At 34.8% G+C, this 131121-nt stretch overlaps 2 protein-coding genes, 10 long non-coding RNA genes, 1 other non-coding gene and 1 pseudogene across 14 annotated transcripts; 7 read left to right on the top strand and 7 right to left on the bottom strand.

The window, feature by feature from the left end:
- Window positions 1-13530: 13530 nt before the first annotated feature.
- LOC146907641 (small nucleolar RNA R71) lies at window positions 13531-13638 on the top strand. The gene has a single exon (XR_015020865.1). It is a non-coding gene; the product is annotated as a small nucleolar RNA R71 (small nucleolar RNA).
- A 12363-nt stretch (window positions 13639-26001) lies between these two features.
- On the top strand, window positions 26002-27791 carry LOC146907640 (uncharacterized). Its single transcript, XR_015019251.1, has 2 exons — window positions 26002-26107; window positions 27520-27791. It is a non-coding gene; the product is annotated as an uncharacterized LOC146907640 (long non-coding RNA).
- Window positions 27792-30836: 3045 nt separating this feature from the next.
- LOC146907639 (uncharacterized) lies at window positions 30837-35851 on the top strand. The gene is made up of 2 exons (XR_015019250.1): window positions 30837-31554; window positions 35619-35851. It is a non-coding gene; the product is annotated as an uncharacterized LOC146907639 (long non-coding RNA).
- Window positions 35852-40048: 4197 nt separating this feature from the next.
- Window positions 40049-41808, top strand: LOC146907638 (uncharacterized). Its single transcript, XR_015019249.1, has 2 exons — window positions 40049-40243; window positions 41573-41808. It is a non-coding gene; the product is annotated as an uncharacterized LOC146907638 (long non-coding RNA).
- Window positions 41809-42958: 1150 nt separating this feature from the next.
- On the bottom strand, window positions 42959-45206 carry LOC146907637 (uncharacterized). Its single transcript, XR_015019248.1, has 2 exons — window positions 43781-45206; window positions 42959-43632 (listed from the first exon to the last, which is right to left on the bottom strand). It is a non-coding gene; the product is annotated as an uncharacterized LOC146907637 (long non-coding RNA).
- A 1485-nt stretch (window positions 45207-46691) lies between these two features.
- LOC146907636 (uncharacterized) lies at window positions 46692-48363 on the top strand. The gene is made up of 3 exons (XR_015019247.1): window positions 46692-47456; window positions 47546-47644; window positions 48063-48363. It is a non-coding gene; the product is annotated as an uncharacterized LOC146907636 (long non-coding RNA).
- Window positions 48364-52846: 4483 nt separating this feature from the next.
- LOC146907635 (ultraviolet-B receptor UVR8-like) lies at window positions 52847-61877 on the bottom strand. Its single transcript, XM_085726951.1, has 11 exons — window positions 61576-61877; window positions 60921-60994; window positions 60732-60816; window positions 57794-57925; window positions 57462-57692; window positions 56857-57084; window positions 56571-56614; window positions 54456-54638; window positions 53798-53882; window positions 53449-53492; window positions 52847-53366 (listed from the first exon to the last, which is right to left on the bottom strand). The coding sequence occupies exons 1-11, from the start codon at window positions 61793-61795 to the stop codon at window positions 53244-53246; spliced, it is 1449 nt and encodes a 482-aa protein (XP_085583077.1). The 5' UTR covers window positions 61796-61877; the 3' UTR covers window positions 52847-53243.
- A 4656-nt stretch (window positions 61878-66533) lies between these two features.
- Window positions 66534-67764, bottom strand: LOC146907634 (uncharacterized). The gene is made up of 3 exons (XR_015019042.1): window positions 67607-67764; window positions 67424-67523; window positions 66534-66767 (listed from the first exon to the last, which is right to left on the bottom strand). It is a non-coding gene; the product is annotated as an uncharacterized LOC146907634 (long non-coding RNA).
- Window positions 67765-77658: 9894 nt separating this feature from the next.
- On the top strand, window positions 77659-80203 carry LOC146907633 (uncharacterized). Its single transcript, XR_015019358.1, has 2 exons — window positions 77659-77814; window positions 79926-80203. It is a non-coding gene; the product is annotated as an uncharacterized LOC146907633 (long non-coding RNA).
- Window positions 80204-83349: 3146 nt separating this feature from the next.
- LOC146907632 (uncharacterized) lies at window positions 83350-84603 on the bottom strand. The gene is made up of 3 exons (XR_015019613.1): window positions 84463-84603; window positions 84218-84354; window positions 83350-83618 (listed from the first exon to the last, which is right to left on the bottom strand). It is a non-coding gene; the product is annotated as an uncharacterized LOC146907632 (long non-coding RNA).
- Window positions 84604-86207: 1604 nt separating this feature from the next.
- On the bottom strand, window positions 86208-87725 carry LOC146907631 (uncharacterized). Its single transcript, XR_015018997.1, has 3 exons — window positions 87323-87725; window positions 87076-87212; window positions 86208-86476 (listed from the first exon to the last, which is right to left on the bottom strand). It is a non-coding gene; the product is annotated as an uncharacterized LOC146907631 (long non-coding RNA).
- A 1341-nt stretch (window positions 87726-89066) lies between these two features.
- LOC146907630 (uncharacterized) lies at window positions 89067-90299 on the bottom strand. Its single transcript, XR_015018728.1, has 3 exons — window positions 90141-90299; window positions 89898-90034; window positions 89067-89335 (listed from the first exon to the last, which is right to left on the bottom strand). It is a non-coding gene; the product is annotated as an uncharacterized LOC146907630 (long non-coding RNA).
- Window positions 90300-93794: 3495 nt separating this feature from the next.
- On the top strand, window positions 93795-95667 carry LOC146907629 (uncharacterized). The gene is made up of 5 exons (XM_085729132.1): window positions 93795-94446; window positions 94616-94791; window positions 95035-95273; window positions 95364-95466; window positions 95551-95667. The coding sequence occupies exons 1-5, from the start codon at window positions 93795-93797 to the stop codon at window positions 95665-95667; spliced, it is 1287 nt and encodes a 428-aa protein (XP_085585258.1).
- Window positions 95668-97914: 2247 nt separating this feature from the next.
- Window positions 97915-104989, bottom strand: LOC146907628 (DNA-directed RNA polymerase subunit alpha pseudogene; annotated as a pseudogene). Its single transcript, XR_015020187.1, has 3 exons — window positions 104727-104989; window positions 98093-98885; window positions 97915-97997 (listed from the first exon to the last, which is right to left on the bottom strand). The product of XR_015020187.1 is annotated as a DNA-directed RNA polymerase subunit alpha pseudogene (transcript).
- Window positions 104990-131121: the final 26132 nt, after the last annotated feature.

The raw sequence follows: 131121 nt of genomic DNA, 5'->3' as shown, positions 1-131121 counted from the left end.
ATTCTTCAGGAGCACTTTATTAACTTCAGGAGCGGCTTTACTTCAGGAGCGCTTATTCTCTTCAGGAACAAGTTGCCTTCAGTAGCGTCTAAGCTTCAATTTTGTTGTTCCTTTTTGCTCTTTATTTGCTCATTCAGAACCAATAAATGATGTAACTTTTCAATTATGGTCCTGTACACTTGAACAAATATTAGCTAGTCTAATTTACAATTTTTAATACCTTGTTATCATCAAAACTCCTTAAGGTTCATTGTTAAACACATTTTGTTCCAACAATCTCCCCCTTTTTGATGATGACAAACAATAGTATTTAAAATTGATCAATTGTTGTTAATCTAATTAACAAGTTGACTTTGGGGTTCTGAGGTTTGAAAGCTCAGAATCTGAGGTTTGTAAGCTCAAACTCCCCCTGAGTCTGATAGTCTTTAAGGTGAGGTTTATAAGCTCCCCCTAAGTTCTATCCAGGTTAATTAAATTCATTTAACGCGCAATAATAACATCAGAGCTTTAAATGAATTGAATTATAGATGAGAAGAGTGGTTCAATTAAATTTTATTTGAAATTTGATACTCCCCCCTTTTTTGATGCACCCCTTTTTAGGTAAAACAAAAGGATAGAAGTTTTTCAAAATTTTCAAATATCATTAATGGGGCTCAGAGCCTTTAAATACTATCACATATACTCCCCCTTTTGTCATTAGCAAAAAGCAAATAAGCAATAACAACAAAAAGATTTGAGAAAAACTCAAACAAGAAGAGAGTATAACTAAAATTAGAACCTATAATCTCATCAAAAAATATAATCAGAGCATAAAAAAAACTGAGTAAAATTAAAAAAAAAAAATCCAGGCAATCATGAATTAGAACCAACTAAGCATCAGAAGCAGTAAAAAGATAAAACAAGAAATGTTCAGAAGCAAGAACTAAAGTAGCTAAAACAAACAACAAACAAAATATAAACACTAATGTGTGCAACTAAGGGTTGGTTTGTTGTTGTTTCTTCATCTTCTCTAATTCTTCTGCCTGCTTCTTCACCAGTTCTTCAAGAGCTTGTTGCCTCTGAAGAAGTTCTAGTTCCCTTGCTTTAGCTTCCTGCTGTTGTTGTGCCATCCTCTGCCTAAGCAGCTTGAACATTCTTGCCTCTCTGGTCAAGTAGTCAGCTTCTGAGAAGAATGGCTTGTTTGCCAGAAGCAGTCTGGGACCTCCAGCTCTAAGTCTTTGCTTCAGATCCTTTAGCAATCTTCTGACAGTAGCTCCCTTGATTCTGATGCATTTGTTCTTTACAGCCTCTATCATCTCAGTAGCTCTCTTCTGAACTGATGCCCATTCTTCCTCATATGCATTGGTTGGATCAATTATCCTTCTTTGATTCACCAGATTATGCATTTCGGAGAGGATCTTGAGTAGCTCTACATCAATATAATTAGATTCCAGGATGTTCAAGGGTGGTTGTTCAAGGGTTTCAAGGTCTGAGGATTGGTCAGGATCACTAAGGACAAGGTCTTGAACAGGGTTGGATTCTGGAATGGTGATTTGTTGAGATGGAGTTGAGGATGATGGTTGGTCAGAAGCAATGTGTGAGGTTGAGGTTGAGGCTTAGAGATTGACTTGCTGAGTGTCAATATCCATTGGAGTGGGATTGGGTAAAGTTTGCTCTGTTTGTTGGTTTAGTTGAGAATCAGTTTCAGTGTTGGTTTGTGGTTGTTGTGGTGAAGTTGGTGTTTGAATGTTGAGTTGGGGGTCAATGTCAGCTAATGGTGATTGTTGTTGTGGGGGTGATGTGGGTTTGTGTGGTTCAGGTGTTTGTTGAAGGGGGCTTTCTGAAACAACTTTTTCAGAAGCAGCTGCTTCTGGAGTTGTCTCAGAGGCTTTCTCTGAGGCGGGTTCAACATTTTCTGGTATGATCATGTTGAGCGGTTGAATGTTAAGAGGTTGAGGGTTATGGCGGAGGATAGTATCAATGACTCTGTCTCTCTGCTCAGCCATTTCTTCTAGCTTCTGATTGATTATATGACCAACTGGTTCATAAGAGCTTGACTGAGAGGGCTTTTTGTTGGTCTTGGTTGATGTTGGATGGCTTTTTTACTGATTTTCAAAAAAGGAGTCATATGGGTATATCATCATCAGAATCTGATGATGATGAGGATGCGGAATCTGATGATATATTGACTACCTCTTCTGGTTCAGGATCAGAATCCTTCTGAGCAGATTCACTTGCCATCAGCATCACGTGCTTAGCTTTTGAAACTACAGACTCTTGTAGCTCAGATGCAATTTCCAAGACTTTTTCACCTTCTGCCTTCTTCCCTTGTAAATCCTTCAAAGCCAAATCAGAAGCAGCTTCAGCTTTCTTGGTAACATGAGGAAAATCCTTGGTCCTCCTCAAAGCTGGTTTCCTCTTCCTTTTTGGTATAGCAGGCTATTCAGGAGCAATACCAATACTCAGGATCACACTTGAATTGATGTCTTCAGCTACTTCTTCAATTGATGGCATTGCAAAACCACCAATCTTAAGCTTATCAGAAGTGACCATTGCCTTCTTTGCAGATTTTTCAACTTCCAGGTACTCTTCTGCAGTCATTTTTCTTTTTGATCTTCTGCCTTTTGCTAGAGGCACCACACCACCATACATTTCCTCAGGTACCTCATCCAACCTGATGACCTTGTTGGTTACCTCATAGTGATCCTTGATGTAGTACATCTGCACATCAATAGGATCCTTCTTGCAGATGGGTGGAAAATCTCTCATAAGATCAGACCTGACATGGGATTCACTTAAATCAGTTTGAAGCTTGGTGACCTCACCGATTAGCTTCATATGCAAGATTGTATGAGCATTGATGAACTTCCCAGTCTTAGTGTCAATCATCTTATCCGTGAAGGCTTCAACGCTGCTTAACCTGTCCAATACTCCTCCTTGATAGAATATTTCTGATAAGAGTCTTCCATAAGGAACTCAGGGACTGTTCTGTAGCTGACTCTTTTTCAGACATTCTATCAAATACTTGAACATGTATTTTGGCACATTCACCTTTTCCTGTTTGATGAAGTGCTGGAGAAAGACTTTTTGAGCCAAATTGGGTTTCTCATTTCCACCACATGGAAGTAAATCTTCATTCTGAATCTTCAGAAGCATCTTCTTTTCCATGTGTAAGTCAGCATATTTTCCTTCCTTCGTGGAATTATATATGACCAAATTAGCTTTTTCTTTCCAAATGCGTTCTTCAGCAGCATTTGAAAGATCAATTCCAGAATATTTTCCAGAAGCTTATATACCAAGTACAGCTTCTATCTGCCATTCATCAATCCTTACTGGAATTCCACAGATACTGGACCTGATTTCAACACCGGTAAAAGGCTCAAGTCCCATTTCTTCTCTCGTCTTCCCCTCCAATTCTGGATAAATCAACACCATTTGACTTTCTTCAGCTAGAGATGCTATTTTGTCATAGATTTTCGCTCTTACCCAGAAGTACCTAACCAATGCTTCGTATGTTGGTCCATTCAACATCTTGAAGTATTGCATGAGTCCTTGCTTTTCATAGTTGCTTCTGATCCAACACTTATGAAAAGCTAGTGATCCGAAATCCACTGGATTTTCTATCTGAACCCGTAGTTCCCATTCTTCTAGTTTCATGCTTCTTCCTTTGTAGTCATATTCAGGAACCTTTCGTGCAGTAGATTCTGAAACTTTTGAGCTTGATGATGCCATTGATGATTGAAGAAGATGATGATTTTAGGGTTCTAGGGTTGAGAGAATGTGCTTACTTCGCAAGTACAGGTTTGAAAGCAAATGTGTTTGTTGTGAGTGAGTAGTGTGTGAATTGACAAAGTGTTAAGAGTAAAAACGATTGCAATTCAAAAGAGACAAACAAACATAACATTAATGACAAATTGGGGGCGCGTGAAAGTACTTTTCAAAGCTATTAAATCATCATTGCCCTTTTTAGTTATACACCAATACAGACAGGCCACGTCAGAAACTTTAAGAGTAACTACCAAGTTAGTGGGCCAGAAGTTACCATAAAAAGTAACTCCCAACGTTTCCATTAACTCTACTATTCAGAAGCATAAAATCCAGCTTCTGTACTTCAGATGCTGACGTCATCATCAGAAGCGAGTTTTCCTCAGAACCTCAATAAAAAGCTTATGATGGACTACTGCTTCTGAACAAACTTCAGAACCTAAAATCCTATTCAGGAGCAAGCAAACATTTAATCAGACACAAAGTGCATGTTCAAATTTTTCTTTATAAAATCAAACCTTTCAACAGTTAAAGGCTTAGTAAATATATCAGCCCATTGATTTTCAGTATCAATGAATTGTATATCTAAAATTCCTTTTTGAACATAGTCTTTGATAAAATGGTGTTTGATTTCAATGTGCTTAGCTCTTGAATGCAAAATTGGATTTTTAGACAAACAAATAGCAGCAGTATTATCACAATAAATGGGAATACTGTTAGCAATTATCTGATAGTCTTCCAACTGATGTTTCATCCAAAGTAGTTGTGTACAACAAATTACAGCTGAAATGTATTCTGCTTCTGTTGTAGACATAGCAATAGTTGTTTGTCTTTTGCTAGCCCAGGATATAAGATTATCACCCAAAAATTGACAATTGCCACTGGTTGACTTTCTTTCAATCCTATCACCAGCATAATCAGCATCACAGAATCCAATTAGATTATAATCTAAGGATTTCCTATAAAGGAGTCCAAGATTAGTTGTTCCTTTCAAATACCTGAAGATTCTCTTGACATCAGTCATATGAGATTCTCTAGGATCTGATTGGAATCTTGCACACAAGCATACACTGAATAAAATATCTGGCCTAGATGCAGTGAGGTATAACAAAGAACCAATCATACCTCTGTACAGCTTCTGATCTACTTTAGCTCCTTCATCTTCTTTGCTTAAGGTGCACGTAGGGTGCATTGGAGTGTTCATCACTTTACAATCTTCAAGCTTGAACTTCTTCAGAAGCTCCTTTGTATACTTTGATTGATGAACATAGACTCCATCTTTGCATTGATTAATTTGAATGCCTAGGAAGAACTTCAGCTCTCCCATCATGCTCATTTTAAATTCATCCTGCATTAACTTAGAAAATTCCTTGCAAAGAGATGCATTAGTAGAACCAAATATTATATCATCAACATATATCTGCACAACAAGAATATCTTTCCCAAGGGTCCTTCTGAAGAGTGTTGTATCAACCTGTCCTCTTTTAAAATCATTTTTGATTAAGAAATTACTTAGTCTATCATACCAAGCTCTGGGAGCTTGTTTCAAGCCATATAGTGATTTCTTCAGTTTAAAAACACGGTCAGGATATTTAATATCCTCAAATCCAGGATGTTGCTTGACATACACTTCTTCTTCAATGACACCATTAAGAAATGCACTATTGACATTCATCTGATATAATATTATGCCATGATTAACTGCATAGGACAGAAGTAACCTGATTGCTTCCAATCTTGCAACTGGAGCAAATGTTTCAGTGTAATCAATGCCTTCTTGTTGACTATACCCTTGTGCAACAAGTCTGGCTTTGTTTCTTGTTACTTCTCCTTGCTCATTCAACTTGTTTCTGAATACCCATTTTGTTCCAATAATGTTCTTGTGCTGAGGTTTGGGTACCAGATCCCACACATCATTTCTTTGAAATTGATTCAACTCTTCTTGCATAGCTAAGATCCATCCATCATTTGAAAGTGCTTCATCAACTGTTGTAGGTTCAATCATTGAGATCAGTCCAATCATTGATTCTTCTTGTCTGAAGTATGATCTTGTTCTCCTTGGACTATCTTTGTTTCCAATGATTAATTCCTCAGGATGTGAAGACTTGTGCTTGAATGTGTTTCTGGGAGGATCTGCTTGATGTGAGCCATCTTGTGCTTCATCAGAAGCTGCTTCATCTTGCGCTTCTGATGTGGGTTCAGCTTCTGGACTTTCTTCAGATTCAGCTATCTGATCAGGTTCTGGAGTAGCTTCAGGAACCTGTATCTCTGCAACACTTTCACCTTGCTTTGAAGTTTTATCTTCAAGCTCTTTGTCATCAAATTTAACGTGCATAGATTCTTCAACACAGAGTGTCTCTGAATTATACACTCTGTATGCCTTTGACCTTTCAGAGTAACCTAAGAAGATTCCTCTTTGGGCCTTGGCATCAAATTTCTTTAGGTAGAGCTTGTTATTTAGAATGTAACATGTACATCCAAATTGATGAAAGTAAGAGATATTGGGTTTCCTTCCTTTAAAGAGTTCATATGATGTTTTCTCCAAAATAGGTCTGATATAGATCCTGTTCTGGACATAACATGTTGTATTCACTGCTTCTGCCCAAAAATGTTTTGGTAAATTGTTTTCATGGATCATGGTTCTGGCCATTTCTTGTAAAGTTATATTCTTTCTCTCTACAACCCCATTTTGTTGTGGAGTTCTAGGAGAAGAGAATTCATGGACAATTCCATGTTTTTCACAAAAAGCTTCAAATGGCTCATTTTCAAACTCTCCACCATGATCACTTCTGACTTTCAAAATCTTTGATTCTTTTTCAGATTGAATTTGAGTGCAGAAACTACTGAATACATCACAAGCAACATCTTTACTCTTTATGAATTTCACCCAAGTCCATCTGCTATAATCATCAACAATGACTAATCCATATTTACTTCCATATAAGGATGCAGTACTTACTGGTCCAAATAAATCAATATGGAGTAGTTCTAAGGGTCTGGAGGTTGAAACAAAGTCTTTGGTTTTAAAAGATGATTTCACAATTTTCCCTCTCTGACATGCACCACAGAGTGCATCTGAATGATAGTCAATGTCTGGTAGCCCTTTGACAAGTTGTAACTTACTAAGCTTAGAGATTAATCTCCAGTTAGCATGTCCCAACCTTCTGTGCCACATCCATTTCTTATCATTCACTGATAGAAGGCAAATCACCTTCTGATCATCCAGTTCAGAAAAATTGATTTTGTAGACATTATCAACTCTCTTTCCCTTGAACACAATGGATTTGTCTTCCTTGTTGATTACAGTACAGTTGGTTTTCTCAAAAAACACATCATAACCATTATCACAAAATTGACCAATGCTCAAAAGGTTATGTTCAAGACCATCTACCAACCATACATTATTAATTGAGGTAGAGGAATTACCAATAGTTCCTGTACCTATGATCTTGCCAGATTGGTTGCCTCCAAATTTCACACTTCCTCTTTCCTTCATTGTTAGGCTGAGGAAGCTGGACTTTTCTCCTGTCATGTGTCTTGAGCAACCGCTGTCTAGGTACCATGATTTTTCCTTTGGTGCTGCTCTTAGACATACCTGCATCATTGACATTTTCAGATTTAGGTACCCATTGTCCTATGGGTCCTGAAAGGTTAGTACTTGAGGCTTTACTCTTCACTTCCTGTACCTTGTGCTGTGAGTTGGATTGCTTCTGATTAACCATCACCTTAGGTTTTGGTACTTCAGAAGCAGTAACTGTCTTCTTCTAAAACTTAGACTTCAGAACCTCAGATTTTGGTTTCACCAGACTCTGAGGAACAGGTTCTGATCTTTTCAGGATCCTGATCTTTGAAGTCTTGGATTCAGATTTGATCATAGCCTTTGGCTTAGAGTTCTTTGGCTTTGAAGTAATCTTAGCCTTAGAGCCAGAAGCTTCAGGTTCTGATTGAACAACAGTTTCCAACTCAGCACCTTCAGGTACAAAGAAGGTTTTCAGACCTTCCTTGATGCATTCACAACAAGATTTAAGATTGGTTTTCTCAAATTTTACTTCTGGAAAACCAATTCCTCTGCCATTGTTCTTGTAAATGCTATAAATCATAGAAGCCACTCTGCTTCTGTCAATGCCAGATATGATAAAATCTTCAAGAGCAATTTCATGGTTGCTTAAAGGTTTTTCATTACACTTTTCTTGTAGCTTCTGACATAAGAACCTGAGTTGATCTTCATAAGTTTTACACATGAAGTCAAAGCCCCTAAGTCCTTGTTCAGAAGCTTTCAGATCCAATAGAGTTGATTTTTGCTGTTTTACCAAATCAACATATTTTTCTTTTAAATCCTTCAATTCATTGGTTCTTACTTCAAAATATGTAAGAAGTTCTTTAAGTGACTCAACAAGTTCATCTCTGGGAATCTTAGAATATACCTCATTTTCATCTTCAGAATCTGATTCTGATCCAGCTTCTGAAGTTGTTGTGGCAACTAACCCAACCGCTACCTTTGCATCTTCATCAGCTTCCTCTTTATCAGATCCAGATTCACTTCCCAAATCATCCCAGGTTTCCATTAAACTCTGCTTGATCTGCTTCTTGAATTTTCTTGGTTTGAACGTTGACTTCTTTGACTTGTCCTTTGACTTCTCCTTCTGAAGATCAGGGCATTCAGCAATAAAGTGTACAGGCTTCTTACAGTTGAAGCATCCCTTCTGATCTTCTTTCCTTGAGCTTCTGGAGTTACTTCTTCTGGCTAGAAACTTTCTGTTCTTCTTGGCCAGATTGATAGCCAAACCGCAAGTGCACGGTCTATCGAAGTAATAGTAGTAGTAAAGAGTATCGTTCCGCTAGGGAGTTGTGAATTCAATTAACCTTTAGAGAATGATTAGAAGAGAAGAAAGATTATAAAATAGGGGGTTGATTGCTGAAAGTAAATAACAATAATAATAAAGATGCCTTGGGATTATTGGTTTTCCATAATAACAAATCCTTCACTAGACAAGACCTAAACATCTAATTTCATGGTTTACACACTAATTTCTAAAGACCGGTTTCCCTTAGCCCCTCACCTTTCCGATGAAGGTCCGGTGAGAGTTTACTTCTAGCAACCAAGCCTATTTCGCTGACATGATTACTAGAAGATGCATAGAGGATTGAAACTACTCTTTGTCTCAATAATTGCAAAGACTATTTCACTGTTTTGCAATTATTGTCTAGATTCACTTGTTCCAACATCAAAACTCCGCTCTTGCTTTATGAATTGATGTTTGGGATGATGGATTAACGATTATCAAACCCTCCGCTTTCGCTTCCACAGTTTGATAATTGTTAATCCACGTTAAGACGGTGAATCTAGATTAGAAATTAGGGTTACATAGAAATTAGGGTTTAGGCTTGTTTTGTTTAGGATTGAGTCATTAGACTCCCCAACAATCCCAAGACGAAGAAGTCTACTCACTCACGTTCATCGTAGACATGGGGGAAGAAGAGAGAAAAACGGTAAAATAAATTGCAAAGAAAGTAAAGAAATAAAGACTTTTATTGAAAATAGAAATATTCTAAAAAGGTAAAAGGTCATTGTTTATGGTGGAGAGCTACTCTATTTATAGCTTTACAATCGACTTAGAAACTAAGCAACTAAAAGGGTAAAACAGTAAAGCTGCAACAGGGTAACTTGGGCCCGAAGAAAAAGCAGCAAAAGGGGCTTCTGGAGGTGGCACGGCCGTGCCACATGTTGACACTGGCCGTGCCAAGCTTCTGACTTGGTGGGAACATATTTTTGTCCCGTATCTTCGTATTCTTGCGCTGTATTTGCTCCAGTCCTCTTTCTTTTGCTCCAAGACACCTTCCACCATATATTTATTCCTAAAGTAAAATAAAATGCAATTTGAAGTAAAATATTCTAATATAAAATAAAATGCAATAAAACTAAATCAAATCTAAAATAAAACTAAACTAAATAAGGCAATAAATTATACTATCTATGACTCATCAAACTCCCCCACACTTGAATCTTTGCTTGTCCTCAAGCAAAAGGCAACAAACATAGCAGCAACAAAAGATTGATTATGGCAATATTAAGAACAAATGTCTCAAAAGAAAGGCTTTGCTTCAAGTACACTAATTACAACTTCAAACACTTCTCATGAACCTATTCTACCCAACATCAAGTCTCAAGTGAGTGTGTGTGTGTGCAGTCCAACCCTTTTCTTGCTCCTGTATAAGACAGATATTATGAGGAATAGGTTCTATCCTTAGTGCTAAAGTAACCGAGAAAAGTCCTTTCTTCATTTCATATAAGAGTGATGGGAATTTGAGTTAAAATTAGATTAGATTTAACAATTAAGCACAAGGGGCTGTAGATGCTTAGGGGCTATCTATCCTCGTAGGAAGTCTTCTCGGATGTAATTGTCCTTTCCCCCTAGATTCAAAATCACCCTAAGCAGTGCTGCAAAATTATTATTTGTTTCATCTCCGCGTAGGAAGTCTTCTCGGATGTAATTGTCCTTTCCCCCTAGCATTGATGAATTAGTTTCACTTTAAGTTCAAATTAGGGAGTCACCACCACAATTAGGAAGTTAGGATGTAATTGTCCTTTCCCCCATATGTTGGTGCCATTCTCCCGCCCCATTTAACATTAACAAATTAAGAAGAATATAACAATTAAGAACAATTTGATTAATTTTCCCACACAAACTTATACTACTTTTACTCTTAAGACTTTAAAGGGTCTAAGTTAACACTAAAGCTAGAACGTGTTCCTTAAAATACCTATTCATACATTTACTCAAGGATTGCAACCGGGTGCTTTTCTCATTGGAGAATTTCACAATAAAACATGATATGGGTATAGCAAGAACATAAGAAACACAAGAAACTACTTTTATGTACAAGAAGCAACCTTTTAAAGAAGAGACAAAACAAAAAAAATTCATGCCAATTTTTACATTAAAAACAAGCTACTAGTCATGCCTCTTGCTATAAAAACAAAACAAAAGAATAAAGTTCAAGAGAGTTTGGAACACTACGACTCTAGACACTTTATTAGGCCCCCCCACACTTAGGAGAAGCATTGTCCTCAATGATTCAAAAAGAAAAATAAAAGAAGAAGAATAGAAGAAGAAGAAGAAGAAGAAGAAGTAGAAGAAGAAGTAGAAGAAGAGGAGGAAGAAGAGAGAGTAAAGGAAGAGGAAAGCTCACAATTTTATAAAGTAGACCATGGAGGAGAAGGTGTTGTATCATGTTCCGTAGCATTTGATTATTTTCTTCATTTATTCGATTGCCCCTTAGGACATTGTTTCTTAGCCCGGCCATTTCAACACCTTGTCTTTGTTTCTCGGTGCTTATTTTGTAAACCTTGGTTTGCATCCATGCCCACCGTTCTTCATTATAGCTTCCACCGGCTTCTTGCTCATGGTGCAAGTTTGCACCTACCTCCTTCTTGATTACCATCATCATCACCATCATTATGTACCTGTGGGTTAGTGCCAACATAAAACAAATTTTCCACCACCTCCGGATTAGTTATGTCCGGATTAGGTAGAATGATAAGCTCTAATAATTCTCCATTCATATTGGTAATTGTGAGTAGGTTCATGGGTTCTAAGGACAAAGTAGTGATAGTATATAAGTCTAGCCAAAAGTTTCCCTCTATCCTCTTGATCCCTTGATTCACACTCACCCCAAACTTCCTAGCAAGAAAAGTGATGATTCCACCTACCATTATATCACCCTTATCATCCGGTTTCTTTTTAACAATTGAAACAAGATAATCAAACAAATAATAGCAAATGTTAATATGATGGTTATAAAGCATAGCCCACAACATAAACAGCTCTCATCATTCCCTACCTCTTTCCTACTCTATACGGTGCAAGCCATAAACCTTTCAAGGTACCTAAGCATAGGGTTGTGTTATTCAACAGCCTAATCACATTATCCTCTATTCCTAGTCTATCCATAGCATTAACATCAAGGTACCTGCAAGTAGAGATAGTTCTAGAGATTAGATATTTATACCTATTTCTTTGCTCGGGATCCTTGAATTTGATCCTATGATTGCAGGTTGTTGATTGCTTCTTGCACCACTTCCGGAGTCTTCAATCTCCTTACCTTTCTTCATTGATGCCATTGACCTTAACTTGACTTGGTGTGGATTTTGGGTGAAGGTTAGGGTTAGGCAAGGTTTTGGTTGGGAAGGGTTGATTTAGTGATGGGGTTGTGGTTTAAGTGAAGTTTAAGAGTTGAATGATGGAGATTGGTGAAGAAGTTTTGGTTTTTGGGTTATGGTTTAATGGTGTATGAATTTGGTTTAGAGGGTTATGGATAAAGGATGAAAGAGGTTATTTTGAATGAGGGAAAAAAAAAAAAAAATTTTAAAAAAAGTTTTTTTTTCTTGGGCACGACCGTGCCACCTTAGGCACGGGCCGTGCCTAGCCTCTGGACCTTAGGCACAAATTTTTTTTTTTTTTTGTTTCAGGTCAATGGCTTCAACTTTCTTTCACTTTTTTGTATCATATTTGGACAAATACCTACAAAATAAATTAAAATAACACAAAACAAACAAAAATAAAAGCAATAAAAATCATGGGTTGCCTCCCACGAAGCGCTTGTTTAGAGTCACTAGCTTGACGGTTAGAAGGTGGTTTATCTATCCTATACCCAATCTCTCAGAAAGGGATAATGGCAACAATCTAACATGCTCTCCCAAATCACACATGGCTTTCTCAAATGTTTTATATCCTATGACACAAGGTATGGAAAATCTCTCTGGATCCTTAAGTTTAGGTGGCAATTTGTTTGGAAGTATTTCAATAAAATTTCTAAACTGCTCATCTAACTTGGATTTAGCAAACTCTTGTGTTAAAGGACTTTTAGGCTCATGAGATGGTGAAACAAATGGCTTGTCATTCTCTCCTATAGCTTTCTCACTTTGAGGCTTATCACTTCCTATCTCTCGTTCATTGTTCTTAATTTTCACAACGGGGTCCTCTAATTGGTTACCATCCCTAAAAATAATAGCACGTATATGGTCTTTGGGGTTGGTTTCGGTTTGGCTTAGAAGGACTTCGGAGGTTTGAGAGGGAGTAGCCAGCTGTTGGGGTACTTGAGAAGTCTGAGTCTCTATCATCTTACTGTGAGTAACTATGGAGTCTACGTTCAATGTATGTTTGGCAAGAGAGTCCTTCAAAAATTCAGTTTGGTTTTTAAACTCTTGGAGCTGCTCAGATTGATTTATAAGAAAATTTTCTAAAAAAAGTTCCAAGCTGGATTTTTGAGGGACTATTTGGTTGTTTGCATAACTGAGTGGTGTTGTTTCTTGTCCAAAAAAATTTTGAGGGGTTTGAAAAAAAAAATTGGTTATTTTTAAACCCTTGATTATATTGAGCATAGTTTACTTGCTCAGGACTTCTAACAACACTACCTAGTTGGCAATCAATGCCAATATGGCCAAATACACCACAAACTTCACAAAGAGGTGATACAGGGGCAGGTGTGACAGCACTAGTATTTATTTTATCAAATTTTTGTGTGAGTGCGTCAACTTTAGCAGCTAGATGATCAAGGGAAGAATTTTCATACATACCTACCTCTTTCTGAGAGGGTGAAGGAGCAACATTAGTGGTGTCCCTTCCGTAGGTCCACTGATAGTGGTTTTGTGCCATGTCCTCGATCAAAGCATATGCTTCTGTGTATGTTTTGTTCATCAGAGCTCCACCTGCAGCTGCATCAACATAAATTTTTGTGGGATACAAAAGGCCATTATAAAAAGTGTGAATAATAAGCCAATTCTCTAAACCATGATGGGGACAAAGTCTAAGCATTTCTTTGAAACGCTCCCACGCATCGTAAAGAGATTCTCCATCTTTTTGAGTGAATTGTATGATTTGTTTTCTTAAGTGAACAATTTTAGAATGAGGAAAGAATTGGGCAAGAAAAGTTTGCCTCATTTGTTGCCATGAAGTGATAGAACCAAGTTTTAATGAATTAAACCAAGCACTAGCTCTTCCCCCTAAGGAAAAAGGAAAGTAGTGCAGCCTTACGACCTCTTGGTTTGCATTCACGGTTCCACTGAGTCTTAAAAAAGTTGAAATATGAAAATTCGGATCCTCAGTGGTTGATCCGAAAAATTGATTTTGCTGAACTAACTCAATAAGTTCAGGTTCTATTTCAAAATTGTCATCAACCGTTGGATACACAATAGCATCGTATGACTCATTTGAAGATGGGATTGCATACTCTATGAGAGTGCATTCCTTAGCCATATCGTTATTATCTTCCCAAGAAGTTAAAGGCAAAAGAAGAAATAGAAAAAGATTTTTTTTTTAATATAAAATAAAATAAAATAAAGAGAAAGATTTATTATTTTTTTTTATATGAAGTAAATAAAATAAAATAGAATCAAATAAAGATTTTTTTTTTTAGAAAGAAATATAGAAACAATAAAATAAAATAAAACAACGAGAAAGATTTTTTTTTTTTTTAGTCTAATCACTATTAAAAAGTTAATCAAATTTCAACAACTCCCCGGCAACGGCGCCAAAAACTTGATAGCCAAACCGCAAGTGCACGGTCTATCGAAGTAATAGTAGTAGTAAAGAGTATCGTTCCGCTAGGGAGTTGTGAATTCAATTAACCTTTAGAGAATGATTAGAAGAGAAGAAAGATTATAAAATAGGGGGTTGATTGCTGAAAGTAAATAACAATAATAATAAAGATGCCTTGGGATTATTGGTTTGCCATAATAACAAATCCTTCACTAGACAAGACCTAAACATCTAATTTCATGGTTTACACACTAATTTCTAAAGACCGGTTTCCCTTAGCCCCTCACCTTTCCGATGAAGGTCCGGTGAGAGTTTACTTCTAGCAACCAAGCCTATTTCGCTGACATGATTACTAGAAGATGCATAGAGGATTGAAACTACTCTTTGTCTCAATAATTGCAAAGACTATTTCACTGTTTTGCAATTATTGTCTAGATTCACTTGTTCCAACATCAAAACTCCGCTCTCGCTTTATGAATTGATGTTTGGGATGATGGATTAACGATTATCAAACCCTCCGCTTTCGCTTCCACAGTTTGATAATTGTTAATCCACGTTAAGACGGTGAATCTAGATTAGAAATTAGGGTTACATAAAAATTAGGGTTTAGGCTTGTTTTGTTTAGGATTGAGTCATTAGACTCCCCAACAATCCCAAGACGAAGAAGTCTACTCACTCACGTTCATCGTAGACATGGGGGAAGAAGAGAGAAAAACGGTAAAATAAATTGCAAAGAAAGTAACGAAATAAAGACTTTTATTGAAAATAGAAATATTCTAAAAAGGTAAAAGGTCATTGTTTATGGTGGAGAGCTAATCTATTTATAGCTTTACAATCGACTTAGAAACTAAGCAACTAAAAGGGTAAAACAGTAAAGCTGCAACAGGGTAACTTGGGCCCGAAGAAAAAGCAGCAAAAGGGGCTTCTGGAGGTGGCACGGCCGTGCCACATGTTGACACTGGCCGTGCCAAGCTTCTGACTTGGTGGGAACATATTTTTGTCCCGTATCTTCGTATTCTTGCGCTGTATTTGCTCCAGTCCTCTTTCTTTTGCTCCAAGACACCTTCCACCATATATTTATTCCTAAAATAAAATAAAATGCAATTTGAAGTAAAATATTCTAATATAAAATAAAATGCAATAAAACTAAATCAAATCTAAAATAAAACTAAACTAAATAAGGCAATAAATTATACTATCTATGACTCATCACAGATACTGAAGTCTGTTGGAGAGCATGGCCATTTCAGCAGCATCTGGTTCAGAATCTGAACTTGATTGTTCTTCCTCTTCAGATTCAACCACTTTGAGAGCTCTTGATGACTTGCCTTTGGATGGAAGAGCTATTGATTTACTCTTCTTAGTAGACTCATGTTCATTAAGACTTAACTCATGAACTTTGAGTGAACTAACAAGATCTTCAACACTTAAAGTGTTTAAATCTTTAGCTTCCTCAATGGCAGTCACCTTTGGTCTCCATCTTGCAGGCAAGCTTCTGAGTATCTTGCTCACATGGTCAGAAGCAACATAGCTCTTCTTTAGAATTTGTAGCCCAGAGACTAAGGTTTGAAACCTTGAGTACATCTCCTCAATAGTTTCATCATCCTTCATCTTGAATAACTCGTACTGATGTACAAGCATGAGAGCTTTAGCTTCTTTGACCTTCTTGCTGCCTTCGTAGTTTGAACAGAGAGAAGCAAACATAGCTTTAGCAGTGGATTTGTCACTCATCTTCATGTACTCTGCTTTGGGTATGGCAGTGACAAGAGCTCCTCTGATAATGTGATGCTACTTGTAGAGTTTCTTCAACTCAGGAGTATGTTTCTTTCTATCCACAACAGCCCCTTCTTCATCAAGGACTAAGCCACTAACACCATCTTCTAGAATATCCCATAGTTCTTCATCTAAGCTCATGATATAACTATAGAAGTTGGTTTTCCACCAAGAAAATTCTTCAGCATCTCCGTTGAACTTTGGAATCTTTCCAACACTGGATTTCTTGTCAACATTGTAATCATATGCAACACTTTTGTTATTGTTGCCAGATCCATTTCCAGAAACAGATTCGTCAGACATGTTTTTCTCTGATCTTGGACTGTTACACTGTTAGGTGTTATCAACAGAACCAAGGCTCTAGATACCAATTGAAGGTGAGAAAAAACACAAGAAGGGGGGTTGAATTGTGTTTTGGAAAATTCTTCGTTTCTCCTAAAAACTACACTGGTCAGAAGCTAAGTGAGACCGCTTCTGAAGTGGTAATCAGAATCTAAATGCAGCGGAATAAAACAGAGAGAGAAGAAAAACGACACAAAGCAATTATACTGGTTCCTTCCACAATCCGGAAGTAGTCCAGTCCCCCTTGCACTTCCAAGGAAATTTCACTAAGAGTAATATCTGATTACAATTGCTCAAGCACACCTGCAAGAGACTTCCTTTGCTCAAGCACACTTTGCAAGAGTCTTCATTTGCTCAAGAACACAATCAAGAGACTTCCCTGCTCAAGCACAACTGCAAGAGACTTCTAACTAAACAAAATTACACAGAAAATTGTTTAAGGTTGAACACTTGATATACAATCAGAGGTGCTCACAATACAAATCAGATACAGACTCAATAACTTAAGAATTTCTAAGATGAAACTTTGAGACACAGAAATTCTAAGTGAATGCAGAACAATTTCAGCAGAGGTTTGGCACTTGTAAAAATGTTGTGAGTCTTTCGTTCAACATTGCCAATTCTCTAAGTCTTCACTCCTTTATATAGAGGTCTGAAAGAGACGTTGTGAAATTGCCAGCACATCAAAGAGTCGTTGTTGAAGCTTGATCTTTCACCAATGATCTTTTTCCTGATTTGGTTGTTGTCCTATGAAGAACTAATTTGAAATCCATTCCTTATCCAAAGGAACATCTATGCAGGCGAAGCCGTATTCTGGAGCTGTTTTCTTATCTTGTAGCGTGGACACAAAACAGAGTAGTGGAGAAGGTGGTTGTACAGTTCGTACAAAGTACAATGTCATCGCTTTCATCCAAAATTGCAAGCACATGTCTTCAAACACCTTTGAAATGACCGTTGCAAAATTCCACTGATCTTTTGTTGTCCTTTGATGAATTTCGATCCATGACACAACTCTTGAATCCTTGAATTTCTCAAATTCAGTTGATCTTCAGCTTCTGGTGAAATGGCTTCTGATAAGGCAGCTTCTGATAACGCAGCTTCTGATGATGCAGCTTCTGATAACGCAACTTCTGATGATGCAGCTTCTGGACCTCTTGTCTTCAGGAGCACTATTCTTCAGGAGCACTTTATTAACTTCAGGAGCGCTTATTCTCTTCATGAACAAGTTGCCTTCATGAGCGTCTAAGCTTTAATTTTGTTGATCCTTTTTGCTCTTTATTTGCTCATTCAGAACCAATAAATGATGTAACTTTTTAATTATGGTCCTTTACACTTGAACAAATATTAGCTAGTCCAATTTACAATTTTTAATACCTTGTTATCATCAAAACTCCTTAAGGTTCATTGTTAAACACATTTTGTTCCAACACAGATAACTGAAGAGCTTCAACACATTGGAAAGAAATGAAAGAACAGGATGCTCCACAATCAAATAAAACATTAATAGGATTTTGGCCAAGAAAACACGTACCACCAATTAAATCTTCATTAGCTTGTGCCTTCTTGCCATCCAATGAGTACACCCTTCCTCTGCTCATTGCGGTACTTACACCTTTGCCCTTGTTCTTCCTAGTTGGACAATCTACCATAAAGTGCCCTCTCTGGCCACAAGCATAACATGAATCATCTCCCATTTTGCACTGCCCAGCATGAGTCCTTCCACATTTACTGCAAGTAACAAAAGAGTTGGATGAACCCATCTGTCTTCCCTTCTGAGGAGACCCCTTCTGAGGAGACCCCCTTGGCTTCAACTTATCATGATGCCTATCAACAAAATTGCCTCTTCTTCTATCAAAGGACGTGGTACCCTCTCTGACAGCTTTATCAAAACCTCTCTCAACCTCCAAACTATTATGCACCATCTCATCGAAATTTGTTAACCTTTGCTGACTGACTACCGCATAGAGTTCACCCCTCAAAGCATGCTTATATTGGTTAACTTTCCACATCTCATTACCCGCATACTCATGGTGAGTAGAGTAATAAGATAATTCCTCAAACTTCTTTGTGAAATCTGTCACCGACATTTGACCTTGTTTCAAATGAAGAAATTCCTGCTCCTTCCTGACCTTGAACGACAAAGGAATATATTTCTCTTTCATCACTTGCTTAAAGTTCTCCCAATTCACTGGTATTCCATTTGTCACCATCCTACGTCGAGCAGTTTCCCACCAATCCTGTGCTGCACCTCGGAATTGATTAATTGCATAAACTACTTTCTCTTCATCGGTACAATTGGCCATAAGAAAAATCTTCTCCATATGCTTGATCCACCTCTTAGCTTCAGGTGGCTCCCCACTACCGTCGAACTCTAGAGGATGGTTCCGATTGAATTCTCGGAATGCTGGATTTCCCACAACTGGAGGTGGTGGATGCGGTTGATGCAATCCCGGACCTTGTTGCATAGTTGCAGCCCACTGCTGCTGGGACTGTGCGTTCTGCTGGATCTGCTGTTGCATCATCTGCATCATCTGCTAATTCTGCTGCATCATCTGTGCCCACATCTGAGCATCAGGATTAACATTCTGCTCCACATTCTGATTGGCTCTTGGCCGGCCTCGTCCTCTTTGTGCTCCAGACATTCTCACTCAAACTGTCATATTTAAGTCAAAGTGATCAATTTCAACCAAATATAACAATGAGGAAAACATCCTAAACTCAAAAGAACAACTACTTGGATTGTAATATTAATGACCCAAGGCACGATCTGAAACGACCTGCTCTGATACCAAAATGTAACGCCCAGTTTGAAATTATCTAGAATAATCAAACGTGCGTTAAAAAGTGATATTGGATACATTAATTACACAATACAGAAACGACTTTAAGTCGAGAGTTAAGATACAAAGCTTCCGAGTCATATGTTACATTATTACACACCAAAGTTTTTGCTTCATAAATCTAGTTACGAAGTCTAACAACATAACTTAAATAATATAACATATGCATCCTTAATTCAACTCCACTTTGATTTCTGCAAACTCGATCAATCCAAAGCTTTTTCCTTACCTTTTCTTTGAGCAACCTGTGAACCTGAACAAATAAGGAGTTGGATGAGACATAATGCCTCAGTGAGTTCTATCTAGCCTAGGCTAGTGATAACCTTGGGGAAGACCTATGGTCATCACGTGTCTAAATTACAACCTGCCGGTTGATTATACGTGTGTGGATTTTGCTTATCTAGACGGTAGTGCATGCTATATCCGTCGTAGATTCTTAAAATCTTACTAAAGGTCTTGCTACTCTATACATGTCATGGCGATCAAGGGAAAAGTCTAAGATCGCTATATCAAGATACGCACTAAGTATCAAGAACTATCTACCATGACACATCTCTAAGTCGGACGATTAAGTAAAACCTAACTCGTCATCGACATACTTCCTTTACTTGATTTCTAAACTTGTACATATTAAGCCATATCTTAATTCATACGCAAGCATAATACATGTTCAAACATTAAGTTAGGAGTTACCGTTGAACAATCAAGAATATCTGAATTCATTTTACAGATTAGTTCCGAGTGGAGTAACCCCGGAAGTTAATCCCTTACTACCGGTATAAATGCTTAGCAAGGCGTACCGGACTCCCTTAGTGAAGTGCGGGTCCCTTACGGCTTACCCCATTTCCCTTGGAAAACCTTTTATACCCATCCTTGATGGAATACAAAAGACACAACACTCTTTCTTGCTTAAAGATTATAAACGTATAATTCTTATCTTAACTTGTTCGTGAATAGATTAACTAATCACTATTCTTATTATTATTCAAAACTCAATACTTAACTATCTAGTTCTCGATACATATAGATCGAGGCTCTAAGTTCTTTCCCATTATCTAATTGCATAGCTTGCTACCCATTCTTAACTTAGCTTTTTCTCATGTCATGCTTTGCCATCAAAACAAATACTTGCTTCACCCTTTTTCTTTAAGAAAACTTTAGAAAGCCTATGCCTTAAGACTTTGCTATGAGGGGTTCACTTTATAAAAGGACTGTTCAAGAAAACAGCTCGAAGAACGGCAGAGGGGAAAAAGGCGAACGAACAATGCATTGCTGCACTGACTCACTCGCCGTGGCGAGTACATGAGCCCGCGAGGCGAGCAGCCTTACTCGCCATTGCGAGTAGAAGGCGAGCAACACCCCCCTTCCGGCCTTCGAGCTCGCCGTTGCGAGCAACTTACTCGCGAGGCAAGCTTTGACAATTCAGAATCACCTAAAATGGTGTTTTTGATCAAAAATCCTCATATACAAGTATCCCAAAGCATAATATGACCTTAATGAACATATAAACCTGTAAAACAGCCTTAAAGCAAGTATTCATAAGCAAAACAAGCATCACATGAAAAGGGGTAAATAATCTATATATATAAACCCTAAATAAAAACAACTTCTATTTCACAAGCAACACACCAACCCTTGGGAAGGATCTACCTAAGAACTCACCTTAAATAAGTTGACAACAAGCTCAAGTTCTTGAAGACAAAGTCCTAAGAGCAAAACCCTAGATGAGAGAGAAGTGTGTTGGAGAAGCTTGCTTCCAACCCTTTACCAACACCCTTAGCAAAACCTTACTTAGTTCTAACTTATGGAAGATTAAGAGAAGATTGAATGATGTGTGTAGAGGAGAGTAGAGGAAAGAAAATTCTTAGAGAGAAGGGAGAGCAAAAGTTGCAAACCCTAGAGAGAGAATGGAAAGAAAGTTATGAAGATTTGTGGTCCTAACCCACATAAATATCTTCTCCGCGTGAAAGGTCTAAAATACCCCTTGCATCACTTGTTTGCATTCTATCGTTCCAATTAATATATCAGTCTTTAAAAGCGGGATGTTACACATTTAGTGATACCAAATATTTTTATTTCCTTTCTTCAACCTCGCGAATATACACACACATTAACATTTAGAGTAATATTTTATGTCCGTCTGTCTGTTTTTTTGTTACGCTAATGCACATAATTTTTTTTAGTGTTGCTTGGTTGAGTGCTACCTCGCCGATTTTTTTTACTATTTTCCAATTTTTATATTTTTAAAAACATTTAACTATTTTCCAATTTTTTTATTTTTAACTATTTTCCAATTTTTTTCTCCCAAATTCAGTTGCTTCTACACCGCCGTGGTGGGAGATTAAAATACCGTTGGACCCGGTTTATTTTCAACTTCTCTACATTTTTAAGGAGAAGTTAGGTCAAATACAATATCAATTAAGTACTTACTAAAAATGTACTTTTTTTTAATGCATAAAATTGAATGGAATGAGCTTTGGTCAAAAGTTGTTGAATGCTACTTCAAAAAACTACTTCTCGACAATTTATTTCACAAGCATCTTTCTTAGATTCACTTTTGAAACCTTTTCTTTTATTTTTTAATATTATATTTCAATATGTATTTTTCTTCCATTTATTTTTTTTTGAACCGTTCCATTTAATTTTTTTTAAAGAGGTCCCATTTAATTTTATTACCTTTTTTTAAAGGAATTTTATGATCTTTTTATCACTTATATCTTTAATTTCAATATCATTTAATCATCACAACCTCACAAATATTTTTATTCACGCTGTCATTTAATGATACCAAATATTTTTATTTTCTTTCTTCAATCTCGCAAATATATAAACACACACATATTAGCGTTTAGAGTAATACTTTATGTGTGTCTGTTTTTTTTGTTACGCTACTGCGTATAATTTTTTTTGACGTTGCATAATGCGTATGATTATTTTTATAAAATTTTGATTTTAATTAAAAGTAAAATTGTAGATGTCTTTTCTTCAAAAAAGGTCTAGATGCCTAAAAAAAGTTATACTTATATATATATTTTGCACCTTTATATTGTAACAAACTATGCATATTTTTTTCTTATTCAAAAAAACTAAACAAAGATGTTTCCTTGACACCAACAATGTAACAAATATAATATCATATACTATAAATTCTTATCTTTTTGAAAGACACCAAAAATATGGTATTCTAATAACGAAATTTGTTATAGAGTATAATTGAAATAGAAAAAACCAACAATTTTGATATTATTTATGTTATTATTTCAGGCTCCTTAAATTGTTTCTCCTATTCAAATATTTAACAAGTCATTTATATGATGATACAGATTTGTATTCATGTCACAAAAAATAAACGTTATTGAGTAAATATAGTATTTGTAAAAAAAAAATATCTTTTACTTTTTAACATTTTTAGCCTTCAGAAAATATTTTAAACATTTTTATTTATTATGTTAATTCATAATAAATTCAAAGTTTTGTCCTCGTGAGATTAGCTCAAATGATAGGAACAATGCATAAATATATGCCAAGTCCGAGGTTCGAACCCCGGACACCATAAAAAAAAATCAAAGTTCGTACAATATTTTGCCAAACAACATTTAACTTAAAAATAGCTTTAAAACTAAAAAAACAAAGAAACCAAATAACTTTAGCTTCTTTCTTAAAGACCTTTATTTTAACTTTGTTTTGAAGTAACTTTTAGACCGTAAAAAACCTTGGCCAAATGGTATATAAGTTTAGCTAGGAACACTGTTTCACTTTCTTCTTCATAAGAGGTCATTTTCTTCCTTTTTTTCATGGTTCTGATAACATACATGACTTGAGTTGACTGATTTTTATGGCTTGAGGGGTTCATTTTTCGACACTGTTTTAGTTTTTCCTTCATCATAGGCGGTTTTCTTGCTTTTTTCAAGATTCTGCATTTTAAGGTTTTTTTTTAATTGTTAGTGGATTATGTACCAGAAATTGTTATGTTGCATGATTGTAGAAAAATCTTTCTTTGTTATGTGGAGTATAGTAGAGGTCATGATGATTGAATTTTAATCCATGGTAAGGTTTTGACACAATTGTTATTTTAACTTTTGGTACTGTAGTTGAAAAAAAAATTGATTCATGTGGGTTAATTTAGTTTTTGTGAGTAATCCTAAAGCTGTAATAGTTTTCATATTTGGTTTATTCTTTCCTATATCATTGAGTCGTATGAAAGTTGATTGGTGTAAATTTGTTTTGGTCATATCATTGAGATCCAAAAATTTGATGATACAGAAATTTGTGCATTTAAGATCTGGTTGATTTGATGATGCAAAAATTGATCACATAGAAACATGTTAGCTTCTTTCGATATCAGAATGAATAAAGGGATTAAAATTAAATGATGTATTATTGTATTTCTATATAGGACTTTCAATTTCAAGGGATTATGACTACATTAAGGATCTCAAAAATGATTTGGACATTTGGAAATAGGATTTTGAGTGTTGGAATCTTGGATTGTGACTGGTAGTAATGAGAATCAACATATGAAGTCCATTATTTGTGATGCAAATGTTAGATGAGTTAGTTAAGATTTGTTGTAATTTCCTTTGTGATTTATCAATGTTACTTATTAGTGTACATTTTAATTTATTTATATTTTTTGGTTTCTTTCTCGGGTTTAGGGTGATCGAGTTCATGTAATAACTCGATATAGAGAATTGGAGCATTGGAAACTTTGATCGAGGAAAACAAGACTTATACTTTGTATAATTGTCATGTGTTTGATAATGACATTGCATTTAATATCTTTAAGGTTGTTTTTGGTTCTGGTACAAAGGTGCAGGAGTATGACAAGTTAACTAACGTTCTTACTCATGAATTTCGCTTTAAGTCATTTAAGGAAATTCAAGATGGAAAATTCAAAACTGACATTTTATATGGTATAGTTATGTGCTTTAATTTATTTTTGTGCTTTCTCAGTTTATAATGTTCTTATAGATGTAATTTTTTTTAAAGAAATCATCGGGCTTCTTCGTGAGATTGTCAAGACAACGCCAATTGGGACTAGAAAGAAACCGTGTACCAACATTGTATTGAAAGATAAAAGGTATTATTTTCTAATTTGTCAGCATCAAATGATAGGATTTGGTATAAGTTTGATAATGACCTGAAAGATGTCTTTCCTTATGCAGTGGGAATATAGTTGATGTAACACTATGGGAAAAATACTCCGTAGCTTTATCATTTACCATCTATTTATCTTGAGTTCTTTGCTTCCATTTTGTAGTCAATAGTTAGATTTGAGATCCTGCATGAGTTCTATTGTGAAAGAGATGGATTTGGCCAACTGCATATGCAGCAAGGTTCTTATTTATCTGCAATTTGTTTTGTACCCAGCACTTCCCAAATGAGATATCAAGGACATTTCTAAAAGGAACACGGAAAACAATCACATTCATCGACAAACAAGCTCAAAAAAGGTATAAGTGTCGCTTGATAACGGCAAAGAGAGAAAGTTACGAAAAATACTTAGGCGGCCAATGGTTCAACTTTTGCCGAGAACATATGTTAGAGGTAGGTGATAAGCTAATTTTTGATCTAGAGAAGCCACCTAAAAACATGCACGTTCAAGTCGTTCCCAAATAAAGTTTTGGTCAGGGGCGGATCCAGTGTGCAATGAGGGTGTGCACCTGCACACCCTGAACTTTAGGAAATTGCACCAATATCCTTATTTGTTTGCACCTATGACCACCCTGATTTTTTCAGTTTGCACCTATAGCCCAATATTTTACATATAGACCCCAAGTATCTCTCACCTCATTTAATATAACTGACACTATCACCTCTTTTTCTTTACTGTTCTGTACAAATGTCATGTCTGGCATGTCTGGCATTGTTTAATTCTTTTTAAAAGTTGACTATTGTGCCAATGCCAATTAATATTATGAGGAGTAATATATATTCTGACGCAGTTCTTATGCCAAAATGGATTAAAGGGGAATCAAATCGAACTCATGTACCCAATAATGTAGGTTAAAAATAATTTACCACCAGGCTACATGAATTGTTATATTAATTTATAACAAGTATTATATATCACCCTTTTCATTTTCTTATTTTATATTTTTCATTTATTCCTTCTTTTTTCTTCCATCTCAAGAGATTATGAATATAATTACTACTCCCTCCGGTCACATTTATAAGCAAAAATGTATTTTTTTAGGTTCATTGAATACATAATGTATTTGGTCTCCATATTGACCAAATACATTAAGTATTGAATGAATCTCAAAAGTGTTTTTTTGCTTATAAATGTGACCGGAGAGAGTAAGTGTTTTATTTAGTGTAACAAACATAATATGAGTATATGTTCTGTTTTTTTTCTTTATTACTTAAAAAATGTATCAGAATGCTCTTAATCGGAGCATGCAAACCTTTGTGTGATCAAAGAATATGTTACTTTGTCAATGTTCTCATATGCATTTGATTATTTGTTCTGATGCACTCAAGAGTGACTAAGAATGAATTTAATTAACTGGGAATAGGTGTAACACCCTATTTATCTATTTAATTATTTTATTGGGTTTAGAGTCTAATTATATGATTTAATTGATTATGTGATATGTTGTTATTTTGTTAAATGGCTTTATTTTATTATTTAGTAGAATATGATTAAAAATAGAATAATTAGACTTGAAGGGCTGAATTAGAATTTAGAGGAGTTTAGTGGAATTAAATAGAATTAAGAGAATTGGTTAAGGAATATAAGAATAGGAAAACTAAGAGTCAGAGAGTTTTTCACGTAAAACAAGTTTTTGGGAGAAAAGGGAGAAACCAAGATAAGAGAAGAGCCAGAGAAGAGAAAGCTTGTAGAACCTTGTAATCAACCAATCTAAGGTAAGGGTGGGATTAACTTTCTCTAATTTTAGGTTGTATAATTCTGAAATTGAGTTTAGCATGTTGTTGTTTGTGAATTTGTGAATTTGGGAATTAGGTTTTGAAGTCGTAATTGGTTGTTAATAGAGTAGAAAATCCACTGAATTTGTGTATAATCGATGTTCAGGTTGTAGAATAATCATAGTTTAAGTTTCCTATCAAATTTGGGATTTGGGTAGATGAAATTTGGGTTTTTGGGTAAAAAATGGAGTTTTCCCGAGAGCTGCCTCTGACATCATTCTCTGTTTCATGTTTTTGCGTCTTTTTCACACGTTTCTGTTTTGAATTGGCTTTTGGTGTAAACATGAAAGTTTTAGATAATTTTGTTAGCTTTCCAGTGGCTTTGGTTTGACTTGAAAATGATTTTTGGTTTTTGAGTTATAATGAAAATACTCCAAGGAGGTCTTAGCGAAATTGCACAGTGACAACATTCTCTATTTCATGTTTTTGCATCTTTTTCACACGTTTCTGTTTTGAATTGGCCTTTGGTGTAAATATGAAAGTTTTAGATAATTTTGTTAGCTTTCCAATGGCCTTGGTTTGACGTGAAAATGATTTTTGGTTTCTGAGTTATAATGAAAATTCTCCAAGGAGGTCTTAGTGAAATTTTATGAAAATTCCGCATAACTATTTCTAAGTCAACCAAAACTTATGGATTGTCTCCAAACTTCAAAGCTTGTGTACTATGAGTTCAATTAAGGTGTTTAAGAGTATTTAACCTATGTTGTGATGAATCTAACTTGGTTTGACATGAATATCTTTGATTGATGAATTATTATATGAATGTATATGTTGATGAATATGATGTTACATGATGTTGTTCATAATTGATTAATTATGAAATTATGATGCGAAGTCGTCGTTGTCGTCGTTTCCGTTGTTGTCGCCAATGTCGTTAAAGTTGTAAGTTGTTGTCGATGTCGTTGAAGTTGTTGTTGCATTTGTTGCTGAGTCCATGCATAATCATTCATATAAGTTGGGGGCTTGATGCCCTATTGAATGTATAATCATTCATATAAAGTTGTGGGCTTGATGCCCTGTTGAATGCTTGATCATTCATACCACGTTGAGAGCCTATGCTCTATAAGTTGGGGGGTTGATACCCTGATTGGTACCACATGCATAGTGCATTGTCGTTGATGTCGTTGTCGTTTGCATTGACGTTGATGTTGAGTTTTCGGTGTTGTCGTCGTGTTGTCAAGTTGTCGAAATAATTAATGAGTTGTTATTGAGAAATTATGTGAAACATTAACATTGTTTAATTGTTGTTGGTTATGTTGTTAAATTCTGTTGATGAATTATATGCTTATTATTATTGAATGTGAATATCACCCCTTCTGTTTGAATGTTGCCTCTACGTGGGTAACGTGCAGATAACCAGGATTAGTTGCTGATGTGAGTTGACTCTCTCACGCGTCATCTTAGGGTCGCTCTGATACGTAACGGGATGGAGATATTCGCATTGTTTTCTATTTGTTACGTATTACTATGAATAATGTTGATGAACCATTTGAAATGGAATTTTTAAGAAGTTGTTTATGTTGAGGCCGTAGTGTCTTTTTGTTGAATAATGAAATGTTTTTCCGCTGCGATGTAATTTGAATTATTGATAAAAGATGTTTAAATAAATAGTAATTTTACTCTATTTATCTTTTAAAGAAGTGTGACATCCTGTTTAAGTTGAATACTTTGATTTTTATGTATTATTTTTACATGTTGGGAAAACGGGGTGTTACAATAGAACTTAGGGGGAGCTTGCAAACGTCACCTTAATGGACTATCACAGACTCAGGGGGAGCTTGCAAGAACAGATAAAAAAATTCGAGTTGTCAATCCTACTTTTCATTTACAAATCAATTTTCAAGATTAGCGATGCGGATTTTCAATTGAAATTGAAAAAGCATTAAGAACAAACAAGTACGAAATTAAATTGGACACAAGAAAAATATAAATGAATGAAAACGTTATTAATTGAATCTAAAAAATAAGAAGGGGTTCATCTTAGACCCTAATCAAAGAGGTTTAGTTACTCCTGACAACAGACATCGTAACAAAACAATAGAAAAAAAAACCTAGAGAGAACAAGGAGGATCGAATCCTGCCTTGAAACTCTGATGCTTGACCCTTTCCTAGAACCGTTAACTTTCTGAATCAAAAATAATGAGTGCTAAGGTCTCTATTTATAGCATATATATATATATATATGATTACTTAGGGTTTAAGAGAAGAAAAATGGGATTTCTCCACCGTTTCTGCTTGAAATACTAGCTGCAGGCGATTTTTGCCCGCAGATGTGCATGACGGGGGCGCATGGCCTACGCAAGCGGCGCAGAAGGCAGCCCTTATTGTGCAAAATCTTGTGCTTTCGTCCCGTTTTCGATCGTTCTTCCGTCTGGAAACTCTTAGGTGTTGGAACAAAATGTGTTTAACATTGCCTCTTTGAGTTTTGATGATAACAAAGTATTAAAAGTTCAATTGGATATGCTAATAGTTGTTCAAGTGTGCCGGACCATAGACTAAAATCTATAAGTCTTAAAATAAGATATTGATTCTGATAGAACAATTGAGAGCAAAAGAATTTACAAGGGAAGCTTAGTTGCAAGTCTGAGTCTGAAGTCACCAGAGTCTTAAGTGAAGAACCTAAAGTTGGCAAAATGAATATTCGAAGACACACATGTGTAGAAGGAATAGAAGACTGAAGTAACGGTTATTTCAGAGGAATTAGAAGACATTGGATGCTTATCCACAGAGAAATGACAGTGGAAGAACAATAGTACAATTGTACAACCACTACTCCAACATTTTCTGCGCATAGTACTACTACTACAACTATGTCTCTGCTGGTTAATTCTCCATACAAGGAATGGTTTTCAAATTATTCCCTCCCAGAATATTAACCAAATCAAGCAACATATCATTGATGATTGATCAAGGTTCTACAACGACTCTTTGATGTGCTGACAACTCTACAACGTCTCTTTCATATCTCTATATAAAGGAATGAAGACTTGAAGATCAGTAGATATTCTACAGCATTTAAAATTGTGCCAAAACTCTGCTGAAATTGTTGTGCATCAAACACTTAGAATTTCTTAACAACTTTCATATCTTAGAAATTCTAGAGTCTTAAGAGTCTGATTTGTTTTGTATTGTGAACATATCTGATAGTATATCAAGTGTTCAATTAAACATATTTCTTTGTAATTTGTTTGTTTAGAAGTCTCTTGCTTTTGTGCTTGAGCATAAGAAATCTCTTGCTTGTGTGCTTTAGTATTTGAAGTCTTTTGCTTGTGTGCTTGAGCATTTGTAATTAGATTGGATTATAGTGAAAGTCTCCTTGGAAGTGCAAGGGGGACTGGACTACTTCAGGATTGTGGAAGGAACCAGTATAATTGCTTTCTCTCTCTCTCTCTCTCATATCTTTTATATCCGCTGCATTAGACTCTGACATTGCTCCAGACTCTGAACTTTATCAGACTCTGGACTCTGGACTTAGTTTAAAAGAAGAAAAAGATAACACAATTCAACCCTCCTTCTTGTGTTTTTCTCACCTTCATTAGGAACTTTGTTGTGAATTCGATGAGAAAACACACCAATAACAACTTGATGTGTGGAGCAAGGAATAATTAAACAACCAAAATCAAAGTGTATGAAACAATTATAAACACAAGTCAAAAGTAGAAAACAACGAGAGAGAAAAGAAGAGAGAACACAAAATAAGAGAGAACCCAGTTCGGTCCAAATTGACCTAGTCTGGGGGAGAGAGTAGCCCTCCGTTTCTATAATGATGAGTAACTTTAAAAAAGAGATATCAATGGGTTACAATAATAAGTCTCCCGCCTAATTCTACCCAAAGTCCCATTCTCTTCCCGTAACCAAGAGACTCAATCCTAATAGTGTTTCCCAAGGTGAATCAACCCTTAAACCCTAATGTTTGTTCCAAAGAGACAAACTGTAATATCCCGCGTAATTTTAAATAAATTGTCGTATCAGTTACATGTCAGAACGGAAATAATTTTCAAATGATTAATTACTTATTGAGAAATTGACGATATTTGGTAAGTTTCTCGTATTACTATTCCAACGGACATGAGAAATTAAATGGTTACAAATTAACGGAGGATAATTGTGTCTTTTCCCTTGAAGGGCATTTTGGTAACTTGGCACTCGAGATATTTTTTTAAAGAAGTGGAAACAATTTTTTCCTCACTTTCTCTATTCTTCAAGGCCATTCTAGAAATTTTTCCTCTTCTCCTTTTCCCTCAAAATATCGGCCATCACCCTCCTTTACCATAAGCACCTCCAACTTCAACAATTCATCATGAATCATGTCTTAATGAGTTTCTAGTGAAGTGTTAAGCAAGCATCAAGTTTCAAATCTACTTCCTTTCTCTAAATTTTCTTTCAAACTATTCCCTCCTTCAAGTCTCCAACTCTTCCTTTTCATCCAAATTTCATGGGAATACACCTATAAGCTTGCTCCTAGAGCACTCAAGAGTGGAACAATCACAAGGTAAGTGGCAAAATCTCATTCTCTCTTTCTTTCCCTTGAAACCGCCTACTTACATGAGCATAACCACCTCTTCATGGAAATTCATTTAATTCAAGCTTTGGTGTATGTTGTATGTGTAATATGAAGATGATTATGTCTGGTAATGGTATTTAGGGACATGGTATGAAGAATGGTTATAAGCTAGAAGCTAAAAGCCATAACTTGTTCCAAAAGCTCCATAATTGATTTTTTTAAAGTTAACATGCTAGGATTGCTGTAGAAATGGGACAGGAGATGTGTATACATGTTTGATTTGATTTTGGAAAATTTGAGCAGAAATTGAATTGTTTAGAGGTCATAAGCTGTCAGTTAAGCTGTTTTGAGCAAAATGCCTTAAATGACTAAGTTGTGAGTTCAAACTACTGTATAAGTGGTTCATAGGGCTAATAATACATGTTGGAACTTCTGTGTTAAAGGTTGGGTCGAAATTTATGTGATAGAAGTTATAAGTTGCTAGTTAAGCCGTTGAAGAATAGCTTAAGTTGAAAGTTAAGTCGTTTCAAGTATTATTTTCTGAAGAACAGCTTATGAGAGATATGCTTAATTGACATATGAGTAATGAAAAAATGATAAGCTGTTTTAGTAATGTTAAAAGTGCTTAAATGATAATTAAGCTGTTTTAGAAGTGCTTAAATAGCCAAACGGCGAACTTCTATTGCAGGGACTGAAATGAAATTTTTGTGTAAGCTGGTTGATGAAGTAAGGCTATGTCACGAGTGGTTTGAATTGTTTCATAAGGGGCAAGACCTATAAGCTAAGGCATAAGCTATTTTGGGAAAGTGATTATGGAGTTTTGGAGATAGCAGAGCTGCAGATTTTGGGATAAGCTGCTTGCATTTTGCAGGAATGATTCACGGTGAGTTCCTTTAGATAGAAAAACTTCCCTTTGGGTAGTTATAATATGTCACTAGAATGAAAGTTTAAGATATTGTACATTAGAACATAATTTAGTGACATTATGATTTAAGGTTCACACCCTTGCTAGTGTACTCTAAAATAGATTTTATGTTGATAAGTATGCTTATGGTAATGTAGGAGTTAGAGGAAAATTATTATGATAAGTTTTACGTGAGTATGAATAAATATGCAATTTCGGCTAACATTCCGGAAAGTGAGAATTGTTGGATTTTATTACTTTATTTCGACTCTTAGCTAATATAAATTATACTTTTAAGGTGATATGATGGTTTGGATTGGCTAAGACTCTAAATTCTCATTTTTATCGAATATGTATATGTAGCCGAAATTGTATTATGAATACCCTCTGATCATATACTACCATAGTGTATATTTATTATTTGTGTAAAAGAATGTTTAGAGTAAATTAGCCATTGGAACAAATCATTCATGAGTAGATTTCCAATCATTGGAAAGAAAAGAATTCTAAGTATGGAAGTTCGACTTAATTAGTCGAATTTAATTTATCAGGATATGGGGAAATTTTATAATCTTTTAGGAATGGCATATGAAAACGATATGCCTAGAACCTGAATAGGTTAGTATAAGAAATAATTTCAGAAGTATTTTCATACTATTATTTCTAGTCGTCGGAGAAGAAATGCCATTGTTTCATTGATGGTTAATGGAGAATTAGTGGAAGGTGTGCAGCCAATCCGCAAAGTAGTCTTTGATCATTTTAAGGATCATTTTGCGGAGCAACAGGTATTAAGACCGGGTGTTGGAAATTTGCAGTTTCGTCAATTGTCTCATGTGGAAGGTAGCGGCCTTATTAAACCATTTTCAGAAGAGGAAGTAAAAGCAGCGGTGTGGGATTGTGATAGTTATAAAAGTCCTGGTCCAGATGGTGTGAATTTCGGGTTTATTAAGGATTTTTGGGAAGACATTAAAGGCGAAGTGATGCGTTTCATATCAGATTTTCATCGCAACAGCAAGTTATCAAGAGGTATTAATTCTACTTTTATTGCTCTTATACCAAAAGTTGATAGTCCTCAGAGAGTTCAAGATTTTCGACCCATTGCATTGGTGGGATGCTTGTATAAAATATTGTCCAAAGTGTTAGCCAACAGGTTGCGAATGTATATTGGTCGGGTTGTATCTGAGACTCAGACAGCTTTTGTGAAAGATCGTCAGATTTTAGATGGCATTCTAATTGCAAACGAAGTGGTTGATGAGGCAAAAAAGAATAAAAAAGAGCTGATGCTTTTTAAAGTTGATTTTGAAAAAGCTTATGACTCGGTTGATTGGGGGTATCTGGATGCGGTAATGCAAAAAATGGCGTTTCCGGTGTTATGGAGGAAATGGATAAAAGAATGTGTCTCCACAGCAACTGCGTCTATCCTAGTAAATGGAAGTCCAACTGACGAGTTTCCCATACAAAGAGGATTGCGTCAGGGAGATCCACTTTCTCCTTTCTTATTTTTATTAGCTGCAGAGGGTCTGAATGTTATGATGAAATCGGCGGTGGAAAATAATTTGTATACGGGTTATGGGGTCGGGTTGTCAAATTCGGTGGTGGTGTCTCATTTGCAATTTGCAGATGATACTTTGCTTCTTGGTGAAAAAAGTTGGGCCAATGTCCGAGCGTTACGGGCCGTGTTGAATTTATTTGCTGATATGTCTGGGCTAAAAGTTAATTTTAATAAAAGTCTTTCGGTTGGCATTAATATTGGGGATACATGGTTGACAGAGGCAGCTTCTATCTTAAATTGTAAAGTGGGCAAAATACCGTTCTTGTATCTTGGTTTGTCTATTGGTGGTGATCCGCGCAGACTCGCTTTTTGGGATCCTGTGGTGTCAAATATTAAATCTAGATTGATGGGGTGGCAAAGTCGTTTCTTATCTTTTGGGGGCCGTTTAGTTCTTCTGAAATCTGTCCTGACCGCGCTTCCTGTCTATGCTCTTTCCTTTTTCAAGGCTCCGTCAGGTATCATTTCTCTCATTGACTCTATTTTTACAAAAAAATTTTGGGGAGGGAGTGAGGATAACAGGAAAATTTCCTGGATTGCTTGGAGTTCTATTTATTTGAAAAAGGAGTGTGGAGGATTGGGGGTGAGACAGTTAAAGGAGTTCAACGTAGCTCTATTAGGTAAATGGTGTTGGAGGATGTTGGTAGATAGGGAGGGGTTTTGGTATAGGGTATTGGTGGCGAGATATGGAGAGGAGGCAGGGAGGTTGGAGGTTGGGGGCCGGAGTGCATCACCGTGGTGGAAGGAGGTAGCGAAGATTAGGGATGGTGTTGGAGAGGCGCATGGGGGCTGGTTTGCAGCGAGGGTTTCGAAGGTTTTAGGTGAGGGATCGAATACGTTTTTCTGGTATGATAGATGGATTGGAGATGTTCCTTTGTGTAGGAGATTTGTCCGCTTGTTTGATCTTGCGACAAATAAGCTTAGCACGGTTGCCGACATGTTTAGGCTTGGTTGGGGGGAAGAGGGAGAGGCGTGGAGTTGGAGGAGACGTATGTGGGCTTGGGAGGAAGAACTTTTAGGGGAGTGTAGGACTTTACTTGCTAATGTTGTTGTGCAGTCTAATGTTCTTGACAGGTGGCAGTGGGATCCAGATCCTATTGACGGTTATACAGTAAGAGGTGCATATCAGTCATTAACAACTATGGACTTACCAACAATCGATGGAGGTGAAGCTCCAGTTTGGCACAATAAGGTTCCGCTGAAGGTTTCCATCCTTGCTTGGCGTCTAATGAAGGATAGGTTACCAACTCGAAGCAATCTTCTCAGGCGTGGAATACTTGCAGCTACAGACACCGCTTGTATATCAGGTTGTGGCATGGAAGAAACCGCCTCCCATATTTTTCTTCATTGCGAAATTTTTGGTTCATTATGGCAGCACATTAGGTCTTGGATTGGTATGTCTGGAGTAGATCCGCATAACATAAGTGAGCATTTCCATCAATTTACTCACTTCACAGGTTACTCGAAGGCACGCCGATCATTTTTACAACTAATATGGCTACTGTGTGTTTGGTTGATATGGAACGAACGTAATAACAGGTTGCACAAGAACAAGGAAACACCGATCACTCAGTTGTTAGAAAAGGCAAAATATTATTCGTTATGGTGGTTAAAAGCTAATAACACCAATTTTGTGTATGGTTCTCAAAGATGGTGGTCGGACCCTATGCTTTGTTTGGGTTTCGACTGATCTATATTGTAATATTTTGTTAAACATTCTCTTTTTCGGGGTGAGTTCTTTGGTACATCTTGTACCGAGAATTTTTCACTGCCGATGTTAATATATATCATTTTCATTTCTTCAAAAAAAAAGAAATAATTTCAGAATAAAGACGAAATTACTACGTCTTTATTATTAGACTCAGAATGTTATTACTACAGGGAAATTAGTTAAGATAAGTTATTCATCTCTATCTCCCCGTTAGTAGTGGAGTTGAGGATTAACTCAGTTATCAGAAATCAGTTCAAGTTATAATATTAAAACATGTTTAAGCTGTGGCTTTCGCTATCCCGCCAGTTGGATACGAAAGGTTCCCGCCAGTTGGAACGGGCACTATCCGTGAGGATGACCCCACAATATTCAGAGGAGTCTGGTATCCCCGTCAGTTGGGTTCCCGCCAGTTGGAAATATTTATATATATACCGGTTAGCAGAGGAATAAATTCCGGGGTTACTCCACCTGGGTTTATTCGTAAAATCAACTCAGATAATATTGTTTGTTCAACGCTAACATTTCTAACATAATATGACAGACATCATGACTATAATTATGAGTATGATTTCAGCATTAGTATCAGGATTGAATCAGTATTTCAGATAGCGATCCTAGTTATACCCCGATCGCTCAGTTATGCATGACAAACTGTATAAACCCAAAAAGGGTTGAGTTTAGAGACATATGGCGATCCTAGGTTCCTTGAGATTGCCTACAGCCTAGGATAGTTGGAACTCACTGAGACATTCCGTCTCACCCCAATCCCTTTTATTTTTACAGATCAGCAGGTTGTACGTGGCAAGGAGACAATACAGGAGGCTGAATGATATATTTTCACATGCTCGTGTTGTACTAGTTCAGATTATTTATTACGATTTCAGACGTGTATTCAGAAAGCAAATGTACGATCCTGCAGTGATGTATATATTTATTCAGTCGAAATTTTATTATTGTAATTTTAATGTATCCAGTACTAAATTTAACGCACATTCTAAATATTCTAGATAAGTTTAGTATGGGCGTTACAATTTGGTATCAGAGCTGGTCGATTCAGATCGTGCCTTGGGTCATTAGAATTCAATAAAACGTAGTGGGACCATTGGGTTCCGGATATTTATTCTAAATGTCATATCTAGCTGAGCCTGATCAACTCAACCTAGTATGTGACAGCTAGAACAAATGTCTGAGAGCTGAATAGGACCTAGGAGGAATGAAGCACGCGGAGAAGGAAAGTCAAGGTGTCAGGTTCTATAACGAATTTTGATGAGGAAGTATTCAAGGACAAATGGTGGCTGGTAAACTGAGAAGTTGAAGGTTCTCCAAGGACATAAGAGAAATGTTAAGATTAAGACGGAGTATTCTGGTATTGTTGAACGACACTTTTTATGTGGATACCGTAGAAGTAAGATATTCAGGGTGACTAAGGGATGATTGCAACTTTGACAGGAGCCACAATAAAAGAAGCATAAGCAAGGTATAGAAGAAATGAGTATTTCTAAAGGCGTAACTAGAACTGCGGGATCAGAAGAGGAATTTAATATGAGAAAATTATCAGACGAACAATGGAATTCATAAACTCGTGGATGTAGAGTATGTAAGAAGTGAATGACTCGAATGACGAAACAAGCCAACTTTTGATGTTTGAGTTGTTAAGTGAACTAATTAAGGATTAAGTAAATTATTTTGGAGCAGACAAGGAAATCCCCTCAATGCGAGCATTGAATGGACAACGTAAGTCAGATAAACTATGTTGGATTAGTCGCACCTCTCGAAATTTAAAGTGCTAGATTTATGAATCAGTAAAGTGAAGATGCTATGCAGCATAAGAGTCAAGAAGGATGAATAAATAGTAGTGGAAAGATCCTTACGGATTAGAGCACGATTTGGATGTATTTTTTTATTAGCAAGGAATTGCAGAAAAGTTAAACTAATAAGAATTGCACGCTAAGGAAATTGAATAAGACCCCTTGCATTTATCATGATATTAAGTTGTTCTTCGAACTAAGAAATACAAGTATAACAGTAAGTGGAAAGAGATCCCGGTAATGGTCAGAGACAAGATGTAACTTTTAATCGAAACAAAAAAAAATGAAATGAAGACTGAATAAGAAGTTGCCAAAGTACAATGAACTAATGGACGAATTATGTCAAGGACAAGAATGTATTTTAAGGTTCTGCTACAGGTAAAATTGTCGCTAGTGTAAAAGAGTTAAGAACGAAGTAAAGTATTGAGGAGTTAAACATTTTTATCTGATGATTTTTCTTATGCAAGTGTCTTGAAAACCAAAAGAATGATTTTGTTAACTAAATCAAATTTTGGGAGTCGAAGTTATTACAGAGGAGATCGTAAGTGTAACTGTCATTACAGACAAGAACAAATTGGAAATAAGCCTCAAATATTCAAGTATGTTTTAGTTCATAAATAATGTGAATGTGAGAATCATTCAAGGAACACTTTGCGAGAACAAGTACGTAGTGCATGTTTAAAGAAAAAAATTGCAGTACTTGAAAATGACTCATCAGTGATTATAAGTCTGTGCTCGAAATAGCAAGAAGTGTAGAGTTAGCCACATGATCATAACATGTAGTAATGAGATGGAGAAATTTACAGTATGGTTGGAGCAGTATGCCTAATCGAAGTGAACTAATAAATCAGAGTAGCGCAGCGAAATATTAATCAGCAAGACGTAACATGATGTGCAAAAGTTTAAGACTTTGAATGAGATATTTATGGGAAATTTTAAGAGACGAATTAAACAAATTTCCAAACCGCATAATTCACAGATATTAAAAAGTTCAAGTAGTAAGAGTAGGATGAAGGTGTTCCTACCTTATTAAATATAAGAAATTGGAATCACTTATAGTATGTAACCCGGTTAATCGACGCAGTGATTTCGAAGAATGACTTAGAAGTATTAGATTAGTTAAAAGGAGTCATGTATGAGGCAACGAATATGAATGTTGTATCTTGAAGATTTTATTTTTATTTTGGTTTGAAATACTATCATGGAATATCAAGTATATTAACATGTGTCTGAGGGAACAGATACTACTCAGAATATGAATGCAAATGCTTGAATGCAATTTTAGTCGTGAAGTTCAGGAATCTAAACTCCATATTTTTTTGAGGTAAAGAAAAGATTGATATCACATAAGTTAGAAAATTATGTGAGCTACGGTATGGGACTACGCATGTTCAGGTTATGAGTATGGAATTAAGAAAAGATGATAAGACATTCCCTAGAGTAACAGCTATAACAATATTGTTCAAGAATGAAATGTGTATTTTGAACATATAAGTTCAAGAGAAGATCTATGAAGATATTTTCTACTTATCCTAGTATGATCAAGGTGTATCGTGATTGATTTAAAATCTGATATGGATGAAGCAAAGTTGAATGACTACAAATATATGTTATGTATTAAGCTATCAGTTGTACTACCTTATGTATTGTGTACTCGCCAGTCAGTGCACCATTCTCATATATGATTTATATATTTAATGTACTCGCCAGTTAGTACACTATGTATTTAAATCTGACTTATGGATTGTACTCGTCAGTTAGTACTTCCAACAGATGTTTGAGGTAACACCATGTTGAGTTTATTCATAAAAACATAATAGATATCAGAAGTAACATTTTCCTATTTATGTGTTGATTAACGAAGAAAGTTGAAACAATTCTTACTTTCGATGAAATAAACTTGACGTCAAATATTGCTCAGAGTAGGGACGATCTTATACAGAGTATGGTACGATTATCATTATAAGACCTCGTTATTTGGGGCATAGTTCAGAAATAAAATTTTATTGGGACCAGACATAGCATGAAAGATCACTCAAAGGTCATATCCGTCCAAGACAAGATAAAAGTTGACGAAGTCGATAGAAGTGTTACTCTAGTAAACGTATGAGATTTTTTTCAAGAATTCAGTGAAGGTAAACAAGTAGGAGTAACCTAAGACAATTTATAAAGAGCATGTGGAACAAGGAATTTACTCGAAAGATATCAGATGCATCGGTTAGCTTTACAATCCACTATGTTCGGAATGTGTATAATGTATTCCACAAATCACAGACAAGAAGGTGATTAAATGGTTACGAATTAACGGAGGATAATTGTGTCTTTTCCCTTGAAGGGCATTTTGGTAACTTGGCACTCGAGATATTTTTTTTAAAGAAGTGGAAACAATTTTTTCCTCACTTTCTCTATTCTTCAAGGCCATTCTAGAAATTTTTCCTCTTCTCCTTTTCCCTCAAAATATCGGCGATCACCCTCCTTTACCATAAGCACCTCCAACTTCAACAATTCATCATGAATCATGTCTTAATGAGTTTCTAGTGAAGTGTTAAGCAAGCATCAAGTTTCAAATCTACTTCCTTTCTCTAAATTTTCTTTCAAACTATTCCCTCCTTCAAGTCTCCAACTCTTCCTTTTCATCCAAATTTCATGGGAATACACCTATAAGCTTGCTCCTAGAGCACTCAAGAGTGGAACAATCACAAGGTAAGTGGCAAAATCTCATTCTCTCTTTCTTTCCCTTGAAACTGCCTACTTACATGAGCATAACCACCTCTTCATGGAAATTCATTTAATTCAAGCTTTGGTGTATGTTGTATGTGTAATATGAAGATGATTATGTGTGGTAATGGTATTTAGGGACATGGTATGAAGAATGATTATAAGCTAGAAGCTAAAAGCCATAAGTTGTTCCAAAAGCTCCATAATTGATTTTTTTTTAAAGTTAACATGCTAGGATTGCTGTAGAAATGGGACAGGAGATGTGTATACATGTTTGATTTGATTTTGGAAAATTTGAGCAGAAATTGAATTGTTTAGAGGTCATAAGCTGTCAGTTAAGCTGTTTTGAGCAAAATGCCTTAAATGACTAAGTTGTGAGTTCAAACTACTGTATAAGTGGTTCATAGGGCTAATAATACATGTTGGAACTTCTGTGTTAAAGGTTGGGTCGAAATTTATGTGATAGAAGTTATAAGTTGCTAGTTAAGCCGTTGAAGAATAGCTTAAGTTGAAAGTTAAGTCGTTTCAAGTATTATTTTCTGAAGAACAGCTTATGAGAGATATGCTTAATTGACATATGAGTAATGAAAAAATGATAAGCTGTTTTAGTAATGTTAAAAGTGCTTAAATGATAATTAAGCTGTTTTAGAAGTGCTTAAATAGCCAAACGGCGAACTTCTATTGCAGGGACTGAAATGAAATTTTTGTGTAAGCTGGTTGATGAAGTAAGGCTATGTCACGAGTGGTTTGAATTGTTTCATAAGGGGCAAGACCTATAAGCTAAGGCATAAGCTATTTTGGGAAAGTGATTATGGAGTTTTGGAGATAGCAGAGCTGCAGATTTTGGGATAAGCTGCTTGCATTTTGCAGGAATGATTCACGGTGAGTTCCTTTAGATAGAAAAACTTCCCTTTGGGTAGTTATAATATGTCACTAGAATGAAAGTTTAAGATATTGTACATTAGAACATAATTTAGTGACATTATGATTTAAGGTTCACACCCTTGCTAGTGTACTCTAAAATAGATTTTATGTTGATAAGTATGCTTATGGTAATGTAGGAGTTAGAGGAAAATTATTATGATAAGTTTTACGTGAGTATGAATAAATATGCAATTTCGGCTAACATTCCGGAAAGTGAGAATTGTTGGATTTTATTACTTTATTTCGACTTAGCTAATATAAATTATACTTTTAAGGTGATATGATGGTTTGGATTGGCTAAGACTCTAAATTCTCATTTTTATCGAATATGTATATGTAGCCGAAATTGTATTATGAATACCCTCTGATCATATACTACCATAGTGTATATTTATTATTTGTGTAAAAGAATGTTTAAAGTAAATTAGCCATTGGAACAAATCATTCATGAGTAGATTTCCAATCATTGGAAAGAAAAGAATTCTAAGTATGGAAGTTCGACTTAATTAGTCGAATTTAATTTATCAGGATATGGGGAAATTTTATAATCTTTTAGGAATGGCATATGAAAACGATATGCCTAGAACCTGAATAGGTTAGTATAAGAAATAATTTCAGAATAAAGACGAAATTACTACGTCTTTATTATTAGACTCAGAATGTTATTACTACAGGGAAATCAGTTAAGATAAGTTATTCCTCTCTATCTCCCCGTTAGTAGTGGAGTTGGGGATTAACTCAGTTATCAGAAATCAGTTCAAGTTATAATATTAAAACATGTTTAAGCTGTGGCTTTCGCTATCCCGCCAGTTGGATACGAAAGGTTCCCGCCAGTTGGAACGGGCACTATCCGTGAGGATGACCCCACAATATTCAGAGGAGTCCGGTATCCCCGTCAGTTGGGTTCCCGCCAGTTGGAAATATTTATATATATATCGGTTAGCAGAGGAATAAATTCCGGGGTTACTCCACCTGGGTTTATTCGTAAAATCAACTCAGATAATATTGTTTGTTCAACGCTAACATTTCTAACATAATATGACAGACATCATGACTATAATTATGAGTATGATTTCAGCATTAGTATCAGGATTGAATCAGTATTTCAGATAGCGATCCTAGTTATACCCCGATCGCTCAGTTATGCATGACAAACTGTATAAACCCAAAAAGGGTTGAGTTTAGAGACATATGGCGATCCTAGGTTCCCTGAGATTGCCTACAGCCTAGGATAGGTGGAACTCACTGAGACATTCCGTCTCACCCCAATCCCTTTTATTTTTTCAGATCAGCAGGTTGTACGTGGCAAGGAGACAATACAGGAGGCTGAATGATATATTTTCACATGCTCGTGTTATACTAGTTCAGATTATTTATTACGATTTCAGACGTGTATTCAGAAAGCAAATGTACGATCCTGCAGTGATGTATATATTTATTCAGTCAAAATTTTATTATTGTAATTTTAATGTATCCAGTACTAAATTTAACGCACATTCTAAATATTCTAGATAAGTTTAGTATGGGCGTTACACAAACTCTACACAAACCCTAGTTTTGTTGTTGCCTTTCTAAAGCCTTGTTTCAGCCCCCTCTATCTCAAGGTTTACACTGATATAATGCCTATATTTATAGTAAAAGTAACTCCCATAAAATTGTAACAAATCTGGCCCAAAAATATGTTTCTGAAAAAAAACTGTTACTCAAAATCGGGCCCCGAATTTACCAAATCGGGCGCCGATTTTTCAAGAACAAGAAGCCTCCCAAAGGCAGCCAAAATCGGGCCCCGAACTCCAGAAATCGGGCGCTGATTTTGGGTCTTCCAACAAACATGATTTTGCACTCCAAACTCCAATTTTGAGTCACTTCTACAATAAACTTGAAATTAATTTTCTTCACTTTGTATTATCTTTAATAATCTTCTAAGAACCACTGAACTTCAATCTTCACTTTGTAAATGTGAATTACAATGACTCGAGTGAAAAAAATACAATATGTTCCTCAAACCATTGACAACTCCTCTAACTCTGATCTTATTTGTCTTCAAATGCAAAGAAAAGTACTAAAAACATAGCCAAAAATGTCATATGATGCTCCGTCATCAGTGTTACAACGTTAAACTAACGAAACAAAACAAAACAAAAACAAAATGATAAATTTTTAGTTGATCAAGAAATAAAATCATAAACACCTTATTAAATTATTGAACTAGAAATCAAGAAACTAGATCAAATAACTTAAAATTATTAAAGGCTAGATAAGAAATAAAATATATTTAAACATTGAGAAATAAGAATGAACTACAATTACATTTTTTTTGTGTTCTCTTTATTCTATGATCTATAGGGACAATCATGATGCATCAAAAACAATAAAGATGTATGATTACATATTTTGTGAGCTAAGGAACAGACAAGATACATCAATTTATCAAAAATTTAAGAATTGTTTTAATTTTAATGAAGAAATTTTTTCAACAATACTATTATTAGAAGAAAAAAATTAATTGATGTAAACATATCATGATGTTTTTTATTATATAAAGTGATAAAACAATTTATATTTGTTTTATTTATTTTTTAAACCGTAAATTCATTGGGCTTACCTTTTAAAATTACGCACTCTGATTTAATTTTAAAAAGTGACGATTATTATTTCTTATGCGACGTGAGGTTGTTTAAGAAAAATATACTCTCATTGTTCAAAATTTGGGTGTTACAATAATGAAACAAAACAAAACAACGAAGAATGTTTAGTTAATCAACTAAACAAAATCATAAAGATATTAATAAATACAAGAGTTAGAACAATAATAACTTTTCTGGTGTTATTCTTAATGTGGATGGTAGCTGCCATGGTACTCCTGTTAGAACCAGGTTTGGTGGGGTCTTGCGTAATGACGCAGGTTTATTCCTTGCGGGCTTCTCCGGTTTTATCCCAGGTTCAGATGACATCTTGCTAGGTGAGCTTTCTGCTATCTATCATGGGTTGACCACGACTAAAGATTTGGGTTATGCAGAACTTGCTTGCTATTCTGATTCTCTTGCTTGCATCAACCTTATTAATGGTCCCATTGAGAGATATCATATATATGTTGTTCTCATCCAAGACATAAAACAAATGCTTCAACAAACAAATATTGTGGTTTCTCACACTCTTTGAGAGGGGAACCATTATGCAGACTACATGGCAAAGCTTGGAGCTTCTTCTGTTGTGGAACTTCTTCGTCATGATGTACCCCCTACTGGTCTTGTTAATCTTAGTAGTAGCGACGCAACTGGCACTTTGTTCCTTAGGGAATAGCTAGCGTGTTTATTTCTTTTCTGTTTTTGTTTTTTCTACTTTATCTTTGTAACCAAAAATAACAAGAGTTAGAAATCAATAAAATATATCAAGTAACTTAAAACAATGAAAGGCTGAATAAGAATTAAAAAAATAATGAAACATTGGTAAGCAAGAATGAACTATAATTTCAAGAAATATTTTTAAGTTAACCTTTTTTATGAGCTAAAGGGACAAACATATTACATAAAAAAATAATGAAATCTAATTACACGCAATAATTATGAGCAAGTTATATTCTATGAGCTAAAGAGACAACATGATATTTCAATGTACTTTTAAATCATTTAACAATTTTTCTAATTACAGTAAAGGAATTATTGGAACAAAATAATTATTAAAAATTATTTAATTGACGTGAACATATCATGAGATTTTTCACTATATAAAGTGATAAAACAATTTATTACCTAATATTTTTTTTAAATCGCCAATTGATATATTGGCTCAACTTTTAAAGTCTCTTAGTCTAATTTACATTTAAGCAGGAATAGTTAACAGGGATTCACATTCAAGCCATAAGTGGTTTGAGACTCTAGAATGATCATTTCAATGGAATATAAGTTACAACTCTTTTTTCAAAAAATTTAATAGTCTTAAACATATATGAAAATATTTTTTTTAAGAAAAATATACTCTCATTGTTCCAAATTTGGGTGTTACAACTATAAATCAATGAAACAAAACCAAACAACGAAGAATGTTTAGTTAATCAACTAAATAAAATCATAAAGATATTAATACATACAAGAGTTAGAAATCAATAAACTATATCAAGTAACTTAAAACAATGAAAGGCTGGATAAGAATTCAAAAAATAATGAAACATTGGTAAGCAAGAATGAACTATAATTTCAAGAAATATTTTTAAGTTAACCTTTTTTATGAGCTAAAGGGGCAAACATATTACATCAAAAACAATAATGAAATCTAATTACACGCAATAATTATGAGCAAGTTATATTCTATGAGCTAAAGGGACAAACATGATATTTCGATGTACTTTTAAATCATTTAACAATTTTTCTATTTACCGTGAAGGAATTATTAGAACAAAATAATTATTAAAAATTATTTAATTGACGTGAACATATCATGAGATTTTTAACTATATAAAGTGATAAAACAATTTATATATGTTACCTAATTTTTTTTAAAATCGCCAATTAATTGGCTCAACTTTTAAAGTCTCTTAGTCTGATTTACATTCAAGCAGGAATAGTTAACAGAGATTCACATTCAAGCCATAAGAGGTTTGAGACTCTAGAATGATCAATTCAATGGTATAGGTTACAACTCTTTTTTTCAAAAAAATTAATAGTCTTAAACATATATGAAAAAAAAATTTTAAGAAAAATATACTCTCATTGTTCAAAATTTGGGTGTTACAACTATAAATCAATGAAACAAAACCAAACAACGAAGAATGTTTAGTTAATCAACTAAATAAAATCATAAAGATATTAATAAATACAAGAGTTAGAAATCAATAAACTATATCAAGTAACTTAAAACAATGAAAGGCTGGATAAGAATTCAAAAAATAATGAAACATTGGTAAGCAAGAATGAACTTTCAAGAAATATTTTTAAGTTAACCTTTTTTATGAGCTAAAGGGACAAACATATTACATCAAAAACAATAATGAAATCAAATTACACGCAATAATTATGAGCAAGTTATATTCCATGAGCTAAAGGGACAAACATGATATTTCAATGTACTTTTAAATCATTTAATTAACACTTTTTCTAATTACAGAGAAGGAATTATTGGACCAAAATAATTATTAAAAATTATTTAATTGACGTGAACTTATCATGAGATTTTTCACTATATAAAGTGATAAAACAATTTATATATGTTACTTAATTTTTTTTTTTAAATCGCCAATTGATTGGCTCAACTTTTAAAGTCTCTTAGTCTAATTTATTTTGAGAAAGTTAGGAGATGAATATTGCTTATGCAAAATGAGGTTGTTTATAAAAAAATACATTCGCGCTATTAGATATATGAGTATTATAGTGTTAATATTGTTCAAAATTTGGGTGTTACAACTATAAATCAATGAAACAAAACCAAACAACGAAGAATGTTTAGTTAATCAACTAAATAAAATCATAAAGATATTAATAAATACAAGAGTTAGAAATCAATAAACTATATCAAGTAACTTAAAACAATGAAAGGCTGGATAAGAATTCAAAAAATAATGAAACATTGGTAAGCAAGAATGAACTTTCAAGAAATATTTTTAAGTTAACCTTTTTTATGAGCTAAAGGGACAAACATATTACATCAAAAACAATAATGAAATCAAATTACACGCAATAATTATGAGCAAGTTATATTCCATGAGCTAAAGGGACAAACATGATATTTCAATGTACTTTTAAATCATTTAACACTTTTTCTAATTACAGAGAAGGAATTATTGGACCAAAATAATTATTAAAAATTATTTAATTGACGTGAACATATCATGAGATTTTTCACTATATAAAGTGATAAAACAATTTATATATGTTACTTAATTTTTTTTTTTAAATCGCCAATTGATTGGCTCAACTTTTAAAGTCTCTTAGTCTAATTTATTTTGAGAAAGTTAGGAGATGAATATTTCTTATGCAAAATGAGGTTGTTTATAAAAAAATACATTCGCGCTATTAGATATATGAGTATTATAGTGTTAATATTGTTCAAAATTTGGGTGTTACAACTATAAATCAATGAAACAAAACCAAACAACGAAGAATGTTTAGTTAATCAACTAAATAAAATCATAAAGATATTAATAAATACAAGAGTTAGAAATCAATAAACTATATCAAGTAACTTAAAACAATGAAAGGCTGGATAAGAATTCAAAAAATAATGAAACATTGGTAAGCAAGAATGAACTTTCAAGAAATATTTTTAAGTTAACCTTTTTTATGAGCTAAAGGGACAAACATATTACATCAAAAACAATAATGAAATCAAATTACACGCAATAATTATGAGCAAATTATATTCCATGAGCTAAAGGGACAAACATGATATTTCAATGTACTTTTAAATCATTTAACACTTTTTCTAATTACAGAGAAGGAATTATTGGACCAAAATAATTATTAAAAATTATTTAATTGACGTGAACATATCATGAGATTTTTCACTATATAAAGTGATAAAACAATTTATATATGTTACTTAATTTTTTTTTTTAAATCGCCAATTGATTGGCTCAACTTTTAAAGTCTCTTAGTCTAATTTATTTTGAGAAAGTTAGGAGATGAATATTTCTTATGCAAAATGAGGTTGTTTATAAAAAAATACATTCGCGCTATTAGATATATGAGTATTATAGTGTTAAACAAATGAAACAAAACAATGAAAAAAAAACTATTTATCAAAAGTAAATGAAAGCACAAACATCTTATTAAATTCAAGAACTATAAATCAATAAACTACATCAAATAACTTGATACTATGAAAGGCTGGATAAGAAATAGAAAGAAAAAAAATGCAACGTTATGAATACAAGAAATATTTTTTATGCTGGCTATATTCTATGCACTAAAGGGAAAAACATGATACGACAATGTACTTTCAAAACATTTAGCAATTGTTCTAATTTTAATGAAGGAATTCTTGAAACATTATTAATAAACAATTATTTAATTGACGTAAACACATCACTAGGATTTTACTATTTAAAGTGATAAAGAAATTTATATTTGTTACATGCAAAGGTGAATAATGGCTGAAATTTTGAAGTTCTTTTATACTATGGTCATTCTTGTTTCACTATTTTTTGTTATAGCCAACAGTAGAAGTAGAAGGGCAGGTAAGCACATTCTCAATTTTTTGTTCATCTTATTCACAATATTTCACTCTATTTTTGTAAGGTCTCTTCATTCTTGTTTTACATTACAGAACGAGAATGTGTTTCTGACCACGATTGTTATATAAAATATCAAATTTTATGGGAATACAATAATGTCTGCATTAACGGTGTTTGCTACACCATGTTAGGTAAAAATATTTATCTATCATGTCTAAGACTTTAATTTTCTTTTCACATCATAATGTTTGTTACTTTTATAACTTCTCTTATTTTCATATATGCTTCTAAACTTACAATTTCTTTGATTGCTTTGGAAATATCTCTAAGATACTTTGTTTAGTAACTAATTATAAACAATTAACTTAACTAATATTGAGACGAGCCACCTAGCTCAAGAGAGAAAATGATGGTTCTTAGGTGATAATTTGTTTATGGCGTAGCTAGTTTGTGAAAGGCTAGGACAATGTTAATTTTTTTTATGGTGAAAATTAAAGGATGATATTTGAATGCATTTTATTTTTTACCCATTGCTATTGTTATGCCACTTTAAGTGACCAGGAACTAATTTCACCCTTATTTACTATGTGTTTCTCTTATATGAATTAGATGCGGTGAATCCTTAGGACACGACTGAACAGCAGTATCGAGGTGTTTGTCCATGAGAATAAAGTTGATAATTATTCTCTCATCTATGCTACGATGTTCATGAAAGTTTGTTGGATGGATTATTGTTTATGTATAAATTATGTTGTAAGGATCTCATATTGTGATATCAGGGCTGGTTTTAATAATCTGGTCTTGATTTAATTTTTTGGATCCTACAAAAATATTATGTAGGCTATTTTGTCGACACATACATTCCCTTCCCTATAAATTTGAGAAAATCTAAATCTAATGTTTTTGATAATATTAAGATAGTTCTGCCACTTGTTTTTCAACTTTTATGGAACAAGATTAATATTAGAGAAAGCAGGAATAGTTAACAGGGATTCACATTCAAGCCATAAGTGGTTTGAGACTCTAGAATGATCAATTCAATGGAATTTAGAACTTTTTTTTTTTTTTCAACATGAACATAATTAGCAATACCAATGTTAGCAGAGAAAGCACTAATAAAAATTCCAAGGAGACTATTAAAAATGCCTCCTTACGTAGAAACACTCAAAGAGCCTCAAAATACACTATCATTGTTGCATTTTATCCAATAAACTTGGGGTATAATTCAATGTATATGTTTAATTAAAGCACAAGAAGGAGCATGTCACTAAACACTAAAATATTTCAAGATAAGCAAACTCTTTAATAGATGAGCATGGAAAAAATAAGCAAATTTGAAAGCAAGTGAACCATAATTTGAATCATATCAAATAAAATCATCTAATTCAAGAGCAGCAAGTAGAGAAATTCCATGAATAAATGCGAAGATATTAGAATACAAATGAACAAAGTCCTCAGACAACGTCAATGATTTATAAGTGATAACCCAAGACAAAGTAACCGATTTCTTACTATCCACATTACGTGACCAAACAATTTTTTTTTTAAAGGAGTATGCACTGAATAAATGAATTTACAAGATGAATGTAACATCTTGATTTTTAAAAGGGGAAATAGTTACTTTGGTCCCTGAATGAGTGACGAGTAGTCACAATAGTCCCTCAATGTATCGAAATTGCAAAATAGTCCTTGATTGTGCACTTTGTTAGTCAAAATAGTCCTTGATATTAAAATATTTCGTTAATATTGTCATATTAGTCCTTCAATATACTTACTTACTGTCATGTTAGTCCTTATACGTACTTACTTATTGTCATTTTAGTCCTTATATCAAAAGAGTTATTGTGAGTATTAAGAGATTATTTAAGCTTTAGGGACTATTTTGACTAACAAAGTGGACATTCAGGGACTATTTTGAAATTTTGATACATTGAAGGACTATTGTGACTACTTGCTACACATTCAGGGACCAAAATGACTATTTCCCCTTTTTAAAAACTACATCACGAGCGGAAACATTCAATATCATCCTTTTTCAAATAAAAGTCATGTTAAATCTTTTTCAATTAAAACTTTAAACTCGACAAATCAAAATGTGCTAGAAATAAACGTTCACAACATAAATCAAATTTAAACATATCATATATATATATATATATATATATATATATATATATATATATATATATATATATATATATATATATATATATATATAGAGAGAGAGAGAGAGAGAGAGAGAGCAATAGCCTTAAAGTTGGTCATTTCAAGCTTTTGAAGTAATTGTCCAACTATTCTAAAAACATTGATTATTGCTCTTCTCCCTTACAAAATTGTTCATTTCCTTAATTCAGCATAAGTTAACTGCTCGGCATTTTTCAACGGTAGTTAACGGTGGCTGACACATTTAAGATCGGTTTAACCGATCTTAAAAGTGCTAATGAAAGTTAACTACCGCTGAAAAATATCGAGCGGCACTTAACTTCAGCTGAATTAAGAAATGAGCAATTTTAAAAAGTAGAAATGTAATTTTCAAAAACATCAGGCATCACATAAATATCATTAGAAATGATAAATGTCGCAGTTTCCCTAACAAAAACATTTCCTATTCTCAAACATTTGGTGCAGATAATACTGTGTCCATTACATTTCCACAACTGCACATTTTATTTTTAAATATGCTTAAACGATCCCACTTTCTTTTCTAACACATTCCTATTTTTCAAATATGAAGTAATTATTACTTTTCTCACCTTATTAGTTTCTCGTGCGCCCTATATTTTTTTTTCAAAAATACCTCTGATTCGGATTTTAAAATCCGAAATAGATTGTTATTGATTTTGGATTATATAATCCGAATAATGTTTTTCCCAGATTTTTAAAGAAGCAGTGGCGAATATTATTTCATTGTAAAAAACATAAAATAAATATAAATATATGGAAAATTAAAAGGATAAAATGATACAAACAAAAGCTCAATTTATTAATAATCAATACATTTACAATAAAAAAAAGCTTAAGCTTAAAACTTATTACATAAAATATTCAAAACCTAAAGCTAATCTATTAAAAACCAAAAGCTAAACATGTGGTGCAAGAGATGGAGGGGGGAAGCAGGAGGGGGAAGGAGAAAAAGATGGTGGGAGGGAGGGGCTAGGGTATGGTTTGTTTACGGTCTAGGATGAAAGAGACATTGATGGTCAACCTTGGACTCAAACAGACCAACCTGACACCCAGATAAACTGCACTTATTTGCATCGCGGCACCATCCCTATTGACCGTTCATACAATCCATGAATTTCCAAAGTAGTCTTTATATGAAAGGTCAATGATAGAAACACATTGTTGTAGAAGGAAGGAGGAGGAGATGAGGAGATAGTGTGAGAAATTGTGAAGGTTTGAAAAATATTTATAGGAAAAATTTGTGAAGAATGAGTTGCATAGAGTGTAACGGTTTATAAATGAGGGTCAAAAAATGTGTTCATAGAACCAAACGAAGAAATTAGTTTAGTTGATCCATGATCTGTTATGTTATATTTTATTACGTCTTTTACCTTCTTGAACTATGTCTTTGATGTATTTGAAATTGTTATATTTAATGTACATCGTTGAAATTAAATGCCCTATGTTAAAAAATTTCGAGAATTTCTCCGCTGAACTTTACGCTGAAAATGTTCATTTAAACTGTCAAAAATTTCCTCGTTGAACTTTACGTTACATATGTTCATTTTAACTGTTAAAAATTTCTTCGCTAAACTTTACGCTAAAGATGTTCATTTAAACTTTGAAAATCTCTCAAAAGATATGAACACGTATAAAGGGTGCAAATTAGGTTCAGATTGTATAATATGAACCAGTTCGGCACAGGTTTTTTGCGTGTTCGACATTACACCGACAGTTTATGTGGTCCACGACGCACATAAACTTCTATAAATAAGTGTGCTCAGTTCATTTGTTGTAACACAACAAAAACTCAGAAAAATCTTCCTTCCAAAAGATATGAACACCAAGAGGTTGCTATGAGCTAGATCGTGCTGCCTTGGCGATATAAATATCTCAGTTGGCAAGGCAGCATGATCTAACTCAAAACAATCCTCTTGAAACACCTGCTCTTTCAAGATTATGTTGCAGATCTGATTCCGAAGTTCTTAGGAACTTGATCCAGTTGACATGCCGATCGAAATATGTCAGTTGACAGGCCAGCTGGATCAAGTACAAAGCACATCTTCGAACACCTTTCCAGAAGATTCATCATTTCTATTATTATGGTTTTTAAGCCGTTTATTTATGTGTTGTATTTTATTTTTATTTTCTAGGTCATTAGCCATGAAAACCGTCCAAAAATCAAACTTAAACACAGTATGGTGTGGTGTTGTTCGGATTATATAATCAGAAAATATTTAGAACATTTCATATTATAAAATTTGAAACCTCCCATACTATGTGGATTGTGGCGTTTCACCCAAAGTTTGGACGGTTTGTGGTGTATTTAATGCACTTTTTTGTAGATTGGAGCATTGAAAAGATTTTCTTTGACTATATTTACAGTCTAGGAGATGTGTATGGCTATAAATAGTCATACATGCTTCAACAATTTCATTCATTCTTCACTCACTTCTCATCATTTCTTACTTTTTCTTAGAAAAATATAGTTTTAGGAGTGTTTATGATATCATGGTCACTGCTGACCGTTCACAGAATCAGTGCAATTGCTTTGCAGTTTTTGTGGAGATTCTACGGCGGTCAGCAGAGACCTTTGATATCAAATACAACAATCTGAAAATCTGAAAATCTGAAATTAGTTAGAGAGGGGAAGGTCAATAATTTGTCTTTACTCTTTAGATGGTAAAAAAAGGTCAAATTTTGGTTTGCTGCGAGATAGATCTCACAAGTTGTGTGGATTTTGGATTGTCAACATTTTGAGACGTGTATATGTTTTGAAGAGGATTTTGAGACCTGTTTTGATGTATCACTTGGTTATTTGCGTTGGTTGTGGCTGCTGTCTAGAAAAAGGCAGTGGAAGAGGAATGTAAAAGAAACATAGAAGAAAAGAGACTACTTTGATGTATAAGATACACCAAAATTGCAGGCAAATTCTAATGTTGATTAGAATGAGAAGAAAAAAATTGGTAAAATGGCACATCATTTAATTTGATTAACCTTGGCATGAACGACCTATAATGGTGGTCCATATTAGCCTTGGCATGAAAGAAATACCTCAATCAGGAAATGATATATATTCTTATGTTCGAATTCACATATTGATGTTAAATTAAACATTTTTCATAATGGTTTTAAAAAGTTAGCTTTTAGTTTTAATCTTTGAACCATAATTTCTATATAAGGCCTTCATAATGATATGCAGTGATGCGACTTCATACAAATTCATAAAATCATCACCAAACAGCAGAAAGATTCTTCCATTGCACAAAGGATATTACAAAAACATTCATATCAAGAAATCACAAATATGATGAAACAAGACCACTAACCCTCAGAAGAATAAATTCTCATCCATTTAATGGTAGTATACTTTACAACCATAATTAAAACAATGTTAGATCCTAACCCTTATTGTTTTTGTTAGCATCCAAACTGAAACCCTTCTCATGTTCTCAGATCTCCAAGTTAGTCCCAAGCTACAATCTACAAATGAAGTCATAGAAACAGACGAAAGAAAGAGAAGAATGAACAAAACAGACCATCAAAAGTGATTTTGGACATATCTACATTTCATTAATGAAATGTCGGCTAGTCGGAAACCTTCTTGATGCTAGCGGGTGAATTGCGTCAAACAGGCTTATCAGCCATCAACAGTGTATGCCACCAACCACAAGCAACATTTCTTGGTCGGCAACCGGAAATAGAAACTCGAGAAGGAATGTTTCTGTCAACAGAATCTCCCAAACCAAGCTGCCCAGGTAGACAATCATTAGAAATCGACTCTAATAAAAATATTACTCATTGTAATAATTACTTCAGGTAACGAGAATACCTGGCCATATTTGTTCCATCCCCATGTGAAAAGGTGACCATCATCTTCAATATGAAAATGCGTAAGCATTATAGAAGGAATATAGTGAGAAACTATATTATTAGTAAAGAGAAAATTTAATTATTCTAAAGACTTATGCAATACTGACTTCAGAAACTACTTTCATTATCGACGGATTAGTTTCATTGAAATTTTCTTATTCCAAATTGATTTCAAGTACTGAACTTCAGAAATTAATTTAGCATGGATGATTAATGTGTTCAAAACCAATCTGATTTAGAGTACTAAACTTTAGAAAAAAAATTAGATTCTATGCTTTCAGCTTAAACATATCGTCAGGGAGACATACCTGTTAGCAAAGCACTATGACGAGCCCCACAAGAAACTATGCTCGAAAGATTGTTCTCAAAAGTATCCAGCAGTTTAGGTGAAGTCTGAAAGGGAAAAACCATTGTTACTTGGTTAACACGTGAGAAAAAAGCTTAGGAAAAGAAAACACGTGAAAACGAGAAATAATTTTCAGGTAATTTGGATCACAACTATAACATACATAATCAAGACTCTGGTGATTCTGATGTTCCCTTTTTAAGGTAATCTTTTAAGTTGATTTTGTGATTCTGTTTTCTGAAGGGTTTAGGGATTCCTATCACTGATGCAGAGGGACTAACACTGTTAAATGAATTAGGACAGTTAAGTCATAGTATCTCCTAGTTATAATGCCATAGTATCTCCTACCAACACTGTTAAATGTCACGTAGCACATTTAACAGTCTACATAATCACTTAAGGACAGTTTAGTCAGGAATTTTGGTTCATAGCCTAAAAAAACCCCTATCATGTTTAAAAAGTTGTAATTGCAATTGTCTGTTCAACATTGTTCTAGAAGAAACAAAATGATTCAGATAAATGAGAAAATTAAGTTCTATTGGATGCACGACCATGTTTAAAGAAGTTGTAGAAGTTGTTTGTTTAACAATGATTCAGGTAAATGAGCAAATTAAACATACCTCAGTTTGATCATTACCAGTACCCAATTGTCCAAACTGATTCCCACCAAAAGCGTAAAGTTGACCATTTACAGTAACACACAATGTATGCCAAAGTCCAGCAGCAATTTGTTTCACTCTAGTTCCCAATAAAGAAGAAACTAGAGTTGGTCTTAGCTGATCAGCATTATTCCCTTGTCCACACTGGAAGAAAATTTCGTCAAAAAAAGTTACAGAAATGTCAGATAAGCCACTTGCATTAGTTACACAATCTTTGCCATTCCAACAAGTTTCTAAAAGTAGAAGTAATCTGTGACCCTAAACTAAAACCAACAAGTGAGGTCAGGAAGAGGCAAGCTATTCACTCAAAATGCCATATTCCAAGGAGAGATCACGTGTACTTCCGACACATTGGGCATTGCCACACAAGTTGGAAATCATAAGTGTGCCACCAATCTGAAAACAGTACCTTTAGGATTCAAAAAGACTTAAAAGAATCTCACATATATTTATCTACAAAGAATTACATTTATGTTTTTCTCCAGTCTTTTCAGTATATTACAGATTTTGCTGTCTCCATGTAATATCATATTGTATGAATGAAGTATTGGTGGTAACCTAATTAGACATTGTCTTTTTTTGGCTTTTTGATGGCTAGCACCACAAACATAGCTGGAAACTAACCTTTAGGTAGAGACGTCAATTATTACTGGTACATGGAGATTCTTGCAGGAGCTGTCATATTTGGGGATCCACAGGAGTAGAAGAGACATGAACTTGGGTAATATGACAGATAGGGGACAAAGAGCAGGAGAGTAATCCCTAGTCCCCACCTCCACCCTGTCGACTGAGGACTCAGGTGATGAATAGGTAAAGTCATTTCCCAAGTAGGATTCAAATATTTCAACACCTAATCTGGGATCACAATCCACTTCTGTCCATTTTATAGTTTAAGCATGAGTCTGTTGTTTAGCCTTTTGTTTCCCATATATCTTATTCGTCTTATCTTATATTCTGATCATCTAATCTACTACCTCCGTCCCAATTTAATTGACACAATTTTGTTTTTCACACATATTAAGAAAAATGTATAAATAAAGGGGAAAGTGGAATATATTGTATTGGGAATGATAAAAGTAGTATTATTTAGTGTTATATTGTATTGGGAATGATGAAAGTTGTATTGAAAATTGAAATGGGTCAGTTATTTTGGGACACTTTTTTTTAGAAAATGGGTTAGTTATTCCGGGACGGAGGGAGTAATATATAACAAAATGGAATGCTAAATTTCTTACAAACCACTCAAGCCTCTTGGTCTAGCATTGAGGCACTCCCAACAGGAGGAGACAAACAGAAGTATTAATATTTTGCTTCGGTTAAAACTGCATTGGGATGCATAATATCTCCTGTGTTTGCGTCTGTATAAATCTTAACTAAACAAATGCAAAGCTATCATCCTGTCTATTAAATGTAAAAGCTTTATATATGGTCTGACCACCTATGTGACATTGTTTTCTATAATGTAATAACTGTGATAACAAACTTCAGTCTATGTTACTTACAGTTTTGATGCTACTTTTTTCATTACTACTTCCTCCTTTACAAGGCCTTGGGAACACATGATAACAATGTGATAGGAACCCGAATTAAAGAGAACCAAAAGAAATAGTATTATAGATTGAAAAGAAAATATTACAGAAGATTATGCCTCTGTAATCCCAGAGCAAAAGCTCCTCAGAGAAGACACATCTCTCTCTCTGCCCAAAACCAATAAGATTCCTAACTGAATTATTCTGTTGTGGCCAAATGGCTTTATTTATACAAACTAAGGGCATAAACTTCCTGTAACTGCTCCTAATCAATACAAATTACTGCATAAACTGCCTAACTGCTCCTAATCAATACAAATACTGCATACTTTACAAAATGCTAACTGCTCCTAAATAACTATATATTAAAATAACCAACTGCGTCAGCAGTTACCCTATGGATACTACCCGATACCTAACACAATGTCAGAGTTTTCAGCATGTTCAAGTTCCATCAGATCATTTGCAATGAAAAGTAGAGTTTTTTTTTTAGCTAAGCAGAAAACTAGAGGAATATACTAAAATATCCGAAAAGCAGTAAACTTACCTGTCCATGCAGACCCCAGCCAAAAGTAAGAAGAGCCCCAGTATCTACAAAAGCAATTTATAAACAATGTTAGAATTTCTTTTATTAAGTGCTTAATTGAATTCGCATATCTTTGAACTACATTGAGAATATAGACATTTAGTAACTGATATACAGGGTTCTCAAATTGCATTTAATATCTGACTTTTTGTGAAAAGGACATAAATGGCCAGCAGATCATGTAACTTTTTAAACATTCAGCGATACTTTTGCAGAACACATGTTATGACAGCATTTAAGCACTGACCTGTTATTACAGCGCTGTGCCGACCTCCGCATGCTATTTCCGTCACATAACTTCCAGCTACATTAGAACATTGAAGAGAATTGCTTCCTTGCTGAAAAGATGACTTATCCTTCCCAGAAGCAGACTCGACACATGAAATAAGATGAGGGGATGATACCATCTTGACTCGAGAACCCAAACCTAGCTGTCCTTCGCCTCCATAGCCCCAACCCCAGACCTGTCCCACATCTGAAAACTTCGGTTAAAATATGTTGCATCAGGTGTCTTGCTTTACATCAAAAACCTTCCAAATCTTCGTACTTCACAGAACCTACAAAACTATATAATATGACCACAAGGAAGATCCAACTCGACCTAGAATATCGTTATAATTAGTCCAGACATACAAAAAACGATTTACCAAGTGTTGTTAAATAGCAGCTGTAGCGGCGTTATAACGCGCTATTGCATAGCGGAATTTGAACAAATTGCTATTGTTCCACGATACGATATTTAGCACAAAATATTGTGAAATAGTGGGTATAGCAGCGCTATAGCACTGTCACGTAGCGGATTTGAACAAACCACTATTTTCCGCAATCCGCAATTGACAACACTGGATTTACCTGACAGTGCCAAGGTATGCCTCCCACCAACTGCTACAGAGGTAACTTTCACCCCATGGCCAAGGGTAACAAGAGAAGGGGACACAATAAATAATTCATCTCCAGATGTTTGACTATCAGACTCCTGTTTGGCAAATGAGATCTTCCTTCGCTTTCCAGCTTCCTCTACAACTTTCTTGTTGTCATGATGAGAGTCGGACCCACTACTAGTGTTTGGGCTTTGCGGGCTTCCTGTTTAACATCTTAAATTCTGTTAGTTGCCCGAAACAAAATCAGATAGCTCCCGTTTTTGTTAAATTATTTATGTTGCATACATAAGCGATGATCAGCACCTTGCTCAGCTACCGATGAACTTTGTTTCCCAGCCACATCCTTTTGGAGGCTTCCCACAGTGATGAGATCAGTAAAAACTTTTCCAGAAGGCACACATTCTTTCCAGCCCCATAAATACACATCACCATCTTCTGCACACACAGCAGTTAATTCCATATCAACGCATTAGTATTCTATCTTGGCTTGTACTTAACGGGTTAACCTATGAGGTCAAGTTGTTATTTGAAATTCTATTGTTTCCAAATTGGCCAAGTGATGTAATTTATGATTTTAGACATCCTAATTCTTATGTGCTGTAACTGCAATGACAGTTGGGTATGGAGTTTAATCTGGGTACCAACGATTTATAGCCACATTCAAGCAATGATGGGATATACCGATGTTATAAACCTATCCTGAACCATTGTTTCCGTATAATATTGTTACATTTTTCACCGTGTAAAAATACAAGCTACTATAGGTGTAAGCATTATATAATCATTAATCATGTTGCTATTTAAATTTTTTAATAAACACTTTTATAGTGTCTGTAATTTTAAAAAGAAAAGTAAGCCCCTACTTCCTAAACCCTCCATCCAAACACACCCTCAAGTGCTAAAACTTCCACATGGACATGGCAAAACAGAAAGTGCAGCTTGATCCCATGATGTCAATCAAGGGCCAACATTAGCATTATCCCAACTAGACCGCCAATCCGCCATAGTCAGTTAACAATTAAGGCAAATACAGCTTGCTCATTTAACTTTAATATGACCACCAATATGTTACAAACCAAACCCAATTCAGCCTTCAATGTGAGAGGATCATCCAGTTAAAACATTTCAATAAATTAATGAATAAATAATTTACACATATTCTACATTTCTACTACAAAGACCTGAATAGGTATATTGATTACTAACATCTGAAGATAAGATAAAAAGCTGAGATAATAGTAAGAATTTTGAATATTCTTGATAATAACTAATAGTATTTCCACAAATATTATTCCCAAGAATATAATCATATCCATTAAACAAACAACCCCATAGTATTTGGAATTGTATCTAACCAATGAACCACTGAAATTACACCAAATATAGAAAGCGATCCACATTGATTAATTCAAAGTGTAAGCAACAATGTACCAAAACTTAACTAGTAAATACTAAAGTTGATCCACTATGTTGACAAAATTCAATCTAAAGAGATTCACAACATTGATAAAAGTATAATCAATATATCAAAATAAGAAACTTCATGTTACCCCCAGTTCCAAATTTACAATAATTTAACCATTTAGATGCTGGTGGGTGGACACAATTACTCCAATTAAAATGTAGACTAAGAGAGCATGAGAGAGGGAATGATTGGAGATTGTGAAGGTAGGGACCAATTTGAGCTTTTTGAGATGAGTATCAACGAAACCATAGAGGTGAAAACATAGAGACTACTTTTAGACGTTAAATGCAAAGGATAGAGCATAATATCTGCAGGACTAATTTGGGTTTGTTGAGTTCAGGATTAGCTTTGGCTTCTTTTAATGAGTTCGAACAAATTCAAAGTACTGAAGAATACAAGGACTGATTTGAGCCAAATTGTTGATACATCATTACAACGTCCATGTCAACATCTAATAGTACACATCCTCAAATTAACAATCACTTTTAAAACTTTTAAATGAAACTAAACGGAGAGACTAACATGTTCCTTTGTAATTTTCAATGGAACCTTTTTCCAAAAAACTATTTTGAGTCGTCCATTTTTTGAATGAGCTAGATCATTGAGTATTTACTCAGATTTATTGATCCCTAAGTGCATTATTTTCAAAAAGAGCATTTTATATTGCAGCAACATTAATTTGCTCGGCTTTATGCTACATCAAGCTTAGTTTTTCCAATAAAAATCTTGATTAAAAAGGTATCAAAGCAGGCAAGAATCTATTAACATAAATCAAAGCAACTTTAAACAACAAACAATTGTCCTTCATTGTTTCAAATGTTATTCTACAAAATGATTCACCATATATTACTCTTCAACAAGGGGGATTAAATTGGATTGAGATTTTAAAAGTCAAAATTTTATATATAAAGATTCTTATGAATATTAAAAGGCTATGTAAGATTATAATGGCATATAAGATTTTTTTAAAGACACTATTGTGATCAAGATTTTATAATTTGAATTATAATGAATTATAGGAATTTATATGGTTTGAAATGACTTTTTGGATTTATAAGATTCATAGGACTCCATAGAACAAAAAAAAAACGTATATAATTCTAGGAAACTATATTAGCCTTTGTTATCTTCTCGATCACATTCCTCAACGATCCATAACGGAGGTTCGTATATAATGTTGGATATAGCGTAAAGTTACAAAAATAATAAAAATTAATTTAAAATAATAAAGATTGGATAAAGAAAAGCAAAATATATAGAATTCTAGGAAAATATATGAGCCTTTGTATTCCTTAAGGATGCACGGTGGAGATTAATATATAATTTCTATTTGGAGGGTCATTTATGTCGCACATTTTAAGTTGCGCTAAATATTGACGTCATTAACAAATTTCTAATTAGATATACAATATATAGCTCAAACCAGGTAAACATCCAATTCAAAAATTCTTGATTTTTCTAATTGAATACAAGACTTGTTCAAGTACATTACAGAAAAGTCTAAATTGAATACTACATGACTTATGTATCCTAAAAATGTCTTGATGCATTTTAACTGTAAAATGTTTTGAATAAAGTAGTTCAATTAAAAGTATCATAAAATCACAATTAAAAGTAGTTTTGAATAAAGTCAAACAGTTTTTATGATCAGATAGATGATTATGATTGATTGACATTGTAAACAATTTGTACACTAACAGTGTATATGAATTAAATCCTTAAAATATATGAAATCTTCACTTAAAAGGAACAAATTAGACCAGTTAGAAGTATTACCAGTGACTGAAGCACAGTGAGCCCAACCAGCAGCAGCTTTCACCACTGACGCCTCAGCGGGAAGCTTAAAATGCCCTGGAATCTCCTTCAGAAAAACATACATGCATCCAGATTATAAGACGCAAAATCAATTCCAACACTAAATTCATACCAAAACCAATCCTTATTTTACAAGACCAACTGCATTACCCCATGCTTCCCTGACATCAAGTAGCTCTGGTTTTCATCGTCCGTTGATCCCCACGTCACCAGCTTCCCTTTCTCTACAATAATCACACAACAAACAAAAATCATCACAGTAGAATACCATGAATCACCAATAGTCATAGTCACACACTCACCATCACAGACACCAGACACGACACTGATTAACTTCGAAGAATTAACACATCAATGTGTAGACACCAATAGGTCAACACGGAATATAATTTAAAAAAATAAATTAATAGAATAGAATGTAATTACATGTGTCAGTATTACACATCAACGTGTCACATGCTTAACATGTGTGACACTTGAAGTTTGAAGTCTATGTACTTCATAGACAGAATTAATTAATAATAATGTGTAAATACCGGTAATAATTTGAAGACATTAATTGATGGAATATAATTATATGTGTCGGTGTTAAACATCAACCGTGTCAGACACTTCGATACAGTGTTCATATCGAAGTGTCTGTGCTAGATAGGAATTGAAGTGTGTAGAATCAATATATTAGTTTCTCACAAAATTTCATGCATATATTTTTTTTTACTAACTTAGATCTAGAATTTCTTTGAAAAGAATTTAAATTTTCGTTCCAAATTTAGTCAAAGGAAAGTCAACGGATCGAGAAATCAACCTGAGATAGCAACAGCGAATCCACAACCACCACCGCAAACATCCTTCCACGAATCTCCAGCAAAAGAAGGATCAGTTAAACGAACCGCCGTCGGAGAAAGTATCGGAGCTTTCTCCGACGAAGCTCCGGGAAGGTAACCCCACATATAAACCGTCTTCTCCGACGACTTCTCCTCCTCTTCAACCACCGTCACATCTTCCATAGCTTCGTTTCCGTTCATGGCGATGAAAGCGAAACTCTCCGATCTGAAAACGACAACGCTGAAAATCGAAACGCAGAGAGAATACGAATAAAACGACGACGCATGTAAAAGGAAAGGTTCGTTGGTAATTATGAAGGTTGAGAATGATATGCGAATCAATTACATGGTTGAAGATGGTGCCACGTTGGATGATGAAGTGGAGGTTTGGACACGTGGCGGAATCGTGACCGCGTGTTTGGATTGTGTGTTTGAAAGGTTTGATTTGGTGTGGAATTTTCTGGAAATGTGTGGGGTCCATGGTTTTGTCTTCTTTTGAGGAGGTGCCTTGTTCGAGAGACGCGTGTCTGACTGTCTTGTTATGCTCTCAAGTGTTTTTTGAATTTAAAAAATCAAATTTTTTAATCCGCTTGGTACATGTTTGGTTCAAAAGAAAAAAATTAATTTTGTAATATTTATTCTGATTAATAACGAGTTAAAAATAAAATGATATGTGGTAATATGTACTCGGGTTCCACTTTGGTGCCATCAATGGCACCAATGGCACCATCCAATTCCATCTCCACCACACACACACACATCACACACACATCCCCACGCGGACCTACACACATCAACGGCCAGGATCTCTGCTATGGCACCAATGGCACCATTTCTAAGTCACTGAAGTATTTCCCTATGTACTCTCTCCAAGTTCTATTTATAAGAAAAATTTGATTTTTTTAGATTTATTGAATAATTGATGTATCTTGTCTAAAATATAGATCAAATATTTCATTTATGCAATGAATCAAAAAAGTCAAATAATTTTTATAAATAAGACCGGAAGGAGTATATATATAAATACACACACTAATGTAAAAGTGATATTTTATACAAAATTCATGTAAAAGTGGTTCAATTATTGATAAAAGTTATAAGATGTTAATTTTTATGTATTTCGTTAACATATCAGACAATATATATTAGTGTTGAATTTTGTACACGTGATTTATTTAATAATAGCTTTCCATCGAATGACAATTTTTAAAAACGAAAAAGTGGTTAAAATAAAAATGCTTAAAATAAAATGTGAAGTCGTAGATGGTAAGAGTATATGGAACAAGCAAATCTTGAAAATAGAGAAATGTTATTTGAGCATCCGTCTAGTCATCCAACAACGTATTTTTATATTGTATAGAGATGTTTTCATTTTTTTTAATTAATTTGTTCTCTTTTCTTAAGTCAAATCAATAGTTACAGATGATGTATATTTACACAGTTATCAAATACGTTGTCAAGTTTTGGTTGTTCAAATAAGATTGTCCTTGAAAATAATACCACTTGAGAATGAGATCATCATAATCTCATACCTTTAGAATAAGATGTCATTATGTGTATATTAAATAACAAAGAATGTTATAAGTTTTCGATGAAATAAAAACCTGGATTTGATAAAACTCTTTGAGTTGATTAAATACATCCTTATATTAAATGGCACATAAATACGATAAATATAATAAATAAAATTAATTTAAAGGGATTGTCCCTTCAATTGATTAAATGTTACGAATGTTTTAGAATTTATTTAAATTTTTAAGAAAACAAATAAAAATGTTTAAAACAAAATAGAAATTCATTTTGGTAAAAAAATAAATTAATAGAAAGTCGTAAATGGTAAGAGTGTGTGGTACAAGCATACCTTGAAAATATATAAATGTTGAGTGAATACGCAAATTCTTCCTTAGATTTGCAAAGACCAATCAATTTCATCCCCCAATTTGTCAAAATAGTTAATTAGTCCCTGGATTTGTTAAATATCAGTCAATTTCGTCCCTCCGTCAAGTTGGGTCGTTAATGGTGCTGATGTGGGATGTTAACCACTCACGTGGCGTGCCATGTCATATGCCACACAACTAGGGACTAATATGAACGAAAGTGGAAAAAAAATTCCAAGGACGAATTTGATTGAACTCTACAAAAACCTTGTCTTCTTCATGGCCATCGTATAAGGGTCATTTCTTCCCCAATTCTGTAAACTTTAAACCCTAATTTTTCAATCTCTCATTTACAATCCAAAATCCTAAAAAAAATCCATTAATTAACAACTATTCTTCCCCAATTCTAAAAACATTAACCCCTAATTTTTTTCCTCTCATTTACAATCCAAAACCCATAAACTTTCTTCAATAAAACAATAGTCTTCATATGGGCAAAAACAGCTCTCAAAACTCTCAAACTTGAGCTTCATCTTCAAGCTCCATGTATAATGGTGTTGTCTGGATGCTTGAATATGTCCCATAAATTGTGCTGTAAGAAAAGTCAATGCTCTCAAAAACCCAGAAAGACCTTTCTATATTTGCCCTTTGCCAAAGGTATATTTAACAATGGTTATGTGTTGTTTAATGTTATGCAATTTTATTGTTTAATTGTGAATTTTTTATTTGGGTTGATGAAGCTGAAGAACTAAGATACTTTAAAAACAATGGAATTGGTGCTGGTCAGGGGAGAAAGGCAAGACCGATGGAGAAGGTTCAGTCTATAGTTAAGGCTAAGGAAAGTGGCAATGAAAAGGTTTGGAGGGCAAGGTTGATGGACAAAGTTGATTGTGTAGGAAGTGAGCTTAGATTGATTAAGTATTTGATATGCATAATTTGCTTGTTTGAATTTTTTAACATGTTATTGTATTGTACTAGGCGTGTGTAATACCCTAAGTGAAAAGAAATTGAAGAAGAATGTAACATTTCAGTGATAATAATATAAGAAAATTAGTCACTGAATTATTTTGATAACATCAAATCGATTCCTACATTATATGAAAAACTATAAAATAAGTTCAATTATTTATTTAGTTATCAAATTGATCCTTGGTGCATATATGTTCAGAACAAAGTTAAAAGTAAATAGACACAATTGGAGTGCATAATATTCAACTTGTTTCATAATTTAGTCATTGTACTACAAGTTCTTACATACCCAAAATAATGATTCCTAACCACCCTTAATAAAGTCATAATGGTGAACATAAACTTAAGGCAACCATTGCTAAACAAGTGCAGAAATATTACATATTCAAAAGCAACTCAATTATGGACATTAATAAGTCATAAGTCATAAAAGGAAGTTCATTAATATTACATAGCTAAAAGCTACCCAACCAGGGGCATAAATAAGCCATAAGCATAAAGTTCCTAAGCTAGCAACCTGAATGAGCCCTGACAGTTATCTCATCATTTCTCTATGGAAGTTTGTGTCCTGACTCACCATCAAATTAATGAGTTTCTAAGCATGGTTCACGTTTCAAATTTACTTCCTTGAAATGTACTGTGCGAAATCTTCTAGTTAGATTGTTATAATAATTCATGGATGAAACTTCATTTCAAACATGTAAAAGGTAATAAATAACAATTCTTTTAGTTTTTAACATGAGTATCAGGGATCAATTTAATAGTTAAGATAAATAATTCAGGGATCGATTTGATAGGGAGTTACATAAATAATTCAGGGACAATCTTCATTTTTAATAAATAATTCAAAGATCGATTTGACAATGTAACAATTTGTAATGTTTTCATGTAAAAAAAAGTCCAATTTTTTTAAAAATTTTCAATCTATTTTGTCCCTAAATATGTGGCATTTGAATCGGCAATCCACGTCAACGCTTAACATCACACACAATCACTGTTAACGGTGAGACTTGGCGGAGGGACGAAATTGATCGACGTTTTTAAAATTTAGGGACATTTTAGCTATTTCGAATATTTTGAGGACGAAATTGATCGATACATGCAAATTGAAGGACGAAAATGCTTATTCAATCTATAAATTTTATTTGGACAACCATTTAGTCGTCCAACAACATATTTGTATACTGTATAGATACATTTTAATTTTTTTAAATTAGTTTTTTCCATTTCTTTAAGTCAAATCAATAGTTATAAATGATGTATTTTTACACAGGTGTCAAATACGTTGTCAAAGTTTCGTTGTTCAAATAAGATTGCAATTGAAAAATAAAACGACTTGAGAATAAGATTATCATTAATCTCATACCTTGATAATAAGATGTCATGATGTGTATATTAAATAAAGAATGATATAAGTTTTCGGTGATATAAAAATGTGGATTTAATAAAACCTTTTGTGTTGATTAAATACATCTTTATAATGAACTACACCTAAATACCATAAAATATAGCAAACAAAATTAATTAAGGGGATTGTCCCTTCAATTGACGAAAGATTAAAAGTGTTTTAGAACTTATTCGATATTTTTGAAAAACAAATAAAAATGCTTAAATTTAAATAGAAAGTCATTTAAAAAAAAATCGTAGATGGTAAGAGTGTGTGGAACAAGCATACTTTGAGAATAAAGAAATATTACTTGAACAACCATTTAATCGTCCAACTACGTATTTCTATATTGTATATATTTTTTCATTTTTTAATTACTTTTTTTTCCTTCTCTTTCCTTAAGTCAAATCAACAGTAATAAATAGAGTATTTTTATACAATTGTCAAATACGTTTCATGTTTTGGTTGTTCAAATAACATTGCTCTCGAGAATAATACCACTTGAGAATAAGATCACCACGAACCTCATAAATTGATAATAACATTTCATGATGTGTATATTAAATAACAAAATATTCTATGAGTTCTCGGTGAAATAAAAATGTGGATTTTATAAAACCTTTTGTGTCGATTAAAGCCACCTCTATATTAAACTACACATAAATACCATAACATATGGTAAAAATAAACACTTATGCACACTAGATTTTCACATTATAAAACATAATCTTTATTTTACAAAATATAAATAATACAATAATGTTTTTATTCATAAGTTTTCAAAGCTAAAAATAAAACAAATAACAACATTAAATCCCAAGGATTACAACATAACCAACAATAATAAAAAAAATTAAAAAAAAAGTTGGCATAAGCCTTAATTCCACTTTCACAAGCTACGTAATCCAACATTGCTTGTCATGATCATGTTGAATAGGACCTGCATACAAATATGTGTGTGAGAAGGGACATAAAAAACATGTGAGTACATGATACATCATTTTAAAAGAATAAGGTATAAGAAGATGAACATCCAACATAGATCAACATATACAACATAACAGTCATAACAATATAGTATCATATGAAATAATGGATGATGATTCAATGGTCAACACTACTTAAAATTCATGTGGTTCCCAACCAACTAAAGAAAACTTGGATTAAGAGATTACACTCTTATGTGATACGCAAAAAGCAACACATCATTTGAATCATATGTCTTCATAGTATGCACTCTCACTAAAACTATACTATTACGGGACTAGTTAGGTTATTTTGAAAAAAAAATTATCAAGGTAACATCCTAAAGTATAAAGTTCAATCAAACATTGTCTTCTATGATATAAAACTCAATTCTAAGTTTTTTAGATGATATAAGTAAAATTTATCATTAAATATCTCCATGTTATTCACAAGCAACCAAATATAACACGAGTTTTATAATATATTTAAAACTCTTGTAAGCATATCATTGAAATTAAAAGATCAAAGAAATATATGAAATTGTGAGAAAATTTATAATAGTAAAAACATTACAATGAACAAAGAAAATGAAAGGCTTAGACATAATGAAGAAATATTGTTTGACTTAACTAGTGAACGCATATGCATTCATCCTTAACGCACTTGACTACTGTTTCAAGGGGACACATGATCCATCGTTCGCTACACTCAGTGTCAGAATTGCACTTTCCTTTAACGAAAAATAAGAAAAAACAATTACTAAACATGGGTGAACGATTATGATAAAATAATTAAAAAAAATAATGAGCTCACCACCAACATCAACTACTATGAGGAATAGGGATACAAAAAGGGTCATAACATAAACAAACTTGGGAATTCTAGCCATTTTTTCACCCTTGCATATAATTGCAAATATACAATTGTGTGACCACTTTATATAGTAAAAAACTCATGTTATGTTAGATCAGTTAAATAGTTTTTAATATTTATTATGTTGCAAGAAACCCTTCATTAAAATTATAATAATTATTAAATGTCTCCTCTAGCTCACCCAATTGATCAATTTGACTTAAAATATATCTCACATAAAAAATTATTATAATTAAATATTACTCTTGTTTACCGACCTTTGTTTTTTTAATTTATTATATATCCTGTGATAACTGAGAGAGGAACACTAACATCATATTAAGTTGGTACGAGTGGAACTTAACTCAGATATCTTGACCAATGTCTCATGTTAGAATATTATTGAATAAATGTGGTTGGAAAGTGAGACTCAATCACAAGTTGACAATAAGAATTTTCGGTGGAGATTACTCATTGACATTTAATGGATACTTTACACCTTTAAGATGATGAAGAAAAAGGTTAAGAAAAAAAATTATGAATAATAGTGTAAAATTGTGTAAGAAATAGTTATAGGAGCAACATATTAATGAGACTAATACGTAAGAACCAATTTGGTTAATGATCTCTCGCAAAACATTATGAGTATTTTAAGATGGAAAGACTTAGTGCAAGTATACATTGTCCAATTTATAGTATAAAATGATATCGATCTCACATGGACTGAGGAGCTATAGCTTTCTATAGCTTTCCAGCGTAAAACTTGTTTGCAAGAAAATAAAATAAATCATTTGTCACAACATTAAAATAAAAGTTAGCAGTTTGGAAAAACAGTTAAAAAAACTTATAAATTCTCATGGTGAAAAGTGTGGTTTAAACAAAGCTTCAGTTATGACTGTAACAACCCATTTTTCGTTAGGGTTATTTTATTTATTTATTTATTTATTATGTGTTTAATTGCTTGTTTGTGTGTTTGACTTGGGATTATTGGATTTTGAGACGAGAAGTGTATTTTAGTCATTTCTAGGACTAAGGGTATTGTAACACCCATACCAGACGTATCTAGAAAGTCTAGCACGTGCGTTGAATTTAGTACTGGATACATTAAAATATACAACATAAAAAGTTCGAATGAATTTATATACAACAAAACGCGTTCGTACAATATCAATACATCATAACTTGTCTAATTTTGAAAATAATACATCCTTGAGATCCATGTTCTTCGTGCTTTAGTACGAACGAGCTCTTGCTGAAAATCCATCCAGCTGCTACCTTGACGTCCAAACTGATATCTGAAACAAATAAGGATTGGGATGAGACATAATGTCTCAGTGAGTTCCCCTAAATCCTAGGCTATATGCAACCTCAAGGGGAAACCTATGGTCACCACGTGTCTACACTACAACCTGACGGTTGATTATACGTGTGTGGTCATGTTTCCTAGACGGTAGTGCATGCTAGACCCGTCATAGGCTTATCTCACTTGTTATAGGCTTCACTTCCTATACGTGTCATGGCGGTCGAGAGGGAACCTAGAACCGCATTGCCAAGAATACGCTCTACGTATCAAGGCCTAAACATAACATATCATGACATGAGTCTAAACCGGACGATTAGGGGAACCTAAGATCGTCATCGGTATCATGTTCTTTACTTGCTCTAGTCCATGCCTTGTACTTATCATGTAGCATCTAATGCTCTTATTCTTAAACATAAACTTGCATGGGTTCACTCTTGCATAATCATGAACATAACATAGTCATAATCATATCATACATAAACGTATCTAAGTTCATTCATTAGGTTAGCGTTGAACAAACAATCATTATCTTGGTTCATTTTACGGAAAGTCCCGGGTGGAGTAACCCCGAGTACAATCCCATACATGACCGATGTACGTACATCAGACTCCCTCGGTGTCGTGCGGGTCCCTTGCAGCTTAAACCGTTCCCCTTAGGTCGAGAACCTCCCGTATCCCCCTGGCGTGGATAACAAGATACACGAGCACCTACGTCTTGCTTATTTCAGTGACATGCGGGTCCCTTGCGGCTTGAATCGTTCCCCTTAGATCGAGAACCTCTTGTATCCCTCTGATGTGGATAGCAAGAGACATGCCACCTACTTATTAGTCATAGTCTTGTCGTACGTATACATAAACATATTCATACTTGCTTATTACCTCGGGCCCTTGAGTCGATCCGATTAGTGGTAAACTTAAACTTGTTCATACTAGTACTTGATCATGGCGGAGAGATTATCTAATCAATCCTTGACTTAACATATATGCTATCTTATTCTTGTTCATGTGCGAAGATAATAAACTTCGCGTCTTATCATTCTAGGAATCTTGCTAACTAGCTAGTTCTCGACAGCTATGTCGAGGCTCTAGTCTTCCCTTGCTTATGGATAACTTGCTACCCGATTCATGACTTGATTTCTCTAGTATGCCATGCCTTACTAACATGCTTATTACTTGCTCATTTATCATAAGAATTCTTGCATACAATGATCATTATTTAGGACCTTAATTTGAGGGGTTTACATTCGTAAAAAGACACCACGGAGAAAACCGCTTCGCGAATCCCCATGCCTGCCTGAAGCGAGCAAAACAATGAGATTCCTCACGGTCTTACTCGCCTAGGCGAGTAGATTTGCTGGGGAGGCGAGTGGTAACTCGTCGTGGCGAGTTGGGGGCGAGTAAGACCCCCCCTTTCGGAGTTCTAACTCGTCGTGGCGAGTAATAACTCGCTGTGGCGAGTTAGGACAGTCCAGAACACTTAAAAATGGTATTTTTGACCCAAAAACCTCAAACCAAGTGTCTCTATGTATGTTGGAACATATTTGATCATTGAAAACTTATAAAACATTCATTTGGCAAGTATAAACATGTTTTGCATGCATGGCAAGAAAAAGGGCAACTATCACAATACATAAATCCTAGACTTTTCATAGTTTTCATAATAAACTAATATGGCATAAACATGATCCCAAAGGGGTAGGAAAACTAGCTATGGAACTCACCTAAACACAACCTTGCTAATTCTTCAAGCTCCAAGCTCAAGCCATCAAACCCTAGTTTTTGCTTCCTACTTTGAATCTTTTCTTCTTTAATTCTTAACCTTCAAGAAACCATACCATGCTCAAATTCATGCTCCAATCCTCACCTTCCCAAAACCCTAGCCTCTTGATTAATAACCAAACCCTAGCTTCCACAATCACATACCCTTGAGAACCAAAGAGAAGGAAGAGTTCAATCCAAACCCTAGTTGCTTCTTGCTTATAAAGTTGCTAACAATCCATGCTTGATTCACTTCTAACAAACTTGGGAGAATTGTTTCAAAAGAGGAGAGATGGGTTAAACTTCATGAGAGGTGGAAAAAGAGGAATTAATTCTTAACCAAGCTTCTAATTGTACAAGAGATCATGTGGGAGAAATATTAGTTCACTTGCCATGGAGAGGAAGAAGATTTGGTGGGGAGGAAGAGAAGAGAAGGCGTGAGAAGGAAGAGAGAAGGGAGAGCAAAATCCAATTCAAAACCTAGAGAGAGAAAGTCAAAGAGGAAATGAGATATTTTGCCCCAAAATCAAATAAATATCCTTTCCACGTGAAATTACCAAAATGCCCTTGCCTCAAGCGTGTTTAAAACGACTCTGATACTTTCCCCGTATAAAGCTGACATCTTATAAAATATATCCATTAACTTACTTTCCATAATTTTAATTCCTCTGTCGTGATCGACTGGTAAAACATCGATACTGCCAGGCGGGATATTACATTCTACCCCCCTTAAAAAAAATTTCGTCCTCGAAATTTAGAGATCGACTACCAATCCTCAAGACATAAACTTACCATCTATGGTCTGGGCCATACATTTCTTATTCATACATATCCAAGAAGTTCATCATTGTTTGTTTTTCGTCCTGTTTCTCGATTCACATACATAAGCATATAGCTTTCTTGTTATTAATACCACTCTTACATAGGGTTATCTTAGTACATCATGATTCAGAACTTACCTTGCTACACATAGACGTATTATTATATCGGACTCGTATCTTACCCGATTAGCATGAACCATTCACAAATATATCTTATCATAAACATGAACACTCAGGATTTGCCTTTTAACTGGAATCCTACCGAAAACCAGGTTTGCCCTGGCTTACTTGTAACTCTAAAACATCTTTTTATGCATACATAATCTTTCTTACCGCATTTTGCGACTTATGCCTCTTACATTCTTTACTCGTATAGACGATTCCACGAATCTCTTATCTTTTTCCAGAGCCTTGAGAAATCTTCCAATTTCACTGCAATCTCATTGCATCTTATCGCACCCGAACTCATGGGTATCTCATATAGCTTTACACAAGAAGTGAAATCAAATTGTTACTTTATCTTACAATCTAATAACTTATGCTGTGGTTAACATATGCTTGAAACTTCCTAGCAAATTTACTTGCACATACATCATACATTCTTAACATATCTCCATGTATCCCGTAGGATATTGACTTCATACGAACATTGTCGTTTCCATAATATGTGCATACTTTCAAGTGCCACCTCTTGTTAAATGATAATGATACATGTTCTAAAATCTTTCTTAAGGAAACTTTTCTTAAACTTTGGTATTCAGGTTCTTGGAACGAATGTACACATGACTAAAAAGATTTTATCATTCCCAAAACTGAATTTGTAATGGTACTACAGAACCACCGGACGAGTTTCTGTATTTGAAAAAGATTTTTACAACTCGCCCAAAACTTGTCCACGACAAGTTGGTCCTGAAGTTTGTACGCCTTAAGTAAGTTTGCTTACGACGTATCTCATCAGTTTCGAAAATGTATAATCCCACGAGTTTTAAAATAAACATCGTTCCCAAGTTCCTTCATACCAATCTTAACTTTTAAAAATTATAAAATCATGACTTAACATGTCTTAACAAGTATCGTTTTCACTCAACAAGTATTGCATACGAGAGTATGATTATCATTGCACAAATCTCGAGAGTCGCATCTCCCTACACAATAACATACTTACACTTCAAAGGTAGATTTTTACCTTCTTAACTGATATACATACATCATTCACATTATAAAACATGATATAAACCAAGAAGATCCTTGACCCACTTGACATTATCTTGTGTTACCAACCGAACATTCTTTCATACTAAACTTCCATATTTCATGATTAATCGATTAGCTTCCATGGCGCTACTCTGATTCCCACCGGTTAGCTTAAACCATTACTCTAATCCGTTAGAGCGATTGAGACTCACATTCCTTACACTTGTCTTTACTACTGCCTTGTAAGAACAAACTCGTGATGACTTATCTTATGCTCATAATACTTGACTTGGGGGTAAACCTTACGTTCTTGCTGGTTACATTTACCATACATATCATAATTGAACTTGTTTCCAAGAAACTCGAATTCCTTTGACAAACTCATATAACACTTGAACATATCCGTCTTGAACATCTAATCCTGGTACCTTCGTATCTTCGCATACTATATTTTGCTTAATCATACCAATGCTTGCTCGTTGATTTTCCTTTTAAAGAAAACTTCGTAAACTAGCGCACTGGTCATTGACGTTGATAATCTTCTAATATATTTTGAGTTTAGGCCCCGGTCGTTGCTCCAATTTCATAGAACGAGTTGATATCACATACGTGTCATCATTTCTAGACTCTAATAAGTCTAGCCCGCTCTACGAGTGTCGTAGCAAACCGGTTCCTAGAAAAATCTCGTGAATTTTCAAATTATCAACCTCAATCACCCATACGCATAAATCTTTTCCAAAATTATTTAAACTTTATGATTCAACATCATATCGAGCCTTAGCAAATCCATTAAGCAAAACATAGGTTCAAGAGATACGTCATAACTCCACAAAAACCGGGAACCTTGTGATCTCTCCTACCTTGCTCCGCTTTAACTTCTCACCTTATACCTCATGCATAAACATCTGTAACTTTCCTTCTAAGTGCCGGAATTCTATACTCTTGGTCTTGGCTCGTTCTTGATTCTTAACACATTAACTTCCAAAGCTACCTTAAACCGTATCGATTTCGTTGATGGTTGCCCATGTCTTTCCTTGGAAATCTTAGGATATGATATGCATTCATTACTTGATGTCATAAAAGATTTTTTTTTGTCACATAAAAAATTATGGTGAAGACATCTCCCCAATAGTCATTGCAAACCATAGGAACGAAATGGAAGATTTCATAAAAACGGAAAGTTTCGTCCCAGACTTGCTATTGGTGAGCTTCTCCAACTCTATTTTTCAGAAAACATTTATTACATAAAATTCTCAAGTATACAATGCACATCATTCATTCCTATCATCGTAAAACATTCCATAACATATGCATGGCAACATCAACCTATTTCGATACAATTCTCGGCACGTCGGAAACTAATGCCTTGATCCTGATAACATAAAACTTTCTCTTGAATCCTTAACTTTATTTACATATTGCTATTCCTGAGAACCTGCTGACTACGTCATCATATGTCGACTTCTCACTATCTTGTAACCTTGTACTGACATTCCAAAATATCATAAACCCGTTCCAACAACAACTCTTACCGAATCTTTCGGTCATGCTTAGATATATACATCCAACTTCTTCACTTACGGGTACACGAAGTATCACTAACATCTTACTCGACATTGTCGGAACATTCCTTCTTAACATGCCTTATATTCCCAGAGGGTTCACACTTGCACCTGATTAGTTCACCGGCCACCTTTTGGCACGGTCAAACTTCTTCATCACATACTTTGTTCCTCCTGGGTCCTATTCAGCTCTCAGGCATCCATTCTAATCGTTAAATGCTAAATTGAGTTGATTAGGCTCAACTAACATCAACAAATAGAACATTTACCCGGAACCCAATGGTCCCACTACCTTAGTTGTAATTTAATGACCCAAGGCACGGTCTGAATCGACCTGCTCTGATACCAAATGTAACACCCATACCAGACGTATCTAGAAAGTCTAGCACGTGCGTTGAATTTAGTACTGGATACATTAAAATATACAACATAAAAAGTTCGAATGAATTTATATACAACAAAACGCGTTCGTACAATATCAATACATCATAACTTGTCTAATTTTGAAAATAATACATCCTTGAGATCCATGTTCTTCGTGCTTTAGTACGAACGAGCTCTTGTTGAAAATCCATCCGGCTGCTACCTTGACATCCAAACTGATATCTGAAACAAATAAGGATTGGGATGAGACATAATGTCTCAGTGAGTTCCCCTAAATCCTAGGCTATAGGCAACCTCAAGGGGAAACCTATGGTCACCACGTGTCTACACTACAACCTGACGGTTGATTATACGTGTGTGGTCATGTTTCCTAGACGGTAGTGCATGCTAGACCCGTCATAGGCTTATCTCACTTGTTATAGGCTTCACTTCCTATACGTGTCATGGCGGTCGAGAGGGAACCTAGAACCGCATTGCCAAGAATACGCTCTACGTATCAAGGCCTAAACATAACATATCATGACACGAGTCTAAACCGGACGATTAGGGGAACCTAAGATCGTCATCGGTATCATGTTCTTTACTTGCTCTAGTCCATGCCTTGTACTTATCATGTAGCATCTAATGCTCTTATTCTTAAACATAAACTTGCATGGGTTCACTCTTGCATAATCATGAACATAACATAGTCATAATCATATCATACATAAACGTATCTAAGTTCATTCATTAGGTTAGCGTTGAACAAACAATCATTATCTTGGTTCATTTTACGGAAAGTCCCGGGTGGAGTAACCCTGAGTACAATCCCATACATGACCGATGTACGTACATCGGACTCCCTCGGTGTCGTGCGGGTCCCTTGCGGATTAAACCGTTCCCCTTAGGTCGAGAACCTCCCGTATCCCCCTGGCGTGGATAACAAGAGACACGAGCACCTACGTCTTGCTTATAAGTGACATGCGGGTCCCTTGCGGCTTGAATCGTTCCCCTTAGATCGAGAACCTCTTGTATACCCTTGATGTGGATAGCAAGAGACATGCCACCTACTTATTAGTCATAGTCTTGTCGTACGTATACATAAACATATTCATACTTGCTTATTACCTCGGACCCTTGAGTCGATCCGATTAGTGGTAAACTTAAACTTGTTCGTACTAGTACTTGATCATGGCAGAGAGATTATCTAATCAATCCTTGACTTAACATATATGCTATCTTATTCTTGTTCATGTGCGAAGATAATAAACTTCGCGTCTTATCATTCTAGGAATCTTGCTAACTAGCTAGTTCTCGACAGCTATGTCGAGGCTCTAGTCTTCCCTTGCTTATGGATAACTTGCTACCCGATTCATGACTTGATTTCTCTAGTATGCCATGCCTTAATAACATGCTTATTACTTGCTCATTTATCATAAGAATTCTTGCATACAATGATCATTATTTAGGACCTTAATTTGAGGGGTTTACATTCGTAAAAAGACACCACGGAGAAAACCGCTTCGCGAATCCCCATGCCTGCCTGAAGCGAGCAAAACAATGAGATTCCTCACTGTCTTACTCGCCTAGGCGAGTAGATTTGCTGGGGAGGCGAGTGGTAACTCGTCGTGGCGAGTTGGGGGCGAGTAAGACCCCCCCTTTCGGAGTTCTAACTCGCCGTGGCGAGTAATAACTCGCTGTGGCAAGTTAGGACAATCCAGAACACTTAAAAATGGTATTTTTGACCCAAAAACCTCAAACCAAGTGTCTCTATGTATGTTGGAACATATTTGATCATTGAAAACTTATAAAACATTCATTTGGCAAGTATAAACATGTTTTGCATGCATGGCAAGAAAAGGGGCAACTATCACAATACATAAATCCTAGACTTTTCATAGTTTTCATAATAAACTAATATGGCATAAACATGATCCCAAAGGGGTAGGAAAACTAGCTATGGAACTCACCTAAACACAACCTTGCTAATTCTTCAAGCTCCAAGCTCAAGCCATCAAACCCTAGTTTTTGCTTCCTACTTTGAATCTTTTCTTCTTTAATTCTTAACTTTCAAGAAACCATACCATGCTCAAATTCATGCTCCAATCCTCACCTTCCCAAAACCCTAGCCTCTTGATCAATAACCAAACCCTAGCTTCCACAATCACATACCCTTGAGAACCAAAGAGAAGGAAGAGTTCAATCCAAACCCTAGTTGCTTCTTGCTTATAAAGTTGCTAACAATCCATGCTTGGTTCACTTCTAACAAACTTGGGAGAATTGTTTCAAAAGAGGAGAGATGGGTTAAACTTCATGAGAGGTGGAAAAATAGGAATTAATCCTTAACCAAGCTTCTAATTGTACAAGAGATCATGTGGGAGAAATATTAGTTCACTTGCCATGGAGAGGAAGAAGATTTGGTGGGGAGGAAGAGAAGAGAAGGCGTGAGAAGGAAGAGAGAAGGGAGAGCAAAATCCAATTCAAAACCTAGAGAGAGAAAGTCAAAGAGGAAATGAGATATTTTGCCCCAAAATCAAATAAATATCCTTTCCACGTGAAATTACCAAAATGCCCTTGCCTCAAGCGTGTTTAAAACGACTCTGATACTTTCCCCGTATAAAGCTGACATCTTATAAAATATTTCCATTAACTTACTTTCCATAATTTTAATTCCTCTGTCGTGATCGACTGGTAAAACACCGATACTGCCAGGCGGGATATTACAGGTATTTTGGTCATTTGAGGAGCGAGGGTAAATTAGTAATTTTAGAAGGTAGAATATTTTAGTATTTTTAGTGTGAATAGTTATTTTTACTAAGTTAATAGTAACTTGAGGTAATTATTTTGAGATGGTAATTAATGAGATGATTTAAGAGTCAAATGAGTAGTAACTTTTCAAAATTAAGTGGTAAGAGTATTTATGTCCATTAAGAACTGAGATAACCTAGCCAAATAGTTGGAGAGTATATAAGGATAACTTATGAGGAGAAGTATGGTTTAGGTATTCATTTCACGAAAAGGGTGGCTAGAGGAATATAGAGAGAATAGAGAGAGAAAAGGAGATAGAAGGAAAAGAAGAACAAGTGAAGAAAAGGGAGAAGCAAGAGCTAGGATTCACAAAGGGAGTGAATATTTTGGTTGATTAGCTTTAGCCTAAGGAGAAACAAGGTAAGGGGGATAGGTTTGTTCTACCTAATAATCTATAATCTTGTTTTTAGCTTATGGGTCATAATTATTTTGTTTGATTTGTGAAAATTGATGATTATATGTGTACTTTTTGTGCTTGGAATTGAGTAGTAAGATTGGGTATATGAAAGCTGTTGAAAACTTGTTGTTGATGCATAAATTTCATTGTTGATATATGTTAAGTTGTTTACTTTGAGAATTTATCTTAAATTGGTGAAAATTATGATATTGTTGTTAATTAATGAGGCATTCATGATTTATGTTCCATAATTGTTGTTGGGTATATGTTTGTGTTGAGAATCCATAAATTGAAATGTGATGAATGTGAGGTTTGGTTAAATTGTTGTGTTTTGGTGATTTTTGTGAAAATGGGTCACATAGGAGAAGTTTGATTTTGATAATTTTGAATGAAATTGTGGAGTTGCTGTGTTGAATTGGATTGAGTAGAATTTATATTTGGAAGTGTTATGTTTTGATGAGGAATCGTTTGGGTGAAAATCGGGTTTTTGAGTAAAAAATCGGTTTATGCACTTTTGAGAAATAAGTTGTTTTAGGTTAGAAAACTATATTTTGGGGTAAGTATTAACTGTTTAGGTGTTTGGGACGAATTTGGTGAAAGCGGAATCGAAAACGGATTGAAAATCGGATTTTCCTTGCGCGCGAAAAACACAAAAACGTGTTGTTTTCCTGACACAACAAAACGCGCAGTCTGCCTTCAAGAAGTGCACGGACCGTGAGTTACCTTCTGGACCATGCGTTTTTCCCAAGCAAAACGTGCACGTTCGTGCGCATCCGGAACAACATTTTCTTGTACTTCCAAGGTTCCAAATGCATCCCTATGAGTCCCAAATACCTAAACCTATTTGATTAGAGTTTAATTGAGCTTATATGATTGGATTAACGTGGTTTTATTTTGAAAAAGAATTGATTTTGAAACATGGTGGAAATTAGACGAACTTTGGTAATTTTGAGAAATGAATGCACCTTAAAAAATGAAGATGCTATGATTGAAATGGTAAGATGTTATATGATATTTAGGAATGTATTGATGATATGCAAAAAGCTTAGTACCCTACTTTTGTTGAGAAAAATTGGAAATAGGCGATTTTTGTAAAATAGACGAACTTTGTGAAAATGAAGATTTATGATCGAATAACTTGCAAATGGCTTTCTATTCATGATAATAGGATGAAATAAGAATGAATAAATGATTGATGGGTGTATAATATGTTGGTTATCATGATGTGGTTGATTGTTCATCTATTATGTGAATTGTGCTTTGTGAAGCGATGTTGTTTCCTTGTGGTGATAATTGTTGATGATGATTATGGTGATGACTCTTTGTTGATTATGACTTGTTGACTATATGGATTTAAATGCTTGATAATGCAATGGTGAAATTGGTGAAGATATTATTTGATGGTGTAAATTGTATAATATAGAGTTGTGATTGTGCATTGTCAAGTCTTTACTTGAAAGTCCATGCATTGTTGAGTCTTTGGTGAAGAACGCTTTCTGCAAGGATTGGTGTTAGATGGTGAAGAACGAAATCCGTAATGGTTTCCGTTAGTTTGTTGAAGAACGTAATAAGTGAGAAATTACATTAGTGGATTACTCGGTAATAGTTATCTCTGAATTCAAAAACTTGGTACCACATGCATGTAGAAGTATCTAGAACATTGCATGCACTTGAGATTGTGAAATGTGACATACTTGACTATGTTACTTGGTGATTATGTGCATTGTTGAAAGTTGATGAATGTGGTGACTATGTGGAATTGTGGACTTGCATATGTTGCTTGGTTATGCTAGTATACTTGGCAAATTAATGTTGATGTGATGATGCATTGTTGAATGACTTGATCTAAGAGATTATTTACTTGACCTTGAAAATGAATAGGCTTGGTATGCTATGATAGAAGTATGATAATATTCACATGAAGTTATTATTCTAGGAATGATAAATATGTATATGTATTATACTTGAAATCCTTGAATGCTTTTTTACTTGATTATATTTTATTATATGGAATATTATCTAACCCTCAGTGGTCGTTTGGTTGACCGCCTACCCATTTGTATGAATGGTGTAGACGGAGTGCAGGATTGAGTTCTTATTGCTTGTGAGTGCTTGATGATTAGCGTGAAGCTACCTCTTTATCCTTTGATTGGAGTCTAGATAGGGCTCTGATTAGGAGTGTTGGGACTTTTGCATTTTATACTATATATTTCTGTTGTTGATGAGACTTATTGTTCATTTATGTCTGAGATTTGGGATATTGTTGGTGATGTATTATGAGACCTGAGACATGGTTGTTGAGATTTGTTATATGTTGTTGTGATATTTATGATGATGTTTTCCCGCTGCGAATTTTTATGAAAATCTATTTATGCATGTTTGAGAAAATGATGACGTAGCATCTAAAATATTTGGAATAATTGATTTATTTGCATGATTTATTGCATTCGGGGTTTAGGGTATTACAAAGACAGAGCTTTACTATGATCTACAGAGTTATAGCTTTCTATGGCTTCCTAGTAACCTGGTTGCCACAGGGAGTGTTGTGCACTCAACCTTCATGTTAAGACTGTGAAGACTACTGGTCGGAGTATAATAACATAACCTTAACATGAAACGTTATTAGGTTAGGTCATCAACATTGTTAGGTTATAGTCTCTCTTGATCCCTTCACCTTTCGATGCATAGGGATTAACTCATATCAAACAAACATGTTCCATTCTCATACCCTATCAGTCCCAGGGAACTATAACATTAGAAGTAAAAGAGATCAGTCTTTACTTCTAAGGATTTTGAATTAAATCAGCTGGTTTGAAAGAAGTAGGAAGTTTTAGCTTTATAAATCGTAAGCAAATAGTATCATAACATCACCATGTCTAAACCACAAGAAGGGGTTTAGCTCATGGTGAGATGAGTTTCAGAGATGAAGATGAAATGAAACATAAATGACAATAAAAACCTAAAGTAATAGATTGAATAGAGCTAGTACAAGATTATAATCCTTGAAGGAGAATGGTGAACTAAAAGCATCACCAAGTAATTCGAACTATAATTCTCTTATAACAAGCACTCATGCTCATCCATGGAGAAGATGAGATGTGGTAAGTGAGGGTGGGAAAAACACACAAGAAGGTGGGGGGGGGGGGGGGGGGGGGGGTAGAATTATGTAGGCTTTTTATGGTTTCTTTTTCTTGGTGTTAAGACTTGATCAGAATATGTAGTATGCAGATTCTGATATAGAGTCTGAATGCAGCATATAAGGTTCAAAACACAAAGATAAAGAGACAGGGAAAGAGAAAGCAGACACAAAGTAATTTTATACTGGTTCCTCTTACAATTCAGGAGTAGTCTAGTCCCCTTGCACTTCCAAGGGATTTCACTATAATCACACATGATTACAAATTGCTCAAGGACACAACCAAGAGACTTCTCTTTGCTCAAGCACAACTGCAAGAGACTTCTATGCTCTAAGACACTACCTAAAGACTTCTGCTCAAGGACAACTCCAAGAGACTCCCTTTGCTTAAGCACATCTCCTTACGATTTTCCCTTGCTCAATCACAAGTGACTGAGACTCCCAGATGCTCAAGGTTTCACCAAGAGACTTATATCCTCAAGCACGCTGGCGAGAGACTTTCTAAAATTTTTGCTAAACAAGTTAACTTGTTCTTACAGTTGATTTAACAATGGTAGTGTAAACTGAACAAATGAACAGACTCATTGGGATTTCTAAGATCTAAACTTCAAAGCTAAAATCCTAAGTGTTTTGCATCGAGATTGATAGGTCTCAACTCACCATCGTCATTGTTAGGGATTATCTCTTGCAACATGGCATCTAGTTCGCTCACAAACACATCCACAGTAGATGGTGAGGTTTCCACACACTAAGATCAGGGAATAAACATTTCCTCATGGAAGTTGAAAGTAAGATTGCAGTTGAAAATAGAACCACTTGAGAATAAGATTATCATGAATCTCATACGTTGATAATAAGATGTCATGATGTGTATATTAAATAAAGAATGCTATAAGTTTTCGGTGAAATAAAAATGTGGATTTGATAAAACCTTTTGCATTGATTAAAGACATCTCAATATTGACCTATACCTAAATATCATAAAATATAGTAAACAAATCTAATTAAGGGGATTGTCCCTTCAATTGACGAAAGGTTGAGAGTGTTTTAGAATTTATTCAATTTTTTTGGAAAACAAATAAAAATGCTTAAAATAAAATAGAGTCATTTTTGTAAAAAAAAAAAAAAAAAGGCGTAGATGGTAAGAGAGTGTGGCACAAGCATACTTTGAGAATAGAGAAATGTTATTTAGACAACCATTTGGTCATCCAGCAACATATTTCTACATTGTATATATGCATTTTCATTTGTTAATTAGTTTCTCTCTTTCCTTAAGTCAAATCAATAGTAATTAATGGTGTATTTTTATACAATTGTCAAATACATTGCAAGTTTTGGTTGTTCAATAACATTTCTCTCAAGAATAACACCACTTGATAATAAGATTGTCACGAACCTCTCTTAAGTTGAGAATAAGATTTCATGATGTGTATATTTAATAAAAAAATATTCTACGAGTTCTCGATGAAATAAAAATGTGGATTTTATAAAACCGAAGTCTCTGAAAAAATAATAGATTATGGGAGTGTGTGACTTGCACTACTAAATTGGTCGTGCGGTATGACTTGATTTTATCTGCCACATTTGAATTCACAAATAAATGTGTCTTTTTTCCAACCACCGCGCCAGTTCCCTATGAAGGATAGGCCGGTTCGCTTGAAGAGAATCTTTCCTATTATCAGACTCTATCATATCATGCATGAACAGACTCCGAAATATCCAGTAATATAAGTAAGTAATGTGACATAATCCAAATTATGTCTTGTGTTATTCATTTAACTTAATGGTATGGAAATGCAGTCATCCATTTTGAAGTATCGGGGATTCACAAAATACTCTACATACATACATACATACATACATACATACATACATACATACATACATACATACATACATACATATATATATATATATATATATATATATATATATATATATATATAACTAATTAGAATAATATTTTCGATATATTATTCTAATTAGTCTAATCAGTATAATGTAAATCTATAATATAGAAGAATATTGTAAAACTAAAAAAAATATAAACAAAATGAATGAATGACCTATTATAAACTATATAGATAATCTTGTAAAAAAAACTATATAGATAATCGTATATCGATTTCAAATTTAGAATTCTATTTTTTATAATTTATACAAATAGAATTCTGAATTCGATTTTTTATTTTGAATCTATATGTGTGTGTATATTCAATTCAATATATATATATATATATATATATATATATATATTTATGTATAGATTTCAGTTCTCTTTTTTATCTATTATTATTCTTATTTGGTTTTGTGTTGATTAATGACATCTTTGCATTAAACTACACATAAATACCACAAAATATAGTAAAAATAAACACTTTTGCACACTAGATTTTAACATTATAAAAACATAATCGTTATTTTACAAAATATAAGTAATAAAATAATGTTCTTATTCATAAGTTTGCAAAGCTAAAAATAAAACAAATAACAACATTAAATCCCAAGCAATACAACATAACCAACAATAATAAAAAAAGAAAAAAGAAAAAATAAAGCTGGCCTAAGACTTAATTCCGCTTTCAGAAGCTATGTGATCCAATTGCTTGTCATGACCATGTTGAATATGACCTACATGTGTGCGAGAAGGGGTACAAAACACATGTGAGTACATTATACATCATGTTAAAAGAATAAGGTATGAATAGACGAACATCCAACATAGATCAACATATACAACATCATAAGAATCACAATAGTATAGTATCATATGATGTAATGGATGACGATTCAATGCTCAACATGCTACTTAAAATTCACGTGGCACCCAACTAACCAAAGAAAACTTGGATTAAGAGATTATACTCATATGTGATACGTAAAAAGCAACACATCCTCAGAATTATATGTCTTCATAGTACGCACTCTCACCAAAACTATACTATTACAAGACTAGTTAGGATATTATGAAAAAGAAATTCTCAAGATAACATCCTAAAGTATAAAGTTCAATCAAACATTGTCTTCTCCTGTGATATAGACTTCAATTCTAAGTTTTTTAGACGATATAGATAAAATTTATCATTAAACAATTCCATGCTATTCACAAGCAACCAAATATAACACCAATTTTACACTATACTCAACACTCATGTAAGCATATCATTGAAATTAAAAGGTCATAGAAATATATGAAACTATGATAAAATTTATAATAGTAAAAAAATTACAGTGAAGAACGAAAATGAAAGGCTTAGAAAATGAAAGGCTTAGTGAACACATATGCATTCATCTTTAATGCACTTCATTACTGTGTCAAGGGGACACATATATTGTTCACTGCACTCAGTGTCAGAATCGCACTTTCCTGTAACGAAAAATAAGAAAAAAGAATTACTTCCTTCAAAAAAAAAAAGAATTACTAAACACAGGTCAACGATTGTGCATAAAATGATAAGAAAAAAAATGAGCTCACCACAAACATCAACTACTATGAGGAATAGGGACACAAAAAGGATCATAATATAAACAAACTTTGGAATTCTAGCCATTTCTTCACCTTTGCATATAATTACAAATATACAACCGTGCGATCACTTTATATAGTAAAAATCTCATGTAATGTTACATATAAATTAAATAGCTTTTAACATTTATTGTGTTGCAAGAAACCTTTCATTAATATTATAGTAATTATTAAATGTCTCTAAAGAACATTGATGTGCCATATTTGTTTGATATTTCATACGTTGATAATAAGATTATCATGAATCTCATACATTGATAATAAGATGTCATGATGTGTATATTAAATAAATAATGCTATAAGTTTTCGGTGAAATAAAAATGTGGATTTGATAAAACCTTTTGCATTGATTAAAGACATCTCAATATTGAACTATACCTAAATATCATAAAATATAGTAAACAAATCTAATTAAGGGGATTGTCCCTTCAATTGACGAAAGTTTGAGAGTGTTTTAGAATTTATTCAATTTTTTTTTTGGAAAACAAATAAAATGCTTAAAATAAAATAGAGAGTCATTTTTGTAAAAAAAAAAAAAAAAGGCGTAGATGGTAAGAGAGTGTGGCACAAGCATACTTGAGAATAGAGAAATGTTATTTAGACAACCATTTGGTCATCCAACAACATATTTCTACATTGTATATATGCATTTTCATTTGTTAATTAGTTTCTCTCTTTCTTTAAGTCAAATCAATAGTAATTAATGGTGTATTTTTATACAATTGTCAAATACATTGCAAGTTTTGGTTGTTCAATAATATTTCTCTCAAGAATAACACCACTTGAGAATAAGATTGTCACGGAGCTCTCTTAAGTTGAGAATAAGATTTCATGATGTGTATATTTAATAAGAAAATATTGTATGAGTTCTCGGTGAAATAAAAATGTGGATTTTATAAAACCGAAGTCTCCGAAAAAATAATAGATTATGGGAGTGTGTGACTTGCACTACTAAGTTGGTCGTGTGGTATGACTTGATTTTATCTACCACATTTGAATTCACAAATAAATGTGTCTTTTTTCCAACCACCGCGCCAGTCCCCTATGAAGGATAGGCCGGTTCGCTTGAAGAGAATCTTTCCTATTATCAGACTCTATCATATCATGCATGAACAGACTCTGAAATATCCAGTAATATAAGTAAGTAATGTGATATAATCAAAATTATGTCTTGTGTTATTCATTTAACTTAATGGTATGGAAATGCAGTCATCCATTTTGAAGTATCGGGGATTCACAAAATACTCTACATACATACATACATACATACATATAACTAATTAGAATAATATTTTCGATATATTATTCTAATTAGTCTAATCAGTATAATGTAAATCTATAATATAGAAGAATATTCTAAATCTAAAAAAAAAAATATAAACAAAATGAATGAATGACCTATTATAAACTATATAGATAATCTTGTAAAAAAAACTATATAGATAATCGTATATCGATTTCAAATTTAGAATTCTATTTTTTATAATTTATACAAATAGAATTCTGAATTCGATTTTTTATTTTGAATCTATATGTGTGTGTATATTCAATTCAATATATATATATATATATATATATATATATATATTTATGTATAGATTTCAGTTCTCTTTTTTATCTATTATTATTCTTATTTGGTTTTGTGTTGATTAATGACATCTTTGCATTAAACTACACATAAATACCACAAAATATAGTAAAAATAAACACTTTTGCACACTAGATTTTAACATTATAAAAACATAATCGTTATTTTACAAAATATAAGTAATAAAATAATGTTCTTATTCATAAGTTTGCAAAGCTAAAAATAAAACAAATAACAACATTAAATCCCAAGCAATACAACATAACCAACAATAATAAAAAAAGAAAAAAGAAAAAATAAAGCTGGCCTAAGACTTAATTCCGCTTTCACAAGCTATGTGATCCAATTGCTTGTCATGACCATGTTGAATATGACCTACATGTGTGCGAGAAGGGGTACAAAACACATGTGAGTACATTATACATCATGTTAAAAGAATAAGGTATGAATAGACGAACATCCAACATAGATCAACATATACAACATCATAAGAATCACAATAGTATAGTATCATATGATGTAATGGATGACGATTCAATGCTCAACATGCTACTTAAAATTCATGTGGCACCCAACTAACCAAAGAAAACTTGGATTAAGAGATTATACTCATATGTGATACGTAAAAAGCAACACATCCTCAGAATTATATGTCTTCATAGTACGCACTCTCACCAAAACTATACTATTACAAGACTAGTTAGGATATTATGAAAAAGAAATTCTCAAGATAACATCCTAAAGTATAAAGTTCAATCAAACATTGTCTTCTCCTGTGATATAGACTTCAATTCTAAGTTTTTTAGACGATATAGATAAAATTTATCATTAAACAATTCCATGCTATTCACAAGCAACCAAATATAACACCAATTTTACACTATACTCAACACTCATGTAAGCATATCATTGAAATTAAAAGGTCATAGAAATATATGAAACTATGAGAAAATTTATAATAGTAAAAAAATTACAGTGAAGAACGAAAATGAAAGGCTTAGAAAATGAAAGGCTTAGTGAACACATATGCATTCATCTTTAATGCACTTCATTACTGTGTCAAGGGGACACATATATTGTTCACTGCACTCAGTGTCAGAATCGCACTTTCCTGTAACGAAAAATAAGAAAAAAGAATTACTTCCTTCAAAAAAAAAAAAAGAATTACTAAACACAGGTCAACGATTGTGCATAAAATAATAAGAAAAAAAATGAGCTCACCACAAACATCAACTACTATGAGGAATAGGGACACAAAAAGGATCATAATATAAACAAACTTTGGAATTCTAGCCATTTCTTCACCTTTGCATATAATTACAAATATACAACCGTGCGATCACTTTATATAGTAAAAATCTCATGTAATGTTACATATAAATTAAATAGCTTTTAACATTTATTGTGTTGCAAGAAACCTTTCATTAATATTATAGTAATTATTAAATGTCTCTAAAGAACATTGATGTGCCATATTTGTTTGATATTTCATACGTTGATAATAAGATTATCATGAATCTCATACATTGATAATAAGATGTCATGATGTGTATATTAAATAAATAATGCTATAAGTTTTCGGTGAAATAAAAATGTGGATTTGATAAAACCTTTTGCATTGATTAAAGACATCTCAATATTGAACTATACCTAAATATCATAAAATATAGTAAACAAATCTAATTAAGGGGATTGTCCCTTCAATTGACGAAAGTTTGAGAGTGTTTTAGAATTTATTCAATTTTTTTTTGGAAAACAAATAAAATGCTTAAAATAAAATAGAGAGTCATTTTTGTAAAAAAAAAAAAAAAGGCGTAGATGGTAAGAGAGTGTGGCACAAGCATACTTGAGAATAGAGAAATGTTATTTAGACAACCATTTGGTCATCCAACAACATATTTCTACATTGTATATATGCATTTTCATTTGTTAATTAGTTTCTCTCTTTCTTTAAGTCAAATCAATAGTAATTAATGGTGTATTTTTATACAATTGTCAAATACATTGCAAGTTTTGGTTGTTCAATAATATTTCTCTCAAGAATAACACCACTTGAGAATAAGATTGTCACGGAGCTCTCTTAAGTTGAGAATAAGATTTCATGATGTGTATATTTAATAACAAAATATTCTATGAGTTCTCGGTGAAATAAAAATGTGGATTTTATAAAACCGAAGTCTCCGAAAAAATAATAGATTATGGGAGTGTGTGACTTGCACTACTAAGTTGGTCGTGTGGTATGACTTGATTTTATCTGCCACATTTGAATTCACAAATAAATGTGTCTTTTTTCCAACCACCGCGCCAGTCCCCTATGAAGGATAGGCCGGTTCGCTTGAAGAGAATCTTTCCTATTATCAGACTCTATCATATCATGCATGAACAGACTCTGAAATATCCAGTAATATAAGTAAGTAATGTGATATAATCAAAATTATGTCTTGTGTTATTCATTTAACTTAATGGTATGCAAATGCAGTCATCAATTTTGAAGTATCGGGGATTCACAAAATACTCTACATACATACATACATACATACATATAACTAATTAGAATAATATTTTCGATATATTATTCTAATTAGTCTAATCAGTATAATGTAAATCTATAATATAGAAGAATATTCTAAATCTAAAAAAAAAATATAAACAAAATGAATGAATGACCTATTATAAACTATATAGATAATCTTGTAAAAAAAACTATATAGATAATCGTATATCGATTTCAAATTTAGAATTCTATTTTTTATAATTTATACAAATAGAATTCTGAATTCGATTTTTTATTTTGAATCTATATGTGTGTATATTCAATTCAATATATATATATATATATATATATATATATATATATATTTATGTATAGATTTCAGTTCTCTTTTTTATCTATTATTATTCTTATTTGGTTTTGTGTTGATTAATGACATCTTTGCATTAAACTACACATAAATACCACAAAATATAGTAAAAATAAACACTTTTGCACACTAGATTTTAACATTATAAAAACATAATCGTTATTTTACAAAATATAAGTAATAAAATAATGTTCTTATTCATAAGTTTGCAAAGCTAAAAATAAAACAAATAACAACATTAAATCCCAAGCAATACAACATAACCAACAATAATAAAAAAAGAAAAAAGAAAAAATAAAGCTGGCCTAAGATTTAATTCCGCTTTCACAAGCTATGTGATCCAATTGCTTGTCATGACCATGTTGAATATGACCTACATGTGTGCGAGAAGGGGTACAAAACACATGTGAGTACATTATACATCATGTTAAAAGAATAAGGTATAAGTAGACGAACATCCAACATAGATCAACATATACAACATCATAAGAATCACAATAGTATAGTATCATATGATGTAATGGATGACGATTCAATGCTCAACATGCTACTTAAAATTCACGTGGCACCCAACTAACCAAAGAAAACTTGGATTAAGAGATTATACTCATATGTGATACGTAAAAAGCAACACATCCTCAGAATTATATGTCTTCATAGTACGCACTCTCACCAAAAAGAAATTCTCAAGATAACATCCTAAAGTATAAAGTTCAATCAAACATTGTCTTCTCCTGTGATATAGACTTCAATTCTAAGTTTTTTAGACGATATAGATAAAATTTATCATTAAACAATTCCATGCTATTCACAAGCAACCAAATATAACACCAATTTTACACTATACTTAACACTCATGTAAGCATATCATTGAAATTAAAATGTCATAGAAATATATGAAACTATGAGAAAATTTATAATAGTAAAAAAATTACAGTGAAGAACGAAAATGAAAGGATTAGAAAATGAAAGGCTTAGTGAACACATATGCATTCATCTTTAATGCACTTCATTACTGTGTCAAGGGGACACATATATTGTTCACTGCACTCAGTGTCAGAATCGCACTTTCCTGTAACGAAAAATAAGAAAAAAGAATTACTTCCTTCAAAAAAAAAAGAATTACTAAACACAGGTCAACGATTGTGCATAAAATAATAAGAAAAAAATGAGCTCACCACAAACATCAACTACTATGAGGAATAGGGACACAAAAAGGATTATAATATAAACAAACTTTGGAATTCTAGCCATTTCTTCACCTTTGCATATAATTACAAATATACAACCGTGCGATCACTTTATATAGTAAAAATCTCATGTAATGTTACATATAAATTAAATAGCTTTTAACATTTATTGTGTTACAAGAAACCTTTCATTAATATTATAGTAATTATTAAATGTCTCTAAAGAACATTGATGTGCCATATTTGTTTGATATTTCATACGTTGATAATAAGATTATCATGAATCTCATACATTGATAATAAGATGTCATGATGTGAATATTAAATAAATAATGCTATAAGTTTTCGGTGAAATAAAAATGTGGATTTGATAAAACCTTTTGCATTGATTAAAGACATCTCAATATTGAACTATACCTAAATATCATAAAATATAGTAAACAAATCTAATTAAGGGGATTGTCCCTTCAATTGACGAAAGTTTGAGAGTGTTTTAGAATTTATTCAGTTTTTTTTGGAAAACAAATAAAATGCTTAAAATAAAATAGAGAGTCATTTTTGTAAAAAAGAAAAAAAAAGGCGTAGATGGTAAGAGAGTGTGGCACAAGCATACTTGAGAATAGAGAATCTTTCCTATTATCAGACTCTATCATATCATGCATGAACAGACTCCGAAATATCCAGTAATATAAGTAAGTAATGTGATATAATCCAAATTATGTCTTGTGTTATTCATTTAACTTAATGGTATGGAAATGCAGTCATCCATTTTGAAGTATCGGGGATTCACAAAATACTCTACATACATACATACATACATACATACATACATACATACATACATACATACATACATACATACATATAACTAATTAGAATAATATTTTCGATATATTATTCTAATTAGTCTAATCAGTATAATGTAAATCTATAATATAGAAGAATATTCTAAATCTAAAAAAAAATATAAACAAAATGAATGAATGACCTATTATAAACTATATAGATAATCGTATATCGATTTCAAATTTAGAATTCTATTTTTTATAATTTATACAAATAGAATTCTGAATTCGATTTTTTATTTTGAATCTATATGTGTGTGTATATTCAATTCAATATATATATATATATATATATATATATATATATATATATATATATATTTATGTATAGATTTCAGTTCTCTTTTTTATCTATTATTATTCTTATTTGGTTTTGTGTTGATTAATGACATCTTTGCATTAAACTACACATAAATACCACAAAATATAGTAAAAATAAACACTTTTGCACACTAGATTTTAACATTATAAAAACATAATCGTTATTTTACAAAATATAAGTAATAAAATAATGTTCTTATTCATAAGTTTGCAAAGCTAAAAATAAAACAAATAACAACATTAAATCCCAAGCAATACAACATAACCAACAATAATAAAAAAAGAAAAAAGAAAAAATAAAGCTGGCCCAAGACTTAATTCCGCTTTCACAAGCTATGTGATCCAATTGCTTGTCATGACCATGTTGAATATGACCTACATGTGTGCGAGAAGGGGTACAAAACACATGTGAGTACATTATACATCATGTTAAAAGAATAAGGTATAAGTAGACGAACATCCAACATAGATCAACATATACAACATCATAAGAATCACAATAGTATAGTATCATATGATGTAATGGATGACGATTCAATGCTCAACATGCTACTTAAAATTCACGTGGCACCCAACTAACCAAAGAGGGAGGAGGGAAGGAGTGAGAGGCCGTGGGTGTGGGGTGTGGGGGGGGGGGGGGGGGGGTTGGTGTGGTGGAGTAAGTGGTATTGATGAAGATTATTTCTTGGAATGTTCGGGGCTTAGGTGGGTTTGAGAAACGAAGGGAGGTGAGTCAGTTGGTGAAGGAAAAAAATCCGTCAATTCTTTGTATACAAGAATCTAAATTAGCTGTTTTTGATGGTCTGATGTGTAAATCCATTTGGAATGATAATAATGTTAATTTTTCGTTTCAACCTTCATCGGGTGCTTCCGGTGGGCTGGTTACGCTTTGGGATTGTTCGGAGGTTGAGGTGTGGGTTTCCATGCAGTTTGAACATGTGTTAGGAATCCAAGGCCGATTTGTGAAGACTGGGGAAGAGTTTCTTTTGTTGAATGTTTATGCCCCCTGTGATTCTAATCGTCAGCAAACATTGTGGTATAATATTTCTTCTCGTCTTGCATCTTTACATGATTATAATATTTGTGTCTGTGGGGATTTCAATACTGTTAGAGGTGTGGAGGAGCGTAGGAGTATTGGAATGGCCGGTGTTCATGCAGGGAGTGTTTACTTTAATCAGTTTATTGACGGTAACTGTTTGATTGATTTACCTCTCCGCGGCCGCATCTTTACATGGTTTCGGGGGGATGGTAAGTCTATGAGTCGCCTGGACCATTTTTTGTTATCAGAAAGATGGTGTCTGACGTGGCCAAATTGTTTTCAGTATGCCTCTTCAAGAGGTCAATCCGATCATTGCCCAATTCAGTTGTGTATCGATGAGGAAAATTGGGGTCCCCGTCCGTTGCGTATGTTGAAATGTTGGGAAAATTTTACTGGTTATAATGTGTTTGTCCGTGAAAAGTGGAAGAGTTTTCAGGTGGATGGGTGGGGCGGTTATGTGTTAAAAGAAAAATTTAAGCTCATAAAGTCAGCGTTGAAGGAGTGGCATCAGCGTCACAAAAAAAATTTACCAGCAAGAATTTTGAGTTTGAAGGACTCTATATCTAGTATTGAGGAGAAGTCTGAGACAGTAGTGTTGTCGGATGAAGAAATAGAAGAGCTCCATGGGTTATCTGAGGAATTGTTTTCGATTTCCAGAGTTAATTCTAGTATCTGTTGGCAACAGTCTCGGATGCAGTGGTTGCGTGAAGGGGATGCGAATTCCAAATTTTTTCATAGTATAATGTCAAGCAGGAGCCGGCGAAATGCTATTCATTTTTTCTTGGTTGATGGTGTTATGGTGGAAGGGGTGGATAATGTCCGTGCGGCGGTGTTTTCGCATTTTGCTAATCATTTTAAAGCAAGCCGTGAGGACAGGCCTAGTATGGATGGATTGCGGTTTCGTTCTTTATCTCATAGTCAGGGTGCGGCTTTGATTGTGCCTTTCACGTTGGAGGAGGTGAAGGCGGCGGTTTGGGATTGTGATAGCTACAAGTGTCCGGGACCTGATGGTATTTCTTTTGGATTTATTAAACAATTTTGGGATATGTTGAAGGAAGATGTTATGCGCTTTTTGTTGGAATTTCATAGAAACGGGAAGTTGACCAAAGGTATTAATAGTACGTTTATCTCTCTTATTCCTAAGGTCGATAATCCTCAGCGCCTGAACGATTTCCGCCCCATTTCTTTGGTTAGTAGTTTGTACAAAATTTTGGCCAAGATTTTGGCTAACAGGCTCCGGTTGGTGATTGGGTCGGTTGTTTCTGATTCTCAGTCGGCTTTCGTTAAAGGTCGCCAAATTTTGGATGGAATTTTGGTGGCAAATGAGGTGGTAGATGAGGCTCGCAGATGCAAAAAGGAGTTGCTTTTTTTAAAGTTGATTTTGAAAAAGCTTATGACTCTATTGATTGGCGATATTTGAATGAGGTAATGTTGAAAATGGGGTTTTCGACACTTTGGCGAAAATGGATAAATGAATGTATTGGGACAGCTTCTGCTTCGGTTTTGGTAAATGGCTCTCCCACTGACGAGTTCCCTATGGAGAGAGGGTTGCGGCAGGGTGATCTTTTGTCTCCTTTCCTCTTCCTTCTGGCTGCCGAGGGTTTTCATGTTTTAATGCAATCGCTTATTGCCAATAATTTATTCACTAGTTACAAATTGGGTAGACATGGTTCGCTTGCGGTGTCGCATTTACAGTTTGCGGATGACACGCTAATCTTGGGTGATAAATCGTGGGCTAATATTCGAGCTATGCGAGCTGTTCTTATTCTTTTTCAACAATTGTCAGGGTTAAAGGTGAATTTTTCAAAGAGCCTCTTGGTTGGGGTGAACGTTTTGGGTTCTTGGTTAGCTGAAGCAGCAATGGTTCTAAATTGCAAGGTTGGTGCTGTTCCTTTTTTGTATCTTGGTTTGCAAATTGGTGGTAATGCGCGTAGGTTGACTTTTTGGGAACCTCTTATTAAGCGCATTCACTCTAGACTGTTGGGGTGGAATTCGCGTTTTTTGTCATTGGGTGGCCGTCTGGTTCTGTTGAAGTCTGTCCTGTCATCATTGCCTGTTTATGCTCTTTCTTTTTTCAAAGCTCCGTCAGGTATTGTTTCCTCTATCGAATCTATTTTTCATAAATTTTTTTAGGGGGGGGGGGGGGAGTGTAGACCACAGGAAAATATCTTGGATCGATTGGCAAACTATTTGTGGGAGTCAGGAGGTTGGAGGGTTGTGGGTAAGGAGAATTAGGGACTTTAATTTAGCTCTTTTAGGGAAGTGGTGTTGGAGATTGTTGGTGGATAGAGATAGTCTGTGGTTTAGGGTGTTGTCTGCTAGGTACGGGGTGGAGGATGGTAGAGTGAAGGAGGGAGGCCGTGAAGCCTCTGTTTGGTGGAGGGATATTTCGGCTTTGCGGGTCGAGGAGTGGTTTTCTGGAAATGTTAGTCAGGTAGTCGGAGATGGTAGTAATACTTTCTTTTGAACGGATGTGTGGGTGGGCGGAGTGTCTTTTAGAGATCGCTTTACTAGATTATATGAGTTGTCACTGTTGAAAAGCGAATCTATTTGTAGTATGCACTTGTTGGGGTGGGGGATTGGAGGGGGGGCTTGGAGATGGAGGCGTAGGTTGTTCGCGTGGGAGGAGGACATGTTAGGGGATCTTAGGAGGTTACTTTTAACGGTTAATTTGCAGATTGACAGGTTTGACAGAAGGGTGTGGCGGTTGGATTCTTCCTCTGTGTACACTGTTCGAAGTGCTTACAATGTTATAACTGTTAACGTTCCTGTTACTTCTGAGGTGCCTGTCTCTTCTTTGTGGCATAAGGATGTTCCTTTGAAGGTGATCTTATTCGCTTGGCGTTTGTTCCGTGACAGACTTCCTACCAAAAATAATCTTTACCATCGTCATGTTATTGGTGTTGATGCTCAGCTGTTTGTCGGAGGGTGTGGGGAGGTGGAAACATCTTCACACTTATTATTCCATTGTACTGTTTTTGGTGCCGTTTGGCATTATATTCTTAGGTGGCTTGGTTTGGTAGCGGCTTTGCCAGGTGACGCTTATAATCATTTTTATCAGTTTGGGTTTTTGGGTGGTGTGGCCAAAACAAGGCGTGCTATATTACAGGTTATCTGGTTTGCAATAACGTGGGAAATATGGAAAGAAAGAAACAATAGAATTTTCAACAACAAATTTTGTTCTATTACACAGGTGGTGGACAAGATCAAGTCTCTGACCTTCACGTGGTTGAAGGGGAAATATGTCAGTCTTCCCCTTAACTACCATGGTTGGTGGACTAACCCTTTCTCTGTTTTAGGCATTGGTTAACTGTTTCTTTGTTTCTAGCTTTTTGTTTTTTGGTGGTTAGGCGTTTAGTCTTGTAAATATTTTTTTTTTGACTCTTGTTTGAATTCGGGTGTTTCTTCCTTTTGCACTCCTTGTGCTAGGAAGACCCTTGTGGTGTGTTAATATATTTCATTTTAGTCTCTTCAAAAAAAAAAATAGTTTTTCCCTTTCCTTAAGTCAAATCAATAGTAATTAATGGTGTATTTTTATACAATTGTCAAATGCATTGCAAGTTTTGGTTGTTCAATAACATTTCTCTCAAGAATAACACCACTTGAGAATAAGATTGTCACGAACCTCTCTTAAGTCGAGAATAAGATTTTATGATGTGTATATTAAATAACAAAATATTCCATGAGTTCTCGGTGAAATAAAAATGTGGATTTTATAAAACCGAAGTCTCCGAAAAAATAATAGATTATGGGAGCGTGTGACTTGCACTATTAAGTTGGTCGTGCGGTATGACTTGATTTTATCTGCCACATTTGAATTCACAAATAAATGTGTCTTTTTTCCAACCACCGCGCCAGTCCCCTATGAATGATAGACCGGTTCGCTTGAAGAGAATCTTTCCTATTATCAGACTCTATCATATCATGCATGAACAGACTCCGAAATATCCAGTAATATAAGTAAGTAATGTGATATAATCCAAATTATGTCTTGTGTTATTCATTTAACTTAATGGTATGGAAATGCAGTCATTTCCTATGCATTGACTCAATTTATGATACTATCGAAGTGAAATAATTAAATCTAAAGAAAAACGGTGGTTGTATTATATTAGTAACAAGTAAATCTTTTCTATGTAAAAAATTCTGAAATTCATTTTTGGAGGAAGAACAGTCTAAAGGTTTGAGATCACCTAGAAATAACTTTTGATTTTGAAAACATACTTGGGTGAAAAGCATTTACTTAAAAAGAACTGATTTTTCTGCAATGCATAATTGTAATTTTGGAAAAAAGAGAACCAAGTTTATTTTCTTACATATAATCTTCATATGTGAGTGACTAACATATAAATATTTTCTATGTATGGATTCCGTTTGTTTGATTCGTGCTTGAGTTGGATTATGAAAAATTCTCATGTCCAATTCTTTCGAAGGATGGATGTATAAGAATTCACTTATCCCAATAACAAAAAAAAAAAACTGACTTGAATGATCCTGTATTAGGAGCAAAATTGACTAAAGGGATGGATCATAGTTATTATGAAGAACAAGTGTGGCCTAAAGATTTTTTTATATATTTTCCAGTAGTAATTCTAGATACTAATACCTATAACATAGGCTTAGCGGTTCTCGAACCATCAATGATTGGGGAACCCGCAGATCCGTTTGCACCGCCTTTGGAAATATTGCCCGAATGGTATTTTTTCCCGTATTTCAAATACTTCATACAATACCCAATAAATTATTAGGCGTTTTTTAATGGTTTCAGTATCCGTGGGATTATTAACAATACCTTTTTATGGAGAATGTTAATAAGTTCAAAAACCCATTTCACCGTCCAGTAGCAACAACCGTCTTTTTTATTGGTACCGTCGTGACTCTTTGGTTGGGTATTGAAGCAACATTACCTATTGAAAAATCCCTAAATTTAGGTCTTTTTTAAATTGATTCAATTATGAAATAAAATATCATGACATGTGTATTGTGTATTTAAGGAGAATTCACTTCTGAATATATAGATTTGTGCTAAAGATTCAAATTTAATATTTTTACCTTTTTTTTTAGAAAAATAAATGATGTAGAAAAATCCAATGGATTTCAAATTTATGCAAAATGCTTTTCGATTTGTAAAATGTGTAATATATTTTATAAATCTACGCGAAAATGTTCAATTTACGTAAGGTCTTCTTGACTCTTATACAAAAGTTCCAATAATGTATGTATATTGGACTTTTTAAGACAATTATAGATCCTGGGAGACAATTCTAATTGGTCAATAAAAATGGATTTCAATGTAATTTATTTTTTATTTTTTATTAGTTTATCCTTAAGTAATCTATCATGAAAAATAAAATGGGATAAAGTAACTTTGTGTTGATTGTTTTCAAAAATTAAGTTTTCTTCTTCTGCATGTAAAAAAGGAATAAATAAATCAATCAAATTTTGGGAGGCTTTATAAAGTTCTTCCTTAGGAGTTAAACTTCCATTTGTCCATATTTTGAGAAAGAGTATCTCTTGTTTCTCATTACCATTCACATAAGAATGAATACTATGATTTTCATTTCAAACAGGCATAAATACTGCATCTATAGTATAACTTCCATCTTGAATGTTCTTTAGTGTTTTTATACGATATCCACGCTTCCTCTCATTTTCATTTCTAATAGGCATAAATACTGCATCTATAGCATAACTTCCATCATGAAAGTTGTTTAGTGTTTTTATACGATATCCACGCTTCCTCTCAATTTGTAATTCAATACACAAATTAATATGTTCTGTTAGGTTACCTATATGTTGTGTATTATGAACGATTTCCACCGACGGTAGCAAAATGATGTCCCAAACAATTACATATCCAGGACCTTTGAAACAAATAGATGTGTCACGAGTTCCATATAAATTACTTTTCAATTCAATTTCTTTCAAATTCATTAAAATTTCATGTATTGATACTTGAATACCTACTATGGTAGAACATTCATGTGGTATTTTCTCAGATTTTGCACGTGTGATACATGTTCCCTCTATTTCTCTGAGCAAAATTCTTCGCATTTCAATGCCTATTGTATGTGCTTGACCTTTCATAAGTGGATAGAATAAAGTGTCCATATAAAAAAAACCCTTATTGTTTACTCTTGATTCAAAACACTTCCATTGTAGTGTCTGAGTAGATACTTTAACTTTTTCTCGAATCATAGTAATATATTTTTATGAAACTCTTGATTTAATTGTTTATTTCTCTTGAAATCTCTTTCTTTAATGTTTATTTTTAGTTTTACACATGCCTTTTTTTAGGAGTCCTACATCCATTATGTGGCATAGGGGTTACATCCCATATAAATCATAAATGTATACCACTTTTATGAATAGCTCTTATTGATGCATCTCTTCCTAGACCGTGACCTTATATTATGACTTATACTCATTGCATGCCTTGATCTACTACTTCTTAAATAGCATTTGCTATTGTGGTTCGAGCGAGAAATGGTGTCCCCCTTCGTGTTCCCTTGAATCCACACGAACCGGCTGAGGACCAAAAAAATCAATCAACATCGTACATAACAGTCACAATGGTATTGTTGAAACTAGCTTGAACATAAATAACTCCCTTTGGTATTATACAAGGATGTTTACGCGAGCCAATACATCCATTTTTACGTGAACCAATTTTTGGTATAGCCATTTTTATTATTTTGAAAAATGTAAGTCCGAAATATATGGATATATCCATTTCCTATCAAAAAAGAGTTCTTTACTATTGTCTAACTAGTTATTCTATTGCATTTTATAATTAGATTAATATAGAATACAATTTTGAAATCAAGCAATCATTAGAATACTTATAACTATCAATGAAATCTTAATATAGAATCTAAATTTTTATTTATTTTTTTGTTTACTATTTAAGAAAATGGAATAATAATATTTTTTATTTGTACATTTGGTACTTTCTTTTTAATAGAGATCCCTTTTTTGTTAGTGTAATATCCCGCTCATTTCTCATCAGACTGCAGTATTAATTAACCATATCAGATGAAAATCTTTTAGAAAGGGTAAGGAGATAATTCTGCACATGTATATATAAACCAATTTACTCTCTTTCCCCTCAATCTTTCCTCTCATTTCTCTTTCAGATAAGTGCTCCTCCTTTTTTTTATCTTACTCTCTCACGCCATTCTCCCTTTTCTCACCCAATGCATCAAATTTCTCACTCAAATCCACTATAAACCAACATGCAATTACATCAATATGTTCCTTGTATGAGTTGATGCATATTACAAGCATTGGAACTCTCCTCTCCTTTCCTTTTCTCCTCCTAGCCATGTCACTCTTTCCCCATTCCATCTATGAAAGACTTTTGGTGATTCAAGCTAAAATGACTTTGCATGTGTGACGCATTAACCATTGTGGGTTATTTGGTGTTTAGATACAATAATTGGAAGAAGGGATCAGAACTGAAGCTTGGGTGCTAGATAATTGGTTGGGAGCTTCTGAAAGAATCCAACTTAGCAAGGTGAGTTTCTGCTTTTAGATTTGAATTTGGTTGAATAGAGCTGAAATTGTTGATTAGAATGATGAATTTTATGAAGGTGATATGAGCTTACATGAAGCTTAAGCTGAATTAAAAGTGGACAGAAGTGATTCTGGTGAGTTCCTTTAGATAGAAATCTCATCTTCGGTAGTTATTTTCATTAGATTATATGACATGACTTATTTTAGCTTATATGTTATCAGATTAGCTTTCCCCATGAATTATGCAGATTGTGTCATGTTATTTTGATTGATTTGCCAAGCTAATTGCATTGTAAACTGTTTTGATTTAGAGTAATAAGCAATTATGTTAAGTTGTCACACATGAAACGACTTAAATTAAGTTGCAAAATGACTTTTGAACACAGAGTAACCGATTACACTTCTTGTGTAGCCAGTTACACATACTCTCTGGTTGCTGAAATGTGTTTTCTTGAGAGTGTAACCAGTTACACTCTTCCTCTAACCGATTACACATTCTGGGAAAAGCCGTAAATTGTCCAACAACTCCTAAACCTCATACTTTTTCCTATAAATATATATATAATCAGATAAGTTGTGGCTCAAGCAAGCTCCAAATCATGTCTGGATAGGAGTGCGTTCCGATCGGACGGTCCACTTCTGATAGTTGAAGAGGGAGTATGTTCCGATTGGATGGCCCACACAACAACAAGAGGAGTCCGGTTCTAGCCCTCAAATAGGGAATTTAGCCGGTTATCAGAGCGAATGTATTCTGGGTTACTCCACTCGAATCCATTTTACCAATGAAGATTATTTGATAGAAACATATTTATATCTTCGTTGTCTAACTTAATTGAAAATATGATATTAATATGATTATGACAAGAACTATGATAGTATACAGTCAACGATCCTAGATTTCCCCAAATCGCTAAGATATGCAAAACAGAACAGTAAATCCTAAATTAGGTAAATGTACAGACATATGGCGATCTTAGGTTCCCCGAGATTGCCTACAGCCTAGATGGAACTCACTAAGACATCTTGTCTCACACTAATCCCTTTTATTTTCTTTCAGATAAGCAGGTTGATCGTGGCAAGAAGAGGCAGACATGAAGCTGGATAATTTACCATCATATACTCATTTTGTACTAGCTGTAGATGATTCCTTATGTATTCAAACATAAAATTATGCGTTCTTGAACATTTTTTAAAAAGTTTGATTCGATTCACAAAACCAAGTTCAATCCAATTCATTTGATATTTCCAAAGGTTTAGAAAGCATGACAACAGTTAAATACATCAAAAGAATAAGTTTAGGAAAGTCCGGATCGGCCCCAAGTACCCGGAACGACCCAAAACATGGGGTTCTGCACTGTGCAACTCGCCACGGCGAGCTAGAACTCGCCCAACAAATTACACCATAACAGGTCCCCTGTTCTTGGGTTTTCTCTCTCGGAAACCCACCACTTTTCACCCCAAAATCCTGTTTTTGATCCCCTTTGACCCAAATTCGTCCCCCAAACTTGTTTACTAGTTATCACACATTAAAAGGCAATCAAAAACACCACAAACATGAAATCAAAACCTCAATTCACATCAAAATCATCACCTAGTTCATTTTTCACCAAAAACCCACAATTTTCCATTTTCATTCAAACTTCACAAACAACCACACCAATTCAAACCCCATCAACACACAATCATGTATACACATTTATGAAGTGAAATTAAATATGTTTCAACAATAATCACTCATCAATTCATGCTATACACTTGAATAACCAAAAATCATCTAAATAAGTTATCAACAACAACAACAACAACTATGAATTTTAAGCACATAACATATCAATTTTATGAAGTTTATCATACCCATAAATTCACATGAATTGGGAGCACGAAATTCATCATCAAAAATCACAAAAGTCACAATTAACACAAAAGCACTTATACCCGTAATTGAAAAGATGAAAATTATAGCTTAATTATGAAAAAGAATCTATTCCCCTTACCTCTAGCTTCAAAGATCCTAGCTATGGCTTTAGCTTAGCTCCTATCTCTTCAAATCCCACTTCCTCTTCTTTCCTCTTATGATCTACTTTCTCTCTCCACCTCTTATGTTTTTGTGAAATGAAATATTGAGTGGCTTAACCTAATTTCTCATAAGAGTTATGTTTATATATCATCTTCTAATTGGACTAAGTTTCTAATTGTCTTAATGTGCTCAACATCCTTACTAATTCACAAAAGTTACTACTAACTTAAACCATAAAAACACCGAATAATTACCATCTCTTAATAATTACATCAACTTACTAGTAACTTAGAAAAATAATCATTCTCACTAAAATACCCAAAAATAACCTTCTTAATTGAATGTCTAATTTACATTTACTCGCCATATGACCAAAATACTCCTCATTCAAAAAATGACTAAAATACCCTTCTAGACCAAAAATCCACTAATCTCGATTGAATTACACACAAAGAAAATTAAGCACACATAAACACATATAAGCAAATATAATAAATAATTAAAATAATTCTAGCGAAAGACGGGCTAGTACAATAATACCCCTAGAAGTAGAAAGAATTACAATCCTCATTCGTCATAAAACTCTTGAAATTTGTAAATAGATAGAATAGATTAGTAGACCAGGTGTACTGATCCTTTTTAAATTTAAAAAAGTTTTATGCGAATCTTTCCTATTTCTTCTATACCATAGAGTTAAAACTAAAAAGTATTTATTGCTTTCTCGATGTTTTCTAACGTTTTTAACAAAACCCTCTCGTAAAAGTTTTTTCACATTGTTTTCAGTGATATTAGTAAGTGGTATTTGAACCGTTCTTTTTCTAATCATGTCAACATTGTATATCAAAGTTAGCATATCTGCGATAGTATCTTTACCCACGATCGATTATTTCTCCTTAATTTTGATATAATAAATGTGCTCCTGTTTTTTATTTTTTTATTTTTTGATTCAACAAAATACCTAATACTGACTATGAGAACATAATAATAAGAAGCCCGGATACGAGATATGATACGGATACGATACTGCAACGATACGATACTGCACCGATACGGGAAAATTTCAAAAATCAAGATACGATAGGGTTGGGATACGTTAATAAAATAAATTATATAATTAAATGTACAAAATAATTATAACCATTTTTTTTAATATGCAAATATATTTACAAACAAAAGAAATTAGTCATAGGTTCGTAACACATCCCCATAAATATAAATAATATTGACGATTAAGAGAGTGATGATTAGTCAATTACATACACAACATATCCTAAAAAGAGCACCAAGTGCTATACTATATCCAAAAAGAACATTGTTAGTGCTATACTATATCGATCCAAAAAGGAAGCACTGTACTCAAGAGTTAAGTTATTTTAGTTAACATTAATTGGGAAGTATTGGGACAGATATCGGTGCAGGATAATTATCATATACTTTCCTGATACGTATCGGGAAGTATCAAATAATTATTTTTTAAAAAAATAAAATTTAATCTTCGGATACTCTCCTGATACGTGTCGGGAAGTATCAGGCAGGTATCAGTGCAGGAAACGCAGAACATAACAGTAAATCCTAAATTAGCCGGTCCACTTCTGCTAGTTGAAGAGGGAGTATGTTTCGATTGGATGGCCCATACAACAACAAGAGGAGTCCGGTTCTAGCCCTCAAATAGGGAATTTAGCCGGTTATCAGAGCGAATGTATTCAGGGTTACTCCACTCGAATCCATTTTACCAATGAAGATTATTTGATAGAAACATATTTATATCTTCGTTGTCTAACTTAATTGAAAATATGATATTAATATGATTATGACAAGAACTATGATAGTATACAGTCAACGATCCTAGATGGAACTCACTAAGACATCCTGTCTCACCCTAATCCCTTTTATTTTCTTTCAGATAAGCAGGTTGATCGTGGCAAGAAGAGGTAGACATGAAGCTGGATAATTTACCATCATATACTCATTTTGTACTAGCTGTAGATGATTCCTTATGTATTCAAACATAAAATTATGTGTTCTTGAACATTTTTTAAAAAGTTTGATTCGATTCACAAAACCAAGTTCAATCCAATTCATTTGATATTTCCAAAGGTTTAGAAAACATGACAACAGTTAAATACATCAAAAGAATCAGTTTAGGAAAGTCCGGATCGGCCCCAAGTACCCGGAACGACCCAAAACATGGGGTTTTGCACTGTGCAACTCGCCACGGCGAGCTAGAACTCGCCCAACGAATTACACCATAACAGGTCCCCTGTTCTTGGGTTTTCTCTCTCGGAAACCCACCACTTTTTACCCCAAAATCCCGTTTTTGATCCCCTTTGACCCAAATTCGTCCCCCAAACTTGTTTACTAGTTATCATACATTAAAAGGCAATCAAAAACACCACAAACATGAAATCAAAACCTCAATTCACATCAAAATCATCACCTAGTTCATTTTTCACCAAAAACCCACAATTTTCCATTTTCATTCAAATTTCACAAACAACCACACCAATTCAAACCCCATCAACACACAATCATGTATACACATTTATGAAGTGAAATTAAATATGTTTCAACAATAATCACTCATCAATTCATGCTACACACTTGAATAAGAAAAAATCATCTAAATAAGTTATCAACAACAACAACAACTATGAATTTTAAGCACATAACATATCAATTTTATGAAGTTTATCATACCCACAAATTCACATGAATTGGGAGCACGAAATTCATCATCAAAAATCACAAAAGTCACAATTAACACAAAAACACTTATACCCATAATTGAAAAGATGAAAATTATAGCTTAATTATGAAAAAGAATCTACCCCCCTTACCTCTAGCTTCAAAGATCCTAGCTATGGCTTCAGCTTTGCTCCTATCTCTTCAAATCCCAAGCTTTCTCTCTAGCTTCCTCTTCTTTCCTCTTATGATCTACTTTCTCTCTCCACCTCTTATGTTTTTGTGAAATGAAATATTGAGTGGCTTAACCTAATTTCTCATAAGAGTTATGTTTATATATCATCTTCTAATTGGACTAAGTTTCTAATTGTCTTAATGGGCTCAACATCCTTACTAATTCACAAAAGTTACTACTAACTTAAACCATCAAAACACCGAATAATTATCATCTCTAAATAATTACCTCAACTTACTAGTAACTTAGTAAAATAATCATTCTCACTAAAATACCCAAAAATAACCTTCTTAATTGAATGTCTAATTTATATTTACTCGCCATATGACCAAAATACTCCTCATTCAAAAAATGACTAAAATACCCTTCTAGACCAAAAATCCACTAATCCCGATTGAATTACACACAAAGAAAATTAAGCACACATAAACACATATAAGCAAATATAATAAATAATTAAAATAATTCTAGCGAAAGACGGGCTAGTACAATAATACCCCTAGAAGTAGAAAGAATTACAATCCTCATTCGTCATAAAACTCTTGAAATTTGTAAATAGATAGAATAGATTAGTAGACCAGGTGTACTGATCCTTTTTAAATTTAAAAAAGTTTTATGCGAATCTTTCCTATTTCTTCTATACCGTAGAGTTAAAACTAAAAAGTATTTATTGCTTTCTTGATGTTTTCTAACGTTTTTAACAAAACTCGTAAAAGTTTTTTCACATTGTTTTCAGTGATATTAGTAAGTGGTATTTGAACCATTCTTTTTCTAATCATGTCAACATTGTATATCAAAGTTAGCATATCTGGGATAGTATCTTTACCCACGATCGATTATTTCTCCTTAATTTTGATATAATAAATGTGCTCCTGTTTTTTATTTTTTTTATTTTTTGATTCAACAAAATACCTAATACTGACTATGAGAACATAATAATATGAAGCCCAGATACGAGATACGATACAGATACGATACTGCACTGATACGATACTACACCAATACGCCGATACGGGAAAATTTCAAAAATCAAGATATGATACAGCTGGGATACGTTAAAAAAATAAATTATATAATTAAATGTACAAAATAATTATAACCATTTTTTTAATATGCAAATATATTAACAAACAAAAGAAATCAGTCATAGGCTCGTAACACATCCCCATAAATATAAATAATATTGACGATTAAGAGAATGATGATTAGTCAATTACTTGACGATTAAGAGAATGATGATTAGTCAATTACATACACAATATATCCTAAAAAGAGCATCATAAGTGCTATACTATATCCAAAAAGAACATTGTTAGTGCTATACTATATCGATCCAAAAAGGAAGCACTGTACTCAAGAGTTAAGTTATTTTAGTTAACATTGATTGGGATGTATTGGGGCAGATATCGGTGCATGACAATTATCAGATACTTTCCTGATACGTATCGAGAAGTATCGGATAATTATTTTTTAAAAAAATAAAATTTAATCTTCGGATACTCTCCTAATACATATCGGGAAGTATCAGGCAGGTATCAGTGCAGGATACGCAGGAGATACGATACGTCATCCATTTTGAAGTATCGAGGCTTCACAAAATACTCTACATACATACATACATACATACATACATACATACATACATACATACATACATACATACATACATACATACATACATACACACACACAGACATACATACATACATACATGTTATACCCTAATTTTGGACTTAAAAATACTAACTCAATTCTTCTTTTCTTGCATTTCAAGTCATTTGAACTGTCTCTGATCAATTACATCTTTTTCTGCATTTTATTTCAATATTATTTGCAAAATTCACATAGAAGGGTATTTTAGTCATTTCCTGTGTCCAAGCTCATTTTAGTCTTTTAAAATTGTTTGAAGTCTTTTCAACTGGTTTGAATAAGTCCTTATTTCAATTCTATGTCAAAATCCATTTTGAAAAATTGCATTTGAAGTCATTTTAAGTCAGTTTAGCCCCTAGGGGCATTTTAGTCTTTTCATGTGTTAAAGTCTTGTTAAATCTCTTAAAGTTGTCTCTGAGTCTTTTAGTTCTGCTTGTATAAGTTCTTGCTTTAATTTCCTGTTAAAAATCCATTTTAAAATTGCATCTGAGTCATTTTTAGTCGTTTTAGTCTCCAGGGGCATTTTGGTCTTTTCACATGAAATTTCGGCAGAAAGAGGTTACTTTAAAGTACCTCATTTAGGTAATTGGTTCGTTTTAGTCCGTTCTGTCAATTTTAATCGTTTCACTTTACGTTATTTTCAATTTACGTTTTTTACCAATTTTAGTTAATTTTTTACATTTTTAGTCCATATTGTCCAAGTCATTAGTCCAGTACACATGTCAGTGCCTCATTTGTCCAAGAGTTTGTTACAAAGTTATGCCACGTGTCATTAGTCTATTGGTCCAGCAGTCACTGCATCAGCCTATAAAGCTGACCAGTCACAGTCAAAGTCAAGGTACCATTAACTTTCTGCCAAATCACCAAAAACAGTTTCTTTCTTCTCTCTCTGCACTTTTCAGATCAAAACCCTAAATTCTTGATGAACTTGATGAATGTTCATCAAGAACACCAAGAACAACCACCATTTTTTCCAGAAATTCGAATCTAACCACCTCTAACAAACTCAAAACAGCCACAATCATATCAAAATAACCACAGTCTCATCAAGTTCAACATCACAAAATTACTACAACCGTTTCAGCCACCACATCACCACCGTAACTGTTCATCATAACCTCAAAAAACTCATCAATGCATCATCCTCACTGTTCATACGCGAATCCAGCAACAAAAAACATCAAGCTCATTGATTCGAACCGTTCGAAACAGTGACGAACACGCATCAGAGGGATACGAAACAAAACCAGATTATCATCAAGAACGAACGCTCAAGCTTCCAAAATCGGATTCAAGTTGTGAACCGAGCAGGGAGGAGAGGAGCTGCTGCAAATTGGAGCAAAGAGTACTTGAATCGGAACGACGGCGTGAAGAAGAAGCACATCAAGAAAGGTAACCTTATCTTTGTTCCTCTTCTTTCATTTTCGTCCTTTTTTTCTTTCGTATAATAAACATTAGATCTACGCTTCTCCGACCTCCACGTTCAAAAACTAAGTTCAGATTCGGATTTAAAAGTGAAAAACGGTTTCAAAACCATAAAAAAGTTTAAGATCCGAGGCTAAAAGGTTTTCCGGCGACGGCGACGGCACCGGAAGGTGAACCGGCCGCCGCGCCGGAAGAGGAAGTGGAAATCGGAGAAGAGGAAGTGTATTTGCAGAGCTTCTCTCTCTATTTTCGTTTTAGAGAGAGAGTGACTTGAGTTTTGTGTGGTTTTTTCTCTATCTACATGCTTATATACTGCCTGTTACCATGCGTGCCTGTGTATGCTTGTTACCGTGCTCTCTGGCTTTGTAGACTGATAGATCTTGATCTGTATGATGTGTACGTATGTGATTGTTTGTTGCTGTGTACCTGTCTTGTTTTACCATACTTTGCGTGATGTAGTCCCTTAGATCTAGGTTTAGATGGAGCTGGATCAATCCAACGCTCCTGGTGCGTTTGGATAGTCCAGATCCATCAAAGACCTTGGGCCTGGGTCTCTTTTTACTGGATTTCGTTTGTTCCTTCATTTTCTTGCTGTTTGCACCACGTTGCATGCTTTTTACACCTCCTGCATGTCAAAATTTCGTGCAAAAAATTCCAAATAAATTTCCATGAGTTCTTGATAACTTTCTTGATGTTTTATAATATTTTTGCATAATAAAATTTGATAAAAAATATATGTAGCATTTTTTTACTACTCTTGTTAAAATTGGTGATTTTCTTACACATTTTAAGTCTAAAAGTCCTTTAAAAATCCCTTAAAAAATTCTAAAATTTTCATGTATGTTTCTTGTTATTTTTGTGACGTTTCTATGCATTTTGTTTACTGAAAATTTTGTTGAAAAATATTACCACATGTTCTTGCATTATTTCTTGATTTCATGTGAAAAATCCTATGAAAATTGGCTAATTCCATTTCAAGCTCTTGATGGTTGTTTGTGGTATATGTTGCTTGAAGTTTGTGAGTTTATTGCTACTGTTTGTATTTGATATTGCTGCATGAGTGTGAATCTTGATTAGTTACTTAGTTTACAAGTTACTTGTGTAAATAAACAATGCAAATATGCCTAAGTTTGCTTTAAAAAATGTCAAGTTAATCATGTTGCCTTAATTCCCATTCTAAAACCTGATTCCAAACCTATGAAAATGCGTGGGAATGTGAGAATTATAGGTCATATGGCTCTTGCATTTTATGAGCAAATTTTAGTCATGTTTTGCACTCATTTTGTCTTTATTTTGGGTTGTTTTCTATGCTTTGTGTTATGGTGTTTTCCTTGCTTTATTTCTTTTGATATCACCATGTGTTACTAACCATTTCATTTCATGCCTCATACACTTCATAAGCATTCCATACTTCATTTCCTTCTTCATCTTATTTCTTGCACTTTAAGTTTTACCAAGACTTAGTATGTAAAAGCTTAGGAATTCTTGTATTTTACTTTTATGCAATTTTAAATTCTTGCAAGACCATAGCATGTAATTAGGGCATGATGTAAAGGACAATGGACTCTAACAATGTACACCGACACAAGCACCGACACATGCACACACCTCACTTTAGATGTATGCTTAGAATATGCATGTTTAGATGTATGTTTAGGATTGTATGTTTAGATGAATGCTTAGGCTTTATACTTAGAAAAATCTCTTTTCCAAAAAATATGAACAACATCACTCAAATAATTTTCCAAAGAAACCTTGGGATCAAAATCCCATTGAATTTTCCCTTTATTTTCTTAAATAAAAACCTCAATGAATTTTAATCATACTTAGACCTTTTTGCAAAATAACTAATTTCACCTCACATTTTTCCAATCTTATGCCCTTGAGGCCTCTCAATCTCCATTCTTCAAAATTCCAATTTTCAAACTTAAAATCAACCAACAAAAACAAAAACGTTTTTGGAAGAGAACTACGGTGGATTTGATCCCTTAAACGGGTACGTAGGCAAGGAACAAAATTCCTTCAATTCAAATAAAATAAAAATTCAAACGCATTGCTCTCCCTCCAATTCTTCACTTAGAATACTTTTAGGCCTAATATCATCTTTCAAAATAGCATTTAAAAATAAAGCGCGCGTGTACCAGCTCTTCGAGGCTCCGTACCTTCAACAGTCAAGCCTTGAAATGACGTCCCTTCAGCGGACCCTGCTTCAACACAAGAGAAAGATGACACTTGGCTAACCAGATATGCTTCCTCACCATGTACAGTGACAATCTTACCGTTCCTCATGAACTTGAGCTTCTGATGCAAAGTAGAAGTGACTGCTCCCGCGTCATGAATCCACGGTCTTCCGAGGAGACAACTGTAAGAGGCATTGATATCCATGACTTGGAAAGTAATTTGAAATGTCTCAGGGCCAATGGTGATTGGTAGATCTACTTCCCCAAGAACATCTTTGCGAGATCCGTCAAATGCTTTAACCAAGTAGCTGCTTCCCCTCATAGAGATTCCATGATGGCTCAATTGTCTTAGTGTAGACTCGGGCATTACATTCAAGGAGGATCCAGTGTCTACCAGCACGTTGGATATCATGTCAGATCTACAATGTACTGAGATATGCAGAGCCAAGTTGTGGTGTTTCCCTGCTTCGGGGAGTTCATCGTCACCAAATCCCAAGTTGTTGCAGGCAGTAATATTACTCACTATCCCATCGAACTGATCCACAGAGACTTCATGGTCAACATAAGCTTGCTCCAGTATCTTCATCAACATCTTTGACGGGGTTTGCAGCAGCTGGTCAACAATTTTATAGTCACTCTTTTTGATAAGCCTCAGAATTTCGTCCAGATTGGACTTTTTAATGGGCTGGCCCGAGGGGCTGGCATTCTTTTCCTCAAGGTTAGCCATGTTTCTTCTCTTGTACAATCTTGTTTGATGAATTCTAGCCGGTTGGTAAACCTTACGAGCACGAGCCACCTTTCAGACTCTGGCGGAAAGACCAGGAGACAATGAGCACGGGAAGCTATTTGTGACCAATGAATGATGCATATGATGCATGATATGCAAATGCGAAAAGACTCTTTTTTTTTTGTCAGAAGACTTGTCAAAGTGGTTCTGAACATCACGGAGAAACACGGTTTTATTTGAGGATCTTAAGCAAAACTAGAAGTTTAGTTGAGATGGTATCACTTGGTGTTCACATCCGTGATGTTCAAAAGATGACTTGTCTGAGTCCTCCGATAAATGCATGGAAAAAAGTTTATGCATGTATGCATGAATGCATGATTATGTTCAAGTTCGGAGAAAACATGGTGGGTTGAAGTTCAAAGTCGAGGAGTCATGGGTGGACACGGTGTCCGGTGGAACTAAGGCTTTAGGAAATAGTAACCGGGTTCTAAAAAGGTTCCCAAGTTGCAACCTCTCCGACGTATATCATGGTGTCACGAGACAACACTCGCTCCATGATTATCCGTGGAAGGTCTAACTTGAGTGTAGTATCGCGTGACGACTAAAACTCGAGACAACACTTTGTTTAGCCTCCGCACTACATCCTAGAAAAATGGCCATGGATGGGTTTGGTTATCTACGGTTCATAGCGTCATAGAACAATTAGAAGTAAAGTGCCTAAACGCGACAACACGCGCCAACAACATCACCCCTAAAATGCCTTAGCTATGTGGGATTGATCGCATAATCCAAAACACGAGGCAACCCCCGGAATGAATTGTCAATTATATCCCTCCTAAATCCTAAGTTCACTCAGCCCGGGTGCAGGACTTTTGATATTCTCACCCCACACGTTTGCAAGAAATTAAACATTTATTCACATAGGAAAGCAAGTAAAAGAAGCAAGTAAAAATACAAGCGCAAGCGTGGAAATAAAGACTAGGCGTAACTCTCGAATCTCCCCAGTGGAGTCGCCAGCTGTTTTATCTTGGTTTTTCGGGTGTCAAACATTGATTACGTTTGAACCTTTTTAACCGGTGATATCTCATTTTTCTTGGGAAGGGAAAAAGTAAGCAAAACCCTTTGAGAATCAAGGTCCGGGAGTTGTTTTCGCTACGGGAAGGTGTTAGGCACCCATAACGACTATAGTAACCTATAGGAACCGTCTTTAATTTCTACGCGCGCGCTTTATGTTTAAATGCTATTTGGAAAGTGATATTAAGCCTAAAGGTTTTCTAAATGAAGAATTGGAGGGAGAAGAATGTTTTTGGATTTTTATTTTATTTGAATTGAAGGAATTTTGTTCCTTGCCTACGTACCCGTTTAAGGGATCAAATCCACCGTAGTTCTCTTCCAAAAATGTTTTTTTGTTTTTGTTGGTTGATTTTAGGTTTGAAAATTGGAATTTTGAAGAATGGAGATTGAGAGGCTTCATGAGCATTGAGATTTAAGAAAAAGTGGGGTTTGATTAGTGATTTGCAAAAGAAGTCAAATATGATTATTTTCATTGAATTTTTGATTAAGAAAACAAAGGGGAAAATACAATGGGATTTTGATCCCAAGGTTTATTAGGAAAAAGATTTGAGTGAAGTTTGTTCATATTTTTTTTTGGGAAAATGATTTTTCTAAGTATAAAGCCTAAACATTCATCTAAGCATACAATCCTAAACATACATCTAAACATGCATATTCTAGCTATATACCTAAAGTGGTGTGTGTGCATGTGTCGGTGCTTGTGTCGGTGTACATCATTAGAGTCCATTGTCCTTTACATCATTGGCCTAGATACATTCTATGGTCTTGCAAGAATTGAAAAAGTAAAGTACAAAAATTTCCTAAGTGTTTACATTCTAATTTTTGCATGAATTTTAAAGTGCAAGAAATAAAGTGGAAATGGAGGATAGGATGCTTAAGAAACACGAAACAAAAGGGTTAGTAGCACATGACAACTTCAAGAAGTAAAAGCAAGTAAAAATTACTATAGCAAATGCAAAGAAATTACCACAAAAACATAGCGAAAATGATGCAAAATAGAGCTAAAATCCTACTACAAAATGCAAGGTTCACATGACTTATGATCCTCACCTTTTAACACATTTTAAAGACATGAACTCAGATTGTAAAATGGGGACCAAAGGGACGTGATAGACCATGCATTTTAATAGTGAATTTAAGCATATTTTACATTATTTATTCACAAACAAATCTTGCAAAGCAAGCAACTAGGCACAATACACACACATACACCAAAAACACATTCAAACAGCAGCAAAACCTTCACAAAAATTATATATCATGAATCAAGAATGTCCACCAAGAATTGGAATCGAAATTAGGCAAAAAACCACAAGTTTTTAACATAAAATCTCACAATTAAAGCAAGAAAACACCACACTAATTTTTTTATCAATTTTCAACACAACCAATATCATAAAAGACCACAAAAGATAGAAGAAAAGCGTATGAATTAATTTGGAATTTTTCGGCAACAAAACACATGCCTGGGGGTATGAACAGCAAGAAAACAATTAAAAGGCACAGGAATGGGGGGTGTATGTAGCAAAACGTGTCCAGGCATGGCATAAGGCAATCATTGGGCTTAGGTTTCATGGATCATGAATATGGGTATGGATTACTGGGTCATGGGTTGATAAAATGGGTATAGCATGGTTCATTATAAGAGCTTGCTGTATTGTGAAGACAATTCAATTGTCCTTCTCTCACACTCACGTACTACCCTCCCTCTCACTTAAGTTACAGCACCGCCTAACTCCTTCTTCTCCGGCAAAGGCTCATTTTCCGACGCGGTGGCCGGTGGTGGCACCACCGCGTCGGAATCCAAAACTCCACCACTTTTGAAAACAAATAACATCATTCAAAATCCTTTTTCACATAGAGTTCAAATCTACAAACCAAATTTCGAAAATATGCTGAACATAACCAAGATCTACGATTGGATATTCGAAAATTGCTTTAACAGAATAAAGAAGAAGAAACGAAGCGAGGACGTCACCTTTACTGCCTTTCCTTCTTGCGATTTCAAGCCAGTAGTATTGCTGGAGCGTGTTCGAAATCTTCGAATTCTGCTTCTGTTCCTATTCGCCATTCCTCTTTCACGAATTAGCTCAGCATCTTTCCTCGAATTTTCGTGCGATTCTGGTACGGCTGAAGCTTCGTATTTCTTCACTTCTCCTTTCTTTCCCGATCTGAAACCGAGCCTGATAATTGTTGTTGTAACAGCTTCGGAAACGAACAGAATGGTGGATGGATTCGGTGTGATATATGAGTTTGCGTATTGTTGTTTTCGAATTTTGGTGTTGTTGGAATGATGATGAAGAAGATTTGGACGGTTTAGTGATTGACGTGAGAAATGAAAACTGTTGTGGTTTAAGGAGATTGAAGATGAAGATGATGATGATCGTTGTAAGTCGAAGGTGATGATGAAGGTTTGGTTATGGAGGATTGAAGGTTAGTTAGGGTGGTTGAGGAGGTTGTTGTGGTGGTTTTGTGGTGGTTAGAGGTGGTTAGAGGTGATGATGGAGGTTGTTAGGGAGTTTGTTAGGGTGGTGATGGAGGTGGAAAAAGTTTGTTAGAGGTTGTTGAAGATGAGAGAAAAATGGGAGAGAAAATAAATTAAAAAAGATTTTTTTGGAATTTTTGGGAATTTTTGTGTAAAAAATGATTAGTTGAATGAACCTTGACCAACTTTGACCTATTTATAGGTGATGTGGGAATGCTTGGACCAATGGAACAATGCCATGTGGCACTTGACTTGTAACAAACTTTGACTTTGACTTTAACAAACTTAAAAATGGATTAAAATGCAAATAACAAAAGTACGAGGACAAAAATGAAAATTAAACTAAAATTGAACCGAAAAAGTAAATTGAAAATTAACGTAAAGCGAGACGATTAAAAACAACAAAGCAGATAAGAGATTTTATGTGAAATGACCAAAATGCCCCTGGGGGCTAAAACGACTAAAAATGACTCAGATGCAAATTTTAAAATGAATTTTTAACAGGGAATTGAAACAAGAGCTTATGCAAACAAAATTAAAAGACTCAGAGACAATTTCAAGAGTTTAAACAGAGTTTTGACACATGAAAAGACCAAAATGCCCCTAGGGGCAAAACTGACTCAAAATGACTTCAAATGCAATTTTTGAACTGGATTTTGACATAGAATTGAAATAAGGACTTATTCTAACCAAATGAAAAGACTCAAACAAATTTTTAAAAGACCGAGAGAAATTTTGACATAGGAAATGACTAAAATGCCCCTAGGGGCTAAACTGACTAAAAAATGACTCAACTGATTTTTTGAAATGAATTTTGACATGAGATTGAAACAAAGACTTATACAAACCAATTTAAAAGACTCAAACAATTTTCAAAGATTAAAATGAGTTGAATGCAGGAAATGACTAAAATACCCTTCTGTGTGAATTTTACAAATAACATTGAAATAAAATGCAGAGAAAGATGCAATTGATTAGAGACAGTTCAAATGACTTATAATGCAATAAAAGAAGAATTGAACAAGTATTTTTAGGTCCAAAATTAGGGTATAACAGCTGCCCCTATTTAAGTTTCTTTGTCCGGAGAGTCAAGAGTCGAAGTCTTTGAATTGACGGGACAAAGATACTTAAATATTAACATTTGCACTGCTTTTGGACATAAAAATACGTTTTCAGATTTTCAAAAATATGAATGCCATGCAATACTTTGATTATGAATGCAAGACAAACAACTGGAGTCCATGGAACATGTCATGTCACTGGGGTTTCAGGCGGACATTGACAGGGTGGACAGACCAGGGGATAGAAAACAAGGTGCAAGTTGTTCTTTGGGTCGAACTAGCCACTTGACCAAGGAATACAAAACAAGAGATAGGTGCAAGCTGTTCTTGGGATCGAACTTGGCACTTGACCGGAAACATAGACATATAGGCAGATACAAGCTGTTCTTTGGATCGAACTTGACACTTGATTGAAGATACGAACAAATAGACAGACACAAACTGTTCTTTGGATCGAATTGGCTGTTTGGCTGGAGATATAGACAAAAGGGTAGATACAAACTGTTCTTTGGATCGAACTTGCCGTTGGATTATCACCACATCATATGGGTAGGTGCAAACTGTTCTTTTAGATCGAACTTGCCGTTTGACCGATAACAAAGCATAAGCTGGGTACAAACTGTTCTTTGGATTGAACTTGTCGTTTGTTCGGAAGTATAGGTATATAAGCAGGTACAAGTGGTTCTTTTTTTTGGGATCGAACCTGGCACTTGACCAGTAACAAGATACAAATTGAAAGTCTGGTTTAACAAGATACCAATTGAGGGTAAATTGTCATTGACTTGATTTGAAGGTAGACATGACCATTTTTGTTGGCTCAAGAGTAAATTGAGAGTGGATTGACATTGATTTGAATTGAAAGTTGACATTGAAAGAGAGATTGAGAATTGAGATTGAGCAGAGACATAGGCATAGACATTGGATTGAGAGTTGAAATTGAAAGAGACATTGGAAATTGGAATTGAATTGAGACATAGACATTGACATTGGATTGGAGAGTTGCATTTGACATTGAGATTGGATTGGAATTGAATTGAAAATTGAAATTGACATTGACATTGAGATTGGATATTGACATTGACATTGAGATTGGATATTGACATTGACATTGAGATTGGATTGAAATTGAATTGAAAATTGGAATTGACATTGGAGGTTGAGTTTGAAATTGAAATTGAGATTGCTTCGAATTTGACATTGAATTGAAATTGAGATTGGAAATTGCTTCGAATTGACATTGAATTGACATTGGAATTGAGAGTTGAGATTGCATCGAATTTGACATTGAATTGACATTGGAATTGAGAGTTGAGATTGCATCGAATTTGACAGTTGAAATGATTGGAAATTGAGATTGGAGATTGCAGCATGTATGTATGGCATAACAAGATTATTGAATGTATGAGCACATAAAATGCATGATTATGCATGTATGAATGCTTGAAATGCATGATTGGTTTGTAATTTGACAGAGAAGTTTCACAAAGGCAGACAAAACATTGGAAGATTAGGCACGTCGTGGCTCGTGCTGCAACATATTCACAGGGGGAAACCTCTTTGGAGAGACCGTCATTGAGAGACGTATCAAAACCATGGCTGAGGGCAATATAAACTGTAAAGGATGGATCCTTTGGAAGATCCTTGGATACAGGTCGCCGTTGCTAGGCGTGTCAGTGCTGGGTAAACATTGGATGTTCGCACCTGTGGTCAATGCTTTTCATAGCATTTTCATTCTTTCATTTTTCATTTTCAAATCCCATTTTTGCCTGAACCGCCCTTTCGGGTTTTCGATTCACCGGGGAGTAAGATTATTTTTATTGCCCCATTTTTGCCTGAATTGCCTTCACAGGTTGTCAATCAGCGGGGTGCTCATTTTTGCCTAAGCCGCCCTTTCGGGTTTTCGACTTAGCGAGCTTTTCATTTGCATTTTTCATTTTTTCATTTTCATTCTGTTTTTTCATTCTTGCCATTGACCACAGATCACCCTGGGGAGTAACCTGCTTGTAACTTGTATTGAAAGAGACATTGACATTCATTCATTCATGCATGTTTCATTGAAATGTACCCTATTGCTCAGGTTTGCTTTCAAAATAGACAGAAAAAGATTTTTCAATTTTCAAAATGTTTGTTTCAGACATTGACATTATCAAACGGAAAAGAAATATTTTGTATATGGCATTAAAAATGAAAAGAAAAAGAAAATAGAGTTTCAAACAATAGCACAGGCTCAAATTGATGTAGAAGAGTGAGAATCAGCCAAAGGCATGACTTCACGGATTTACAAAGCTTGGAAAATGGTAATTTTATTGGTTGGTGATACATTGAACACGATGACCGCTACATTTCATAGAAATTTTGAATTCACAAGTACAGAAGCTTCTGATGAAGAGGATCATTGACAATTGCAGATGCCCCAAGGAGGGATGGTGATTTGCCAGATATAGTTACTTGTCTTTTATTGTCAACCTCATTCTTGCATGAACCGCCCTTTCGGGTTTTCGGCTCATCGAGGTGCTCATTCTTGCCTGAGTTGCGTACAATCTCAGCGAGCTTTTTCATATTCATTTTTTTTTGTCCCTAACTTTTGCCTGGATCGCCCTTTCGGGTTTTCGATCCACCGGGAAGCGCATTTTTGCCTAGGCCGCCCTTTCGGGTTTTCGACCTACCACGCTGTTCTTTTCTTTTTAGACAAAGTATTTCTTGACTATATCGGCATTAATAGGATTTGGGAGTTCAACACCATCCATGTGTGTAAGAATCAAAGCACCACCAGAGAAAGCCTTCCTGACAACATAAGGACCTTCATAGTTAGGTGTCCACTTGCCCCTTGGGTCGAGTTGCTGACTTATCCTTCTTTTCAATACAAGTTCGCCTTCCTTGAATTCTCGAGGTCGGACTTTCTTGTCAAAAGCATTCTTCATTCGCACTTGGTACAACTGTCCATGAGCCATAGCATCCATACATTTCTCTTCAATCAGATTCAATTGATCGTACCGACTTTGACACCATTCAGCCTCAGTTAATTTTGCTTCCATGATCACTCGAAGAGATGGAATCTCCACCTCCAGAGGGAGAACTGCTTCCATGCCATATACAAGAGAGAAGGGAGTTGCCCCGGTTGAGCTGCGCACTGTAGTACGGTAACCATGCAGGGCAAAAGGTAACATTTCATGCCAGTCTTTGTAAGTAGTGACCATCTTCTGAACAATTTTCTTGATGTTCTTGTTAGCGGCCTCAACTGCACCATTCATCTGAGGTCTATAAGGAGAAGAGTTGTGATGCTCAATTTTGAATTCTTCACATAAAGCTTGCATCATGCTATTGTTCAGATTGGAACCATTGTCAGTGATGATCTTGTTGGGAACACCATATCGACAGATGATGTTATTCTTGATAAACTTGACAACCACTTGTTTGGTCACATTTGCATAGGAGGCAGCTTCAACCCACTTGGTGAAATAGTCAATTGCCACTAGAATGAAACGATGTTCGTTGGAAGCTTTTGGTTCAATTCTTCCGATCATGTCAATGCCCCACATAGAGAAAGGCCATGGGGAAGATATAACATTGAGAGCATGTGGAGGCACATGAATCTTGTCAGCATAGATTTGACATTTGTGACATCTCTTAGCATGTTTGTGACAGTCACGCTCCATAGTTATCCAGTAATAGCCGGCTCTTAACAGTTTCCTTGACATAGTGTGGCCCGAAGCATGGGTCCCAAAAGTACCATCATGTACATCATGCATCAATTTCTCAGCTTCTTGTTTATCATCACATCTCAGCAAGACCATGTCGTAGTTCCTCTTGTATATGATTTCTCCGTCCAGAAGGAATCTACTAGCCCATCGTCTCAAAGTCTTTTTATCCCTGTTGGAAGCACTAGGTGGATATTCACGATTCTGCAAGAATTGCTTGATGTTGTAATACCAAGGCTTTTTATCATTCACAACCTCATCAGCTTGATCTGGCATATTTTCAATAGTAAACACATGAGCGGGTCTATCAAGACGTTGTACTTTGATTACGGGCACGTCATTCCAGTGATTGACACGAAACATAGAAGATAAAGTAGCAAGAGCATCAGCCATCTGATTTTCATCCCGAGGGATGTGGTGCAGCTCAACCTTGGTAAAGTATGTCAACAGACGTCTTGCATAGTCACGGTATGGGATCAGCTTCTCATGATGAGTCTCCCATTCACCCTTTATCTGATTAATAACAAGTGCAGAATCTCCATAGATGTCAAGGTGCTTAATCTTCAGATCAAGAGCTTCTTCAATGACTAAGATGCATGCTTCATACTCAGCTATGTTGTTTGTGCATTCAAAAGTTATTCGAGCAGTGAAAGGAATGTGGTGCACCTGCGGTGTTACAATGATGGCCCCAATTCCTTTACCATAAGCATTAACAGCACCATCAAACACCAATCCCCATTTGCTATTGGGGTCCGGCCCTTCATTGATCAGTGGTTCTTCACAGTCTTTTGCTTTCAGATACATGATCTCTTCATCAGGGAAATCGAACTTAATCGGCTGGTAATCATCAAGAGGCTGACAAGCAAGATGCTCAGCAAGGACACTTCCTTTGATTGCTTTCTGAGCTTTGTACACAATATCATATTCAGACAACAACATTTGCCAACGCGCGATCTTTCCAGTAACAGCAGGCTTCTCAAAGATGTACTTGATTGGATCCATTAGGGATATCAACCAAGTTGTATGATTCACCATATAATGACGCAGGCGTTTGGCAGCCCAAGCTAAAGCACAACAAGTCTTTTCAAGCATCGTATACCGAGTCTCGCAGTCGGTGAACTTCTTGCTCAGATAGTAGATAGCATGCTCTTTCTTACCAGTCTCGTCTTGCTGACCGAGAACACAGCCTACTGAATCATCTAACACTGACAGATACATAATCAAAGGCCTTCCTTCCACTGGTGGGACAAGGATAGGTGGTTCCAACAAGTACTCTTTAATGCTATCAAAAGCTTCCTGGCATTCATCATTCCATACAACAGGCTGATTCTTTCTGAGCAATTTGAAAATTGGTCCACAAGTAGTGGTCATGTGAGATATGAATCTTGAAATGTAATTCAGACGTCTGAGGAAACCTCTGACTTTCTTTTCAGTTTGAGGGGCCGGCATCTCTCTGATGGCTCGGACTTTGTCAGGATCAACTTCAATGCCTCTCTGGCTGACAATGAAGCCTAGCAACTTTCTAGATTTTACACCGAATGTACACTTGTTAGGATTCAAACGCAGCTTGTACTTTCTCAATCTTTCAAACATCTTTTTCAGATACACAACATGCTGCTCTTCATCACTTGACTTCACAATCATATCATCAACATATACTTCAATCTCTTTGTGAATCATATCATGAAACAGGGTAGTCATACCCCTTTGGTAGGTAGCACCAGCATTTATCAAGCCAAACGACATCACTTTATAACAGAATGTTCCCCATGGAGTGATGAAGGACGTCTTTTCTCTATCTTCAGGTGACATTCGTATCTGATTATAACCAGAGAAACCATCCATGAAAGAGAACACTTTGGATTGAGCAGTACTGTCAACAAGCACATCAATATGAGGCAGTGGGAAGTTATCTTTTGGGCTGGCTTTATTCAAATCTCTGTAATCAAAACACATTCGAACTTTCCCATCTTTCTTTGGTACTGGTACAATGTTGGCAATCCACTCAGGATATTCAGCTGTCATGAGGAAACCCGCATCAATTTGCTTCTGCACCTCAGCCTTGATCTTAAGGGCCATGTCTGGACGAGACCTTCTCAATTTCTGTTTGACAGGAGGACATTCAGGTCTTGTCGGTATCCGATGTTCCACAATCTTGGGATCTAGACCCGGCATATCTTCATAGGACCATGCAAAGACATCTGGATAATCATGGAGAAGCTGAATAATCTTCCTTTTCACTTCTGGCTCAAGTGCGGCACCAATCTTGATCTCTCGCTTGTTTTCTTCAGTACCCAGGTTGATAAGCTCAATCTCTTCCTGGTGAGGCTGAATGGCTCTTCTTTCTTGCTCAAGCAGTCGAGTGATCTCATACGGTATCTCTTCATCGTCATCCTCATCTTCAGCTTCATATACAGGGAATTCAAAATTTGGAGGAACCATAGGGTCACTGTGTTCAACGGGTTTATTGTGGTTTAATCTGCATAATATGATTGGGATGATTTTAGAAAATTGTTTTTTTTTATGCAGATTTTTGAAATTAATAAGAAAATAACAAATGTTTTGGTTTTTTCTGGCATTACCATTATTTCCAAGAAAAAGGCACTAAAAGGTAAAAACAAAGAGTCGCGGAAAAGACGACAACTTTTATTGATAACGGCAATGCCGAAACAAACACGCCCTTACAATGATATCACTTTCGCCTTGGGCAGAGCGAAAGGATTGTTATTTTGAAAACAAAAAAAGCATGAGCAACAAGACACATTACATGGAAGCATGCATGACTGAAGGAACATCAATGGCCTCCCAATTTCTCACAGTGCCTCCTGGTACAACAAATGTAGGCACATAACTATTTTCAGCAGCATCTTCAGTAATAGCATTGATGAACCCAGCACTGTAGAAAGTTCCTGTTGAAACACCAGAGGTTGGAGAGAATCCAAGGCCCTCTTTACGCTTGTTTTCCAAAATTTGAATTACTCTGCCCCAGCCAGCAGCTTGCCCTTCTTGAACAGCCTTCTGGGCGTCTTTCAATGAAGCCATAGCAGTACCAGCTCTTCGAGGCTCCGTACCTTCAACAGTCAAGCCTTGAAATGACGTCCCTTCAGCGGACCCTGCTTCAACACAAGAGAAAGATGACACTTGGCTAACCAGATATGCTTCCTCACCATGTACAGTGACAATCTTACCGTTCCTCATGAACTTGAGCTTCTGATGCAAAGTAGAAGTGACTGCTCCCGCGTCATGAATCCACGGTCTTCCGAGGAGACAACTGTAAGAGGCATTGATATCCATGACTTGGAAAGTAATTTGAAATGTCTCAGGGCCAATGGTGATTGGTAGATCTACTTCCCCAAGAACATCTTTGCGAGATCCGTCAAATGCTTTAACCAAGTAGCTGCTTCCCCTCATAGAGATTTCATGGTGGCTCAATTGTCTTAGTGTAGACTCGGGCATTACATTCAAGGAGGATCCAGTGTCTACCAGCACGTTGGATATCATGTCAGATCTACAATGTACTGAGATATGCAGAGCCAAGTTGTGGTGTTTCCCTGCTTCGGGGAGTTCATCGTCACCAAATCCCAAGTTGTTGCAGGCAATAATATTACTCACTATCCCATCGAACTGATCCACAGAGACTTCATGGTCAACATAAGCTTGCTCCAGTATCTTCATCAACACCTTCCTGTGAGCCTCTGAGCTCATGAGCAGAGACAGGATGGATATCTTTGACGGGGTTTGCAGCAGCTGGTCAACAATTTTATAGTCACTCTTTTTGATAAGCCTCAGAATTTCGTCCAGATTGGACTTTTTAATGGGCTGGCCCGAGGGGCTGGCATTCTTTTCCTCAAGGTTAGCCATGTTTCTTCTCTTGTACAATCTTGTTTGATGAATTCTAGCCGGTTGGTAAACCTTACGAGCACGAGCCACCTTTCAGACTCTGGCGGAAAGACCAGGAGACAATGAGCACGGGAAGCCATTTGTGACCAATGAATGATGCATATGATGCATGATATGCAAATGCGAAAAGATTCTTTTTTTTTTTGTCAGAAGACTTGTCAAAGTGGTTCTGAACATCACGGAGAAACACGGTTTTATTTGAGGATCTTAAGCAAAACTAGAAGTTTAGTTGAGATGGTATCACTTGGTGTTCACATCCGTGATGTTCAAAAGATGACTTGTCTGAGTCCTCCGATAAATGCATGGAAAAAAGTTTATGCATGTATGCATGTATGCATGAATGCATGATTATGTTCAAGTTCGGAGAAAACATGGTGGGTTGAAGTTCAAAGTCGAGGAGTCATGGGTGGACACGGTGTCCGGTGGAACTAAGGCTTTAGGAAATAGTAACCGGGTTCTAAAAAGGTTCCCAAGTTGCAACCTCTCCGACGTATATCATGGTGTCACGAGACAACACTCGCTCCATGATTATCCGTGGAAGGTCTAACTTGAGTGTAGTATCGCGTGACGACTAAAACTCGAGACAACACTCGGTTTAGCCTCCGCACTACATCCTAGAAAAATGGCCATGGATGGGTTTGGTTATCTACGGTTCATAGCGTCAAAGAACAATTAGAAGTAAAGTGCCTAAACGCGACAACACGCGCCGACAACATCACCCCTAAAATGCCTTAGCTATGTGGGATTGATCGCATAATCCAAAACACGAGGCAACCCCCGGAATGAATTGTCAATTATATCCCTCCTAAATCCTAAGTTCACTCAGCCCGGGTGCAGGACTTTTGATATTCTCACCCCACACGTTTGCAAGAAATTAAACATTTATTCACATAGGAAAGCAAGTAAAAGAAGCAAGTAAAAATACAAGCTCAAGCGTGGAAATAAAGACTAGGCGTAACTCTCGAATCTCCCCAGTGAAGTCGCCAGCTGTTTTATCTTGGTTTTTCGGGTGTCAAACATTGATTATGTTTGAACCTTTTTAACCGGTGATATCTCATTTTTCTTGGGAAGGGAAAAAGTAAGCAAAACCCTTTTAGAATCAAGGTCCGGGAGTTGTTTTCGCTACGGGAAGGTGTTAGGCACCCATAACGACTATAGTAACCTATAGGAACCGTCTTTAATTTCTACGCGCGCGCTTTATTTTTAAATGCTATTTGGAAAGTGATATTAAGCCTAAAGGTTTTCTAAATGAAGAATTGGAGGGAGAAGAATGTTTTTGGATTTTTATTTTATTTGAATTGATGGAATTTTGTTCCATGCCTACGTACCCGTTTAAGGGATCAAATCCACCGTAGTTCTCTTCCAAAAATGTTTTTTTGTTTTTGTTGGTTGATTTTAGGTTTGAAAATTGGAATTTTGAAGAATGGAGATTGAGAGGCTTCATGAGCATTGAGATTTAAGAAAAAGTGGGGTTTGATTAGTGATTTGCAAAATAAGTCAAATATGATTATTTTCATTGAATTTTTGATTAAGAAAACAAAGGGGAAAATACAATGGGATTTTGATCCCAAGGTTTATTAGGAAAAAGATTTGAGTGAAGTTTGTTCATATTTTTTTTGGGAAAATGATTTTTCTAAGTATAAAGCCTAAACATTCATCTAAGCATACAATCCTAAACATACATCTAAACATGCATATTCTAGCTATATACCTAAAGTGGTGTGTGTGCATGTGTCGGTGCTTGTGTCGGTGTACATCATTAGAGTCCATTGTCCTTTACATCATTGGCCTAGATACATTCTATGGTCTTGCAAGAATTGAAAAAGTAAAGTACAAAAATTTCCTAAGTGTTTACATTCTAATTTTTGCATGAATTTTAAAGTGCAAGAAATAAAGTGGAAATGGAGGATAGGATGCTTAAGAAACACGAAACAAAAGGGTTAGTAGCACATGACAACTTCAAGAAGTAAAAGCAAGTAAAAATTACTATAACAAATGCAAAGAAATTACCACAAAAACATAGCGAAAATGATGCAAAATAGAGCTAAAATCCTACTACAAAATGCAAGGTTCACATGACTTATGATCCTCACCTTTTAACACATTTTAAAGACATGAACTCAGATTGTAAAATGGGGACCAAAGGGACGTGATAGACCATGCATTTTAATAGTGAATTTAAGCATATTTTACATTATTTATTCACAAACAAATCTTGCAAAGCAAGCAACTAGGCACAATACACACACATACAGCAAAAACACATTCCAACAGCAGCAAAACCTTCACAAAAATTATATATCATGAATCAAGAATGTCCACCAAGAATTGGAATCGAAATTAGGCAAAAAACCACAAGTTTTTAACATAAAATCTCACAATTAAAGCAAGAAAACACCACACTAATTTTTTTATCAATTTTCAACACAACCAATATCATAAAAGACCACAAAAGATAGAAGAAAAGCGTATGAATTAATTTGGAATTTTTCGGCAACAAAACACATGCCTGGGGGTATGAACAGCAAGAAAACAATTAAAAGGCACAGGAATGGGGGGTGTATGTAGCAAAACGTGTCCAGGCATGGCATAAGGTAATCATTGGGCTTAGGTTTCATGGATCATGAATATGGGTATGGATTACTGGGTCATGGGTTGATAAAATGGGTATAGCATGGTTCATTATAAGAGCTTGCTGTATTGTGAAGACAATTCAATTGTCCTTCTCTCACACTCACGTACTACCCTCCCTCTCACTTAAGTTACAGCACCGCCTAACTCCTTCTTCTCCGGCAAAGGCTCATTTTCCGACGCGGTGGCCGGTGGTGGCACCACCGCGTCGGAATCCAAAACTCCACCACTTTTGAAAACAAATAACATCATTCAAAATCCTTTTTCACATAGAGTTCAAATCTACAAACCAAATTTCGAAAATATGCTGAACATAACCAAGATCTACGATTGGATATTCGAAAATTGCTTTAACAGAATAAAGAAGAAGAAACGAAGCGAGGACGTCACCTTTACTGCCTTTCCTTCTTGCGATTTCAAGCCAGTAGTATTGCTGGAGCGTGCTCGAAATCTTCGAATTCTGCTTCTGTTCCTATTCGCCATTCCTCTTTCACGAATTAGCTCAGCATCTTTCCTCGAATTTTCGTGCGATTCTGGTACGGCTGAAGCTTTGTATTTCTTCTCTTCTCCTTTCTTTCCCGATCTGAAACCGAGCCTGATAATTGTTGTTGTAACAGCTTCGGAAACGAACAGAATGGTGGATGGATTCGGTGTGATATATGAGTTTGCGTATTGTTGTTTTCGAATTTTGGTGTTGTTGGAATGATGATGAAGAAGATTTGGACGGTTTAGTGATTGACGTGAGAAATGAAAACTGTTGTGGTTTAAGGAGATTGAAGATGAAGATGATGATGATCGTTGTAAGTCGAAGGTGATGATGAAGGTTTGGTTATGGAGGATTGAAGGTTAGTTAGGGTGGTTGAGGAGGTTGTTGTGGTGGTTTTGTGGTGGTTAGAGGTGGTTAGAGGGGATGATGGAGGTTGTTAGGGAGTTTGTTAGGGTGGTGATGGAGGTGGAAAAAGTTTGTTAGAGGTTGTTGAAGATGAGAGAAAAATGGGAGAGAAAATAAATTAAAAAAGATTTTTTTGGAATTTTTGGGAATTTTTGTGTAAAAAATGATTAGTTGAATGAACCTTGACCAACTTTGACCTATTTATAGGTGATGTGGGAATGCTTGGACCAATGGAACAATGCCATGTGGCACTTGACTTGTAACAAACTTTGACTTTGACTTTAACAAACTTAAAAATGGATTAAAATGCAAATAACAAAAGTACGAGGACAAAAATGAAAATTAAACTAAAATTGAACCGAAAAAGTAAATTGAAAATTAACGTAAAGCGAGACGATTAAAAACAACAAAGCAGATAAGAGATTTTATGTGAAATGACCAAAATGCCCCTGGGGGCTAAAACGACTAAAAATGACTCAGATGCAAATTTTAAAATGAATTTTTAACAGGGAATTGAAACAAGAGCTTATGCAAACAAAATTAAAAGACTCAGAGACAATTTCAAGAGTTTAAACAGAGTTTTGACACATGAAAAGACCAAAATGCCCCTAGGGGCAAAACTGACTCAAAATGACTTCAAATGCAATTTTTGAACTGGATTTTGACATAGAATTGAAATAAGGACTTATTCTAACCAAATGAAAAGACTCAAACAAATTTTTAAAAGACCGAGAGAAATTTTGACATAGGAAATGACTAAAATGCCCCTAGGGGCTAAACTGACTAAAAAATGACTCAACTGATTTTTTGAAATGAATTTTGACATGAGATTGAAACAAAGACTTATACAAACCAATTTAAAAGACTCAAACAATTTTCAAAGATTAAAATGAGTTGAATGCAGGAAATGACTAAAATACCCTTCTGTGTGAATTTTACAAATAACATTGAAATAAAATGCAGAGAAAGATGCAATTGATTAGAGACAGTTCAAATGACTTATAATGCAAGAAAAGAAGAATTGAACAAGTATTTTTAGGTCCAAAATTAGGGTATAACAGCGCGCGTAGAAATTAAAGACGGTTCCTATAGGATATTATAGTCGTTATGGGTGCCTAACACCTTCCCGTAGCGAAAACAACTCCCAGACCTCGATTCTCAAGGGTTTTGCTTATTTTTTCCCTTCCCAAGAAAAAATGAGATATCAAAGGTTAAAAGGTTCAAACGTAATCAATGTTTGACACCCGAAAACCAAGATAAAACAGCTGGCGACTTCACTGGGGAGATTCGAGAGTTACGCCTAGTCTTTATTTCCACGCTTGCGCTTTCATCTTTACTTGCTTCTTTTTGTCTTCTTATGTGAATAAATGTTTAAATTCTTGCAAACGTGTGGGGTGAGAATATCAAAAGTCCTGCACCCGGACTGAGTGAACTTAGGATTTAGGAGGGATATAATCGACAATTCATTCCGAGGGTTGCCTCGTGTATTGGATTATGCGATCAATCCCACATAGTTGAGGCATTTTGGGGGTGATGTTGTCGGCGCGTGTTGTCGCGTTTAGGCACTTTACTTCTAATTGTTCTATGACGCTATGAACCGTAGATAACCGAACCCATCCATGGCCATTTTCTAGGATGTAGTGCGGAGGCTAAACCGAGTGTTTGTCTCGAGTTTTAGTCGTCACGCGATACTACACTCAAGTTAGACCTTCTCACGGATAATCATGGAGCGGGTGTTGTCTCGTAACACCGTGATATACGTCGGAGAGGTTGCAACTTGGGAACCTTTTTAGAACCCGGTTACTATTTCCTAAAGCCCTAGTTTCACCGGACACCGTGTCCACCCGTGACTCCTTGACTTTGAACTTCAACCCACCATGTTTTCTCCGAACTTGAACATAATCATGCATTCATGCATACATGCATACATGCATAAACTTTTTTCCATGCATTTATCGGAGGACTTAGACGAATCATCTTTTGAACATCACGGATGTGAACACCAAGTGATACCATCTCAACTAAACTTCTAGTTTTGCTCAAGATCTTCAAATAAAACCGTGTTTCTCGTGATGTTCACGACTACTTTGACAGGTCTTCTGACAAAAAAGAGTCTTTTTGCATTAGCATATCATGCATCATATGCATCATTCATCGGTCACAAATGGTTTCCCGTGCTCATTGTCTCCTGGTTCTTCTGCCGCAGCCTGAAAAGTGGCTCGTGCTCGCAAGATTCACCAACCAGATAGAGTTCAGCAGACAAGATGGTACAAGAGAAGAAACATGGCTAACCTTGAGAAAGAGAATGCCAGCCCCTCGGGCCAGCCCATTAAAGAGTCTAATCTGGACGAGACCTTGAGGCTTATTAAAAAGAGTGACTATAAGATTGTTGACCAACTGCTGCAAACTCCATCAAAGATATCCATCTTGTCTCTGCTCTTGAGCTCAGAAGCTCACAGGAAAGTGTTGATGAAAGTACTTGAACAGGCTTATGTTGATCATGAAGTCTCTGTGGATCAGTTTGATGGAATAGTGGGTAACATTACTGCTTGCAATAACTTGGGGTTTGGTGACGATGAGCTCCCCGAAGCAGGGAAACACCACAACTTGGCCCTGCATATCTCAGTGCACTGCAAGTCTGACATGATATCCAATGTGTTGGTGGACACTGGATCATCCTTAAATGTAATGCCTGAATCTACACTGAGACAGTTAAGTCATCATGGAATTTCTCTGAGGGGAAGCAGCTATTTGGTTAAAGCTTTCGACGGATCTCGCAAAGATGTTCTTGGAGAAGTAGACTTGCCAATTACCATTGGTCCTGAGACATTTCAGATCACTTTCCAGGTCATGGACATCAATGCTTCTTACAGTTGTCTCCTCGGAAGACCATGGATTCACGACGCTGGGGCAGTAACTTCTACTTTGCATCAGAAACTCAAGTTCATGAGGAACGGGTCCGCTGAAGGGATGTCATTTCAGGGCTTGACTGTTGAAGGCGCGGAGCCTCGAAGAGCTGGTACTGCTATGGCTTCATTGAAAGACGCCTAGAAAGCTGTTCAAGAAGGGCAAGCTGCCGGCTGGGGCAAAGTGATTCAGATTTTGGAGAACAAGCATAAAGAGGGCCTTGGATTCTCCCCAACCTCAGGCATTTCAACAGGAACTTTCTACAGTGCTGGGTTTATCAATGTTATTGCTGAAGATGCTGCTGAGAGTAGTTATGTGCCTACATTTGTTGTACCATGAGGCACTGTGAGAAATTGGGAGGCCATTGATGTTCCTTTAGTCATGCATGCTTCCATGTAATGTGTCTTGTTGCTCATGTTTTCTTTGTTTTGAAAATAACAATCCTTTCGCTCTGCCCAAGGCGAAAGTGATATCATTGTAAGGGCATGTTTGTTTCGGCATTGCCGTTATTAATAAAAAGTTGTCGTCTTTCTCGCGACTCTTTGTTTTTTACTTTTTAGTGCATTTTTCTTGGAAATAATGGTAATGCCAGAAAAAACCAAAACATCTGTATTTTCTTATTAATTTCAAAAATCTGCATGAAAAAACATTTTTCTAAAATCATCCCAATCATATTATGCAGATTGAACCACAATAAACCCGTTGAACACAGTGACCCTATGGTTCCTCCAAATTTTGAATTCCCTGTATATGAAGCTGAAGATGAGGAGGATAATGAAGAGATACCGTATGAGATCACTCGACTGCTTGAGCAAGAAAGAAGAGCTATTCAGCCTCACCAGGAGGAGATTGAGCTCATCAACCTGGGTACTGAAGAAAACAAGCGAGAGATCAAGATTGATGCTGCACTTGAGCCAGAGGTGAAAAAGAAGATTACTCAGCTTCTCCATGATTATCCAGATGTCTTTGCATGGTCCTATGAAGATATGCCGGGTCTAGATCCCAAGATTGTGGAACATCGGATACCGACAAGACCTGAATGTCCTCCTGTCAAACAGAAATTGAGAAGGTCTCGTCCAGACATGGATCTTAAGATCAAGGCTGAGGTGCAGAAGCAAATTGATGCGGGTTTCCTCATGACAGCTGAATATCCTGAGTGGATTGCCAACATTGTGCCAGTACCGAAGAAAGATGGGAAAGTTCGAATGTGTGTTGATTACAGAGATTTGAATAAAGCCAGTCCAAAAGACAACTTCCCATTGCCTCATATTGATGTTCTTGTTGACAGTACTGCTCAGTCTAAAGTGTTCTCTTTTATGGATGGTTTCTCTGGCTATAACCAGATACGGATGTCACCTGAGGATAGAGAAAAGACGTCCTTCATCACTCCATGGGGAACGTTCTGTTATAAAGTGATGCCGTTTGGCTTGATAAATGCTGGTGCTACCTATCAAAAAGGTATGACAACTCTGTTTCATGATATGATTCACAAAGAGATTAAAGTATATGTTGATGACATGATTGTGAAATCAAGTGATGAGGAGCAGCATGTTGCGTATTTGAAAAAGATGTTTGAAAGATTAAGAAAGTACAAGCTGCGGTTGAATCCTAACAAGTGTACATTTGGTGTAAGATCTGGAAAGTTGCTAGGCTTCATTGTCAGCCAAAGAGACATTGAAGTTGAT

Source organism: Medicago sativa, chromosome 7 (assembly GCF_051527215.1).
Source record: "Medicago sativa cultivar Bolivia chromosome 7, Bolivia_mono, whole genome shotgun sequence".
NCBI lineage: Eukaryota > Viridiplantae > Streptophyta > Magnoliopsida > Fabales > Fabaceae > Medicago > Medicago sativa.
The sequence above is the reverse complement of the archived record's forward strand: the minus strand, read 5'-3'. Positions and strand labels throughout refer to the sequence as shown.

Coding starts and splice junctions, on each gene's coding strand:
- LOC146907635 (XM_085726951.1), bottom strand. CDS start 61,795: ATGAACGGAAACGAAGCTATGGAAGATGTGACGGTGGTTGAAGAGGAG. Junction 60,817..60,920: donor TGATGTCAGGGAAGCATGGG/GTAATGCAGTTG, acceptor GTTTTTCTGAAG/GAGATTCCAGGGCATTTTAA. Junction 57,693..57,793: donor TTCATCGGTAGCTGAGCAAG/GTGCTGATCATC, acceptor GATGTTAAACAG/GAAGCCCGCAAAGCCCAAAC.
- LOC146907629 (XM_085729132.1), top strand. CDS start 93,795: ATGGGGTTTTCGACACTTTGGCGAAAATGGATAAATGAATGTATTGGG. Junction 95,274..95,363: donor ATTGGTGTTGATGCTCAGCT/GTTTGTCGGAGG, acceptor TTATATTCTTAG/GTGGCTTGGTTTGGTAGCGG. Junction 95,467..95,550: donor CAAGGCGTGCTATATTACAG/GTTATCTGGTTT, acceptor TCTATTACACAG/GTGGTGGACAAGATCAAGTC.